The 144,179-nt window shown below is 42.2% G+C and overlaps 3 long non-coding RNA genes, 1 other non-coding gene and 1 pseudogene across 4 annotated transcripts; 2 read left to right on the top strand and 3 right to left on the bottom strand.

The window, feature by feature from the left end:
* Positions 1-16,571: 16,571 nt before the first annotated feature.
* Gm36817 lies at positions 16,572-27,367 on the bottom strand. The gene is made up of 3 exons (XR_378298.2): positions 27,260-27,367; positions 19,728-20,946; positions 16,572-17,202 (listed from the first exon to the last, which is right to left on the bottom strand). It is a non-coding gene; the product is annotated as a predicted gene, 36817 (long non-coding RNA).
* Positions 27,368-69,778: 42,411 nt separating this feature from the next.
* Gm22934 lies at positions 69,779-69,910 on the bottom strand. Its single transcript, XR_003947170.1, has one exon. It is a non-coding gene; the product is annotated as a small nucleolar RNA SNORA17 (small nucleolar RNA).
* A 23,443-nt stretch (positions 69,911-93,353) lies between these two features.
* On the top strand, positions 93,354-126,807 carry 4933430H16Rik (RIKEN cDNA 4933430H16 gene). Its single transcript, NR_045855.1, has 4 exons — positions 93,354-93,478; positions 124,059-124,310; positions 124,852-125,795; positions 126,689-126,807. It is a non-coding gene; the product is annotated as an RIKEN cDNA 4933430H16 gene (long non-coding RNA).
* Positions 97,433-98,356, top strand: Gm6112 (predicted gene 6112; annotated as a pseudogene).
* Gm45992 lies at positions 113,428-119,355 on the bottom strand. The gene is made up of 3 exons (XR_001778203.1): positions 118,919-119,355; positions 118,493-118,575; positions 113,428-114,790 (listed from the first exon to the last, which is right to left on the bottom strand). It is a non-coding gene; the product is annotated as a predicted gene, 45992 (long non-coding RNA).
* Positions 126,808-144,179: the final 17,372 nt, after the last annotated feature.

Raw genomic sequence — 144,179 nt, 5'->3', positions numbered from 1 at the left:
AAAGAAAGAAAGAAAGAAAGAAAGGAAGGAAGGAAGGAAGGAAGGAAGGAAAGAAAGAAAGAAAGAAAGAAAGAAAGAAAGAAAGAAAGAAAGAGAGAAAGAAAGGAGAGAGAAAAAGAAAGAAAGAAAGAAAGAAAGAAAGAAAGAAAGAAAGAAAGAAAGAAAGAAAGAAAGGAAGGAAGGAAGGAAGGAAGGAAGGAAGAAAAGAAAAGAAAAGAAAAGAAAAGAAAAGAAAAGAAAAGAAAAGAAAAGAAAAGAAAAGAAAAGAAAAGAAAAGAAAAGAAAAGAAAAGAAAAGAAAGAAAAAATAGTCATAACTGCTCACTGGCTCATGTGTGGTCAATGAGATGATATGGGCCAGGTGTCTAGAGGAGACTCTGTCTCACTTGGCACTTAGGACATAGAGGGTCATGCTTAACATCCAGGCATTGTCAAATAAATTAACAATTTTGTGTTCCAGAGATCCAGGATCAGGTTTTCTGAGCCTTGATCCTCACTACCCTTCCCCCTTGTAAGAGGTTCCCTTAACCTTCTTTGGGGGTTCTATGTTTGGTATTTTCCCTTTGTCAATTCCAAAGGTACAGAAGGTATGATCTTTATGCAATGTCTCAATGTGAGAGCTGTGCAGTGATTATACCCCCACTGCCCAGGTTCTGGAAATATTTCAATTCTTCTTCATAAATCCCTCCTGGAAATGGGCCAATGCACTACACAGATTTAAATTGTCATTTGAGTAGGGAAGAAAGTTACAGTGTACAGAATCGTTGCCATCATCTGCCAGGTCAGGGAGGTAGCAGGAAGAGAGTTTGTTTGGACAAGTAGGTGACCAAACAATAGAACTAGTGTACAGATGGAACAATTTATAGCCAAAACCAAACATTCTATATAAAATGTGATGCCATTATGATCATGTGAAGGGGAAGCTCACAGAACCACAACACCGAACGGGGAGTTAGGATACAGGATCCTCAGCTTCAGGCACTGGGCTGTCCTATCCTGTCACTGTCCTCTCCACAGCACAATTCTACAGAGCAATTGTTGAAATGGTAATAGTTTTTCCGTGCACCAGGGAAATCACACTTTTGGAACCCTCCATTGTCACACAGTACCACAAGACAGACAGCTGCATTTTCATTTACATGGAATGAACCCTCCACCACCACTACTACCCCAAAAAAACATGTCAGGAGAACTACCTCTGATATATCACAAGATAAAACCTGAGGGATCCCATGACAGGAGGAGAGAGATCACGTGTGTGGAACAGAAAGCAATGTGCATCATCAGCCATCTCTCTACAGAATAAAGGAGTGCTAACAGCCAGGTCCTTCTGATGTGAGAATGCCCATACAGGCCGCACAGGAAAACGGAGCAGTCGGTCCCCTAATGTCAGCTGTGGACTAAAGGTCCAGCAGGCACCTATGTGAGGCAGTGTCCTTTTTTTAAGGATGCTTTTTAGTTCACTTATATTTATTATACTGTATTATTATATTAATTTAAAAACATAAACAAAACAAAAACACAACTCCAAGGGAATAGGAAAGTTTATTCTGAAGCTAAAATGGGAGTGACCAGTTAGCATTTAGGTCTCCTCCCAATAGTGTGATCCAATACAGAAACAGTGTAATGGAGATTTGTATGGTGACAGAACAAAGAACTTTGTAAATCTAAGGCATTTTAAAAATACATTGGTGAAAACATCAGGTAGGTTACCCCACAAGATAGGGGAAACCTCAACTATAGGCTCCAGATGTTGCCTGATAGCATTGTTAGCCCTTCCAGCGGTGGAGGAGAGGGTTTTGCTAATACATCCCAAAGGACTTATCTGTTTATTTGGATGTTGAGCCTGGCACAGAGGTGGACAAAGAATGGCTCCATGAGGGACGAAAGGTACCACAGAGAGACTCTAATTAGGCTCTTCACCTTGCAACATTTAAAAGGTGAAACTCTCCAAGTCTGGGGAGTTTCAATCAGCCTTTGTAGATATAGCTTCTTTTCAGGAATTCTAGTTCATGTTTGGTTGACTGATTGATTGATGATTGACTTAGTTGGGTACACTCATGGAACAGACGATGTACAAGTTAGAGGACAACCTGTGGGAACTGGTTCCCTCCTTCCAACATGTGGGTCCCAGGGATTGAACTCTTATGTTCTGGATTGCCAGAAAGTTCCTTTGCCCATTGAACTATTTGGCCAGCCTAAGAGACGGTATTATAAAAGCACAAAGCTTAGCAATTGTATCAACATGATCAAAACAAGGCCTATTACTGTCATAGCACACGCACCTGCACAAGCTCAACTTATCCCAACACCTTTGAAACCATCTTGCAGGTTCTTTTCAAAGTACCCACAGTCCTTGGGTTCAGTCTCCTGCCCCTCAACACTGCAAATGTGTATGTGTGTGCATGTGCATTTACTTGCACTCTGGTGGAAAGGATTATTAACCAAACCATTGTTAAACAGCCAAAATATAGACTGCATGCTTCTTCCTCTTTCTACTTCCCCTAACACAGAGCCGTAGCCTGTGGCAAAGTCTCCCCACACTAATCCACAAACATCATAAAACGACACCCTACTTGTTCCAAGGCATGCACAACAAATTTCAGAAGGATCCGAAGAAGGTCTCGCAGTTACTTACAGATTGCCCACCACACTATCATGTGCCTGGTGCCACCTTATTCCTGTCTCCTGCAACATCAGTCAGTATCTGTTGCATGACCCCAGGAACTCATTCAGCAAATAGGACTGCCTGAGGAAGAATGGTCTCGCCATTGGTTCTCCATTCTTGTGACTGTTCATGGCCAATGTCTTGCAGTTTTTACTAAACCAGCAGTTTTGAGGCTTACCAATGGCCTTGCACATTTACTGTAGTGCTTAGATATGATTACAGTTAGGCCTGGGCTAGGAGACAAATCCAAGGGAAAATACAGCAGATTTGGCTCAGAACAGCCCTTCCTCCCTGGTGACTCAGTGTTTGCAATTTAGCCAAGATTATTTTCTTTCTTTCTCTCAATCTGATTCTCTTCTATTACAGTGGATGCCTTCTGGGGGAGATGGAGGCTGGACGACACAACTACGGACAATCATGTTGTTACTTTTCTGAGTAGTTCTGAAGCCCGAGGACTGGACAGCTGCGCTTGCCTGGCTCATTCATGATCATTATCATCAACAACTTTTTGTTTTAAAATTAGGCTCCAAAGAGCCTATTTTAATGAATTGTTTAGGGTTGCAGTCGTGGTCTGAAGGTATTTAAAATACCTCTTGTGGGAAGAACAAATGTTTCTGAAACCCAAAATAGACAAATTGCACTGGCCTACTTTATACCAAGTCCTAACAAGGCACCAAGGATGAAAAACTTCCCCGTTTCCTTCCAGTCTTCACCAGAAATAGGAAAGTGTTGAAGTTTGCTTTGCAGTGTTCAGCCAGTCAAGGGACGACTTTCTTGAATTGTCACCTAGGGCAGCTGGCACCCAGGGCAGCTCCAAATTTTCTACACCCCACCCCCATCCCCTGCAAAGAAGGGGTAGGAGGAGACTGTAAATGATCTTTGTGCTCAAAGCTTATAAATTTACCATTGGGGAAAAAAAAGAAAAAAAATGTATCTTTGTGGGTAGGATCAATGGGTTTCCTAATGAAAAGCACGTTGCACTGCCTACCCCTAACGAGATCCCTGGGAGAGCTGGGAGCAGCCGGCCTGAGGTCTGCACAGCTTTCAAACCTAACTGCTTCCAGGTGCCCAAGGATAAGACTTGAGCTAGGCTAGTGTTCTTTTCAACCTTCTGCGGAGCTGTCTTTGTTCCTATGAGTGTAAAGTTTCCCCTCATTCCCCTTTTTATGACCACAGGTTTCTGGGTTGCCTAACACCCAATACAAGAGCACCAAAGGGCTTCGTTTCATTGTTTTGCTGGGTTTTATTGACTACATGTTTTATTCAGCTCATGCTTGCTGGGAAGAGAGGCAGTAACAGCTTACTTACACCACTCCAGTGTCTCCTTTTCTCAAGTGCCCAGCAGACTTTCATTACATCCACATGTAGATGAGAAGAGGAGGAGGAGGAGCAGGAGGAGGAGGGAGGAAGAGGAAGAAGAAGGCGAAAGGAAAGAGGAAGAAGGGGGAGGGGAAGGGGAAGAAATAGAAGGAGCAGGGTCCTTGATAAAAGTGTCAAAGCATGACCCTGTTCCTTCCTAGAGGGATCCTTGAATGTCAAGGGCTTTGCAAAGAGCAGCGATTTGTTCCCGCTGTGGGCCTGGAAGTAATGCCCCACCCCTCATTCCACACCCCTACTCCCACTCCTCACCCCATCTCTTCCTCTTTGGAGAGACTCCAAGGAAAATTTCTTATTTGCAAACTGAGGCCTCAGGAAAGTGCTTCATGATGTAGCAAGCCTCAAGGTATTCATCCAGCCTGCCAGTTTAATGGCTGACACCTCAGCAAAGACAGTATCTGGGTCTGATCTGGCAGGCCTCAGTTCATTTGTCAGAAACTGTAGAAGCTGGAGCTTCAAATCAGAGAGACTTCGGATCAAATCCCAGCTCCAGTCTCTCCTTGGTACTGTGAACAAGTTTCTTTTTTGTTTGTTTAATTGTTTGTTTTGTTTTTTTGTTTTTGTTTTTGTTTTTTTGTTTTTGAGACAGGGTTTCTCTGTATAGCCCTGGCTGTTCCAGAACTCACTTTGTAGACCAGGCTGCCCTCGAACTCAGAAATCTGCCTGCCTCTGTCTCCTGAGTGCTAGGATTTTAATCCTTTAGGCATGTGCCACCACTCCCAGCGTAAACAAGTCTCTTAATTTATCTGAGTTTCCATTTTCTGGGCCATACATAAACTGGGAAGGAAGGCACTGGCTGGATGGTTGCTGTGAATCTACTACAAGATCATCACAGAATAGTATAAGGATGCTTAGACGCACACCAGTTGGTAGCATGCTACATTTGTTTACATATTTGTCCTAATTACATTCCTATTGTTGTGATAAACACTGTGACCAAAAACAATTTGTGGAGGGGTAGGTATTTCAGCTTACAATGTATAGTTCATGATGTAGGGAAGTCAGGGCAGAAACTCATGGCAGGAACCTGGAGAAAGGGATTGGAGGATGAATTGAATGGAAGACCATTGCTTATTGACTTGCTCCCAAAATTTGCAAAGCCTGCTTTCTTAAATCTAGAGCTACTTACCCAGTATTATCCACGATGTCGAGGGCCCTCCCACATCCATCATTAATCAAGATAAAGCCACAGATACTTGCCGAGAGGCCAATCTCAGTCTTACAGAAACATTTTCTCAATTGAGATTTCCTCTTTCCAGAGTCCTCTAGTTTGTGTCAAGTTGACCAAAAGATTAAAAAGTAAAAATTTCACCAACACACATAGTCATGAAGCACCCCTCAATGCTTGCTCATCAATACCGCCACTTTTTATTAGCATAAGTCAATTGTGCAAAATAATGAGTCTATGATATTATTGTCATTTGTTGCATTGAACATGCACCAGAAGTTTTACAACATTTTCATGTTGCTTTATGGGTCATAATATTCAACTGATTAAAGGTACCATGATGTTTTAGCCATTTCTTCATTATGCTACATTTCAAATGTCCTTTACACCTATGTAAAAAATGATTAATCCTTGAGTTAGATGATTCAGTGAGGGCCTGGAATATCAAAAGCTTCAAGACCTGACTCAGTGCCTATCCCTGATACGATTTCTAAGAAGATTCTCCTGCCATCTTACAACAATGCTAATGTCATTGGGTCAATAGAAATGGAAAGTCCCAATTTGGCTTTTATGAAAATCTCATATTTGTGCACAAATGTTAGCGCAAATTGCTATATTGCAAGGAAAAATAGAAAATAGTGGTATCTAGGCAGCAGAGTATCAAGGAAGAGGCTATTAAACTGGCTGAATATTTTCTCAATTGTTTACCCTGGGTTTTTTTTTTCCAGACATGATCTCAATAACGCAAAAACCAAATGGTTTTAATCATTAGGTAAAAATAATTATGAACTAAGGCTTTCAGCCATCCTTATGGGTGGAACATGGATGTCTGATCAATGAATGTGAACGTCAATCAGGAAAGCATAAGCTTGACGTGACCACAAATGAAGAGCTAAAAGCCACAGTAGAAGATGGTTACAGACAGATCTGTAGTCACTGCAGGATCTGGCGAGGAACTGGAAACCAAGAGGATTGAAGGGAGTTACCCAGCTAATCAGCTAGTAGAGGACACAAGCAGGCAGCTGTACAAGGGACAGTCACCCATACAGTCTTTCACCCAACACCACCACTGAAAAGACAGTGACCTTCTAGAAATAACTGATCCTTTGGCCTATACCCACCTGACATATGTATCCTGATGGGATACAGCTGTGTCTACATTCAGAAAAGCAGTGAGCCCTTAGCTTACTAGAATATGAGAATAATACACAGTGGAGTTCTGCCCTGCCTATAGGAGGGAGGCATAGGAGATCATGGAGTGGCAGCCAGTCTGACCTTGGTGTAAGCTAGCTCAGAAGCACTCTTCTCAAGAACAGTCCCTTCACCTCCCTGAATTGGACACTGTCTACTTTCACGCAGGTAGGAGTTACAGAGGCTTGCTCTACAACAGACCAGAGGCCTCTATGGAACACTTGTCCCACAAAGACAGCCAGTGCTCTTGACCATTCAGTGGTCCACAGTTTCACTGACAAATTCATCTGTCAGTCTGTTCTCATATGGCCTGTGAACTAAGATTTTTTTCACATATTTTTAATATTTTTTTACACTTTGCATATGTGTGTGTATGCATGCGAACATGAGCTCATAAACACATGGGCATGTGCACCACAGTGTATGTGTGGCCGTCAGAGGACAACTTTCAGGAGCTGACTCTGTTCTTCTAGTATGTAGGTCCTAGGGACTCAAACTCAGAACATGAGGTTTGGTGGCCAGCAGCTTAACCAGCTGAGTCATCTCAAAGACCCTGAGTTTTGCATTTGTTTAAGGTTGGGGTAAAAAAAATAAGACATAAGGACTTGCAGAAGAAACTTTACAGCCTGCACAGCCCCACATTCCTTCTCTCTGGCCCTCTACAGAGAAGGTTCTACCAACCACAGCCTAGATTGCAATTAGCACTCAACCGTGAGCATTGTTTTTAAGGCTGTGACTTGTGTTTAGGACGCTAACATTTTTGCCTTTTCTCAAAACCAAGGCTGGGCCTGGGGCAGCAGAGAGCATAATCTAGAATACAGGAGGCCAGAATTTCAGTCCACAAGAGGAGACTGCATTATATGGGTGGAATGTGAAGACACCACAGCCGGATGAGGAACACGGCTTTCAGGATCAACAAGGTCAAACTCTGATTCTCGGCCTCTCCATCATTGGGAGTGAGAGACTTTGGACAACTTGATGTAGTTCCAGGAGACAAATTTTTCTCTGTAAGAGAGGAAGCCATAATAAACTCAAAAGGTTGTGGTGAGGATTCAGTGCAAGTATACATATATTGCATAAACTGGTTTGGGTTTTTTGTTTTTGTAATTTATGGAGAGTTCTGTGCAGTTTTTACTCGTTAGACCTGCGTTGAAATGTCATTGAGAGTGACAAGAAGTCTGTCCGCACCCGTCTCCAGACCACTCACTGGCGATGGCTTCCTGTCTTTTGAATGAGTGTTTCTTGAGAATGCCCCCATGCTATTGCCCTCTAACCAGTGGTCCTCAACCTTCCTAATGCTGTGACCCTTTAATACGGTCCCCCAGGTTGTGGTGAACCCCCAACCATAAAATTATTTTCTTTGCTACTTCATAACTGTAATTTTGCGGCTGAGCAGTGACTCAGTTCCTAAGACCGTCAGAAATGTGTGTTTGCCTGCCGATGGCCGTCACCAACGGGTTGAGACGTGCTATCTCAGACACACTGAAGATGCTTCAGGAAAGGGGGCAGGGAAGAAGCATGAGACATGAATTACTTGTATTAGCCCTGCTTGCTGCCTCATCTAGTCACGTGACAAGTGATCTGTCTCCCCACAGGCTCGGGCCAGGCTGTAAGCGATAGCATGTGTGCATAGATATTTTTAAATCCTCTAGAAGACTTGGCAGGATACTCTGAAGACAGCTATTCAGACCCCTTTTTCTTCCACCTCCACCATCTGCCGCATGTGTACTTCAGCCTCAAAGTCGAAAGATGGAGAGTCAGTCCATTCTAAGCATTAGGTTTATATTTTGAGCAGGAAGAATGAGGAGAGAAGTGTTAAGACTCAAGAGCTTCTATCTTTAAAACAAACCCAAGTCACAGCCTCATGAGCCAGCTCCTGGACTCTAACACGATCAGTACTGTGCTAGAGTCAAGCAGACCGTTCCCTGCTCCTAATTGGTACTGAAAAACCCATATATTGCATTGAAGCAGATACTGGAGGACCCTGAAACATGAAGGACAGAGAGAGAAGCTAGGGACTGTGGGTTTTCTTTTGATCACATGGGCCATAGATATGAAGCTGAAAGAGTTGGCAGGAGAAATGCCAAGTGTGGGCAGAAAGCACCCACTTAAGTCAGTCCTCTCGAAATCCCAGAGACAGTCTCAGCTCTACTTCACCTAATATCACCAAAGGAGCAAAGTCCCTTCCCAACTCATATCAGCAAAGGCTGAGTGGAGAGCCTACTTATGGATCCTCAGGATTCAATGACAACCCTTACACACACACACACACACACACACACACACACACACTCACTACACATCTCAAGATTCAGTGCCACCCCGTGCACACACACACACACACACACACATACATACTCACTACACATCTCAGGATTCAGTGACACCCCTTGTACACACACTCACTTACACATCTCAGAATGGTATCACACTGATACCCCTTGCACACACACTCACTTACACATCTCAGAATGGTATCACACTGATACCCCTTGCACACACACTCACTAACACATCTCAGGGTTCAGTGCCATCCCTTGCACACACACACACACACTCACTTACACATCTCAGGATCAAGTGCCACCCCGTGCACACACACTCACTTACACATCTCAGAATGGTGTCACACTGGTACCCCTTGCACACACACTTACTTACACATCTCAGGATTCAGTGCCCTCTTGCACACACACTCACTAACACATATCAGGATTCAGTGCCATCCCTTGCACACACACACACACACACACACACACACACACACACTCACTCACTCACTAACACATCTCAGAATGGCATCACACTGGGCTACACAGGGAGTCTTAACCTCCACCCCTGCCAGTTGCTGCTGATCTTAATCCATACACATGAATAAAGACATCACAGGGAGGAACTCCACCTTTTCATAGGAGGGACCAGAAGCTCTTTGCTGGTGTCGTGAGGGTCATCCTCTGAACAAGGATGCCTACCTTCCCCAGGCTGCAGGAGAGCGCATTCACCCATCAACCTTTTCTAACACAGCAGGGCTTTAAAAATAATAATAATAAAACAAAACAATAACTAACAAACAAGCAAACAAACAGACAGACTAACAAACATACCAAGGTCTTCTGGGTTCTTATCATATGAAAATATCCAGGATTCAAACGAAAACCACATGCCTATCCAGAACCAAGAATATATCAAAAATGAATGTGAAAAGGGATCATTATATTCAAATACTGGGATGCAAGAGATGCTCTCAAAGTCTGAAAAGAGCTTAAGAAAATGATTTTTTAACACTTCAGTAAACAGTTATGTCAGTATATTCTTGAAACAAATGGAAAACAGCCTGAGTAACAGAAATAAAATGCCAGCACAATGCATCTAAGTAGCCAGCACTAGGTTATGGGCCATCTAATCTAAGAAAATATCATAGCTTTGGGCAGCTCAGGGAAGGCAAGGCAAAGACCTGGTTCTGGGGATAACTAACTAATGGTGCCCCCTAAGGAGCAACTTACAAAATGTTATTTTATTTTGATTTATTGAACCTTAGCTTTAGATATGTGAGTGAGTGAGTGAGTGTGTGTGTGTGTGTGTGTGTGTGTGTGTGTGTGTGTGTGTGTGTGTGTGGCTATCTTTCTGTCTTTGTGTGTTTGTGGTACATGGTGTGTATGTGTGAGCTTGCACACCAATGTACACATATGCTACTACATGAACACGGAGGTCAGAGGAAAGCACTGGGGGCCATCCTTTGCCTTTTACCCTGTTTGAGGCAGGGTCTCTTTGTTGTTCATTATTGCAGGTACCAGGAAGCAGGCCTTCAACCTATCAAGGGTTTTCCTGTCTCATCTTATCTCTCATAGGATTGCTAGAATTACAGATAGACACCACCACTCCATGCTTTATGGGGGTTCTGGGGATTTGAACTCAGCTCCTCAAGCTCGTGTGCCCAACACTTTATCCACTGAGCCATCTACCTAGTACATAGCCTTAGGTTCTCTAAACATCTTCTGATCCAGCTCTGCAGACTTTGTGGTAGAAGCCTGTGTGGCCTCTGATTGTGAAAATAGGCAAGAAGAAAATGAATGATGACTTAGAGTTGAGTGGTAACTAATAATTATTTTTAGATATAATATTTTAAAGAATGCTTTGATAATTTTATATATCCATACAACATATTTTAATCTTACTCACTCTCCACTCTTCCTAACTCCTCTGAGATTCACCTGCTTCTCTCATCCTCCCAACTTTATAGTCTCTGTTAGTTTTTAATAACCCTCCTAGTTCAGTTTGGGCTATCTATAAACTCATGAGTGCAAAGCCATCTACTGGAGCAAGGTCAACCAGGGAACATACTCTTAAAGGAAACTATGTCTCCCTTTGACAAGAAGCCATCAACAGCATCTCAGCTGGGAGAGTCAAGGAACTCAACATCTTGCTATGTGTCCAAAAAGCACTTTTTTCACTCTGGCTCTTCCTAACCTCTGGCTCTTACAATCATTCTGAAGTTCCCCTCTTCTACAACAACTCTAAGACTTGGGAGAAGGTGTGATATAACTGTCCCACTTGTAGTCAAACAATCCACAGATACTTATTCTCTGATAAGCCAGTTGTGAGACTCCTGCATCAACTGTAGTCTTCTACACAAAGAAACTTCTTGTTGTTGTTGTTGTTGTTGTTGTTGTTGTTGTTGTTTGGAGGGTCATATGATTAAACATTTATTTTAGTGACCTTGTAAGGCAACAATACTTAGCAACTCAGCAAAACACTGAAGAAATGGACAAACACATTCTTCCAAGAGCTTGTTATATTCAGTAAGTTAGATTGTGGCAAACCACTTTCAATGTGATCTGAGAGCTTTCCCTTATTTTCCTCCACTCAAATAACATTATGTCTCTCTAGCAAAGTAGTGGTAGGCTTACCTTTGGGACCTCTGAGCAACACAGCTACTGGCTCTTATCACTTATAATACCAGGCAAGTGTTTCCTTCTGTGGAGAGGTCCTTAAGCTCAAACAGACCAGAAAGCAATTGGTTGTCCCAATAAAAGGTCTGCCACTATTGCACACATGAGCACATCTTGCCACCCTGTGAGTAGTAATTATTGAGCAAGATTTCTGTAAGAAAAAAAGGTTGAAAACCAGAGTACTTTCACTTTCAAACTGACTTCAATCATTGTTTTTTAATAAATTATAAGATTTAATATTTCATAGGAAGGGAGCTGAGGAGTTGTATCACTTTGTAAAATGCTTGCCATGCAAGCATGAAGGTTTAAGTTTGAATTCCCAGCATGAATGTAAAAAACACCCAGGCATAGCCACTGGTGCCTATAATGACAGTGCAAAGGAAGGGGAGGAAAGAGCACTTCAGGGTCTCCCTGCCCAGCAAGACTAGCCAAATTACTGAGTTCCATACAACACACACACACACTACATGTACCACAGACATGTGCACACACATTCATATGTAGCACACATACATGTACACACACTCATATATACCAGATGGCCATGCACAGGCACACACATTCATATACACAACACATATGTACCCACACACTCATATACACCACATAGGCATGCACAAGCACACACACATGCACATGTGCACACATGCACACGCACACACACGGAGGGGGAGAGGGAGAGGGACTGAGAGAGAGAGAGAGATTTAAGAGGAAGCATATATATTATCTGTGAATCTGCCATACCAAAGACTTGGGGCATTCTGTGACAGCATAGACTTTGATTTCAAGTAACTCTGAACACAGCCATTCAAACAAATTAATGTTCCATTGAGTGACTACTTCTGCCAGGAATAGCATGAAGGCCAATCAGGTAGAGAAGGGATGGAAGATGTCACCAGCAGAGGTAAAGAATATTTCACTGTTTTGTAAAATAGGAGTGATGTGCCTAATGTAAAGTTAAAGGAGGAGAAGGAGGAGGACAAGGACAAGGAGGAGAGAAGAAGGAGGAGGAGGAGGAAGAGGAGGAGGAGGAGGAGGGCAAGGACAAGGAGGAGAGAAGAAGGAGGAGGAGGAGGAAGAGGAGGAGGAGGAGGAGGGCAAGGACAAGGAGGAGAGAAGAAGAAGAAGGAGGAGGAGGAGGAGGAGGAGGGGAGGGGGGAGGGGGAGGGGAAGGGGGAGGGGGGAGGGGGAGGAGGGGGGAGGAGGGGGAGGGGGGAGGAGGAGGAAGAGGAAGAGGAAGAGGAGGAGGAGGGGGGGAGGGGGAGGGGAGGGGGGAGGAGGGGGAGGGGGAGGGGGGAGGAGGAGGAGGGGGAGGGGGAGGAGGAGAACGGGAGGGGGAGGGGGGAGGAGGAGGAGGGGGAGGAGGAAAGAGAGGAAGAGGAAGAGGAAGAGGAAGAGGAAGAGGAAGAGGAAGAGGAAGAAAATTGTGGTAAGGCATAATCGGAGATTCAGGGATTTCAATTGAGTTGAGTGAGCTACCTGCATTGGATGGTATTAAAAATGAAAGAAAGAATGCCCCCAAGAGAAAGGAGTGATTTGTGTCACAGGCTGTGGGCATGTCCTTAGCTGCTGGACTAGTCACACTTGAACCTTAGAGTGACTGCCTTTTCCCTGTTACTGCCACACCACAGATGTTCTCATCTACACCCCTATTTTTTAGATAAAGAAAGAAGCATCAAAGCAATTAGGAGATTTTCTTTCCATCACACACAAGTAAAAACATGAAGGACCGAGAACAAGCTAGGTCCATAAAGTGCTCACTTGCCTCCCAGATGTGATGACCTGAGTTCAATCTTCAGGACTCACATAAAAATGGCAGGTGTGCTGAAGTATTCTTGTAGTCCAAGTCCTGGAGAAGCTGAGGCAGGAAGCTCTGAGGGGTTTGCTATGTAGCCTGGCCAACCTAATTGGTGAATTGTGGCCCCATGGTGACCTTGTCTCTCGAAGAAAGGTGGACAAGATTTCTGAGGATGATGCCCAAGGTTTTCTCTAGCTTTCACATGCATACACACACACACACACACACACACACATACACACACATGCATGAAGAAGAATGAAGAAGTGAAAGCCTAAGAAGCGATTCTCTTGCCCAACCTAAACAGAGAAAATACATAAACCAAGAGCAAATCCACACACTGCCTTGCCTGAATCCTGCACAGGCCAGTTATGGAGCCATGGGGGCTCTGGGTAACATTACCTCTTGGGGTAGGGGTTGGGTTCTGCCCTTAAAGATACAACAAGCAAATGCTCCTGAAGCCATCTATGTAACAGTGTAGGACTCCAGCCTCTGTCTGAAGGTGAGTGGACCAGCATCGCGAAGGACTCTATCTACAACCTATTGCAAAATGACACATGTGGGCAGAAAACCTTTCCTTGCCAGAAGTTGGGTAACAGTAAATGACTCCACATGTGTTTGCGCTACATGGATAAGGGTGGGAAGCCAGTCAGTAGTTACATGTTAGTGTTCATTCTTCACCATTCGTCTAGCACTACTGTATATGAGTCACTGAGTATAGTTTGATCCTAGGCATAATAATGTGGTCTATAGTTACATTTTGAAGCTTTTAGAGACAGAATCAAAATTAAAAGCATTTTTTAATCAAAAGGCTGGAAATTAGTACATGTCACCTTGATTATTTAAACCCTATATTTAGTGGTTTATTTCTCATATCAATTATTGGTATGAAGTGTTATTTATTTGGCACCGTTTTTTTTTCAACTCAGTGCACCAAGCTATATTCTTTAGTCCTCATATCAATTGGAAATACTCCACCAGATCTGATCCTGGGTGCAGGAACTTTTTCTTATGACAATGACAGTATTCAATTTTAAAATCTCTACTGTATTATTCTAGAAGGTATAATTTGTACCCAGAGCTTTTGTTACTATTGCTACAAACTGTGATTCCTTTGTCTGGGTTTCGTCACACTATGGATTTCCAAAAGCTGAAATGCATGTCCATGTCTCCCCTGTCTTCGCTGAACAATTCTGCTTTCAGAGACATGGTCTCCTAGAGCAAAAAAACCAAAGGAAGCCTGAGGAAACCTTCCTCTGCCTGCAACACCAGGGGACCCACACAAAGCCTCAGAGAAACAGGAGGGGGATGAGGAGGGGGCAAGCAATGGAGCTGTGAGTCCTTCATTTTCTTTCAGCATCCTCTGCAGTGGCTACTGAATGTGGGATGCAGTAGAATCCTGGCTGAGGCTTGGAAACCATGATCTCTGTGACGAATGCCCTGGGTCACAGTGTCCTTTTCAAGTAAAACAATGGCTCGAACCTCTCTGCTCTTTGGAGCTTTGTTGTGGAAGAGTGGCTCCAATATTTGTAACTTCTTTTTAACTGTGCACATTGTGGTGGTTAGTCTTCACTGTTAACGAGACTGGCTGTAAAATCACTGAGGGAGCAAAGCTCTGGGTGAGTCTGTGAAGCTATCTCCAGAAGAGAGATTTAATTACAAATGTGGCTGGCACCATCCCACAGGCTAGAGCCTAGACTAAGTGTGAGCTGAGCACCAGTACTCATCTCTCTCTGCTTCCTGCCTGCAGAAACCCTGTAACCCAACCTCAAACGTGGGCAGGGTGAACTCTTCCTTCCTCAAGGTACTTTTATCAAGTACTTTATCACAGCCGTAAGAAAAGAAGCTAATACATAAAGTATAAATGGGAATGAGAATGAGATAAGAAATTATTTGGTTAAGAAAAATATTCACATTTGCACTGTGTTTCATATGTAACAAAGCAAGGCGACATGGCTGTTCTTATTTGAAGAATCCAGTAGTGTTGTGTGGCAGAGATGAGAAGATACTGAGAACTCAGGTTTATACCCTACCCCCACTATTAGCTTGTGGCTTTAGGTATTTCACTTAACTGTTCTTCACCTTAGCACGTCTTACACAGGATGGACAGTACTTATGGTGAGGAGTGTGGGAGTAAAGACATGAGAGGATTTTAAGACATACAGTGTGAGCCACACACTCAGGTGGATGCCACTCATGACTGCATCATCTTCACCCCCACCCTCCATTGAGATTTCACTTGTAGTGCTCACATCCCTATGAGCCTGGGGTTGCTTTTGCTTTTGCTTTTTCTACTTCTTTCTCCTCCTCCTCCTCCTCCTCCTCCTCCTCCTAATCCTTTTTCCTCTTCCTCTTCCTCTTCTTCTTATTAGATATTTTCTTTATTTACATTTCAAATGTTATCCCCTTTCCTGGTTTCCACTCTGAAAACCCTCTATCCCCTCCCCCCTCCCCCTGCTTACCAACCCATCTACTCCTGCTTCCTGGCCCTGGCATTCCCCTACACTGAAGCATAGAGCCTCTCCTCCTGACCAACTAGGCCATCCTCTGCTACATATGCAGCTGGAGCCATGAGTCCCACAATGTGTACTCTTTGGTTGGTGGTTTAGTCCCTGGGAACTCTTGGGGTACTAGCTAGCTCATGTTGTTGTTCCTCCTATGGGGCTACAAACCCCTTCAGCTTCTTGGGTCCTTTCTCTAGATCCTTCATTGGGGGCCCTGCACTCAGTATGATGGATGACTGTGAGCATCCACTTCTATATTTGTCAGGCACTGGCAGAGCATCTCAGGAGACAACTATATCAGGCTCCTGTAAGCAAGCACTTTTTGGCATCCACAATAGTGTTTGGGTTTGGGGATAGTATATAGGATGGTTCCACAGGTGGGACAGTCTCTGGGTGGTCATTCCCTCAGTCTCTGCTCCACACTTTGTCTCTGTAACTCCTTCCATGGGTATTTTGTTCCCCCTTCTAAGAAGGATTGAAGTGTCCACACTCTGGTCTTCCTTCTTTTTGAGTTTCGTGTGGTTTATGAATTATATCTTGGATATTCTGGGCTAATATCCACTGATTTTGAAGAAAGAGGAACATTCCTCCATTGCTGGTGGGATTGCAAGCTGGTACAACCAATCTGGAAATCAGTTTGGTAGTTCCTCAGAAAATTGGACATAGTTCTACAGGAAGATCCAGCAATACCACTCCTGGGCATATACCCAGAAGATGCTCCAATATGTAATAAGGACATGTGCTCAACTATGTTCATAGCAGCTTTATTTATAATAGCCAGAAGCTGGAAAGAACCCAGATGTCCCTCAACAGAGTAATGGATACAGAAAATGTGATACATTTACACAGTGGAGTACTACTCAGCTATTCAAAACAATGAATTTAAGAAACTCTTAGACAAATGGATGGATCTGGAGGATATCATCCTGAGTGAGGTAACCCAATCACAAAAGAACACACATGATATGAGCCTGGGGTTTCAAATACTAAATTCAATTGAGGGTATTTTTTATTGAGGATTTTACATGGTTCCCATACTACCTGACCTCTCATATACCTCTCTGAAACCATAGTCTACAAAACAAAGTACATTTCTGAGACTCTGTTAGATTAGTGTCCTGATTATGATTTTTGCTTGACCATATAGATGGATTTGGACAGGGCTCTAGACACTTGTTTGACTGATGCAGAAATTATCAGTGGAGTGCCTTTCTGGAGCTGTCAGTCATCATGGAAGCTACCTGAGCAGGCCTCTGCTGACTCTATAGAGACACGAGTTCATTGGTTGATTTCTTTCAGTGCTGTGGCTTTTAGACTTGTTCCAAGAAGCTCAAACTGATGTATATTTCTTCCACACAACTATGATATTGGCAAGTATGAGTACATCTTTATATCTCATTTTGTAGAATAAGTAGAAAGGATTCTGCTGTTGACAACTAGGAAGACTTTCAATGGAGAAGATGCAGGTACTTCCCTTATTTCATAGACAAAGTGCAGAAGAGCCAACCAGGCTGTAATTCTGAGGCTGGTATTTATTCTCCTACATCACTACAAGAAAAAGAAGCAATGGCCAATTAGGCTGGATTTATTCATTCATAAGTTTGTGAGACACAATTATATTTGCACCATACCTGAAGAAATACACTGCACACTGAGAATGTTTCTAGATTGCTGTGAAGCTTAATGAACTGTCCTTAGAGAATTCTGAATCAGTGGAAGGAAAAAAACTAAAGAAACTAACAAAAAAATCTATGACAGAAGCATTTCCATGAAGATATAGATAGATGATATAGATATAGATATGATATAATTCATTATTAATTCTTAAAGCATAGAAAGTGATGGGTTTCATTATGACATTTAAAAGCCTTGTTATAAAAAAGTTTGAAAAAAATCACACACAGGGCTGGAATGATGGCTCAGTGGTAAAAAACACTTCCTGCTCTTCCAAGGACCCAAGTTTGACCCCCAGGCTACTCATGGTGGCTCACAGCAGTGTAGCTCCAGTCCCAGAGAATCTGAAACCCTCTTCTGGTCTCTGAGGACCCAGCATGTGGTACATGGACAGGCATGCAGTCAAAACATCCATACACATAAACTAATAGTCTTCAATATTGCCCACCACAAACCCTGTGACCTACAACAGTGACTTACCTGCAAGATGCACTGGTACAGTAGTGGCCCAGATGTTATGGGAGTAACCAACTACTTCTCCCTTGAATCTAAGGCTCAGCCCATGAGAAGAAACAAGAGCCACATATTTTTTGTTGACTGTTTTTGTCTCATTGATTTTCCTTTATTTTAATTACCTGTTTTGTTTTTTATTATTCTTATTTTTCTTGTTGCTTTTTTTGAGATAGAAAGACAGAAAATATAAAGTTGTATAGGCAAAGACTTGGAAGGAGGTAGGGTGAGGGGAAAGATTGTGAGCAGAATATATTGTATGGAAAAATTAATTTAAAATTTTTTAAACTTTAAAATAATAGTAAATTTTCAATAAAATATCACACAAAATTAACTAGAACCAAAATATATATGACTTGATGAATGTCTATACAGTTAAAAGAGCCATTTGGAAGAGAAGCCGTGAAGCTTCATACTGGATTTGATTTTTGGATTTCATACTTTCACTGCCAAATATCTTTGTAAGCACTTAACTACCACTAAAAGCAGAGTTGGAACTAGGTGAGTGACTAGGGTTTCATATGCATCATCCTGTCAGTCACTTTCTCATCCCTCTTCCTCCTCTGATACCCTACTCCATCACCCTTGACCCACTCTTGATGCTTCCCTTCTCCCCACAAATACTTCTGCCTTCCCCTTCCATTTGTTACGTGTGGTCCATTATTCTCTCATTTCCCCCCTTCCCTCTCCTTTTAAGAGCTCTGCTTCCTTCTGATGGTCCCCCACCTTTCAACACAGAGAGAGAGAGAGAGGAAGAGAGAGAGAGAGAGAGAGAGAGAGAGAGAGAGAGAGAGGAAGCATCAGGGTAGGTGTCTCACAATCAGTAAGAAAAGATGAATAGGCAGGAAGCAATTCCAGACAATGAAAACATCACACCCAGGGACACTAAGCACATCATCACCCAGGATACTTGTGAGGTTGTTCTGCTATTTAAATAAAAAGCAGTATTTAAATATCATGTCACTTAAAATTAAGTTAGATTAAAACTATTACACTTAATAAGTACTTTTCTACATTCTTTTAAAATGTTTTTGATTTATTTATTTTTGTGTGCATTGGTGTTTTGCCTGCATGTATGTTATGTGTGAGGGTGCTAGATCTTGGAGTTACAGATAGTTGTGAACTGCCATGTGGTTGCTAGGATTTAACCTGGGTCCTCTGGAAGACCAGTCAGTGTTCTCAACCACTGAGCCATCTCTCCAGCCCCTTTCTACAGTCTTAATATTATTATTATTCTTAATGTTGCATCATGTGCTGGAGCAGATTGGGACTACATGATCTTTGAGCTTATTTTTATTTAAAAAATCCACTGACAGATGACATCCTCCACAGAACCAGGGGCTTCATGGGTCTGGCCGGAAACGGCCAAAGTGTTAAACAGCTTCCATAAGGGAAGCCAACACAGAGCAGGTAGCCAGATCTCAGGTCTCATCTGCTACCATGTCAGCGCCAATGCCAACAGCAGGGGCAGTGGCAGCAGGCATGAGCCTAGCCTGCCAGCTTGTAACTATCTGTAGCTCCAGTTCCAGTGAACTGATACCTTCTTCTGGCTTCTGTGGTCACTGCATATATATATATGGTACATAGACATACATGCAGGCAAAACACATATACACATAACAACAATAATAACAATACATAAGAAGCCAAATGATTTTTAAAAGTCATTGATCAGTATAAGGAAAGAAACAACGGGTGACTTCTGTCCTGCCTTTGTGGGACGTCAGGTCCCTGCGACTGTCAGTTTATCACCTTCCTGCACCCTGAGGTTAATGGTGAAGCTGCTGGTCTGGCCAGCTTCTCTTCTTCTAGTTCCTGCCTCTCTCCAACCCTCAAGCTTCTCTCAAAAGTTGATTCGGGCTCCTTAGCCCTACTTAAGTTCTACAAACCTCTTGTTTAAGATATCGGAGTACTTCTTAGCACACAGTGTTAGAAATAGAACAGAATGGGGTTCGTGAACACGGGGATCTTCTGACGGCCGTGAGTCCACGCCAAGCTATATTTCCTCTATGTGACCCTCAAGCTCTACTTGGAAAATCTCACTAAGAGACAGGCAGTCCCAGGTCCAGCTGAAGCCTGAGCTCTACATGACAGGGAGACTGTGGGAGGCAGGGAAGTGTCTCGGCTGTAGATACAGTTGCATTGTGTGGGAAGGAACGTGAAAGGGCAGGCATCTGTTTTGTCCAGTGATTATAACTACAGGGAATTAAAGCAAGGATGGAGTTTCCCAACCCATGATCCTAGGGTTAAAAAAATTATACAAATTTTGGCAATGCCCGCTGTTGAAGTATCCAGAGGGCAGTGGCTGAGATAAATGACACGCACAGCTCCTATAGAATGAATAACCAAAGAAACGGATATCCACAAGTAATGGACGGCAAATATAATTTCCTAATGTGGCCAGCTGGCTCAAACAGGCTTCTCTTATCATCTTGAGAAGTATAATTTTTTTTCAAATAAAAAGCTGAATAAATATGATGAAATTCAATTACAGACGCCGTCTGGACAACCTGACTTCCAAGGCCTGTTGAGGATGGGGAAGTCAAAAAATCTGATTCTCAGCTGAGCCTGCATTCCATCCATGCTGTTGTATACTCTCAGGTAGCCAGCCTACAGCTTTGACTCCATGCCAGGACAACCGCAGGGTGGCTGGGTAGCTCAGTGGTAACTGTGAAGGGAGAGCATTTCACTGGGTCTCACTTGACATTCTCAGAGGGTGCCAAGTGCCCAGGAGTCCTGAGCTCCCAGGTCTTCTCCTGTACATAAAGGAGGCTTGATGCACAACCTCCTGGTGTTTCAGATCCTGAGTGCTTTAAGCACATTTGATTCTCACAATAACCCTCCCACCTCCTCTTGCAAAAATGAAGGGTCTGAGATTTAGAAGACCCTGAGTTTGCACAGCTAACAGGAAAAAGCCAAGTGGAGACTCAGACTCAGCTCACTGGCCCAAGCATGATGAAAAGTTTAGTTTGTGGAGTTTCTTTCAGATCCTCTTTCTCTGGCTGCGGTTTGAAGATTCTTCATTAATGTCCAAGTGGTCTTCAAATGGTCCAATACTAGCATTTCCAAGCCTTCACTGCTCATTGTCATCCGACATGAAACCAGGCCCTAGAAGAAGAGAGGATTTGTCAAAATTATACAGCTACAGCCAGAACTCGAATCTAGAAGTTCTATGTTTAAACTGTAAAAACTGTGTTAAACCATATATATCAGTGGTTCTCAGCCTATGGGTCATAACCCCTCTGGGGGCACAAATAACCCTTTCACAGGGGTCACATATTAGATACCTTAAATATCATATATTTACATTCTGACTCATAGCAGTAGTAAAATTATAATTATGAAGTAGCAATAAAGTAATTTTATGGTTTGAGGTTGGTTTTATGGATACATAAGGGGCTGTATCAAAGGGTTGCAGCATTAGGAAGATTGAGAAACATAGATACATAGATTTTAAATCTCTCTCTCTCTGTGTGTGTGTGTGTGTGTGTGTGTGTGTATGTGTGTGTGTGTATGTGTGTGTATGTGTATGTGTGTGTGTACACCTAAAAGAAGTCATTAAAAAAATAGACTCTAAGCATAAAAGGAAAACTTGCAACCCTTACTGTAGAAAGCACAGGAGACTAGAAAACAATTCCACTTATGAGAGTCTTCTTAAGAAAGGATTAAAAAGTAAGGACAATGGCTATCAACCTAGTTACTCTGAAGTGTATTGCAATCCAGATGACTGAAGGAGTCTTTAATTGCTCAAAAGCATTTTAGTATCTACCTTGAACAATGGATTGAAAATGTTTTTCAATTAAATAAATAAAAGAGATTCTCTGCTAGATATTAAATTTTAATATAGCTACAATAATTGAAGCCTTATAGTACTCGTGTTGGTCTAGACAAAGGACAGCAATAATACAGCAAACACAGATGCAAACCCACCTATAATTATAAATCGACTATCACGAAAAGGTCCCATCCAATTTGAAACAACAAAAAATAATATATTGATTGTTGTTCTGGGGCAGCTGACTAATTATTTAAAAGTGAAAAATGGAAACAGTTTCATCTCGCCTACATTATTCCAACAGATTTTAGACAGATATAAGATTTTAATATAAAAATAAAATACACGGATAGACACTTGAAGCAGAATTGATCTTTAAGCAGAACACCAAAAGCAGAAATAATATGGAAAACAATTCCCAGAGATTGAAGACTTGGTATGTAATTTACTGCTTGTGAATTGGGGTCTCCTGTGGATCAGACATGGGTACTGGGCAACTCTGGTTTGCTTTCTGATACGCAGGCCATCCTCCCCATCTAGATGGTGGCCTCATGACTAGGAACAAGCCTTAGAATATCTTTGCTGCCCACATCCAGTGTTGGCCATTTAAAAACAAGAGTGTGGTCTTCCTTTGTCTTTCTTGGTGGTTAAGCATTGGTGGTGTCATCAGACACGGATAGAAACTTTGACCCTAGAAGAGTGGCTCTTACTCTGTGGGTCATGACCCCTTTGGTCTAATGACCTTCACAGAAGTCACTTGATACTGTGAGGAAACACAGTTATTTACATCATGATTCATGAAAGTAGCAAAATTACAAAGTAATTTTGAAGTAGCCACAAAATAATTTTATGATTGGGGTGTCACCACAACATGAGAAACTGTATCAAAGGTTACGGCCTTAGGAAGGTTGAGAGCCACTGATATAGAGTGGAGAAGCTACCTAGAGAGCTTCCTAGACATGAAAAACTATATGGAACTCTGGATGGCTAAAATTATTTTTGAAGATAAGTCATTGGGATATGAAGCCATTTATTACAAGTTTTGTTTTGTCCAACTATACAAAAGTTTTTCCCTGAAAGTGACGGCTCAGCAGACAGAAGTGGCAGTAGTGAGGATGTTCCTGCTAGAGGCAATTACCCACATTACACAGAGGTGGAAGGTGATGAAAACCTGGCTGTCTGAGTGGTAAAAGATGGGCCATGTGCCTGCTGATCCTGGAAGAGTGGGACAACCGAAAGCTAACTGTCACCTGCCTGTTTGTTGCATCCTGGTGCATTTGGCAAGATGTTATAAGAATCGACTACACTTGGGAAATCAGGAGCTAGCCAGAAATAAGAGAAACCAGGAATATCACAGATGTTTGCAACTGTTCTAAAACCCACTAAGAACAAGATGGGATTTTAAAAGGCTTTAATACACAAATGCACAGGGTCTTAGACAGTGAATATGGTGAGTATGTGTCCTCATTAAATATTTTGAAGACTCAAGGCAGTCATATATACTAATGGTGTAGCACACTATATGAAAGCAACAGAGCTAAGAAAGAAGTTGGGTATGTATTAGAAAGCTGTCTGCAGGCAGGGCATGTTGGCACATGCGTTTAGTCCTAGCACTGGGGAGGCAGATGTAAGTGGATGTCTAAGTTCTAAAGGTTTCACATCTCTCCTTCACATAACCTATGGGATCAAGGTTTCATAGGCAAACCTTTGTGGGCTATCCAAAACCCCAACTTATAGGAGGGTAGTTCCTTAGCACATATGATACTGAAGAAAGCAAAGGAACTCTGACTTTTCCTCATCATAAAAGGAAGTATGAATTGCCAAAGAAACTGAAAATAAATATACCCTGTGAGATAGGAAACATGGGTTTCAAGTTTCCAGAGCAAGAAGCTGGCCAAGAAATGACATTAGCTCCCTAAGTTCACTCTCTCTGCTTCCACTTCTACGTGGTTTAGCAGGAGAAGGTGAAAAGGAGCCTCCTTCCAAAAGGTGGGCTCCAGACCACCCAGAGCAGCAGCACCAGTCTTTCCAACCTCTACTTCCCAGGAGAAGGAAAGCCCAAGCGTAGCTGACAGGCAATGAGTTGTCTCCCATTCCTATGCATCTAGCATGGGTGCAGCTAGGTGCCAATGGTTAGAAAGTCCCTGACATCATCTGTTTAGCTCTGTGCTCCCATGGATCTCCAGTCAAGAAAGAATTTCAGAGAAATCCTTCTAAAAGACTAAAGCAGTGTCTAGGTAGGTAAGTCTCCTGACAACACATTGATACTTAAGGTTTCCAATATTGGTGTGGACTAAAGCAATTACTTTATAGCAAATGAATCCTGGTGAACCACACTGCTGGCTAAGAAACTGAAGTTGACATCCCACCAATCTCTTTGAAGCTTCTAAAGCAGGCGCCTCTAAGTCAAACAACGCTATGTAGCACATACACAGTATAAGCAGGTGGACTGTGGAACAGAATGGAAAACTAGAAACTGACAAGAGTTCTGCCACCTAAGTTTTTGAGAAAAGAAGCAAAAACACACAGTGTACCAGAAAAGAGCCTATTCCATAGGTGGTGTTGGCAAAACTTGATATCCATCTGCTGAAGAATGAAATCAAATCCGTAACTTTCACCTTGTACAAAAATCAGTTTGTACTGCATCAAAGACTTTAGTTTAAAACCTGTAGTGCTGAAACTGCTAGAGGAAAACCCAGGGGAAACCCTTTAAGATACTGGGGTTGGCAAGAACTTTCTGAATGGAGTATCAATAGCACAGGAACACGCCCCGAATATCAACAGAGGAACGAACAGAGCCCACAGAGCAGGGGAGAGTCTCCACTAGCTATGCAGGTAGTGAATGTCCAGAATTTACAAAGCACAGCATTTCAGGATGGAGAGGTGGTTCAGCACCTAGGAGCACCTATTCCTCTTGCAGAGGACCAGGATTCATTTCTCAATACCCCATAACTGTCTCTAATATCAGTTTCAGATCATGTGATGCCCTCTTTTAATCTTCAAGGGCACTGGGCACACATGTAGTGAACTACATACACATATGCAGTCAAAACTCTCACATACATTGTGATGGCTAACCTTAGTTGTCAAGATCAACTAAAACCCAAGAGTCTATGCAAACCTGTGAGGGATTTTCTTAATCAGATTATTAGAAGCAGGGAGATCTACCCCAAATCTGGGCCACACCTCCCAGAGGCAGTCAGAATAAAGGACACAGAAGCAGTGTATTTGCTACTTGGCTGTTTGTCCTGCTCTCTCCAGCAAGTTTTGTCAATCCTGTGGCTGAAGTCAGACTGAACTTCAATTTCTTCAGAAATCCAACATAGATTGAAGGCCAGCAGCTTTCCAGGAATTTCCCAGGGACTCATGCACCAGATTGGAACTGCTGAGACGTCCGGTTTCAAAGACTGAACTACTACTGGATTCTCAGCCTCTCAGCCATCCAGCAGACATTGCTGAACTACATAGACCACAGCCTGTGAACCAGACTAGTAAATACAATCTAATAATTAAATATATGTGAGACATACATACCTATATTAATCATATATATTACTGCTCATGTGTGTGTGTGACATTCTTTTAAAGGATGCTAATACATGAAATAAACCAAACAAGAAAATAAAATTGCTAATCAATGAATGGGTTAATTGAATAAATAGTTTTTAAAAGAAGAAACACAAGAATCCAATAACGTACGTCCCTAGTCATCAGTGAAGGGCAAATAGAAACTACTTAGAAATCCTACCTCACCCAACTCAGAATGGCCATCAACAGGAAATCTAACAACAAACATTGGAGAGGCTGAGGGGAAAGAAATTCTTATCCATTGCTGTGTGAGCGCCAACTGGTTCAGCCTTTATGAAAATCAGTTTGGAGGTTCTTCACAAAAATTAAAAGTACAACTACTTTATAACCCAGCTATTCTACTCTTGGGCACACATCCATAAAACTCTACACCCTGTCACAGGGTTGGTCATATAACTATCTCCCTGCTGACCTAATTATGATAGCAAGAAAAGGGAGTCAGCCTAGATGTCCATCAACAGAGGAATAGATAATGAAAATCTGGTGAGTATGTAAAATGGAATATCATTCCATTGCAAAGAAAAATGAAATTTGCAGGAAAGTGGTTGGATTTAGCATGTACAATATTAAGCAAGATCAGCCAAACTCAGAAAAGAAACAAATGACACATGTTCTTCCACATATTACATTTTACCCTTCGATGTCTGCATCTTTGTGTATTAACAGCTGTAAGTATGAGCATAGAATAACATGTAGGAAGGGGTCCAGAAAGGGCAGCTAATGTTAGACAGCAAATGAATAAAACAAAAGACATGCCTATTCCTAGGTATGGTGGAGGAGAAGGTTTAGTATAGATATGAGAGAGGGCATAGCCAGAGATAGAGACATCTGGTCCAGGGTGAACAGGCCTGAACCTGGCCACCTGGGGAGAGGAGGCGGAGAGGAGAGCAAGGAGACCAAGAATCCAGGAGGGTAAAAAGTTAAAAAAGGATGACCACAGCTGAAGTGGATGGGCTATATAGGGAAAAGCAGCAGTGGGGAGGGTGGCCCAGCCCCTAGGCTGGAGAACTGGAGAATTCAGGATAAGGCTTGGAGGGAGGGGGTAGGAAGTGTTGTGTCAACCACACACTGTAACAGGTACACTTTGATATGTTAAATAGGCACCTTAGTTTACCCTCAGTCCTGCATTTGAGACCTAAGTGCAGGGAAGGACAGATTATGGCAAAAGTCATGAAAGAGAATGTGAGGCTCATTGTTTTTCCAGTCCTGTTTCTCTTTCCTTGTGTGTGTGGCCAGGGTGGGGTGAATAAAGCCATAGAAAAGTAACTGTCAGTGAAAGTGAAGTTCACCAAAATACAGAGTTTGGGACAACATGTAAATGTCTGCGTGGCTTCCTTTAACTGGTGATATTTTAGTTTTGGAGCCCATTACAATAAAGTGATGATAGACAGATGATAGATAGATAGATAGATAGATAGATAGATAGATAGATAGATAGATAGATAGATTAAAATGTCCATGCCTAAGCCAGAGAATCTAAAATCGTAAATATGTAGAATAAAGTAGGTGAAAGATCTCCTGTGTAACATGAGGCCTCTGGCTCACAGCAGTGAGCTTCATGTGTTCAGATTTTTTGCTAACGAAGATTGCAGCTGCTCTTGCCACAGGGAGAGAACAGTGTGTCAGTGTGTCACAGGATGAGTGTCAACTCATTTCTCAGCTGTCACCCATATACTAGACATGTATCTTGTGACATCATGTTGCACACCTGTAAATGGGCCCAATAAATTTTATTTTATACAATTTTAACCCAACAATTTCATTTTTAGGGTTGTGTGCCAATGCAATAATAAATAATTAGATATGCACAAAGATAGCCATGGATCTAATCATGGTGGAACTATTTTCTTACTGTCCATTCTAGGGTACACAAGAAATGTTCACATTCTCTGTAGCTTTAAAGCAAAATAAATATAGCGAGGATCCCAGTCAGTCTCACCAGGATGGGAAAGTGGGTAGGCCCCTTTAGGGAGAGTCCTCTCTCTTCCCGGGGTGTCTAGAATCTGCAAAGACTGCACCCAGCAGCCACCCCACCTTCTCCAGGTAGTACCCCCTTACTTCTGTGCCTTGCCAGCAGACAGGGACGTTTCTAAGGTTGTGCCCTCAGGACCCAAGGTCAGACTTCAGCAGCATGTCCCAGGGAGGTCCTGCCACTCTGGGTCACCATCAGCCACAGGCTCACAACCCTCCTCTCTCACCCTCCCTTTTAAGACCCCAAACTCCCCTCCCAGACAAAAGCCACTTTGTTCTTTGCCTAATCCCCTCAATAAACTGAGATTTACTCAAACAAAAGCCAGGAAAAAAGAACCCTCTTCGGAGCCCCTGTGACAAAGGAGCCCAGAGGCTCAGGACTTAGGGAGGGGAGGGAAAACTGAGGGGAGCAGCCAGGACAGGGCTGTGGCTTTTTCAAATCCACCAGCTACCTAGACAAAAGTAAAACTGCCAAATTGTCCTTGCGAGCTGTTCAGGAGAGCAAAGCTCCTGGAAATAAAATAAGTGATTTGTAACGTGAGGATGTTAAATTCATTGCATTCTACCCATTATGTGGAAGCTTTGTGTAGACTCAAACCCAGGGCAGAAAATTTAATAGCAGGACAATGGTACAAAAGGCAAGGAAGGCTGATGGTCATACCACTTCTACAAATTCAAAGATCATAGAATTAAAGGAGTGTGCGTTTACATGTGTCTCATGTATATGTGTATTCCTATATATACATTTATATATGTGTATATATGTATATAATATATATTCTATATATGCACTATAGTGTACAAACATACCATGCAATGCTCCCTCTACACAGTGGAATTTCACAAATTTTTCTTCCTGTTTGAATCTATGCAATGGCATGTCCTATTTTTGTTACTAAGTTTCCCTCTGCTGACAACAGCTCCAGGCCTCAGTCCTTGGCTGGCTTGGGGTTCTGGCAACTGCCTTCAGACTGCTAACTTGAAAGCTGGAAGGGCAGAGCCCCAAGTCATGTGAGTTATAATTGAAAACACTCTTCAAGGGCTTTAAAAGCTTTATTGGCTCATCATTTCATGAGTTGAGTTCTCATGGAGCCTGCCCGAGTCTGTGATGCAGACTCGCAAGGTGCAAGCTCCTGGAAGGGAGGACCTACAAACCATAGAGAAAGAGAAAGGAAGGGGAGATGTGGAGGGGAGGGAAGGGGAGGGGAGGGGAGGGGAGGGGAGGGGAGGGGAGGGGAGGGGAGGGGAGGGGAGGGGAGGGGAGGGGAGGGAGTGGGGAGGGGAGGAACCATGAAGAGGTGATGCTTCCCTCAATCTTCTAGAACAAGAAGTAGAATCTGTGCATAGGCTGGCTAGCTCCCGGCCTGTGTGTGTACATGATGCCCAGTTTACAGTGTTGTAGTTAGGAGTTTTTAAGAATGCAGTTGTGGCTGCCTAACATTGTCCTGAATATCTTACTATACATGTGCCTGTGGCTGCTGAGCAGGCATCAAAAGATTGTAACTGCCAACCCAAAGAAAATGTTTCTCAAAGGCAGGCCAGGAACATGAAGATTAGAGACTGGAGACCAGGGTGGGTTCCACACCAGCAAGCCCTGAGACTTGGATAAGACTCCAGCCTTCTGCATACTTGACTCTCCCCTGAATACAGGGTCAAGGCTGGGCTGGACCAGTGCTCGCTGGCATCAACTATCAGAAGCCATAGTGGGCTTGTGTGACTGGGGTCAATGAGTGCCATGAGAACAATGTTTGCAGAGTTAGTTCTCCCTCTGTTACTCTAATCATCCCCTTCATTTTAAAAAAATATTTTCATATAAATATTTCATATTTTTTCTATAGCAGAAAATAACATAGACGTGATGGAACCTGACTCTGTGCTTCCCTCCCGTTGAATCAGTCGATGACCTTTCTTTTCTTTTTTTGGCCATGGCAGAAGCAACAGAATAATTCTATATAGCATTAACTATTTTTCCAGTTGATATGACCAAATACCTAGCAAGAAGTAACTTAAGGAAGGCTACATTTGGTGGATCATTTGAGAGGGTCCAGTCCATCATGGAGAGGAAGGCATGGTGGGGTTCCTGGTGATATGAATGGGCAGACAAGGCTCCCTACACCTCAGTAGATCAGGGAGCAGAGAGGAAAGACAGGAAGTGAAACCTCATTGTAAACCTCAAGTCCAACCCTCTCCTTCCTATTTACTCCCTTCAGCTAGGCCCTGCCTCTAAAACGTCCCTAACCGTCTAAAACAATGCCACCATCTAGGAACGGAGTATCCAGACACATGAATCAGTTGGGGACATTTGTTGTCTATTCCACAGCAACTACTAATGTTGAAAGATCACATGAGGTGAAACAGCAGCACAATATGGTTGCCTGTCTGGACTCAGCCCTTCTCCATCATCTTCAGTCTTCTGGTTTACAAGAAACTAAGACTTCCCCTGGGCTTTCACAACATGATGGTTCTTGAGTGCCAAGTCTGCTGTGCTGCAGGGTAATCTACCCTACGTCCCTTTACCCTGACTGTGGTCAGCCAATCTGGGGCTGAACTTTTACCTACCTTGACCCCAGCATGATGCAAATGGCCCAAGGGAAGTGTCTCACTTTAAAATGGCAGGGAGGTAAAGAGTTAAACATAATCTGCTGTAGGAATTTCTAAGGTTTTCTGTGGGAAGTGAGCTCGGAACAATAAATAAACTCCCCCCACTCCTCCCGCATCCTTCACGATCAGGCAGGGAAATACAGGCAAATAAATAAAATAGTTTGGAAGAAATTAGCAGAACATTCTCGCATGATTTTGCATGGTTTCTGCAATGTGCATCGAAATTCTTTCCAGAATAAGATGCAATTAAGTACTCCATGGAGACAAAAGGCAGAGTGCCCCATAAACAGAAACACAGACCAGGGAACCAAGTGGGAAAACACACAGTTGGAGTTTTTTTTTCCTCCAGTAACTTGATCTCAGTCCAAGTGACTAATACATAAAATAAGTTTGAGGCCCCAAAAGGGCCTCATGGAAGGCACGGGAGTCAACTTGGGATGATCAAAGTAGAGGAAGAAGAGAACAAGAGATGGAGGCAAAGAGCAGTGGTCAGGCTGCAAGATCCATGCTGTGCATGAGTGTCTAAGGGCATGGGGAACTTGGGTCTCCTGTTCTCCTTGTAATGCCAAAGAAGAGATGATGGTCTGTCTTCTGACAGAAGTGTATATTGCATTCATTATGTGGAAAATAGGATGGTGAGAGTCTTGTTAGAGTCCCTCTCCTTTCTCTCTCCTCTCTCCCCTCATCTCTCTCCTCTCACCTCCCTCCCTCTTTGCCTCCATCATCTCGCCAAAGAGAACTACTTTATACAAGTTCATCATTGCCTGTTGCAGTGCAGGCATTTCCAGACATCACCGTTAATCAGCTCTCACTGTGCACCCAGTCTCATACTCCGCCCTGGGTCCTAAGCCTTCTAACAGGCTCTGGTCTCTGAAAGCAGTAATGTTATGACATTCAAGCACAACAAGAAAACACTAGAGATATAGCTAGAAAGAAGACAGGATGCTAGGCTGTCTCAGGTGTCCTTAAGGAAGCCCCGGCCCAGTGTGGTATTGTTACCATCACCTTTCCTCCTTCCTAGCTACAGGGTCCCCTGGTTGTTTACCTCATCCTTCCTCTGCTCGTCTTCTAGCTGCTAGGCTACTAGGGTTTATATAGATGTTTTCCATTTGCTTTTTCTAAGAATCAGACTTTTCACTTTCCTTCATCACTTGCTTAGCTCCTGTTATCATCCGCACTTTGCCTACCCTGAAGCTCACAGCACCACCAGCAACCGAAGTCTACTGCATGATCCCAGGCAAGGGACTTCTCAGGGCACCTGCCTTCTAACAGTTTTCTGTTGCCTCATTTATGAACGATGAGAACGAGGCTTAGAAAGGGTATCCCTCACCTAAAGCCACACAGCCCAGGTGAGTTGAGACAGAACTAAGGTTGTCCATGTGTCACCTTAGAGCACTACCCTCTACTGTCTTGGTAGATGCAACTGAGGAGTGTGTAAATAGGTATACCCCTGATAAAACCTATTGCCAGCTCAGAAGTAAACATGAGGATATGTCTTAACTCCATCTGACATTCAGTGTCCCACAGGAGGACATCAGAGAACCTAACCAGATAAGTTTCTAGAACCTGTACTTGGCAAACGTGGAAAGGACTGGCAGGCTGACCTTTATAAGTTTAGTTTGAAGAAGCAAGAACAGGAGAGAGCTTTGAGTACACACACACACACACACACACACACACACACACAATGAACTATATGAAGTCCAATTCATCAAGTTAAGAGTCAGTGAGTTGGTAAGAGTAAACACAGATGCACTGAGAATCATAATTAAACCAACCAGGACAAGCCTCTTGGCAGCTGAGCAGAGCCCTGGCTGTGACGGAGCTGGTCCACAGTCAGTCTGGGGCCACATAAGCTCAAAGCTTGGCTGAAGTCCAGGGCATGGGTGCTGGCTGGCATTGAGGCTCATACTCATCTCATCCCTTATCCCCCAGGCAAAGCTGAAGGATATTTCCAGTGCCTGTGGACCCTACCAGCCAGGGGTTCTCCCCGTCACACTCCTCATCTAATGGTTGACACTGCCTTCTGTTAAATCCTCCCCAGAAGAGAACAAGTGTACCCAGTCCATGCACTTAGGATCACCCATCTGTCAGCTCTCTCGATAGACTCAGAAACCTGACCCAAAATAAGATTATTGCTATCTTCTTCCAAAGATGTGACCAGATGGGAGCCTGGCCTTCACGTCTTGATAATCTTGTATGGAAGGACACAGCTGATCCTGGGTACACACAGGCCATCCAGCTCCAGGAATTTGTAGTTACTGCCACATCTTGACTAAGAGAAATAAAATCATCTTCTATAGAAGGGGTCGTTCTCCTGATAGATAGCTTCTCAGAGTATGGACACAGTTTCCATGGCCCACCTCAAGGCAGACAGGCAACTCTCTTAGACATTGGCACGGTGGCTCTGGTTGACCAAGTCATGCTGGCATTATGAGGACCCAGGTACTCCCTAGTTCTTCCCCATGGGCAAGAATCCTACCCTCAGTGCTCTCTGCCTTTTCTGTGTCTCATGGCCAAAGAGATTCATATGAGATGAGAGAGGCTTAGACTACCCAGAGCAATTGGGGCCCCAAGGAGGCGCCAGCCTTGGAAGAGCTTCTGTTACAGACAGATTTCCAGTCCCCATCAGATTGTACTCTCTGCAATCCCAGTGATGTGAAAGGAAACCTACAGGGCCTCATGGCCAGCACAGTCCCTTCCAGCTGTGGCATTCCATCATCCTATGACAACTCCAGGCACCAGGTGTGGAGGCCCTGCAGGACCAGACTAGCTTTTGTTGCCTTCTGGCCCTGAGCCAAGAGCTGCCACTGCCTCTGCTCTGAAGCACTCCCTGTCCCAGCCCTGAGTGAGGCTTCAGTTGCCCTTCTGGCTGATGGTTCACCCCTGGACAAATGCTGGAATCAATGTCACAATGCTGGCATCTCCTTTTCATCCTGCCCCATACATTTGGAACCTGGGCCTGTCAACTAGGTCCCTGCCCCCAAAGTCAAGAACAGCTTCCTTTGAGGCCTGTGGAACCCTGGAAAATTTAGGGAAGACAAATTTGGTTGGAAACTTTCTACATTTTCTAGCAATAGGCACTGCATGCCCTGGAGGAAAAAATGAGCCTAGAAGTGTGACCTACTAACCGCTTCATTGTCATATAACCACACACTCTCCAATGTCCTCAGTAGGTCACAGGCTCTAACTCTGCATGAGAACAGACAAGGGCCCCAGCCACTGGCTTCTCCTCTGCAAACCAGCAAGGCTTATACTTAGAAGTACATGCAGCCTTCTTGCTTACACACATACACAAACACACATATGTACATACATGTATGCACACACACACACACACACACACACACACACACTTAGAACTCGGTATGCTATTTAGAGTTTGTCCAGTCTGTCTACTTTAGTTTGCCCACCTGTAAAACAGTGGAACTAACTCCTATCCAGCTAGCTTGAATCACTGTAATGGCAATAACACAAGGGCTGAACAAGGCATGGAGTTATCCTGATAATTGCTAGAAGACATGTGTGTGCTCATTCTGATTAGGCTGCAATAAAACATCACCAAAGACTAGATGTCTTAAAAAAAGGGCAGAAGTTTAATGCTATCAGATTGATATGCTGGAAGCCCAAGACTGGGATATCAGAATCTTCCATGTGTGATGAGAGCTTTCTGTTTCGTGGACAATATCCATTTCCTGTGTCCTCATAAAGTGGAAAAAGAGGAAGGAACAGATAAGGCTGCCTTCACTAACCCCTTCATGAGGGCTCCACCCACACGACCCACTCACATCCCAGGGACTTCCTCTCACTTAAGACCATTAGGTTAAGGTCTGGGTTCCACTGCAGAAGCATTCAGATCATGACAATGACTCTTGATGCTACTGGAAATTTCCAGTCTCTTTCCAGATACAAAAAGACGTATGGCGTCCAGCTGGTGAGTTAATTTTGGGTTTTCTGACATTGTATTCTTTTTTCCTCTTTCTTTTTCCATCCTTCCTTCCTTCCTCCCTTCTTCCTTCTTTTCTATGTGTTTGGGTGTTTTGTTTTTATATGTCTGCACATGACTTGCATGCAGTGCCCCTGGAGGCCAGAAGAGGTCATCGGATCTCCTAGAACTGAAGTTAACAGCCAGCTGTGAGCTGTGTTGGAGGTGCTAGGAATTGATCCCTGATCTTTTAGGATAGCAATCAGTGCTCTTTACTGCTGAGTCATCTTTCCAGTCTTGACTTTCTATTTTAAGTAGAGAGGACACATTGATGAGCACTTACATAATTGCTGTGCACAGTTATATTTACAATATGTATACTAATATGGGCCACAACACATGTACATACTAGCACGATGCCTAGGAAGTAGAACATGTTCAATAAATGTTATGTCTGGACCATTCTGAAGCCCCTGATGCTCTACCATAGATAGTACCTTTCTTCATTATCATGAAAATCTCTGGGCCTTTGGGGTACTTTTTTCTGTCTTACTGGCCCATGTATATCATGAGGAATACATTGCTCCTTTTTTAAAAAATAAACTATTTCTAACTATATGTCCCAGTCCAACTTTCAGTTCTAAGAAGTACAAGTGCAAGTCAGACTCAGATCCATGTCTTCAGTAATTGACAACCAGCCAGACAAGAGGTAAGCAAAGGGCCCTGAACCTTGCTCTTTTCTTCAATAAGGGTATGAAGAGCCTTACCATTCCCTCCTTCCTGTGACACTTGGAAGCTGCACAGATGTCTGTGGGAGGCCAGATCCTAGCCTAGGGGATCCAGTTTATAACCTACCATATCTCTTGCTCATATCTATCTCGTTGATACTTGTGGGCTGAGGGCATCCCTGCAGCTTCTTCCATGCCCCACATGATATTAGCGGTGCCCATGAAGAAAAGCAACACAATGGTGACAACTATGGAGTCCAGACTCCAACTCCAGTGATAGTTCATGCTCAGTCTGAGAGATGCATACTAGTGACCAATGGCTCACACCCATGAGTAAAGATAAGTATGCCAAAACCTTTTGAGAAGCATCCGTCTTCTCTGAACACAGCTCCTACTGGCTCCTACTAGTAGGGTTTGGGGGATGGGGGAGGATATCATGGGAGAAAATGTAAAGAAAATCATCTTAGCTTTTGGGACCTGAAATGGAAAAGCCTAAAAAGGGCAGTCATTTGTGTAACCAGGAGAAGCCAAATAGAATAGGTCCACTGAACATTACTGGGCAGCTGGTGGACACTAATTGTTCATGTCCGAATCTGTCCCTTACCCTGATTCTCTCTTTTCTCTTAGGGACTTCCAAAATCCTGAATTCTCTGTGCCCATTATACAACAATGCCACCCTGTTACATCCTGCTGCTGCTGCTGGTGGTGCTGCTGGTGGTGGTGGTGGTTGTTGTAGTTGTTGTTGCTGCTACTGCTGTTGTGGTTTTCTGCCCAACTCAAACAAATATGCTAGTCCAAGAGTCCAGTCTGCAGGAGCCTCTGGCTTCAGACTCCCCTGAGGGATACAGCATTCTTGATGTCTGACCACTGCGAGCTGTACAAAAGGACCCGGCTGTGATAAAATCACATTACCTGGCTAGAAGTACTCCCTGACACAGACAGAAGGACGGACAGACAGATGGACACAGACAGACAGACAGACAGACAGACAGACAGACAAAAAGAGCCTTACTGTAGGTCCACAAAAGTTAACTTCATTTACCCCAAACAGAATCTTTTTGGTTTGCTATGTATTTATGCCTTGTGTGTCCACAGTTGCAATGCTGTGATTGTTCATAAACCAATCTCTGCTAAGACAGTATGAGCCAAAACCTAGTCAGACCCTTGAACTCTCCAACATAACTAAGTACAACACTTGTGGCCACACCAGGTCTTTTGTAGTTATTCCATTGCCTACTATAATTATTATTTTATTTTTGGCATGCCTACATTTAAAGTATGTGTGTTCATGTATGTAAATGTGAGTGTTTGGGGATGTATTAAAAGGTCTGCTAAGTGCAAACTACCTTATAAATTTAGGTATTCTTGACTTCTTAAGGCATATTAAAATAGTGTTTTGTGGTCTAGTAAATGTTTTATACAACCTTAAAATGCTACTTGTTTATATAAAGCAACATTCACTGGAGTCTTAAGATGCAAGTTTCATTAAGCTATAAAATTTTATGCTTGATACATACATTTTGATAAGGAGTCCCTTCCAAATCTGGCTAAAAGGGATAAAAATTAATTAAAATGTTATCACATGAGTGACTAAAAGAAGGTGCAAATGCTTTACAATATTTATATTAAGGTCTTGTCTTTATAACTACATGTATGGATTGCAGATTGCATCGTGCTGGGAGTGGGGCAGGGAAGAACTGCTGACACTCTAACCTAAAGCTGAATCACAAAATCTCTGGGAATGGTTAAATTTGCATGTATGTGTATCCTCTGCATGGGTATGCATTTTTACTTTGTGTAGTATCAGGTTAGCTCATAAGTAAGCATGCGTGTAAATTACAGATGTACGTTAGCCTAAGGTCCTTTTACTTGGCAGCATCAGTGGAGATTGAGGGACGGCTCCAGCTTCAACAGTCTCAGGTCACTAAGCGTGGCTTCCTGCTCCAAGATCCTAGTTCTACAGACAGAGAATGAGGAGGGAGGGAAGCCAGTGTAATTAATGTGCCCTTGGAGTGGTCTGATGGCCCCTGGGCTCTAGGGTACTGACTTAAGCTTGAAATTTCAATAAAAACAAATAAACAGAGACAAAAAAAAGACTCTCAAATAAGAAAGGAGATATGAAATGTTATACATAATTATTCTATATGCTTTGGTAAGAAAAAAAAAGTTTTTTAAAGCAGAACTGTTTCCAGATGAGAGAGGATTTGTACAAAGATTTTGTCTGAAGGTAAAGGATTGTTCCAAAATAAAAATAGACAGAGCCTGGGACAAAACTAGAAAGTTAAAGTATGTCACAGAAAGGTTTATGTAAATTGAAACTTTAAAATAATATTGACTTTATAAAATAGAAACTTGACAAACTTTATCTGTTAAGCAACATCTGATTTCATTTTCTTTTGTGTGTGTGTGTGTGTTTGTGTGTGTGCGTATGTGTGTGTCTCTGTGTGTGTGTGTGTGTGGTATGCATGCACAGTGCAGGCATGTACTTGCTCAACATCCCTGATGCCCATGTACATGTCAGAGGACAACCTTCTAGAGTCTTCTCAATCTCCTGGGATGGACTCAGGTCATCCATGTTGGCAGCAAGTGCCGTCACCTCATGGGATGAGCAATTCTTGCAGGCCTAGCATCTAAATTCTAAACCACAATTCATCCTTACTATCATTGCAATTGACATTTTTGGTGTTCAATAGCCCATACTTGGGCCAAAACCAAAGAAGACATAAGAGCTAAAAGGTCAGCAAACATTTTGGCCCCTGCCTCCAGGACAAGTAGGTCCCAGGTGGTGATGGGATATCTCTGGATTCTAACCAGTGTTCATTCTGCAATAGGGGGGGAGGGGCCAACATAGAGGGAAATGTCCTCAGTGCTTCCAGTGGAAGCCACATGGCCAGCAAGACCCTGACCCATCCTAGAAGACAGCACTGAAAGAGCCATATCCCTAACAGTAAGCCCCTAAGAGCTTCAATCTTAACCATTGTTTAAAATAGGAATTGCCTTTTGACCACCTTGGTCTTGAACACCTAACAAAAAGTTATACCCCAAATAAAACAATTGGTGATAGTACAGAGAAGGGGGAAACAAAAAACTAGACTTTAAAAGGAACAAACAGGGATTCCTTCCTTGTGGCTTCCCCCATTAAACCCTGGGTGTAGGCTATGCACATGCTGATGGAGTGATCATAGCCACTCCAGATACAATACAAGGATAGGCTCCATCTCCAAACTACCAACTTTATATTTTGTTTTCCTTCATTGTTTTACTGTTGACACTAATGCTACTCAATTCTTACAACCTTACTCTATTCAACCACTGGGCCCCTCCTTAAAATTATTATTTTTTTGGTATCTGGTTTTGTACATGACTACATTCATAATATAACTTCTTTTTAAACAGCCAGGGGGTTCACACTCCCAGGATAAAGCTATATTAGGATTGGTGTCTTATACAACCATGGGCATGGCTATTCTGGCTCTTGCCCTTTCTGTGGTCATTGGTCATTAATCATTGCTCATTGGTCATGCCTGTGTAATTTTTGTTTATATCTCGTATTTTTGATCTTGTAAAGTGTATGTTTCCAAGGATATAAATTTCAGACTACATTTATGACAGAGATTCCAGCCAATTCCTACTACAAGGAATTCAAAGCCTCCTCTCCAACCCCTGACAAAGGAAGGAAGAGTTCGGTGGTACCTCCTAAGCAGGACTAAGCCCTTACTCAGCACAAAAGTTAGACAAGACTGATCAGTCCCCCACCCCACCACACACACACACACACACACACACACACACACACACACACACACACAAAGATTTCTGTGACAGCAGCTGGAGATAGCAGCAAAGTAGAGGTGAAGAAAGACACACAGACAGACAGGCAGACAGAGGCAGAGACAAAGGCAGAGAGACACAGAGAGAAGGATGGAGAGACAGAGACAGATTAGCATATAAAAGGAACAAATGAAGCAGGAGAAGTGAGAGAAGGTAGGTCTTAAACAAATACAAATAACCTGTGACTGATGGGTAAGGTATAGCTCAGTGCTTTTGGAACCTGTTTCCAGATCACTAGATCACTCCTCACTAGATCACCTGATCCTGTCCCATCTCGGTGTCTTTTTTTGTTTGTTTTGTTTTGAACTGTAGTTCTATTGGGAGAGAGAGTGGGGGGGGTTAAAAGGGAAAGAAAAGGAAGGGAAGGGGAGCAGTAAATCTGTATATCACAAAAGAGGGAGAAGGATTATGAATTCAACATTGGACTGACTCTATAACAAGATCACTGTCATCTGCATTTTGCTTGAGACTTCACAGACTTATGAAACCCATGTCACAACCAATTTTGGAACATTTTATCACCCCAAAATATAACCCCCATAAGCTCTCATTCCCCCACTGCTCCCTCTCTTTAGGCTCCCAGAAACACTAATCTCCTTTCTATTTCTGCGGATTTGTCTACTTTTGACATCATGTAGATCTATGTCTCTGACTAATTTCACTTAGCATTTCTAAGGTTCACCATGTTGCAGTGTGTAGTTAGTACTTTATTCCTTCTGTTGATAAGTATATTCCATGTCATGAATACACCACGTTGTACCCATCCATTCTTGTCTGGGTTATTTCCATTTGGAAGTTTGCAATGTTGTTGTGAACGCTCAAATGCACAAGCCTTTCTTAAGGCTATACAAAGGTGTTCATCTTTCTTCAGAGTGGCAAATAAATATGTGCCACAGGCAGACAAAATTTGTGTGAGGAAAAGTCATTGTCTAAGTTTAATTTACCTTATTGACACCAAGTCTCAGTATATCCAAATTATCCTGTCAATAAGTATGTAGCCTGGGCTGGCCTTGAACTCATGATCTTCTTCCTGCCTCAAGCTCCCAAATTCTGAGACTTCAGTTGTGTACCACCACCACAACCAGCTTCCACCTTTTACTTGAACAAGACAAATTTACAATCAAATAGAAATAGCTCAGCAGGGATGACTTGCAATCAACACCAAATGCAAAAAGCTAAATACTATTATCCATCTGCTTTAGCAAACACAACAGCTTTCCTTACACTCACTACTTCTGTCTAACAAAGTAGTGTATTTCTCTTGCCAATCAAGAATCCGCCCAGCTCACAGGACCCCAGCCAGATATGACCACGGCACCCAACCATCACTAGACTCCTCCATCCTCTCCCAACACCTCTCCTCCCCACTGCATCCTCAATGGCTTCCAACCTAGTACTATGTGCCTCCTTGTCTCCACAAGAGGACTATGAGCTCCTCATGATGGCAAGTCTCTAATACAACCATTTTCTTTGTAAATAAATTCTTCCAGTTGCCCTGGTTTGGCTACCGATTGAAAGGATGAGAGGCACATGGGAAGCAAAGGCAAAGATCCTGTTTATTCCTTGCTGATACTGAGGTAATTAGCATGGCAGTCTACTCATCTTGACTTTCTTAGCCACTCTCAGACAAGTTTAATGTGAAACACTGCAGATCTTCTTACTCCGTGCTATAAAAGCCCAACACCCTTGAGGTTGTGTCTAAGTCAGTGCATTTACACACTTGTTACAGAGACATCCCACCTGGCAATCCAACCAGCAGACAGCAAGGAAGGTGGATTTTACAAATCCCATCTGTCTTCATTTGACTAGCGATGCACAGAAGACATCTGGAGACTGGAAATCTGTGCTGGGGACCTCTGTGCTGGCTGTGACATGGGTACAACCTCCCTCTCCGGTCTACAGGAACCACATCAGAAGTGATGACAGCCACAGTCTGCCATCTGTGGAGACAAATCTCCAGGGACTATTGGGTACCAGACCAGTTTTCACCATCTTCATGTTCCGACCCAACAGAGGATGCTCCTAGGACTTCTAAGTGGCTTGTTCCTTGCCACTGTTCCCCCATTGCCATCCACCATCTCTCCCAGACTTGAAAATGTAGTCTTACATTTTGAAAATGTGGCTTTAATAACACCATAGAGATCTGGAAGTAAATATATATATACAAGTTCGTAGTTTGTGAAGATGGCTCAGTCAATAAAGTGTTTGCTATTGAAGCTGAAGTATCTGAGTTCAGTCTGCAGCACCCACATAACATTGGCCTTGCCTACTCAGAGAGCTCATGTCTCAGTAAGATACCCTCTAGTGGTTTAAATGAGATTGCTCCCCACCACATATGATCTTATATTTGCATGTTTAAATTAAGAGGTGTGACCTTGTTGAAGAAGTTGTGTCAGTAGGGATGGGCTTTGAGGTTTCAAAAGTCCATGACAGGCTAGTTCTTTTTCTCCTTTCCTCTCTTTCTTCCTCTCCTCTCTCCTCTCCTTTCCTCTTCCTCTTCCTCTTCCTCTTCCTCTTCCTCTTCCTCTTCCTCTCTCTCTCTCTCTCTCTCTCTCTCTCTCTCTCTCTCTCTCTTGCTCTCTCTTGCTCTCTCTCTGCTACCTAAGTCAAAGTTTTAAATGTAAAGCTCTTATCTCCAGCACCTCCAGTACTTCTCCAGCACCATGCTGGTCTGTATGATGTCATGTTCCCCACGAGGATGATAATGAACTAAACTTCTGAAACCATAAGCAAGCCCCTCTCAAAAAGCAAGGCAGATGACCTCAGGCTTCCACATGCAGCCATACACATGTCCACTCTCACTTGCATACACACGCATCGACACATGCACACTAAATAAATAAAATACATGTTTATATGCCAAGCATTTTTTTCATCATCCTCTCTGACCATCCCATCTTCCAAATCTTAATCCAGGAAAATACCACTCGCTGACAAATGTGCCACATGCGCACTTGCTGAGGAGCCTTGGCTCTAAGCACCGCAGCTTTGCAGAAGCACAGATGTTGCCTGTCTATTCCTTCATCAACTGAGCTCATGTCCAGTCCAACACTAGCCCAGACCAGCTACCATGAAGGGCCAACACAAGTGGTTTCAAAGGGAGCAGCTGTTTATCTAAAATAAGGATTTTCGCTAATCTGTAATTACCCAAAGCTCTACTGGGCACTCTATTTTATCATTCCATGGGCCAAGGACTCCACCTGACTGTACCAGTTCTACATCTTTCCCTAGAAATGAGGTTCTCCCAAGAGGTGCATGAGTGTTCTAGCACCTCTCTGTTCCCAGTCACGTGCTCAGACCTGAACCACCAGCTCCCTCACCTCCATCTCCAACTCCCTAAATGCACTGGCTTCACTTTCAAGCTCTGACAGTCATTAGCTTTTTCCATTTTCACAGGGTGGCTGCCAGCCTGAGCCATTCAACTAATCCATCAGATTAGTGCAGTCACTTAGAGATCCTCATCCAGTGGCCCAGCGCTCTCCCTGGTCTATGATAAAATAAAGAAGAAATGAGACAGTAAAAGGTTAAAATATTGGAAGAGAGAATGATGATATTTTCAGAGAATATGATTTCCCATTTGTTCTAAGTCCAAAATGAGGCACTTAGAAGTTGTTTTTATGGACTGAGTGTCTTCTCTCAAACTCATACTGAAATGCAATTCCCGAGGTAATGGTTTTGGGAGATAGGTGTGTTAAGAAGCATTTGGTATGTGAAAGCTTCCATCTCAAGAGTGGGCTTGAGACCTTAACTAAGGGGCTTTCAGAGTAGGTATTGTCCCTTTGCCCTCCTGCTTTCTGCCATGTGGTTATGCAGCAAGTAGATTCTCAACAGAGACTTCCCAACCAAGCATCTTTTGCTTATAAATGTCTCAACTCTGTTATAGAATCACAACACATACTGATACAGCCAATGAGCTAGCAATCTAAGTGGTTAAAACATAACTATTAAACTAAGAACAGAGAATACATTGAAAGAATCAGATATACCCCGTGTGTATGGGGTATATAATGGGATAGAATGTATGGTTGGTTGCTTCTCCACAGTAACAGAAATATAAATAGCTAGGATCAACACTGAATTTGTGTGATATTCGTACTGTGGTTTCAATGTGAAATATCCCCTACAGGATGTGTGTCCCAGTGAAGATCGTGTGCTTTATCTTCAATGGCACTGGACTGTGAGTTTGAAAACTTGGTCCCTTGCTCATGACGCTATTGCCACTTTGAAAGAAGTAGATCACTGGGGGCTAGTCCTTAGAATTTATACCCCAGTCTCACTTCAAGTTCACTCTCTTGCTTCTTGACTGCAGATGTAGTGTGAAGATACAGCCTCCTTCTCCTACCCAGACGCCTTCCTTGTTTCCTGTCATACCTTCCTTGCCATGATAAAAGAATCCCCTTGATGTATACGTCAGGGTAAACTTCTCTTCTTTTAAATTCCTTCTTTTCAAACCTCTTGTTACAATAAACAGTGAGGAAAATACCTGATACATAAAATTTGTACTGAGAAACGGGGGTGTTGCTATGATAAATGTGAACATGTGCCTCGAAGTTGGTTTGGGGGGGGGGGAATGTGGGAGTGTTTTCAGCTGCACAAAACAGAAGCCCTAAGATGGAATAGGTGCCATTCTTAGAATGTTCTGGCAAAGAAGCTGCCTTCACTCTGCTCCTGTCCTGAGAACTTGGGTAAGACTGGTTTGTTGTTGTTGTGGTGGTGGTGCTGGTGGTGGTGGTGGTGGTGGTGGTGGTTTAAGCAATGACTGTTTCTTTCATGGAAGGAGCTTGAAGACAGCATAGCGTTGAGACTGTGGGGTGACTTCTGCTCACTGCTCTTATTCTGATTTCCACTGACCAAGAACAAGTCAGCCAAATGTATGAAAAAAAGTGGAGGTTGCCAAAGAAAGGTGAATGAGCAAGCTTTAAATTGCAAACAAGGAGTGTGCCCATGTCAAAGCATCAAGATTGTTAAAGATTAGTGCCACTGGAGATAAAGCCCACTCTCTTTACTGGAGCAATAGGAAAGGCACCCTCAGGACAAGGCCTTGCCTATGAAAGGCTCCAATATGGGAAAAAGTGCATTTATTTGCAAGGAGAAAACCTGAACTGACAATGCATTTGAAGGGGTTCCCTGATCAAAAGCAACTATCGAGAAAACTGCCTTTGCATGTTCAGCACCTAGGCATTTGGAGGCCGCTCCAGCCATAGTTCTGGTCAAGCAGGCTCCATCCCTAGCAGGCAGTAGGAATGGGCAGCATTGTCCATGTATTACCCGTTTTTCAAGTATGAAAGACTGAGGATTCAGGGGATGGTGAGGTGTTACACAGTCTCGGAGAGCCCCTAAGGAAAGAAAATGGGTGGCAGTGTTGAAGTCATTGCAGAGAGGCTGGGAGGCCACTGAGTGGAAGCTGTGAAGAGGAAGTTTAAGTTTCAATAGAAGCCAGGACTGTGGGGTCCCAACAAGGAAAGATAAAGGCATGGAATGAAGCCAGTCTAAGAGACAGCAAAGTTGGATGAATGGTGTTACCCAAGTCTCTTTGAGACCATTACTAGCCCTGAATGGTAGTTATAAAGCGAGCTTTGAGAGCTGGTGTTTTCTCTATTAGTTTCAGTCTTGCTTTGGTCTAAGATTTCCCTGCTATGTCCCCATTCCTCTCTCTCACAATGGAAATGTATACTCTGTGTCACTCTATATTGGAAGCACGTCATTCATTTCTTATCTAATAGGAGCTCAAAGTGCAGACATTGCCTAGGGTCTTAAAAAGACTTTGGACTTTGAACAATGTCAGCCTTGTTAATGATCAGAGGAACTTTTAAATTGGAATGGACATATTCTACATCATGAAATAGCCATGGATGTATAGGAACCAGAAATACAATGTTGTGATTTGAACATGAACTATCTATCCCTCCTACTCTCGTGTATTTGAATATTTGGTCTCCAGTTGGTATTGTTGCTTGGGAAAGTTCTGGAACCTGTGGAAGGTATAGGGGCTTGCTTGAGAAAGTGGGTCAGTGTGGGCAGGACTTGAGTTTTTATAGCTCAGTCCCACTTCTTTACTCTACTCATTAAGTGCAGGCACACTGTGGCTGGTTAGCCTCCTGCGGCTGTGATTTCTCTGCCTATGATCCTGTCTCCTCCATCATGACTGAATGATTCTCCTTTAATTCTGAGCCAGAAAAAAATCTTTCTCCTTTAAATTTCTTCTTTATGAAATGTAATCAAGAAAGGTAATTAATACAATTTATGTGAGAACTACAAATCTTCACTGCATGATCTCAGAGAAAAAGAATCTTTATAAATACAACATTTTATCTCCCAAATTAACCCTGAAGCTCAGTTTCATCCTATTAAAAACAAACATAGACTCTATCATAGAATTCAACAATTATTTAACAATCTTGTATTTATAGAAATATAAAAATCATAGTAGAAGAAAATTATCTTGGCACTCAGAATTCACTGGGGTAAGTCTCAAGAGCCACATGGGCACCAAGATCCATGAATCATAGCGAAGGGATTGTGTTTGAGTAGATATCACAGGTACCTCCCAGATATCTTAAATCATTTTCAGATTCTTTACAATTTCCTGTAATACAGCATTTGTGTTATATAAATGATTCTTCTACAACATTGCTTGGGAAGTAATGAGAAAAAAAAGTCTATACCTGCTCAAAATTGATAGAACTTTTCATTTTCTTTTCTGTTCTTTTTTCTTTTCTTTATTCCTTCCTTTATTTTCCTCCCTTTCTTTTCTTTCCTGCCTTCCTTCCTTTCTTTTTTCATTCTTTCCTTCTTCCTTTCTTTTTTTCTCTCCTTCTTCCTTTAGCTCTTTCTTTTTTTCCCTCCCCCCTGAGACTGTGTCTCAAGTAGCACTGTCTGGCCTTGATTTCATGGTTTAGCTGAGGATAGCCTCCTAAGTGCTGAGATTGCAAGCCTATCCCTCCAAACATGGTTTACATGGTGCTCAGAATCAAACACAGGGTCTCATGCATGGTAGGCAAGAATTCTAACATCTGAGATACAGTGAGATACTCACCCTGCAATATATTTGCATGTGCATGTGTATGTATGCATGAGTGTGCACACATGTGTGGGCTCACAGGAACATGTATGTACATGTATATGTAGTAATATTGATATCAGGTGTCTTCCTTAATCAACTTATATATTGAAAAGGGGAAACGTGTGAAGAAATGAATCTAGAGGTTTTGTAAGAGACAGGAGATGGGTTGGATCATGGATCATCTCAAAGGCTACACTGTAGAACTTCATGTTGACTTCAAGGGAAGTGGACAGCTGCAGGTTATGTATGAATTGATGCTTTGGGATGGGATTTGCATTTGACACAGTACTCTGACAACAGGGAGGAGAGTAACTGAGAGTTCATCTGGGGTATACTGGGTAGGCTACCTACAAGCCTTTATAAAGATCCTTTACTGGTGATAAACAGTATTGTCATGGAGAGGGAGAGTGGTGTAGGAACTACTGAGATGATCAGGAAGAGAAGCTGATCCTGCCCTACTGTGGGGATAGAAATGAAAAGAGAGGCAGGAGGAACAATGGCTAGGTTCTTGGTTGTGCAATTGGATGATTTGTAGATGCATAAAGTACGACAGAAAACCATGATGAAAAAATATGCTTAGAAGAGAAGTCAGAAGTCCACTCTGGGCCTGGTAAGATGGCTTAGTGGCTAAAGACACTTGCTGTCCAACAATCTAAGCCTGACAACCTGAGTTCAATTCCCTTGACTCACTTAAAGGTGGGAGGAGAGAACTGATTGCACATTCTCTGACCTCCACATATTCACCATGACACTCATGCCTAATTAATAATAATAATAATAATAATAATAATTTCAAGAAATTCCGCTTAAGGAGTGTTAGGCTCAGGGTTTTCCAAGGACACACTCACTGCTGGCATTATGGTTTCTGATTGACAAAATGGCAAGAATACAAGATGACAATATGAGAGTCCCAGAGATAAATTAACTCTCTGACTCCAGGTTCATTCTTCACTTTGAACATGAGATGCCTACACTACAAGAGATATGCAGCTGCTCTGAGATGCCGTGGTACCTGTGGGCATCTTTCATCTGACACTGAGTACATTCATATGGAGTCAGGGCCTGAGAACTTGACCACTGGGTTCCAGGTCTATCACAGTAATCCAGGATATCACAGTAATCATGACAATGACATTATAAGTAATCATTATTTTTCACACCTGTTTATCACTGTAAATCTATTCTAATAAACTTGTGTTATCTTTCTAGGCTATCAAAATATCGATAGAGGTATTTTTGATAAATAAGTTTACAAAAAAGAGAAATAAATGGCTTGTTTCTCTTTTATTGCTTTACCAGTTGTGCTATTTGGCAAATAATAATGTTTGGGAGAGAATATAAGAGTGAAGGAATGAGTGTCAAGATGGAGGAGGGTCTGGGTGGTCATCCGAATGTGAGGAAGGGAATGAGGGCAAAGAAAGAGAGCATTTTTAAAACTATTGACAATCTATAGGTAATCTCTCACCTCAAAGTAAAAAGTAGTATGTGTGTGTGTCTGTCTGTCTGTATGTATGTATGTATGTATGTCTGTGTGTACGTCTGTGTGTATGTCTGTCAGTGTGTCCCTGTCTATTTGTGTACGTATCTGTGTGTATGTCTATGTGTAAGTATGTCTGTGTGTCTGTGAGTGTCTGTGTTTATGTGCCTCTGTGTGTGGGGTGTGTGGGCATGGGTGTAGTTGCATGTGTAGGCTTACATACGGAAATCGGATGTTAACCTTGGGTTTTGTTCTCTTTGGCTTTTGAGTCAGGAGTTTCTCACTGACCAGGAAGGAGTTCAACAAGTACGTCAAGATGTCTGGCTACTGAGCCTCCTGAATCTGCCCGTCTCCACCTCCAGGGCCAGGATTGTAAGCACATGCCATCACATCCAGTGTTCCCATTTTTGTATGCACTCTGGGAACTTCATTTGGGTCCTCATATTTGTATGACAATCACTTCAGTGATTGGACTATCTCAACAGCTGGGGGCACTGGGCTTTGTTTTATGGTTTTTACTTCATCATTATTTTATTTTGTATATGTGGGTGTTTGGCCTGCATTAGTATCTGTGCAGCACATGTGTTCAGTGCCCTGGGAGTCCAGATTGAGGCAGGTGTCAGATACCTTAGAAGTGGAGTTGCAGATGGTTCTGAACCACCATATGGGTTCTGAGAGTTAAACCCAGGTCCTCTGTAGAAGCATCTAGTGATCTTAACAGCTGAGCCATCCCTCCAGCCCTAACTGCCATCTTGTAACAAAGTTGTATTGAAGACAGCTTCTGCGATCACCCAGTGCAGTGTCCACTTCATACTAATAGAAGCTTAAATTTACCAAGAGAAATTGAAAAATAAATGAAGCTTTCCCTGTCCCCTGCCATTTCTCCCTCATATCTTCTCTTGCTTGTACCTTCGTATGCAGATGCTCACACAACATTCATTGCAGAGTGATTCCCTGGCTCCCTTGACCTGTGGGATTTGGGCAGAAATACTTTGCCAATTGCTCAGATGCAGCCGGGTCCTGGCTCTGCTAGGATCCATGCTCCATCCATGTGGAGATTTGTGTCTTTCTCAACCTTTCCTGTCAGCAACAGAGCCTCCCAGTGCCCTCCTTAGCTGCATCTCCAAGTAGAGTGTGAAGGAGAAGATCTGACACCTGCTTCCTGCCAGAGTCTGCTGCGTCGTTCTCATCCCCTGCAACCTAAAATTAGATGACATCTCCAGGAAGATGTTCATCCCAAGAAAAGCAGTCTACTTAGCAACACGGGCCCAGCTCTGCAGCAGCTACTCTTGGGAAGAAGGGACTGAGGAAGGTTGCCTTGGGAAATAGACTGACATCCATCCCTAAAGGGGATTTGAGGCCCTTTGCTCCATGCAGTCCCCCACCCCCACCCTATCCACAGCTCCACACAGAGCCTATGAGCTTCTAACTCCAGGTTACACCTCTGTGTTCACATCAGTATGAAATGTTACATACCTGGGGCCAGGTAGTACCTCTCCTCTAATTAGACATAGACATTGATTATAACTCCATCCGAAATATCCCTTCTCTGACCCACATAAACGATACATATAGGTGTGTTTGTGAATATGCACTTTCAGATATAGCTATACATATATATATAGAAATACAGTTGAACAGACTGAAGAAACTAGCGGAGTTAGTCTCATTTGCTTGATATTTTTGGTTTTTTTGGTTTTTGTGGGGTTTTTGTTTTGTTTTGTTTTGTTTTCTGGGGGGTTGTTGTTGTTATTGTTGTTTTCTAATCAAAATGCATTTTTGAAAGCTGCATTCAGTTCCTATTAAGGGATGCTTTCATACCTTTTATAGTGGAACAACTATATTTAACATCACCATTCACTCTAACTAGTAATTGGATTTTATAAGGTATGAGGCTTTTAAAGCTACCCTGAGTCTCACAATCTTCTCTCTGCTGTTAATGAGCCATGTTGACTGAGCGTGAGGCACACACACACTGGCTGAGGCTCCCCAGGCACCTGGGCTCTCCCGTTGCAGCTCTGCTGGTGGCAGCCAAGGCCTGCACAGGGCCTTGGTTAATTTTCATAGCCAAGGGAGGAAGGAAGCGATTCCTTTTTCGAAAAAAAAAAAATACATAAGTGATCTGAGGGAATTTGCACATTGGCTTTTTAAAGAATTCAAATTTGGGTTTTAAATATAATGACTGCAGAGGAGAGAGAGGAAGCCACACGTCCAAAAACACACTATTCTGCTGGAAGCTACTTCAGCTTTTAGAGAAGGGGGCTTTTGCAATATTCATTGAAATTATTCATGACGCCGTCCATCTCATCCTGTTTCTGTGGCTACAAATAAGAATTTATCCAATGTCAAAGGCCTTTCAAAGAAGCTAGAATGACACCCTAATTGTGTTGGGGATAAAAAGGTAAAAGCAAACAACAAAAGCCCCCCGAGAATCCTACTGTGAGCTGTGAGAGCTCGCTCATCCACAGGCTGGCAGGTCACTAACGCCCTCCCAGTTGCCTTTCACAGGGGATCCAAGAGTTAATGCAAAATGCATCAGAATACATCTTCTGGATTCTGGGAAGACAGTGGGAAGAAAGAGCCAGGAACCTGCCTTTCCTCCCTGAGAACAGGCTCACTGGCAGAGCCTGTCTGCTGTGACCACAGAAAACTGGAGTCTGTCAAGACTGCGCATCTTCCAGAGGAAGGCACACCCAGCAAACTGCAGTTAGGCTCCATCCATCTCTGCTCTTGGTCACTCATTTCACACCCTCCAGTGCTGCAGGCCACATGTCTCTGGAACAGCTGCCATGCAGCCTTGAGAAGCAGTGATAAGTGATCGAGAACCTGCCTTCCAAGCCTTGTGCTCTGAGCACTGATGTCTGTTTCACAGCATGGAGGTGAAGATGCTTAGGTGAGTGACCATGTCACACACTTGCAGAAAGATGGACTTAATGTTTCCTTTTTCCTGTCTTTATCTTTCCCCTTTAGATGTCAGACATCCAGACTGAGACTCATAAAAACAAGCCAGATTCAGAAAGATATTGTTCCTCATATGGTGTCTCCCACATATGGAGTCTGGATTTATACACCACACACATACCCACACAGAGAGAGAGAGAGAGAGGGAGAGGGAGAGGGAGAGGGAGAGGGAGAGGGAGAGGGAGAGGGAGAGGGAGAGGGAGAGGGAGAGGGAGAGGGAGAGGGAGAGGGAGAGGGAGAGGGAGAGGGAGAGGGAGAGGGAGAGGGAGAGGGAGAGGGAGAGGGAGAGGGAGAGGGAGAGGAAGGGAGAGGGAGGAAGAGGGAGGGGGGTGGGGGAAGGAAGGACATGAAAGCAGAAAGGAACTGTGAGAGGGGAGGGGAAGGCATAAAAGGAAGACCAAAAAAGAGGCTAACATGAAAGAAGAGAAAAAGGGTCACCTTCATATATAAATACAGATTAAATAAGTGTGTGTGTGTGTGTGTGTGTGTGTGTGTGTGTGTGTGTGTGTGTGTGTGTTTTAATGGAACCCACTATTTTCATACTAACTTAAAATAATTAAAAAGCAAGTACAAGAGAACAGAGGAAGTCACTAAACATCTGAGTACCTGATCAACATGAAGCTCACCAATTAGCACAGAGAGAGTCTTTAATGGTAAAAGTCAAATCAAGTTAAAAACATTCCCGGACTAGGGGAAGGATTTGACTTCTGAAGTTACCAAATTCTTAAGTCAAAACAGTCATTTTTTTCCCAATAATGACAACCAAAAAATCAAAATGCATTTTTAAAAAAACAAACAAAACAACCTTTTCCAAAGAAAGCCTAGTGGTTAAATGACTTACTGACTACAAAACACGTTCAATAAGCGTCTTTAAAATGCACAAAAGCCTAAATGATGCCCTGTAAGATGTCAGGAAAGTAATTCATACAGAGAAAGAAAAAGAAAGCTGGAAATGGAACATCCTAAAACTGAAGTACAGAGTTTGCTGGAGTGATTCAAAGGAAAACTTGAGCGAACACAAGGAAGAATCAGGAGACCTGAGGAAGAGAGCAGTGGGTGAGTCTGAGAGAAAGGTAGAGATGGGGCGAGGCGTAGCGAGGATAGGGTGGAGCTGCAACAGAAGCCTTGTAGATGTCTCAGAAAGAGAAAACAAAGAAGAGTGAACAGAAAGATTGCTTAAAGACACAGTGGCTGGAGACGCCTCAGATGTAATGAGGGACCTGCGTGTAAGAGCTCAACCAACAGGAGAGGGAAGACTTCAGAGAACCTACATTAGGACATACAGTAGTCAGGTTGTCAAGAGACTGAGAAAACCTCAGAGGTAGCAAGAGAGAACCACAGTCATGGTCGTCAGTAGAGGTATAAGCAGGTTCCTCAGCAGCGGTACGTGAGTCCAGAGGTGATGGGTTTGTGTATTAAAAGAATAAAAGACCAAAAAAAAAATACAATCAGTATATCAGTATATAGGGCAAAAGTGAGAAGTTGTACTACTCATAATAAGCAAAGACTATGGTCTTCAGTACCACTAACCCTGCCAGTGTAACCATGTAACTAAAATGATTGCTCAAAGGAGTTCTATGTCACGCCTAAAGAGCAGAGAGCAATTCACTGATAGATTAAGAAAGACTTAAGTAAAGAGGTTTTATAAAGTTAGTATCACAGTAATTTGTAACTGTGGTTTTTTTTCCCCTTTTCAACATGGTTGAAGAGATGAAAACATTAAACAATTATTAATCTAGAGTCCAATGGTAGTGGGCCCTTGATTTGAAATCCCACTTCATGATTCTAGAGAACTTGAGACACCGGTGCATTTTAAGAGTAGTTATTAATTTATGGTTTGGGACACATTATGTTTAAAGATGTCATTTTGCATTCTAGAAATGACATTGTGACATTAATGATTGAGAAGAGCAGTGGTGGAACTGAAGGACACCAGCCACACAAGGGTGGAGATGTGCTTTCTCAATCCAGATGTGCTTGACTTGAAGACTCAAGTGCTGAGCGGTCAATGATCACCAAAAGCCAAGCAGAGACAGTGGCTCTCAAGTAACTTGCCTTGTTTATATCTGTGATGGTTAAAGACATGATGAACACAGATAAGCAAAGTTAAAAACAAGCTCCAGAAAAGAAAATCAAAGACAGGTGGGAATTTGGGAGCAAATCAAAGAAATTCCTGATAGTGAAAAAGATTCCAAGAACGGCTAGGAGGGGGAAACTCAGCCATGCTATATGGGTTTTTATACAACTTCTGGCTAAAAGTGGACAAAAACTGAGATGATTATTATTGAGATTGGTTGCTTCCCCAGGTGTTTCGTGTGTAGAGCCAGGGTAGGAGTGACCAACACACTCCTGGCCCCACCATGGAAAGGAACACACTCTGCCCACCGTTGGCTTAATAAAAGGGTAGCCATGCATTAAACCCTCTATCTGTCCATCTCTGACTAGCTTTGCTGTTGGCCTCTGCTCACCCTGCTGTTCTCCAACCTTGTTTGGCTGGTGTCCTGCAGCCTGTTAATTATATCGTTTTTGTTCTCATGTTTAGATGACTAGTTTATAGTTTTACCACAGGCCTTTTTCCCCTTGCTGCCTATAGTGAGCTAACTCCTGCTCAGAACTATAAAGGAGCATATGGGGTTTTTTTTTTTTGACAGTGCTAAAGATAGAACCCACAGTCTCACATATGCTAGGCAAACTAATTCCTCCTGAGCTACATCTCCTCCCGGCCCAGGGTAGATATATTGTATATTATCAAGTTAAGCTGATATAAATTCAAATTAGAGTGCTCTAATTTTATATGTTAAGTGCAATCCATGATAACCACAAATAGAATAATTATAGAATACAGATAAAAGTAAATTATAAGCAAAACATTTCACTAGTCGAAGTCGAGGGAATACAAAGAACAGAATATTACCGTAAACAAGGTACAAAAAAAGGGTCATGTATCTCACAAATAGTAAAACGGCAAATCCTTCCTTGTCAGCAATCACTTTTAATACAAATGGACTAAAGTTCTTTTTCTGCAACTCAAATGATTTAATTAAGAAAAAGCCCCTCATACTTTTACATACTGCCTGATATTTAAATAAACAAACAATGAACCATTGACATAAGGGGCATCTGAACCTATAGACTGCAGCAGAAAAACACCTATCACCACGTGAAAGCACAATAGAAATTGAACAGCAGCCACGGAAGGAACATACAAATCTCCTGATAAACTTGTATAAATGGATATGCCACACATACACCAAATTTCCATATCTACTGCAAATGTCTTAAAATACAGAGAACCACAACTGGTGCCCTCCCCCATTATGAATGAGTGAATATCATAAATAATATCCTTCCTTCAAAGCTATGATGAATGAGATGAAACAAGATTTTTTTTTCCTTGAAACCGAAGACAACTGTGAAATCTAAAGTATCAAATCATTTACATGAATAGGGATTTTCTCTTGCATGAGTTCTTTCCTACTTCCTGACATCAAGATGATATACAAAGTCATTAAAATATTTACAGGGCTAAAGTTATGGCTGTGCAGTTGAGACAAGTTGAGTCCCAGGGTTAGGTTTTTCAAACTTCCTGTAATTCCTGCTACAAAAAGACCTAAAGGTCTAATCTTCTTGGAAATCAGCATGCAAGTGCACACACAAACATAAAGACACACTGACATCACGTAATTTAAATTAAAGCAAATTGTTAAACAAATGATTTTTTACTCATGAATGTTTTTCTTGTGCAAACATTCCTTCCTCTAACTCAGGCGTTGAGGTCCTAAGATCTTACCTACAGAGTGTTTCTTCATCATCAATTGATTCATGTTCAGAAAGCAAGCATGTAGGCTTGATGCTGGAAAAATCAATCTTCATCAGTTGGTGGTATCATTTGAGAAGATTTAGGAAATGCTGTCCTGCTGGAGGAAATAAGTCACTTGGAGTGGGCTTGAAAGTTTATATCCACACACTGTTTCTAATTCCCACTGGATGTAACTATCATCCTGAGTTAGGTAACTCAGACCCAAAAGGACATGCATGGTATGTACTCACTAATAAGTGCATATTAGCCAAAAGAAAAAGTGTGTGTGTGTGGGGGGGCGAGTACAGAATACACAGGAAACCATTCTCAGAACTCAAAAGAGGTCAACAAGCTGAAGTGCCCAAGTAAGGATGCCTCAGTCCCACTTGGGAGGGAGAAGAAAGCAATCACAAGTGGGGAGGAAAGAAGGAGGGGCCTGAGAGGAAAAGTGGACATGGTAGGGAGTGAGGGGGAGAGGGGAACATGATCTGGTATTGGGTGAGGGAAAAGGACTGACACCCCGAGGGCCACCAGAAAGAATGGAAACAGACAACCTTGAGGTAGGAGGTTGTGGGGACCCTCCAGAATGTACAAGAGACCTGGGAGGTCTTGTGTGAAAGAATTACAGGGATGGAAATGGAGAGGAGCCTGAGGAAAAGAAGGTCCAGCAACAGGCCCAAAGTGGGATCCAGCTCAAGGGGAGGTCCCAAGACCTGACACTATTACTGAGACTATGGAGCACACTCAAAAGGGGACCTAACATGACCACACTCCAGAAGATCCAAGCAGCTGAAAGAGTCAGGTGCAGATATTTGCACCCAACCAATGGACAGAAGCAGCTGAGCCTGTTGTTGAATTAGTAAAAGGCTGAAAGACGCTGAGAGGGGTGACCCTGCAGGAGGACCAGCAGTCTCAGTTAATCTGGATCCCCGAGATCTCTCAAACACTGGACCACCAGACAGGCAGCATGCACCAGCTGATATGAGCCACACAGCACACATACAGTAGAGGACTTCCAGGTCTGTGTTCATTCAAAGATGATGCACCTAACCCTCAAGAAACTGGAGGCCCCAGGAAGTTTAGAGGTCAGGTGGGGTGGGGGTTGGGGACATCCACGTGGAGACAGGGGGTGGGGAGGTGGTATGGGATGTGGAACAGTCGGAGGATGGATGGGGGGGGGCAGGGATAAAACATAGAGTGTAAAAAAAACCTAATTAATTAATTAATTTTTTAAAAAAACAGAAAATTCCTATTAATGTAACCAATGTGATAAAGCCTTTGCATATCACTGTCATCTTCAAAGGCATAAAAGAATTTGTAATGGAGAGAAACTGTATGATTGTAAGCAACATTACCATGTCAGAGTCATTTTTAAAGGCATGAAATAATTCATAATGTGGAGAAACCCTCTGACTGTATTTAATATGGTAAAGCCTTTTACATTTCTATAATCTCTATCATCATGAAAGAATTCATAGTGGAGAAAAACTATAAACGTATTTAATATGGTGAAGGCTTTGTGTGTTCCTGTAGTCTGCATTATCATGAAAGTATACACACTGGAGAAAAATTCTGTGAATGTAAGTAATGGGGTAAAGCCTTTGGGTTATGAGGTTCGCTGAGATCCACCACAACTCAACACCAAATTAATGCAGCTGACAATAATTATTGTAATCAAGATGCTACTAATCGATCAAGGTCACAGAACATAGTGAGTAGCTGAACTATAATACCTTGCCCTACCCCACCTCATACCAGAATGTTATATAATGCTTTTACACTCGAAAACCACAAATATCTGTGCTAAGTTTCACTTACATTTTTCCACCAATCTGGACTAAAATTCTTAAGGACTAAAATTGAAGAACAGATTTTTAAGAACATGACCCAATTTCATTTAATCTACATAGCACTCACTTTCGATCAAAAGATACAAAGATTGATAGTAAAGCCATGGTGACAGTAGCAAAAAGGACCAGTGGTAGATGTGCTAATGTCAGAGAAAATAGACTGAGTTACACAAAGATAGTAAGAGGCAATGAAGGACCCTGTGCACCAGTAAAGCTTCAATATGCCAAGACCTAAAAGTCAACCACCAAAATGAAGGAGATAACTTATAGAGATTCCAGAACGTTGTCAAATTTGCTATTAAAAACTGCTCAGAAGATGTGTATGGACATGGGAGACTTGGCCAGCCCAATAAACCAATGAGATTTAGTAGATTTATATAGCATGCTGCACACAACAGCAGAATATATATTTTCCTGCATACACATGGGATACTCAACTCTGATAAACAATATGGTAGGCTACAACCAGAAGCCTCAACAGAATGTTCAAAAGACAGATATTAGGTGTGGAAAGATGGCTCAGTAGGTGATTGTACTTGCTCTGCAAACATGGGAACCTCAGTTTGCATCCCCAGAACCCACATAAAGAGTTAGCTATGGCTACACGTGCCGGTAACTCTAGAATTGGAAAGTAGAGACAGGCAGATACACGAAGAGTTCACTAGACATTCTAGACAAAACATCAGACTTTCCATTTCATAAGATACCTTTTCTTAAGACAAGATGGCAGAGAGCTGTACAGAAAGACATTCAAAGTCTTGATCTGGCCTCTATGTGTGCACACAGGTGAGTATACCCACACACCATTGTTGTGGATAGCCCTGGGGCTAATTATATTTGATGTTAATTCTGTTCTCTTTTGAGTGGCTGCGAACAAAAAATGAGTCAGCACTCAGGTGATTTCCTGTAAACCTGCTTCCCACCTTAATTTGTAAAATAAAGGAGAGTTGATGATCGGGCAGATAAAAGGGAAGGTGGAGCAGAAGATGAGAGAGAGAGAGAGAGAGAGAGAGAGAGAGAGGGAGGGAGAGAGGGAGAGAGGGAGAGGGAGGGGAAAATGGAAGAGGGAGAGGACGCAGAGGAGGAGGAAGAAGAAGAAAAGTGGAGCAGAAGCACATGGCCTGGGGAAACTGCAAGTTCTAAGGGGTCTCATAGATGTGGAAGATGGTTGTGTAGCAGTAGATCTGCCCAATCTAGGCACACAGCTTGTATTCATACAAACTGAGTTGAGTTTTCATTGCCGGGGCATATTTGGGAGATTTACTGCAACACACCATATGCATGTATGATACACATTTATACTATATACTATACACACACACACACACACACACACACACACACACACGATAGTTGGTAAACAAAATACCTTTTAAGACCACAAGAAAGTAAGGTTAGAGAGATCAGTAAAACAAAAAATGGAAGATTCACCAATTTGTGGAATATAATATACAACTGAACAGATGATCAATCACAGAAGAAACCCCAAGAGAAACTAAACCTCTTTAACGTTTTTAACCTAAATTGCCATATGATTCATCCATTCCACTTCTGGGCATATACTGGGCGTAATTGAAAGTAGTCTGAAAATATATCTCTGCATCTGTGTTGGCAGCAAATTATTCACAGTAGACAAACCAAGGAAGCCGCCTGAATACCCACTAACCAATAAGCAGGTAAGCAAATGCAATATGTTTAACACAACATGAGTGAGCCTGGAGGGCTCCACGATCCCAGTAAGATGAGCTACCTAGGACCAATTTATAAAGACAGAACATAGACACTTGTCTTCAGGGCCATCAGGTGGGGATTCCAGGAGCTGCTATTAAACAAGTCTCCTGTCTCGGTTATGCAAAATGAAGAATTCAGAACATAGATCATGGTAAGGTAGATGTACTTAGACTAGACTGCACTAAAATAGATAATATGGCACATTTTATATTATACGTATCACTACAATGTTTTAAGTTTTAAAAAAAGGATTTGCATATATTAGACTCAGCTCACAAGGCCCATGACATCCTGATTCTATAGGTCTCAATATGCCATTTTCCCATTATTTTCTCTGTGTAGTGTTAACTCAGAGGAGATTCACTCACTATATAAACAACTGAAGCATTTCTCCCATCCCACCAAAGTCCATTCATCACAGTAATGTTGATTCAGAGCTAGGAGTGCTGGTTCCTGGAAGTGGGCATTCTCAATTAAAATCCTAGTAATGTTGTTCACTGGGTGATCTTGGATAATTTACTCAGTCTCCATGAGCCTTAGATTGCCTATGTGAAAATGGAGATGATTAAACTCTTAATAGAGTGGTTGTTAGATTCAAGGTAACCTGTATATACACAGACAGACAGACAGACAGACTTCCTAGTCCTTACTGGGTGCTCAGTGATGGTCATTACCATCTGTTGTTTGACTTTCTGGGTAGATATGAATCCGTATGCATTCGCCCCAGAGAGGGTCAATGACAGACACTAAGTCTACCTTAATATACAAGTAGGCAAGCTGCTTACTGGGATTACTTACAAGGGAATGGACAAGGGACTACTTATGAGAGCAGTAGTTACTCCAAGACAGATGCATCACTGAACAGCCTGCCTTAACACTGCAACTCATGAAAGTTGTATCTCTGTAGCTCTCTGTACAGCACTTCTTGCTCTCTACAGAACTTTGAGAAGGGCCCTTGTGAGTTTTGCTTACTTCCTCAGTCTTATAAGCTTCCTTCCTCCCTAAATCAGGAGTGTATGTATACTAGGTCTGGGTTAATCACTCTCCCCTTTAACTGATCCCCTAGTCTTTTTAAACTCAGTGTCTCTGTCACCAGCCTTGGTACTGTCCCATTCACTATTCGTGTCTGGGCTAAAGGAATCTGTCTGGAAGGAACATCCAGCTGCCTACAGTTTCTGGGTCTTGTTCCTATTTGTGCTCCAAATCACACTCCAATTGCACAGAACTGCCCCAATTCTCCAAGTCTGCCATTTTTAATGGACATCTCAGGCTCTGCCCCACACAGCCCATCCTCCTAGCAAGACCTTCTATGCCAGCCATTGTATGGCCTCGCTTCCCAGTTGCCTCAGCATTTGACTATGGTGGCTGCAGCAGCTGAGCACGTTGCTTGCCTCTTTCTGACAGGGCCTGTTCCATTCCTCATTCCCAGTCTTCTGTATAGGACTGATACATAGGAAGTTGTGAAATCGATGGACCTACACAGTGAAAACTATTACGTAGGTTTTCAAGATACCTGGAATTAAGCCCAAAGACTCACCGAGGCAGGAGTTTCAAATTGGCAGAAAGGAGGGAATGGGAAATGCATGGAAAAATTACAACCTGGTCACATGAGAACAAGGGCAGCATAGTTTAATCAACAGGCAGCAATGTGCCAGCTAAAGTTGCAGAGCTGCAAAGCTGTCCAGGGCTAGCAACCAGGAGACAGGCCACGAGATGGAGAATGGAGTTTCAACACTTGACCGCCACCACCTCACACATACACACAAATGGGCAAATGGCCTATGAGCAGCATATACCTAGCTCCCTGGTTTGACCAAGGAAGCACGCACAGAGCATGTGGGTCCTTCAGTGGGTCAGTCCGAGGTGTCCTAAAGAATTAGCCAATTGCAGTAAAAATCATTGCAATCTTTGTCCGAGTTCTGCTTAAATCCTGTAAAACATCCCTAGACAAGGTGTTGGTCAGTTCTTTTCTCCTGGGAATTTGCCTTCCTTACTTTTGCACTTTTTTTTTTTTTGCTTTCATTTTCCTTGATAAAATCTTCGACGCTGATCACTCTTCCTTTGTCTGCAGCTTTATTCTTCATGAACATGAAATAAAAACAGACACACAAACACACACACACACACACACACACACACAAAACTGGAGAGCTGCTGTCTCAGGTTGACATTTGGTTGTCCAGGTCACTTCAGAACCTGAGCATTATGTCAAGCCCATCTAGGCTGAGAGAGGTCCCTTCTCTCTTAAGGATCTGCATCCATATCAGTCAGAGGTCCAAAAGAGATACATTCTCTGTGCTGTTCCACATCTCAAACAACACCCAGATACAATGGCGCTTTGAAAGTGAAGACATTGTTTGGAAAGGTTTTTTAAACATGGCAATCAATTACAGTGTGTATCTATTGAACACACTTGTCATGTGTCAAGGACAGACGAGTTGTGTTGAAGACACAGTGCCTGTGAAGCCTCACTCATTGATTAAAACCTCCCAGTGAGCTGGTAGGAGTCAGATGTTGCTTTCTCACGAAACTGAGTTTATATCATGCAACACTTTAGTGCTGTGTTCGTTTTCTTCTCATATACTTTGTGTTTATTGACATTTTTAGAAAGAATGCAAACAAAAAATATTGTCTTTGATTCTGTAGCAGAAGCACAAATTTGAAAGCTGAGCTCAAAAATATGAAACAAGGGGAGTGGGAAGAATGATGACTCCGGGTGCTTCTTGTTTACAAACCAAAGGCAAGCCCAGCCAACCTGTAGTCAACACAGTTCTACTGCAAACTCTAGCTGGGAAGAGCTTAGATAGAATGCCAGAGAATTTTATGCCATAGGAAAAGGACCCAACTCTTCCAGTCCACTGGGATGGAAAAAGAAGAAGCAAATCAAAGGTGTCAGGGATTTTATCGATTTATGTTAAAGCAAAACCTTGTGAAATGAACCGAATAGTACTGCAGTCATGGTCTGCTTCCTCAGATGCACATAGCACGAGGAAAACCTGCAGGTCCCGTAACGGTCCTATGTGTAGCACAAACACACATTTAATGTGGGTGGACATGGGAAGCTGGCACTGGGTGAACGGACTGTGAAGACTTTGAGGATACCCACCAGGAAGGTGTTACACATTCTATGTGCCTTGGAGAAGGCTCCTTAGTGACTGGAAAGAAACATGAGTAGTAGAGACAGGACAAAGAAGCTGCAGGACGAGAGACTTAGGATGGAAGAAAACAGCCCAGACCACAGTCCTAGGTATTGAATACTAATGCAAAGCTCTAGCACACATGATTTAGTCACAACTGAGACCCAGGAGCGGGGCCATGTCAGTCACCAAGGAAAGAAAACAATGAAATTAGAGAAGACAGCATCAGGTTCTACGAAGTGTCTCCAAAACACTAATCTCCTGCCCCTGGGGTCTCCAGAGTGCTATACCTTGTAATCCTTCATCTGGGATAAGTAAAGAAAAATGGCAAACCTCTGAATACCTGAAAATGTAGGCAAAAGAGACTTACCCATTGATTACATAAATACAAAATCCCACTATATGAAAGACAATACTCTGAATATAAAGGGTACATAACTGAACTAAAGGGGCTAACAACTTTCAAAGAAAAACTGAGAGACTATTTGAGAAGGATAGGTGGGCAGTACAAATACAATCAGAGTACAATAATAGGTATGAATGTGTACGTCTCTCTGTGTGTGAAAATATAATAAGGAAACATTAGATTATATATTCATATCAATATATTTATCAAAAACATTGATAAAAAGAACACTCACTTATAGAACTTGTAGACTAGACCTACATAATACACACACACACACAAGAATATGTCATATATAAGAGAGCAATAGTTGCTAAGTGATAATTAGGGAACAGAGAAGTGCAAAAATGTGCTGCTTTAGGTAAAGTGACCGAGAAAGTTCTCAATGAATAGGGGTGAAAGAGAAAAAGACATATATAGAAAATCCAAATTTGTCTAAATAACATATGATTGTACACACATTCATATATCACAGAAATATAAATGCACCAAACTTTTCAGTAAAGAGGCCAATAGTGTCAAGAAGGATGAAAATAAAATGAGCTGCATGGCTGTCTATAAAGCATGCTCTAGCATGCTGTTTATAAGTCATGCTTTAGGCAAAAGATCACAAAAATTGAGAATAAAAAACGAAATTACTTACTAAATGAAGACTGACAAAACAGACTTTACACAGAAAATGACACTAAAGATAATTGTAAGTGTTTAACTACTCCACTCACTATAGCACAAAGCCACCCTATTGGATTTAGAAATAGACCCATATCTATGGCAACCTTCTTAGAGGAATGATTGGATGGAATAAACCTGTATGTAGGGGTACTCGTCAGTGAATGGCTCTAAGTGGCTGGCTATCCACGTGAGAAAAGAAAGAAATTGAGTACCTGCATCACACCACACCAAAAGTCAAACCAATAAATGAATCAAAGGCTTGGATTTCCGGGGCAATTATAAATGTTTCAGATGGCAATAGCATAAATATATCTGGCAGCAACAATAAAGGGTTTTAAACATAAAAATCACAAACTAAAATACTAGTAAAGTTTTAAATCCAACTATACTGAAACTAAGAATTTCTACTCCTATAGTCTAACTGGCAGTCTGTATGTAGAAAAATGAAAATAGAACCATATTTATCACCTTGCACAAAGCTCAAGTCCAAGTTGATCAAGGACCTCAACATAAAACCAAATACACTGAATGTGACAGAAGAAAAACTGGGAAAGAGCCTTGAACTCATTGGCAAAAGGAGAAATTTCCTAAACAGAACTCCAATGGCTCAGGCTCTAAGATCAACAATTAATAACTGGGACCTCATGAAACTGAAAAGCTTCTGTAAGGCAAAGGACATAGCCAACAGAACAAATAGGCAACCTACAGATTGGGAAAAAATCTTTACTAAACCCCATATCCAATAGAGGGCTAATATCCAAAATATATAAAGAACTCAAGAAGCTGACCACCAAGAAACCAAACAACCCAATCAAAAAATGAGGTATAGAACTAAACAGAGAATTCACAACAGAGGAATCTCGAATGGCTGAGAAGTACTTAAAGAAATGTTCAAAGTCCTTAGTGGTCAGGGAAATGCAAATCAAAATGACCCAGAGATTCCACCTCACACCAATCAGAGTACCTAAGATCAAAAACTCAGATGACAGCACATATTGGTGAGGATGTGGAGAAAGAAGAGCACTACCCCATTGCTGGTGGAATTGCATACTGGTAAAACCACTCTAAAAATCAATCTGGAGGTTCCTCAGAAAATTGGAAATAGATCTACCTGAAGACCCAACTATACCACTCCTGGGCATAAGATACCCAAAAGATGCCCCACTACACCACAGGGACACCTGTTCCACTATGTTCATAGCAGCCTTATTTGTGATAGCCAGATGCTGGAAACAACCCACATGTCCCACAACAGAAGAATAAACACAGAAAATATGGTTCATTTACAAAAATGGAATACTACTCAGCTATTAAGAATGAGGACATCATGAGTTTTACAGGCAAATGAACAGAACTAGAAAATATCATTCTGAGTGAGGTAACTTGGACCTAAAAGGGCATGTATGGTATGTACTCACTAATTAGTGGATATTAGCCAAAAAAAAGTACAAAATACCCAGGATACAATTCACAGAACTCAAGAAGGTTAAGAAGCCGAAAGGCACAAGTAAGGTAAATTTTTCTATAACAAAATATTTTTAGCATAAAACCTTTTGGCTCTGTCTGGTGGCATAGGCCTATAATCCAAGCTACTTGGAAAGCTAAATGATTTCAAGGACTACATAGGCTATAAAGACATTCACTTCATAAGACACTCTGATGAGAAGCATTTCCTCAGAGTGAGCACACAGAAGCTATGGTTCAAGGAGACAAATGCTCCACATGGAGGCAGTAGCAAGAGTGATTGGTGAGTAAGACTGACCCATGCACCATGTGGCACTAGTTTTGAAGACAAGAGAGACAGAAGATCAAAGGGGTGATAAAGTATGGCTCAGACCTAGTACTGTTTGGCCAGAAAAGGCCATTGGTAAAAGTATAGCCTCAGTTCCAGTGGAAATCCTGGATCTTGGATGTGGCAGTCTTGTAGGATATCCACCAAAGACATCAGTAGGTGTGGAATGGAGCCAGCCTGAGCTTTTGCATCAAGACAAGCTGTGTGTGCTGTATATGGCAAAGCAGGAACACGGGAATGCCCAAAATACTTAGAGCCCAGAAGAACATGAGTGTATCCCGAATGCTGGACAGGGAGCTATAAGATTTGGATTTACAATGCCAGATTTTAGTTTTGCTTAAATATGATTAAATTAAGAAAGTATATAACTTGTTTTTTTAATGATTTCCACAGTTAAGAAACTTTAGACATTTAAAGAGGCTGTGGGGTTTTAAAGAGTCAAAATTTTTTTTTAAATGTGAAACTTAAAAGTTGGGCTGTATTTTATATTGTGATGCTAACATGAAAACTTGGAGACACAGAACGAAAGGGTATGGATTAAAATGATACGTTTGTGTGTCAAGTTGACAACGGAATAGAGTACCAATAGGTACCTAGAATACCTTCAGCTATCAACTTGGCATAACCTAAAGTCACCTGGGAAGAGAGCACTAGATTAAGAAACTGCCCAGATCAGATTTTCCTCTGGGCATGTCTGTAAGGCATTGTCTTTTGCTGATTTTCCTGGGAGGGATTAGCCCATTATGGGTAGACAATCCTTAGGCAAGTGAGCCTGGGTTACATAAGGAAGTTAGCAGGGCACAGGTCTGTGACTTATCCAATAAGCAATCCAGAAGGCCGCATTTTCCACAGTTCCTGACTTGAGTCTTGAGGTTCCTACCTGGAGTTCCTACATAGACTTTCTTCATTGATATAGACTGTGACCTGGAAAGCATATAAGTCAAGCAAACACTTCCCTGCTCAAGCTGCTTTTGACTGGAGTGTTTTATCAACACAACAGAAACAGATCAGGACAGGCCCTGTGCCAAAGGTAAAGTGAAAAAGAGTTCAAGCGGTAAAGCTTAGTAGTAGAGTACTTCCCTAGCATGTACAAGACCCTTGGTTCAAGTTCTAACACTACGGAATAAGAAAAAAAATGGAAAGCAGAGAAAAGAAAAGAAAAAGAAGAGAGGAGCTGGAGAGATGACTCAGCAGCTAAGAGCACTGAGTACTTTTTCATGAGACCTGTGTTCAATTTCCAACACCCAAATGGTGGCCCACAAATGTAACTTCAGTTTCAGGAGATCTGACACCCTCTATTGGCCTCTGCAAGTACTTCATGTATATGGTGCATGACCATACACTTGGACAAAATACCCATACACATAAGATAAAATAATAATTAATAAAAGGAAAGAAAATAATTTCGGTTGATCAAGACACAAGAAGGAGAAGGAGGAGGAGGAGGAGGAAAAGGTCATAAATTAAATGGCATTATTTAATTCAGTAAATCAAATGATAAAGAATTCACAGACCATGTACATTCATCAAGAAAAAAGATAAGCATCTGAGAGAAAGGAGATTAAATAGAGTAACACTGACAAACTGGAGAGGAACCATAAGCATCTGTTCGGTTTAATTAATAATCAAGAAAATGACTATTAAAACCATAATAAGGTAATATTTCATACCATTTAGTAAGAATTGAGAAGCTACCCGTCGGTGGTGGTGCACGCCTTTAATCCCAACACTTGGGAGGCAGAGGCAGGTGGATTTCTGAGTCCGAGGCCAGCCTGGTCTACAAAGTGAGTTCCAGGACAGCTAGGGCTACACAGAGAAACCCTGTCTTGAAAAAAGCAAAACAAACCAAAACAAAACAAAGAATTGAGAAGCTAGACAGTTCTAACTGTGAGTAAGGTTGTAATCGAGTGATTTTACTCACTGCAAAGATAAGAGAAAGTGACTGTGAGCACTTTGGGAAACAATTCAACACTATCTAATAAAAAGAGTCACGTATGTGCCCTACAGTTCAGAAACAGCTCTTCTCCCTTCTAAAGATTTACCCATATACACCAGGAAACATGTCTAAAATCGTTCACAGTAGTTGTCTTAGTTAAGGCTTCTATTGCTGTGAAAAGACACTATGGCCACAGAAACATGTATGAAGGAAAACATTTCACTGGGGCTGGCTCACAGTTCAGAGGTTTGGGCCTTTATCATGGTGGGAAGCATGGCAGTGTGCAGGCAGGCATGATACTGGAGAAGAGAGAGTGACATTGGGTCTGGCTTGAGATCTGAAACCTCAAAGCCCAGTCCCATTGACACACTTCCTCTAGCAAGAACACACATACTCCAGCAAGGCCACAGCTCCTAGTAGTGCCACTCCTTATGAGCCTATTGGGGCCAATTTCATTCGCACCACCATAGCAGCCTTTAAAAATATTTATTCTAATTGTTTTAGTTACATGGTGGTTGTGTGTGTCTGCATGTGGGTATATGCACAGAAGGGCAGGTGTCTGAGAATGCCAGCAATGTAGGATCCTCTGGAGCTGAAGTTACAGATGGTCATAAGCCACTGTGTGGGTGTTGGCAATAGAACCTAGTTCCTCTGGAAGAGCAGTAAATGCTCTTAACTGATGAGCCATCTCTTAAGGCACCACAGTAGTATTCTTTATAGCAAATGTTGGCAAACTCCTTATATGAAGGACCAAATCGCAAATATTTGGCTCTTTGGATATCATCCAACATCTTTTTTTTCTTTAACTCTTTATTGGTTCTTTGTGAATTCATGTCATGAACCTCAATCCCACTCATCTTCCTCTCCCCTCACATCTGTCCTCCACCCTTGCAACCTCCCCTCCAACAAAGAAAAAAAAAGTCTCATAGGAAAACTGTACTGTGTCACAGTGTGCACTATAGTATGCCCTTTTGTCCACACTTCATTGCTTGCAAATGTCCATTGCAATGACTCCTTGGTCTGGTAAGAGGCCTCTGGCGTCTGCTACACCATCAATACTAGAACCTCACCGTGGCTCCTCTCAGATATCCTGTTATGGCCCTATGTCATGAAGATTCTGTAGTTTTGGATCTGTAGGACCAGCCCCTTCATGTACTTCATGTACATAGTTTATCTATGGGGTATATGTTGGGGTGAGCCAATTCAAAGCCTTGGATCTGGGCCTGAGAAGCATCTGGGCTCGTCAGCCCACCAGCTCTCCCACACCCATATCACAGGGGAGAGCTGCTTTGCCCCAGTTTGACCATCCAATGCTGCTGCCAGCAAGGGAGGGGAAGTGCAAGCTCTCCCACCCTCACTCCCTGGGTCCAGCTCACCCACAGCCCCTGCAGCCAGGGCCAGCTCCACCATGCTGCCCAGGCAAGATGTGGAACCTTCTTTCGTGAGTGTTGCAACTGGTGAGGGACATGGCCAGTTCTCCCACTCTCATGACCCTGGGGCCAACTCTCCCACCTGCCATAGGTGGGAAGGGATGAGGGACAGAGGGAAGGAGGCATCTCACTCTCTCTTCTGCACCACCACCCAGCAGATAAGCGTCAATGTTGGCTCTTCTGTGCTTTCATCCTCTAGGAAGGCTCACTCACAATCCCCATGTCTAGAGTCAGCTCTACTGTGCAGCCTAAACAAGGTACAGGGCCCACTCTCCTGAGTGCTGAAGTACATGAGGGGCAGCTATCCTTCTCTGATGACCTCTCTGGGGACCAGCTATCTTGTCTTCTATAGGTGGTGTACTGGCTAGTTTTGTGTCAACTTGACACAGCTGGGGTTATCACAGAGAAAGGAGCTTCAGTTGAGGGAATGCCTCCAAGAGATCCAACTCTAAGGCATTTTCTCAATTAGTGATCAAGGAGGAAAGGCCCCTTGTGGGTGGGACCATCTCTGGGCTGGTAGTCTTGGGTTCTATAAGAGAGCAGGCTGAGCAAGCCAGGGGAGGCAAGCCAGTAAAGAACATCCCTCCATGGCCTCTGCATCCGCTCCTGCTTTCTGACCTGCTTGAGTTCCAGTCCTGACTTCCTTGGTGATGAACAGCAGTATGGAAGTGTAAGCCAAATAAACCCTTTCCTCCCCAACTTGCTTCTTGGTCATGATGTTTGTGCAGGAATAGAAACCCTGACTAAGGCAAATTGGTACCAGCAGAGTGGGATATTCCTGTGACAACCTGACCATGTTTTGGGGAGGTCTGTGGAAGGACTTTGGAACTTTGGGCTTGAAGATCCATTCGTTGTTAAGAGCTCTGTCAGATGTTTTGTAGGAGCTTGGAAGATAATGTTGAGAACAGTGCAGAAGATGGAGGACTGGCTTGTGAAATTTCAGAGGGAAAATTAAAGACTCTTTTCAGGGTCATTGCTGTTTTGATTGTGAAGATTCTGTAGTTCTGGTTAGCTGGGGCTGAAGAATCAGCTGTGATTAACAAGATACCAGAACTACTAAAGCAAAAACTTTGCATTACTGGGACTATTGATGCTGGTTAGCTGGAGCTAAGAAATTAGCGGTGATTAAGAAGAGACCATCATCATTGAGGTGACATCTTCTGGGAAGTGTTTTCTGAGAGCACAGTGGCTGCGTTCCAGATATAGCCAAAGTTGTATCTTGTGCTGTGGCTGGACATGGTAATGTGTAAGGGTCACCCAGGTGGTACTGGTTTTGAAGGCATGAAGGAGTTGAGCAGAGCAGCTGAGGTTTGGCACTGTGAGAGGCCATGGAAGGCCATTGGTGAAAGTGCAGCCTCAGTTGCAATTGATGGCCCAGGACTGAAGGGGTCATGCAGTGTTTTGGAGATGCCAGTACCATGAGATGACCACCAAGAGCAGCAGCAGCAGTGGAATACAGGCATCTGGAGCCTAGAGGATGACGCGTGTGCTACAAAGGGCATGGCTGGAGAAGTGACCCAAGCCCTTGGAGGAGCCCAGAAGATCGTAAGTTGGATCCCAGACATTGGACGGTTGGAGATTGACTTTTGCTTTTGATTGTAACTGTGCCCTGATATTTTCCCTCTTGAATGAAGAAACTGTTTTAGTGGAGCCCACAGTTAAGAGACTTTTAATTGTAAAAAGACTTTGGATTTTAAAAAAGATGGATATTTTAAAGAGATTGAAATTTTAAGAATATGTAAAGACTGTGGGACTTTTAAAGTTATTTAGATCTTGGGGATGAATAAGAATGTAAGGGTTGAGGCTTACTAGTGATGTGTTTGTGTGTCAAGTTGACAAGGGGTCAATTGTACTGGCTAGTTTTGTGTCAACTTGACACAGCTGGGGTTATCACAGAGAAAGGAGCTTCAGTTGAGGAAATGCCTCCATGAGATCCAACTCTAAGGCATTTTCTCAATTAGTGATCAAGGGGGAAAGGCCCCTTGTGGGTGGGACCATCTCTGGGCTGGTAGTCTTGGGTTCTATAAGAGAGCAGGCTGAGCAAGCCAGGGGAGGCAAGCCAGTAAAGAACATCCCTCCATGGCCTCTGCATCCGCTCCTGCTTTCTGACCTGCTTGAGTTCCAGTCCTGACTTCCTTGGTGATGAACAGCAGTATGGAAGTGTAAGCCAAATAAACCCTTTCCTCCCCAACTTGCTTCTTGGTCATGATGTTTGTGCAGGAATAGAAACCCTGACTAAGACAGGTGGCAAGGGACAAGAGAGAGGAATCTCTCCCTCACTCATGTCACCACATGGCAAACAAGTGACAGGGCAGCTCTCCCATGCTCATGTCCTCAGAGTAGGCTCACCCATGCTTCTGCCACCAGGGTCAGCTCTACTGTGCTGCCCAGGTGAAACACAGGGCCCACTCTCCCAAGTGCTGCAGCTAGTGAGAGGCAGGGCCACCACTCCCATGCTTATACCCTCAGGGCCAGCTCACCTCTCAGCTCTAGCTTTATTGTGCATCCTGGGTAATATGTGGGGCCACTCTCCAGAGTACTACGGCTAGCTAGGGTCAAGGCCAGCTCTCCTGCTCTTGGGACCCCAGGGTCAGATCTCCTAGGATGCTTAGGCAAGGGCGGAACCAGTTCTGTCCAGCCCTCAGACCTCAACATGTCCCTGGGCAGCATCCCAGACCAGGGATGTCCACCTGACCTTTGGTGGTAACAGACCCCTGCTGCTGCAGGGCCACTGACCCAAATGTGACCCCAGGTGGCATCATCGGCTACTCACATCAGGCTGTTCCTCACTGCCTCAAGTCTCCAGTTCTGCCTCTCTTTGTTGTGTTCGCATCCTTCTCTTACTCTCTCATCTCTCTACCACATATTTGTTCCTCTTAGTGCTGCCAGGGGTCTCTGAGTATCTGGGGTCATCTCAGGAGTGGTGTCAGGAGTGCTATGTCCCATCTGTGCATTATGGAGCCAGAGAGGAGTCATCTCAGGTATGGTCTGCCCCCTCCCCCAGACCTGAGTGACACTGCTGGTCATCTCAGACTAGCTTCCTGTCCAGGTCCCATGGTGTTGAACTGGTGGCTATCTTGGGCTTGCTCCTCATCTGGACCGCCCTTGTTGTCCCATGCAGGGGTCATCTGTCTAAGGCTAACTCCCACAAAGGTCCCTCAGTCCCAGGTGGGTTTCTAGTCTCCAGCTCACTCCGCATTCTGAGAGCCTGTCTGGGCCTGAATGGAACTGGACTGGTGGTTATCTCAGGCTCAGTTTTTTTCAGGGGTTGTTAGACTACTTATCATTCAGATGTTCACAGATTAGAGAACTAAGCATAGAAATAACCTCTCTCCTCTCTGCCACCTACTGACACACATGTAACACAGCAGCCACACCCGCAACACCTCTAGGGACAGACATCCAGCAACATCTTCTACACAACAAAACTTGTTATGAACCATGACATTTGAATTTCACATTCACATATCATTGCTCTTATGTTGTAGGCAACTCATCTGCACTGCTGGCTTGGATGGACTGAGAATTTCCTAGGAGACACACCTCTGGCAAGTTTGTAAGGGTGTTTCCCAACAGGTTTAACTGAAGAGGTACAGCTCACTCTGAACGAGTGTCGTTTCTTGGGCTGAAATCCTTTAGTGAGTACCAGAGGATCAGGGAGCCAGCTCGAGTCAGCATTTATCTGTTGCAGTTACCTGACTGATGATGTGATATGACTGGCTGTCTCATGCCCCTGCCTCCATGCCTTCCCTGCAATGGTTGTTGGACTGGATCCTTAAACTGTGAGCCAGAATAAATCAATCCTTCCTTAAGTACTTTTCTCATAGTTTTCACACAGCAAGCAGGCAGATCTGGCTCACGGAACATTGTTTTCAAGTCTCTGGTTAAACTATGAAGTTTAAAAGAAAAAGAAACAATCAATTTACCTGCCAACAGACAAAGACAGAAGTAGAATTTGACATAAAAACAACTGAAATTACACAGTGGAGAAAATGAATAGATTCACACATCAGCATCAGCAGAATGCCAAAGGGAAACCATTACTGTAAGAAATATGGCACCCATGGGTCACTGAGGTGGTTCAGCGGGTCAAGGCTCTGCCTGAGAGCCTGACAACCCGAGTTTCATCCTAGGGACGCACGGAGTGGAAGCAGAGATCTGATTTCAGGGAGTGGCCCTCTGACCTCCACATGTGCCCTATGACTGGAGCGCGCGCACACACACACACTACATGAAATGTAGTTTGAGACAAAAGTCAAAAGTGTTGGAGGGTATAGTTTTCAAGTCTTCTGAGAAGCATCCATCAAGGTGCAATTAAGTGTTTAGGAATTTTATTTAGAGAAAATAGCTTTGTGGGAGATGGTAGCAGAACTGGACAAACTCTAGAAGAGCCTCAGTTTGCATGTGGGCTGACAGCTGGAACAGAGACAGGAAAGCTCAGGCCGAATCAGGATAGGTTACAGTACATTCTAGGAAAGGTGACCCTTGCCCCGAGGTGTGTCCACAGAAGATTTGCCTAAGAAACACATCAGCCTTCATGTTCTCACCTCCGCCAGTCAGTGCCAGCGAACAGCGTGTGGTACAAACATCTATTCATTTCAGAGTTTGGCTCCTGAGCTCTTGGTCTATTGCCCCCGTGTTGATGGACGCCTGGAAGTCTCGTGGTCTCACAACCACATACAGAATGTATCCAGTCAGCAAGCTCTAAAACGGGTGAAATAGAACTGTTTTATTTTGTGGGTTATACAGAGGCATTGAAACATAAAGATAAGCCAGAAATGGATAATAAACATGAACGTGGGATCATGGATTACTCCATGGGGATGGGTGGGGTAAAAACTTGATATATTTTACACCAGAGCTCAGCACGGTGGAGTGCTGGAAATATCTGCCTCAGCTGGAGGGAGGGTCCGTGGGTGTACATTTTATGATTCACCAAGCTGCTCACATATGTCTTATGTATTTTTGTATGTGTGACGTATCACCCAACAATGTTTATTGAAAAATTCTTTTTGCATACTTATGGAGTGGTGTGTGAGAATACTTAGTTATATCCCAAGAATAGTGGCCACATGCATAGGAAAACAGAAAGCTACCTGGGTAAAGCAACCTAGCTGAAACTTGGTAAATCCAAGTTTTGTTTGTTTGGGGTTTTTTGTTTTTGTTTTTGTTTTTGTTTGTTTGTTTTTCTCTATTCATTCCCATAGATGTCTCTAGAGTAGTCTGGAATTCTTCAGGGTCTTGTGGGAAAATATTCTTTTAATTGATGTCAGTCAACAGAACTCAACCATCACCACTCAAAGGGTCCTCAAAGAGCAGGTTTTCCATCTTTCCCTCATCTCTGTGGACATGGCCAGCCCCGTGAATCTGCTATCTTCTTGCTTGATACTCACAGGTGTAATGAGTCTATCAAAGGCATATCTGTTTTCCTTAATAATTCAGACCTGTGTTATTCTGTTCCGTTATTATTCTGTTCTGATATTATTCTCATCAGAAGCTCAGATGTGTGTGCTCCACTAATTCTGCTTTATGGTCCTACTAAGTTCACATGAGATTATTAGCACTCAGAGGCCTGGCACTGGATGGCAGCAACAGCTAGAATCTAACTGGAAACAGAAACCAAGAGAAAAGCTTGATGGTGTCAAGACAGATTTCCCATTCTTGGTTCATTATTATTTATCAGTAATTGAATTTAAATTTTAAGAAATGCCATTTTTACTACCAAGAATATTTTCTTTTGATCCAAGGACATGTCATGAGATGTTTCTAATAATAAGTCACTATTGCATTCCTGGAATGTTCTAAACCTGGTTATGAATTTAACCCAGCTTCAAGAAGGCTGGTCTCAATTTGCCAGAGTATGACCAAGACTTGCTTATTTTCATAACTCAACTTGGATGACTATTTTTGCAGTCTGGGTGTAGAATCCAGGCCTCATATATGCAAAGTGGTTGTTCTACTGTGGAAATAGACTGGTAGTATTAGAGAGAGAGTACATCAATTCTATTGCTAAGGATCTTAGTAAATAAAAAAGGAAAGTTCCCATATATTTCTTTGTTCTCTTTCCTGTATATTTAATAAATAAAACCACCACACAGACCCCTGTGTCCTTTCTTAAATGCCAGTTTTGACATAGATGGAAAGAGAGCTTCAGTTTTTCAATCTTGTTTGGTTCTTCTCTTCTGAATTGTGGAAGTCTTTCTCAATTTGATTCAAGATTGCAAGATACAATTTCAACTTAGTTTATTTGATTGAAATCCATAATGTTATTACCCAAATTCTTTGTATTCTTAGTTTGGGCTGGTTAATCTTTCTAAGATGTAGGGCTATTGAGCTAAAGTTCTTCTTTTCCAGATTATAATCTACTCTTCTTGAGGTCATTATGTAATAATCTTTTATTGTCAAGAGAATAACATTAGAGTTGACATGTTATTTATTGAATAAATATTTTTTCCAGTCCACACTGTAATTGTAATGATTATCAAATTGAATTAAAATATACCTATATCAAATTTCATGTTTATGCCTTTAATTTTAATTGCACATCACTACAAAAGTGTTTTATTTGTAATTTTTAAATGATTTGTTTGGATGTTAACCCAATATTTTGGTTTTTCTTATTTTATTTGGTTTTATTTATTCTATACCTTTTAAAAACGGTTATTACTTCTTTTCTCTATGTTTTAGATGATGTGCCTTTTAGAAACAATCTATACTGAGAATGTATTTACTGGACTTTTTAACCCCAAAGTAAAGTTAATTATTTTTATTTAAGTAACATGACTTATTTGTGTTCACTGTCATGAATACTGTGAATTTACTGATGCCTGTTTCATGGTGTGAAGTCCCAGGAGACATTTTTCCTGTTTTCTTAGACTTCATACCATGTTGCTGATGTTATTTTCTGTAATGATATGACCATTGGCTGACTTTGAACTTTATGCCTATGAACATTCTTGAATTTTAAATGTAAGCCTCAAAAAGTCTATTTTAAAAAAAAAGGATTTATTTATTTATTTATTTAATGTGTACAAGTGTTCTGTTTTCATGCACACCAGAAGAGGGCATCAAATTCTATTACAGATGGTTGTGAGCCACCATGTGGTTGCTGGGAATTGAACTCAGAACCTCTGGAAGGGCAGCCAGTGCTCTTAACCACTGAGCTATCTCTCTAGCCTTCAAAAAGTCTTATGTGTTAGTTTTATCATTAAAGTTTGAAAACAGGATTCTGAAACATCAAAACTCAAAGCTAAAATGTCTAGAGCAGGCCTGTGGTCAGGGGACATACTTAGTTCCTGCACCTCTGCTCCTGCCTTCACTGTTTTGTCTCTTGTCAGTATGACTCAGCATAGTCAAAACTCTAGTTTAACAGAAGTGTCCATTGTACACTGTCATGTTAGATGCACTTTGTTTTAAGAGCATATGGAAATAATTATATTTAACTACTTAATATTCCCAGTCTTTTCTTGAGCAGTACTACAACCCTACTTCTGTCTCTTCTAATTCATTTCTTAGACAACTTAATTGTTTTATTGGATAATGTTTCTGAGAGAGAGTTCCAAAGGTTTTACTGTTGCTGTTGTTATTGTTGTTGTTATTGCCGATGTTATCTTTATATCCTTTGGGCTCTTTTGTTTTATCTGTCCATCTCCCAAAGCAGATAAGAAAAGAGCAAAGGTTCACCGATAAGCCTTTTGCTGCTATGAGATTAGATAGCTCCCCAGGGAAAGGAGCCTGCTGAGAAGGCTGACAACCTGAATTCAGTCCCTAGGTCTCACATGATAGAAGGAAAGAACCATTCCTAAAAGTTGTTCTCTGACCTCCACATGCACACTGTGGCATAGTACCTGCTTGCTCACACATGCATGCCTATAGACAAAGATAGGTGACAAATAGATATATCATAGATAGATAGACTGATAAACGATAGGTAGATAGATAGATAGATAGATAGATAGATAGATAGATAGATAGATAGATAGATTGGCAGATAAACAGATGTAATAAAATTATTTTTAAAACAAGATTGGACATGACAAAAAGATTTATCTTTCAAAAAAGTGGTTTATGGTCACCCTGATCCCATCAAAGCATTGAACTGAAGAGGTGTAGTGTCAAGCTTACGCTAAATAAAATAAACATCTATAGAATTTGCCTCCTGCTTGGGTAACTACAGGCAACATTTAATTACACAGATAGAGATACAGATTGGGGTATTTGTATGGGCGGAGATTTATGTATGAATACATATCTATTAAAGTAGCATACCACCAGTGGACAGTGCCTTCTCTCATCTGATATCAATTACACTTGACACTGCTTTGACTTCTGACAACTGGATTTTTGTCATTGTTGCTCTTTTTTCTTTCTCTGCTGCCTAATGTTGCCTTAACACTATACTGAACTCCTTCTCATCTTCTCATGCTTTTGTCTTCTATTTTGAGAGCCTTTTTCAGTTTGATTCAGTATCAGAAATGGCTTAGATCAAAGTAATTATTTTTTCCAATTTAAGAATGTCATTATTTACAAGATACAAATGTTTCATACTTAACAAAACTTGAATGGCTTAATTTTTAGAATGTTTTCAATAATTATTTTTAATAGCTCAAAAGGTCAAATTATGAAGAATTGCCTTGTAAGAAAAAGGTGAGAAGAAGCCACTACAGTAGAAATGGGACTTTTAAAAGGCCCTAAATACTGTCTGATTCCCTTCACCCCAATGCCAGCTTCTAAGAAACCCCACATGACCCTAGAGTGGGAAATTTGAGAAACATTGCATTTTTTGATTAAAATACCAAGAGGGTAGACTTGTGTCTTTGTAGTTTCTAGGGTTGCTTTGGGATCCATGATTTCATGTTTTGCACATAGCACCCTGTCTACCTTTCCCAATGACACATGCTTCAAACTCCCACACACCAGTCAAAGGAAAGCTTGTGGTTCTTAAAAGGCAGTAGTTCATAAAGAGGCCATATTTATTAAGATGTACGGTCATTTAGATAGCACATTTGAAGTTCATTGACTGTAGTTCCCTTTGAAAAGCCAAACTTGAGAAGAAGAAGAAGCCCAAATTTATAATTTTCTTTTCACTGAAATTGCCTAATTATACATTTCAAAAATATATTCTGAATGACTTGAAACATCTGTCCAAAGGTGGGAGGGGTGCCGGATGGAGAGGCAGCTTTGGGAACCACATCAATTGAGGAGGAACTCAAGATGCTGTACATTTTTTTGTAAGTTCTTGCTTCCAGATCTGTTATCAACAATTTAAAAAGTCATTAAATCTTAGTTTCCTTAAAAGCTTGTCTTATCACAATCATCTCCCTTTTCATCAAAGTCCGTTATGTTTTCATCTCATCTTTGACTTCCTGGAGTTTATTGCATGTCAGTCAGATATTTCTCAACAATTTCACTGGTTCCTATAATAAAGAAATGTCTCCCAAGAAACACTGTTCCCTGCCTCCTGAATCCCATGTTCTCTCTTGTCTATGTTTGGACCTTTGATCCAGGAGAGAGCAGTCTTACTCTCACCAACTGCTCATCAACAGCATGTGTGGCTTGGCTTGGCTCAGCATCCCTCCCTGCTTCCTATGGTTCTGCCCAATTCCAACCAACTTCCTTGGGATTTGCAACGATGCAGCCTGAGAAGAATGCCTGGCTTTCTACTTGGAAACTGTGTCTTCTGGCTTCCTTGCCAGAGCTTTTTGTCCAGTTGCCATATTGTTGACTCCCCATTCACACAATCCAGGAATCATAAACCAAAAATCAATGGATAAAGAGATGGAAAATGCAGACAGACAGATATAGCCTTCAATGGGAAGAGAACTGCCGTTGGTCTCATTTTACTCAAATTACCTTACTTTATGGTGGAAGGTTTCCTCTAAGTTCTGTGAAACAGAAGTTATCCCTGGTTCCTAGCAAGTTGTTGAGAGCTTTTGTGCCGCTTCTAGGAATTTGGCATTTGTCACTGGGTTCAGACAAGGAACTAGGCTCAGAATATTAGAATATTAGAAACAGTGACCACGGGGCTTCGTTTACTACTTTATTTAATTATTACCTTGTGTGATCCTTTTGCTTGCTACCTTACTTACTTATTATTTTATGTGATCTCTTTGTTTACTACTTCGCTTGATTACTTTGTCTTTGATCTAAGAACTGACCATGTTTTTTTGAACATACCTGGAATGATATAAAAGCAGGCTGGAGAGAAATAAAGTTGTGTCAGCCTCAGTATGGGCTGGAGTCATGTTGTAAGTTTATCTGTTTTTCTTTTTCAATCTTCACTCCCTCACTTGAGACCCTGTTGACTGACTGAGCTGGCTTGATCAGCAAGTTACTAAGTAAAACTTTCCAGTCTCCAGCTGTACTGGATACATGAAGCCCTTCTCTATTTCTAAACTTATGCCAGTGGGCAGGGGACACACTAAGAATCTTTCATTTCCTCCTATTCTAATTCACATAGCAGTAATCCAAGTACTTCAAACTACAACTCAATATGCCAAAAGTGAATCACAACAAATGAGAGTCACATTTTCCTTTTGGCTGCAGAGAAGGCAGTGGAGGCCTTGGGCATGTATGTACATACATGTGTACACATGTGTACATGCCTGTGTGTGCATGCCCAGAGGTCCATGATCAGAGGGATAAAGAAAATGTGATACTTATATATAATGGAATTTTATAAATTTATAAAGGGAAAAATCAAATCGTGAAATTTGCAGGGAAATGGATATAATTAAAATGATCACTTTAAGCAAAATAAGTCAGATTTGAGAAAAAAAACTATGGATGTTTTCTCTGTATGCAAAAACCTAGATTTAAAATTGTTAATGCCAAGGGAGCTGAAAACATGGCTCAGCAATTAAGAGCACTGGCTACTCTTAGAGAGGACCTGGGTGTTCTTCCCAGCACTCACATAATAGCTCACAATGAACTGGGACTCCATCTCCAGGCTTCAGACTTCTTTCCTGAACTCTATATGTTCCTCCATGCACATGATGCAACATACACATGTGTATATACACATGCATGCCCAAACACACACATAGAAGAAAGAGAGAAAGAAAGAACAAAAGAACAAAAGAAAGGAAGGAAGGAAGGGAGGGAGGGAGGGAAGAAAGAAAGAAAGAAAGAAAGAAAGAAAGAAAGAAAGAGAAAGAGAGAGAAAGAGAGAAAGAAAGAAAGAAAGAAAGAAAGAAAGAAAGAAAGAAAGAAAGAAAGAAAGAAAGAAAGAAAGAGAGAGAGAGGAGAGAAAGAGAGAAAGAAAGAAAGAAAGAAAGAAAGAAAGAAAGAGAGAGAGAGAGAGAGAGAGGAAGGAAGGAAGGAAGGAAGGAAGGAAGGAAGGAAGGAAGGAAGGAAATTAAATTAAAGTGGACAGGGGTGCAGAGAGGGTAAGTAGTAGGGAGTGGGGAACCTGATCTTGTGTTGGGTGAGGAAAAGGACTGAAGCCCTGAGGGACAGCAAAAAGAATGGAAACAGGCAACCTTGGGAAATAGGAGGTTGGAGGGATCCTCCAGAATGCACCAGAGACCTGGGAGCTGAGAGGCCCTCGGGACTCAAAGGGAGGAACCTTAGATGAAATGCCCAACAGTAGAGAGAAGGAACTTATAGAGCCCACTTCCAGCAGGAAGACAGAACATCAAGTGAGGGAGGGGGCATCCCACTGTCACAACTCTGACCCATAATTGTTCCTGTCTGAAAAAATTATGGGAATGGAAATGGAAAGGATCCTGAGGAAAAGAAGGTCCAGTGACAGGTCCAAAGAGGGATTCAGTTCAACAGGCAGTCCAAAGGCCTGACACAATTACTGAGGCTATGGAGCACTCACAAAAAGGGACTGTTTCAGTTAGGGTTTTACTGCTATGAACAGACACCATGGTCAAGGCAAGTCTTTTTTTTTTTTTTAAATTAGGTACTTTCTTCATTCACATCTCTAGTGCTATCCCAAAAGTCCCCCACACCCTCCCCCCACACACACACCCACACACCCACTCCCACTTCCTGGCCCTGGTGTTCCCCTGCACTGAGGCATATAAAGTCTGCATGACCAATGGGCCTCTCTTTTCGCTGATGGCCAACCAGGCCATCTTCTGATACATATACAGCAAGAGACACAAGTTCATGTTGTTGTTCCACCCATAGGGTTGAAGATCCCCTCAGCTCCTTGGGTACTCTCTCTAGCTCCGCCATTGGGGGCCCTATGATCCATCCAATAGCTGACTGTGAGCATCCACTTCTGTGTTTGCTAGGCCCCTGCATAGTCTCACAAGAGACAGCTATATCTGGGTCCTTTCAGCAAAATCTTGCTAGTGTATGCAATGGTGTCAGCCTTTTGGAAGCTGATTATGGGATGGATCCCCAGATATGGCAGTCTCTAGATGGTCCATCCTTTCGTCACAGCTCCAAACTTTGTCTCTGTAACTCCTTCAATGGGTGTTTTGTTGCCAATTCTAAGAAGGGACAAAGTGTCCACACTTTGGTCTTCGTTCTTCTTCAGTTTCATGCATTTAGCAAAATGTATCTTATATCTTGGGTATCCTAAGTTTCTGGGCTAATATCCACTTATCAGTGAGTACATATTGTGTGAGTTCCTTGGTGATTGGGTTACTTCACTCAGGATGATGCCCTCCAGTTCCATCCATTTGCCTAGGAATTTCATAAATTCTTTCTTTTTAATAGCTGAGTAGTACTCCATTGTGTAAATGTACCACATTTTCTGTATCCATTCCTCTGTTGAGGGAAATCTGGGTTCTTTCCAGCTTCTGGCTATTATAAATAAGGCTGCTATGAACATAGTGGAGCATGTGTCCTTCTTACAGGTTGGAACATCTTCTGGATATATGCCCAGGAGAGGTATTTTGGGATCCTCCGGTAGTACTATGTCCAATTTTCTGAGGAACCTCCAGACTGACTTCCAGAGTGGTTGTACAAGCTTGCAATCCCACCAACAATGGAGGAGTGTTCCTCTTTCTCCACATCCTCACCAGCATCTGCTGTCACCTGAATTTTTGATCTTAGCCATTCTGACTGGTGTGAGGTGGAATCTCAGGGTTGTTTTGATTTGCATTTCCCTGATGATTAGGATGTTGAACATTTTTTCAGGTGCTTCTCTGCCATTCGGTATTCCTCAGGTGAGAATTCTTTGTTTAGCTCTGAGCCCCATTTTTTAATGGGGTTATTTAATTTTCCGGAGTCCACCTTCTTGAGTTCATTATATATACTGGATATTAGTCCCCTATCTGATTTAGGATAGGTAAAGATCCTTTCCCAATCTGTTGGTAGCCTTTTTGTCTTAGTGACTGTGTCTTTTGCCTTACAGAAGCTTTGCAATTTTATGAGGTCCCATTTGTCGATTCTCGATCTTACAGCACAAGCCATTGCTGTTCTGTTCAGGAATTTTCCGCTGTGCCCATATCTTCGAGGCTTTTCCCCACTTTCTCCTCTATAAGTTTCACTGTCTCTGGTTTTGTGTGGAGTTCCTTGATCCACTTAGATTTGACCTTAGTACAAGGAGATAGGAATGGATTAATTGGCATTCTTCTACATGTTAACCGCCAGTTGTGCCAGCACCATTTGCTGAAAATGCTGTCTTTTTTCCACTGGATGGTTTTAGCTCCCTTGTCAAAGATCAAGTGACCATAGGTGTGTGGGTTCATTTCTTGGTCTTCAATTCTATTCCATTTGTCTACTTGTCTGTTGCTATACTAGAACCATGCAGTTTTTATCACAATTGCTCTGTAGTACAGCTTTAATTCAGGCATGGTGATTCCACCTGAGGTTCTTTTATCCTTGAGAAGAGTTTTTGCTACCCTAGGTTTTTTGTTAGTCCAGATGAATTTGCAGATTGCCCTTTCTAATTCGTTGAAGAATTGAGTTGGAATTTTGATGGGGATTGAATTGAATCTGTGTATTGCTTTTGGCAAGATAGCCATTTTTACTATATTGATCCTATCAATCTATGAGCATGGGAGATCTTTCCATCTTCTGAGATCTTCTTTAATTTCTTTCTTCAGAGACATGAAGTTCTTATCATACAGATCTTTCACTTCCTTAGATAGAGTCACGCCAAGGTATTTTATATTATTTGTAACTATTGAGAAGGGTGTTTCTTTCTCAGCCTGTTTATCCTTTGTGTATAGAAAGGCCATTGACTTGTTTGAGTTAATTTTATATCCATCTACTTCACTGAAGCTGTTTATCAGGTTTAGGAGTTATCTGGTGGAATTTTTAGGGTCACTTATATATACTATCATATCATCTGCAAAAAGTGATATTTTGACTTCTTCCTTTCCAATTTGTATCCCCTTGATCTCCTTTTGGTGTCAAATTGCTCTGGCTAGGACTTCAAGTACAATGTTGAATAGGTAGGGAGAAAGTGGGCAGCCTTGTCTAGTGCCTGATTTTAGTGGAAATGCTTCCAGTTTCTCACCATTTACTTTGATATTGGCTACTGGTTTGCTGTAGATTGCTTTTATCATGGTTAGGTACGGGCCTTGAATTCCTGATCTTTCCAAGACTTTTATCATGAATGGGTGTTGGATTTTGTCAAATGCTTTCTCCGCATCTAACAAGATGATCATGTGGTTTTTGTCTTTGAGTTTGTTTATGTACTGGATTACTTTGATGGATTTCCGTATATTAAACCATGCCTGCATCCCTGGAATGAAACCTACTTGGTCAGGATGGATGATTGTTTTGATGTGTTCTTGGATTCGGTTAGCGAGAACTTTATTGAGGATTTTTGCATAGATATTCATAAGGGAAATTGTTCTGAAGTTCTCTATCTTTGTTGGGCCTTTCTGTGGTTTAGGTATCAGAGTAATTGTGGCTTCATAGAATGAATTGGATAGAGTACCTTCTGCCTCTATTCTGTGGAATAGTGCAGAACTGGAATTAGATCTTCTTTGAAGGTCTGATAGAACTCTGCACTAAACCCATCTGGTCCTGGGCTTTTTTTTTTTTTTTTTTTTGGTTGGGAGACTATTAATGACTGCTTCTATTTCTTTAGGGGATATAGGACTGTTGAGATCATTAACCTGATCCTGAATTAACTTTGGTAACTGGTATCTGTCTAGAAATTTGTCCATTTCATCCAGGTTCTCCAGTTTTGTTGAGTATAGCCTTTTTTAGAAGGATCTGATGGTGTTTTGGATTTCTTCAGGATCTGATGTTATGTCTCCCTTTTCATTTCTGATTCTGTTAATTAGGATGCTTTCCCTGTGCCCTCTAGTGAGTCTGGCTAAGGGTTTATCTATCTTGTTGATTTTCTCAAAGAACCAGCTCCTCGATTGGTTGATTCTTTGAATAGATCTTCTTGTTTCCACTTGGTTGATTTTGCCCCTGAGTTTGATTATTTCCTGCCGTCTACTCCTCTTGGGTGAATTTGCTTCCTTCTGTTCTAGAGCTTTTAGGTGTGTTGTCAAGCTGCTAGTGTGTGCTCTCTCTAGCTTCTTTCTGGAGGCACGCAGAGCTATAAGTTTTCCTCTTAGAAATGCTTTCATTGTGTCCCGTAAGTTTGGGTATGTTGTGGCTTCATTATCATTAAACTCTAAAAAGTCTTTAATTGCTTTCTTTATTCCTTCCTTGACCAAGGTACAATGAGAAGAGTGTTGTTCAGTTTCCACGTGAATGTTGGATTTCTATTATTTATGTTGTTATTGAAGCTCAGCCTTAGTCCATGGTGATCTGATAGGATGCATGGGACAATTTCAATATTTTTGTATCTATTGAGGCCTGTTTTGTGGCCAATTATATGGTCAAATTTAGAGAAGGTACCATGACGTGCTGAGAAGAAGGTATATCCTTTTGTTTTACGATGTTCTGTAGATAACTGTTAAGTCCATTTGTTTCATAACTTCTGTGAGTTTCACTGTGACCCTGTTTAGTTTCTGTCTCCACGATCTGTCCATTGATGAAAGTGGTGTGTTGAAGTCTCCCACTATAATTGTGTGAGGTGCAATGTGTGCTTTGAGCTTTGCTAAAGTTTCTTTAATGAATGTGGCTGCCCTTGCATTTGGAGCATAGATATTCAGAATTGAGAGTTCCTCTTGGAGGATTTTACCTTTGATGAGTATTAAATGTCCCTCGTTGTCTTTTTTTGATAACTTTGGGTTGGAAGTCGATTTTATTCAATATTAGAATGGCTACTCCAGCTTGTTTCTTCAGACCATTTGCTTGCAAAATTGTTTTCCAGCCTTTCATTCTGAGGTAGTGTCTGTCTTTTTCCCTGAGACGGGTTTCCTGTAAGCAGCAAAATGTTGGGTCCTGTTTGTGTAGCCAGTCTGTTAGTCTATGTCTTTTTATTGGGGAATTGAGTCCATTGATATTAAGAGATATTAAGGAAAAGTAATTGTTGCTTCCTTTTATTTTTGTTGTTAGAGTTGGCATTCTGTTCTTGTGGCTGTCTTCTTTTAGGTTTGTTGAAGGATTACTTTCTTGCTTGTTCTAGGGTGTGATTTCCGTCCTTGTATTGCTTCTTTTCTGTTATTATCCTTTGAAGGGCTGGATTCATGGAAAGATATTGTGTGAATTTGGATTTGTCGTGGAATACTTTGGTTTCTCCATCTATGGTAATTGAGAGTTTGGCTGGGTATATTAGCCTGGGCTGGCATTTGTGTTCTCTTAGTGTCTGTATAACATCTGTCCAGGCTCTTCTGGCTTTCATAGTCTCTGGTGAAAAGTCTGGTGTAATTCTGATAGGCCTTCCTTTATATGTTACTTGACCTTTCTCCCTTACTGCTTTTAATATTCTATCTTTATTTAGTGTATTTGTTGTTCTGATTATTATGTGTCGGGAGGAATTTCTTTTCTGGTCCAGTCTATTTGGAGTTCTGTAGGCTTCTTGTATGATCATGGGCATCTCTTTCTTTATGTTTGGGAAGTTTTCTTCTATTATCTTGTTGAAGATATTAGCTGGCCCTTTAAGTTGAAAATCTTCATTCTCATCAATTCCTATTATCCGTAGGTTTGGTCTTCTCATTGTGTCCTGGATTTCCTGGATGTTTTGAGTTAGGATCCTTTTGCATTTTGCAATTTCTTTGATTGTTGTGCCGATGTTCTCTATGGAATCTTCTGCACCTGAGATTCTCTCTTCCATCTCTTGTATTCTGTTGCTGATGCGGCATCTATGGTTCCAGATTTCTTTCCTAGGGTTTCTCTCTCCAGCGTTGCCTCACTTTGGGTTTTCTTTATTGTGTCTACTTCCCTTTTTAGGTCTAGTATGGTTTTGTTCATTTCCATCACCTGTTTGGATGTGTTTTCCTGTTTTTCTTTAAGGACTTCTACCTGTTTGGTTGTGTTTTCCTGTTTTTCTTTAAGGACTTGTAACTCTTTAGCAGTGCTCTCCTGTATTTCTTTAAGTGAGTTATTAAAGTCCTTCTTGATGTCTTCTACCAGCATCATGAGATATGCTTTGAAATCCGGGTCTAGGTTTTCTGGTGTGTTGTTGTGCCCAGGACTGGGTGAGGTGGGAGTGCTGCATTCTGATGATGGTGAGTGGTCTTGGTTTCTGTAAGTAAGATTCTTACTTTGCCTTTTCCCATCTGGTAATCTCTGGAGTTAGTTGTTATAGTTGTCTCTGGTTGGAGCTTGTTCCTCTCGTGATTCTGTTAGACTCTATCAGCAGACCTGGGAGACTAGCTCTCTCCTGAGTTTCAGTGGTCTGAGCACTCTCTGCAGTCAAGCTCTCCTCTTGCAGGGAAGGTGCACAGATATCTAGCGTTCAGACCTGCCTCCTGGCAGAAGATGAAGGCCTGAAACAGGGCCTGTCCCAGAAGTTGTTAGCTTCTGTAGTCCACACTCTCCCCTGTGCAGACTAGTCTTGAAGGAATCCGGGAACCAAGATGGCTTCCCCAGGTGCTCCTGGGCAGGGAGGACACCTGTTCTCTGGCAGGGAATGTGCCCAGATGTCCGAAACGGAGCCCGAAACGGGGTCTGCCTCAGAAGCTGTCCTCCAGGGACCTTGGGGGTGTCCTTCAACTCCTTGCCCAGGTGACCTGGTGCTGGCGCTGACCAGAAGGGACTTGTGACCCTGGTCAGGCCGGGTTTACTGCTTCCCTAATGCTGTCCCAGGTCCTGCGCGATTGGAATGGAACAGAAGTTGTGTTCCACTCACCGGTGGTCCTAAGATTGTGTGGAGAGTCCTCTCAGGACCTTGGGGGGTGTCCACTGACTCCGCACCCAAGGTGACTGGTGCTGGCGCTGACCGTAAGGGATTTGTGACCCCAAGGCAAGTCTTATAAAAACAACATTTAATTGGTGCTGGCTTACAGGTTCAGAGGTTAAGTCCATTATCATCAAGGTGGGAGCATGGCAGTATCCATTCAGGCATGGCGCAGGCAGAGTTGAGAGTTCTACATCTTCATGCAAAGGCTGCTAGTGGAAAACTGACTTCCAGGCAACTGGGGTGAGAGTCTTAAGCCCACACCCACAGTGACACACCTACTCCTACCAGGTCACACCTATTCCAACAAGGCCACACCTCCAAATGGTGCCACTCCCTGGTCCAAGAATATACAAACCATCACAGGGACTTAGCATGACTACACTCTGGAAGACCCAACAAGCAGCAGAAAAAGTCAGATGCAGATATTTGCACCCAACCAATGGAAAAGAAGCATCTGACCCCTGTTGTTGAATTAGGGAAAGATTGAAGCTGAGGAGGAGGGTGACTCTAAGAGGACCAGCAGTCTCAATTAATCAGGACCCTTGAGATCTCTCAAATACTGGACCACCAAACAGGCAGCATACACCAGCTGATAAGAGGCCCCCAACACACATACAGCAGAGGACTGTCAGGTCTGTGTTCATTCAGAGATGATGCATCTAATCCTCTAGCAGGCCCCAGGGAGTTTAAAGGTCAGGTGGGGTAGGGGTGGGGACAGCCACGTGGAGATATGGGGTGGGGATTAGGTTTGGGATATGGAGCAGTAGGAGGGTAGATGGGGGAAATATAATATGGAGTATATAATAAATTAGTTAATTAATTATTTTTTTAAAAGAAAAAAACAAAAAAAAGAAAAAAGAAAGAGAAAGACAAGTCTTTGAAAAAAACAAATAATTATCATCTGGGCATTGTTCATGCCTTCTTTAATCCCAGAATTAGGAAGATAAGAGTAGATGTATCTCTAGGCCAACCTAGCCAACATAACAAATTACAAACCACCAGGCCTAATCCTGTATCAAAAAAAAAAAGTCAAAGAAATAAAATAATTTTTCGTGTGTGTGTGTGTGTGTGTGTGTGTGTGTGTGTGTATTATAGAAAGGAGATCACGAAAAGGGAGAAAGGAATCTTTAAAAAAGAACCCAGATGCCCATCAACAGAGGAATGGATACAGAAAATGTGGTATATTTACACAATGGATTACTACTCAGCTATTAAAAAGAATGAATTTATGAAATTCCTAGGCAAATGGATGGAACTGGAGGGCATCATCCTGAGTGAAGTAACCCAATCACCAAGGAACTCACACAATATGTACTCACTGATAAGTGGATATTAGCCCAGAAACTTAGATTACCCAAGATATAAGATACAATTTGCTAAATGCATGAAACTGAAGAAGAACGAAGACCAAAGTGTGGACACTTTGCCCCTTCTTAGAATTGGGAACAAAACACCCATGGAAGGAGTTACAGAGACAAAGTTTGGAGCTGAGATGAAAGGATGGACCATCTAGAAACTGCTATATCCGGGGATCCATCCCATAATCAGCTTCCAAAAGGCTGACACCATTGCATACACTAGCAAGATTTTGCTGAAAGGACCCAGATATAGCTGTCTCTTGTGAGACTATGCAGGGGCCTGGCAAACACAGAAGTGGATGCTCACAGTCAGCTATTGGATGGACCACAGGGCCCCCAATGGAGGAGCTAGAGAAAGTACCCAAGGAGCTAAAGGGATCTGCAACCCTATAGGTGGAACAACAATATCAACTAACCAGTACCCCCCAGAGCTCGTGTCTCTAGCTGCATATATATCAGAAGAAGTCGGCCATCAGTGGAAAGAGAGGCCCATTGGTTATGCAAACTTTATATGCCTCAGTACAGGGGCATGTCAGGGCCAAGAAGTGGGAGTGGGAGGGTGGGGAGCATGTGGGGAACTTTTGGGATAGCATTGGAAATATAAATGAAATAAATACCTAATTAAAAAAAAGAAAAACAAGAAAAAAAAACAAAACAAAAAACAAAAAAATAGGGGAAATTGAAAGTAATAGAATACAGGTAAAAGAACAGAAAGCAGGATGAACTAGATGAAAGAAGGGTACCACCTAGAAGGACGGGATGCAGAATTGTGTAATTGGGGAGGGGAAAGAATGATATTAAAGTATATGGAGTATTAAAGTATATTATAAAGATAATAAATATATAAAGATAATAAATATATAAAGATATTAAAGTATATGTATATATATATGGCATGATAACACCCATTATTTTGTATACTAAAGTAAAATTTAAATAATATATGTATAACATACAAAAAACAAGTAAAATAAGATAAAATTGAATTGACTTAGTGGTCACTGTTATTCCTGCATGCCTGAGCTTGGCTGTCTTTGTGCCTCATACCTTTGCTCCAATGGTGTCTACCCATTACTTGTGCTGCTTGAGCAAGTATCCTGGCTGAAGACAGGAGGCATTGCCAGTTTCCAAAGCAGAGTGAGCAGAGAACATGATGTGCAGAATGAGTTTAAGATTCTGCAATAAGAGCACCTCTTGCAGAATTTAAAAACAGTCTGCTTAACTTTAGTGACATGTGGTTCAAATTCCAATAGAACAGATACTGCAAAAAAAAAAAATCAGATACAGGGAGGAAAATTCAAAATTAAAGAAAGTCACAATAGTTATGGGTTCAAGCTGATCACCAGTGGAGGATTTTAGGGATAGAGGTAAGATTGTTTTGTTTTGAGATAGGATTTCATGTAGCCCAGGCTAGTCTGAAACTCAGTAAGTAGCTGAGTATGATATTGAACTTCTGATCCTGCTGCCTCCACGTCTCAGGTGGTAAGAATACAAGCATGTTCAATCACCACCATCCTCAGTTTATAGGATTCCAAAGAAGGAGGGGAAGCCCATGTTTGGCATGTTAGGCAAGCAATCTACCAACTGAGATATGACCCCAGCCAATAGTCTTGATGGTAGTAGGATAATTGTATCAGGAACACCACATTTATCAATAAAAACTTGTAGTATTTGAAACATCAAAACTTGCCAGAACTAACAAAGGTAAAAATAGAAAGTTAGAGTATTCTTCTATGTATGAAAGAAATATGGCTTATTCTTCTAAACCAGTGGTTTTCAACTTCCTAGTGCTGCGGTCCAATATAGTTCCTCATGTTGTGGTGACTCTCAACCATAAAGTTATTTTCATTGCTACTTCATAACTGTAATCTTTCTACTGTTTTGAATCATAATGTGAATATCTGATATGCAGGGCATCTGATATGAGACTTCTGTGAAAAGGTCATTCAACGCTCCCGAAAGGAGGTCACAACCCACAACTGAGAACCACTACTCTCATCGCTCCCACAGAAACAAGCTCTAAGTTGGCATAACTTCAAACATCTGAAAAGAGAACATCTAGCTTACAAACTTTTCCAGAGACTAGAAAAGTTCCCAAGTATTTTATTCTCATCCAACACACCTTGAGAGCAAAATCATAAACTCAAACATCTGTTAGGGAAGAACATGAGTTGACCACCCTCTTGGGCATAGACATGGAAATGAAAATCAAAATAATAGCAAATCAAATTTAGTTATACATAAAAAGGAAGTTAATAAAGTTCACTCAAGTTAAGTTTATTTCACAAATGCACTCTTGGTTTAACATTCAAAAATGAAAAATAAGGCTGGGCGTGGTGGCACACACCTTTAATCCCGGCACTCGGGAGGCAGAGGCAGGCGGATTTCTGAGTTCGAGGCCAGCCTGGTCTACAAAGTGAGTTCCAGGACAGTCAGGACTGCACAGAGAAACCCTGTCTCGAAAAACAAACAAACAAACAAGCCAAAATGAAAAATATTAACCAATATATTAATGCAAAGTGCCATACCCGATCCTGGGTTAGGTAAGAAAAGCCACATTTGAGACATTTATCACTTGTTCATTGTTTTGCTTTGTCGTGTTTGTTTTTGTTTTGTTTTGTTTTAGGTGAGCTTTGAGCAAGTTGAAAAGCAAAGGAAATCTTTTTAATGTAATTCAAGGCCCTCACAACACAAATAATATAGTCATCACAGTTAACAGGGATAGACTGAACTCCATATACTTATGCTTAGGACAGATGCCGTGTCACCATTACTGTTGCTCGTCATTCTGCAAATTCTAGTCAATGGAAAGGAAGAGAAAAGGTGAGAGTTCAAAGGATTGAGCAAAATGTTAGCAATGAAAGTCTTGCTCTTCCTCCTTCCCTCCCTCCCTTTCTTCCTCTTTCTCTCTCTGTCTCTATGTCTCTCTGTCTCTCTCTCACACAGAGATACACACACATACAAAGATACATGCACACACACCTGCATACTCTACACGTAAGTTAAAATAACTCAATGTTATTGGGAGGAATTTTAAATGACCTAAGATAATTGGAATTATTACTATAATCAACATCCGAGGACTTAATATCTACAAATGTCAGTTTGCCTGAAAGACTCTGTAGTGTAAATGTGATCTTAAATAAAATCCAGCAGGTCCTCCTATGGAAATGGACAGAACGATTCCAAAATGTGTATGAAAATGCAAGAAGACAAAGACTTTCCAAACTGAACTTGAAGACATGGAAGGACTTAATATGTTAACTTGCAGGTGTTCTTCCTCCTCCCCCTCCCCAGCAAAACTTTAGGACTTAAGAATGCACAGATCTGGCTTGGTTCCAGAAAAGAAACCGAGGGAACTGCATGGAAGTCATACGAGTGATGGCCAAAACAAGCTCCTAACACAGTCCACAACGGATGGCCTTTTCCATCCTGCATTCTGGAGCTAGGCTGAGTCATATCCAGAAAAGTAAAGATGAAGCTTGGTCTGTGTCTCTTGACAGAAAAAAAAGCAACTCCATGTGGATTATAGATGCAATCATCATAAGAAAGTAATACAAGGCTGCAGCTCAATAAGTTATAGAGGAGACAGCAAAATCCACACCTCTGGGAGCAGTCCATTTTATTAAAATATACACGCAGGACACATAAACAATAAGGAAAAGATTAGCAAGTTAGACTTCAATAATTAAGAATTTTTGTTCAAGAGACGCTACTACGAGTGTCAATAAGAGACAAGATTTTTCATCTAGAATCTATTATCGTATATATAATCTCTATATATCAGTTGTCAGAAGAGAGACAACAGGTGTCTATTCAGCCCTAGGCAACAATCGTGAAGAGAATTCCACAAAACAGTTCATTGAAATGGCTAACAAATACATGAAAATGTTCCCCATGGCATCAATTCTCAAGCAAATACACATCAAACTACAATGAGTTTCCTCGATGAGCAAGCTACAACCTTTTTAAACGTAATGTAGGTAGGCATGGTGCTACTTGCATTTAACCCCCAGTCCTTGGCAGGCAAAGGCAGATGCATCTCTATTAGTTCAAGGCCAGCCTAATCCACATAAAGAGATCTAATCCAGCCAGGTTATATCATGAAACCTTGACTCAAAAGACAAATTTAGTGTGATGATGTCACTTATTAGAAAAAATATTGGGAATCTAGAATTCTTGTGGACAGCTGATGTAGAGTTTACCAATATAACCACTTGATAAAACTCTAAGTATATTGGGCTGGAGAGATGGCTCAGAGGTTAAAAGCACTGTCTGCTCTTCCAGAGGTCCTGAGTTCAATTCCCAGCAACCACATGGTGGCTCACAACCATCTGTAATGAGGTCTGGTGCCCTCTCCTGGCTGGCAGGCATAAATACAGGCAGAACACTATGCATAATAAATAAATAAATAAATAAATAAATAAATAAATAAATAAATCTTTATTTTTAAAAACTGTAAGCATGTACTAAAGGTATATATGGTACATAAGCCAGCTTATCCCCTGCATAACTCAAATGAGCTGCATGCATATATGCTCCAAAATACATGAGAAGAATATTGTGAGTGAGTCAAATATTCATCAATATTAGACTAGATAAAAAAATCATGACATCATTTAAAACATACTACACTCAAGTGCATTATGATTGCATGGTAATACGGATGAATCTCAAAACCACAATATAAGGCAGAAGATAGACGCAAAGTAGAGCTATGCAAACCAAATTTAAAATGGAAAGTGCTATAAAAGTGTTAGCTCGAGAAGAGAGAGCATATTGTCTCAAAAGAAACAAAACAGGTATGTGGGGTATGGTTACTACAGTGTTCTGTTTCCCCGACTGGTGTTGGTCACACAAAGCTGAATCCAAATTGATCCTTAAAGTAAAAGATGGATTGACAGGACATCAGAGTCCTGTCAAGCTTCGCTAACCTGGGCACGTGGTAAGGATGTGCTCCACTTTTAAATGGACGTGAATGGAAACTTGTACTGATGACCTCTTATTTTGATACCTATTTGGTAAATGAAACTACAGACCTATGGCTAAAAACCCACTAACAGTGGCAACCTGCCATAACTACAGGACCAGACACCTGAACATCAAATCTGTGGATTCAAAACGGCAGGGCAAGCTTACACAGAGAGAGGAGTAGGGTGGAGGATGGGAGAGGAGAGGGAGGCAAAAGGGATGGATTTCTTTCTATCTCAAACACTTGTTTGTAGAAGACAATAATTTCCCCCAGAGTGCTTCAAACAACTAATTAAATTGGGTATTAATTGGGTATTTACCCAATCTCTATCAGATACTTACAGTTAGATATTAAAATGCTAAGAATGATGCTTGCTATCTTCCGGAAGACATCTCTTTGTAGCAGATGCTGCCCTGGTATCTTTGCACAGACTGTATTGCTTACTTATTATAAAGTCTCTAGGAAGAGACTATAACTATTGTACCCATTTTAGAGATAAGAGAATGGATGTGGTATGCTGAGATCTCACAGGGACAACTTAGCTATGAAGTGACGAGTTGGAATTCCTGTTCATGTCTGTAGGAAATCAGAACTCTCCTGTTCTCTAACGTATCAAAGTTGAACATTTTCTCCTCCTAAGAGGGAATCGAGGGCTGTGAGTTCTAGGTCTGGAGCAAAAGAGATTCCAAGTGAACCACAAGCCAATCCTTTCCTGGCACACCGGGGACTCTCTTTCTCATCCGTGTGCCCCAAGGTTTGCTCGGATGATCTCCAAGGCCCCTTCCCACCCCATCATCTACTGGCTGCTGAGTACAGAAGAAAGACACTAATCTAAGTTGCTTGCAATATGTTTTTACAGTGCAGTGCGACTATTTTTAGAGCACAGCAGAATAAGGGCTCATCTCATGGAGCCAGTCAAAAATTTCCCACAATCTTTGGGGGAAATCCAAGCCTGAGCGAGTCGAACATTTAATGAGATGATGTAATGCAGAGAAATATAGAGCGGGAAGGAAATTTTATTAGTGTGAGTAAACGTGAATTTTCAAGTGAATTACAAGACCTTAAGAAGTCAATGTATATACCCCAGGGGGAAACCAACTAAGACTTTAAAACAGAGCCTGCAGTGTTTCTTTGAGGGCAGGCTGAGAACGTCCACAGATGGAGTTGAGCAGGGAAAATTGCGGAGAACCTTTAACCTTCTGAAGAAAAACAGATGACCTCAGAAAAATATCTTCAATTAAGCAGATGGAGGACACCTAGTGACAGGTGCACTTGACAGATAAATGGGGCTTTAGAAAAACTCGAGCTAATGCATTCGTTGAGCAGGGGGACCCTGTGTGAAGCTTGCTAATGTGAAACCCATAGGATTGGTGATTTTTATGTATAATGTGTGAGGCTGGTCTGCCATTCAAATAGGGGAGCAGACACTCTCCAGTTCTACAGAAAGAGAAGGAGGAGGAAGGGGAGGAGGAGGGGAAGGATCGTGGGCAGGAAGAGAAGAAAGCAGCAGTTTGTTGGCTAATACAAACCCTAGAAGTATTATTCCACGTCATTTCAGTTGCTTGAGGTGTTTCCAATTGCCACACAACTGTACTAATGGACAGCACATGCGTCTCTATCAAATTCCAATCTCATGATGTCTGCTTCAGCACTCGAAATTTTGACAGTCTCGGGGACTCAGAAGTTAAGATATTTCCATTTTTGTCTCAGTAGCTAACTCCAAACATAAAAAAGCAACGGCCCGATGAGAGATGCCCAGGAGAGATGGCCTTTCGTCCAGTTTTACCTGTTTAATCTCTGCAGAGGCACTCCTGGAATTTTTCAGTCATTAAACAGGAATTTATCAGTGTGTGAACTAAACATAAACTCAGAGTCTAGGCCTCTCAGGGAAAGAGACTGGGGGATGCCTGCAAAAGCAGTAGAGCATCTAGAGAATCATAACCTCGAATATACTAACACAGCTAACTCTCCTCCACACTACAGTCACCAGCTAGGTGGTGTAGCTCACAGCATTCAAAGGGCCACTGCGAACACTGGGAATGAAGACTCACACACAGAAGGACACTGAAGTTATTCATGTGTTACCAAGTGTTACTGCCTCCAAGTATGGCCTGGTGGTTGTTGTACCATTAATAAGAAAAGCACCTCCCACCCCAACCCCCAACCCCAAATAGGCCTGAGTGTTTGAATACTTAGTCCCCATTTGCTGGTTCTGTCTGAGGAAGATTGTGGTAAAGGTAGGGCCTCAACAGCGGAAGTGAGTAGGCAATAGGGCGGAGCTTGGGGTTTTACAGTCTGGCAGCACTTCCTGTCAGCATTCTGCTTCCTGTTTCATCAGGACAGAGGAGAGGCAGTCCAACGGCACATGCCTGCCATGATGGAAGTGCCTTCCGCCATGTCTTCCCCTCGAAGATGGGCTTTATCCTCCAAATGGGAAGCCAAAGAAACCCCTTAAGCTCCTTCTTGTCAGGAATCAGGTAGGTAGGAAGAAGGTGACTAGCGCATGGTTCCTCTGCATGGTGTTCCTCAGAGCATCTTCATCTTTCTGTTCTGTCCACCCTGACCCCAATGACGAACATCCCCTCCAAGTGTCTCTCACTTCCTGGCATTGCTAAGGCACCTCCATGGATCCTAGCTCTAAAGCCTTGTCAGAAGTACATGAATCCCTGCGTGGAGGATAAACCTCAGGAAATCTCATTACACTGATCCCATCCAACAAAATTCCCTCAACTCTGAGCAAACAGCCTATACCTGACATGAAATAGACCCTCAAAAATTATTTACTGGACTCCAAAATTATTTATTGAAAAAGTAAATTTATAAATTGCTCACATCTTCTGCTTCCTCTGAGCTCATCATCCAGCTAAAGCAATGGTATGTGTTCAAAAGTAACCACAATTTATAGTTAAGAAGCCACAGTCAGTCAGAGGGCCTGATGGGGGGAGGCAGCTGTAGAGACAGAACCTAAAAAAAATGAATAGCAAGGAACAAGACACAGATGCAGAAATGTTTCGTGTTTTCTTTTGAATTTTTCCCTTCTGGTTTCTCTACTTTCAATCCCCTGAAAATCTCAGATGCCTGCTGTCTTAGGGTTTTACTTCTGTGAACAAACACCATGACCAATGAAAGTCTTATAAAGGACAACATTTAATTGGGCTGGCTTACAGGTTCAGAGGTTCAGTCCATCATCATCAAGGTAGGAGCAGAGCAGCATCCAGGCAGGCATGGTGCAGGCAGAGCTGAGGGTTCTACATCTTCATTTGAAGGCTGCTAGTGGAAGACTTACTTCCAGGCAGCTAGGGTGAGATTCTTTTTTTTTTTTTACATTTCAAATGTTATCCCCTTTCCCTGTTTCCCTCCCTCTCAGAAACACCCTTTCACATCCTCCCTCACCCTGCTTCTATGAGGGTGTTCCTCCACCCACCCACCCACCCACCCACCAACACACTCCCACCTCCCTCCCCTCAATTCCCCTACACTGGGGCATCTATCCAGGCTTCATAGGACCAAGGGCCTCTTCTTCATTTGATGCATGACAAGACCATCCTCTGCTACATATGCAGCTGGAGCCATGTGTACTCCTTTGTTGATGGCTTAGTCCCTGGGAGTTCTGGGGGGTCTGTTGGTTGATATTGTTGTTATTCCAATGGTGTTTCAAACCCCTTCGACTCCTTAAGTCCCGTCTCTAACTCCTCTATTGGTAACCCAGAGCTCAGGTCAATGGTTAGCCACTAACATCTGCCTCTGTATATGTAAGGCTCTGACAGGGCCTCTCAGGAGACAGCTATATCAGGCTCCTTTCAGCATGCACTTCTTGGCATCCACAATAGTGTCCTGGTTTGATAACTGTATAAGGGATGAATCACCAGGTGGGATAGCCTCTGGGTGGCTGCCTTTTCCTTTAGTCTCTGCTCTACACTTTATCTACATATTTTCTCCTGAGAGTATTTTGTTCTCAGAACCCTCACTTTGCTCTTTCTTCTTAATGAGCTTCATGTGGTCTGTGAATTGTATCCTGGTTATTTGGAACTTTTGGGTTAATATCCACTTATCAGTGAGTGCAGACCATGTGTTTTCTTTTGTGATTGGGTTACCTCAGTCAGGAAGATATTTTTCTAGTACCATCCATTTGCCTAAGAGTTTCATAAATTCATCATTTTTAGTAGCTGAGTAGTACTCTGCTGTGTAAATGTACCATATTTTCTGTATCCATTCATCTGTTGAAGGACATCTGGATTCTTTCTAGCTCCTGACTATTATAAATAAGGCTGCTATAAACATAGTGGAGCATGTGTCCTTATTACATGTTTGAGTATCTTCTGGGTATATGCTCAGGAATGGTATAGCTGGGTCCTCAGGTAATACTATGTCCAGTTTTCTTAGGAACCAACAAACTGATTTCCTGAGGGGTTGTACCAGCTTGCATTCCCACCAGCAATGAAGTGTTCCTCTTTCTCCACATCCTCACCAGCATCTGCTTTCATCTGAGTTTTTGATCTTAGCCATTTTGAATGGTGTGAGTTGGAATCTCAGGGTTGTTTTGGTTTGCATTTTCCTGATGACTAAGGATGTTGAACATTTCTTTAGGTGCTTCTCGGCCATTCAGTAGTCCTCAGTTGAGAATTCTTTGTTTAACTCTGTACCCCATTTTTAATAGGGTTAATTGGTTCTCAGAAGTCTGTTTGAGTACTTTGTACATATTGGGTATTAGCCCTCTATTGGATATAGGACTGGTAAAGATATTTTCCCAATCTGTTGGTTGCCTTTTTGTCTTGTTGAAAGTGTCCTTTGTCTTACAGAAACTCTGCAATTTTATGAGGTTTCAATTGTTTCAATTGTTGATTCTTTATCTTACAGCACAAGCCATTGGTGTTCTGTTCAGGAATTTTTCCCCTGTATCCATATGTTTGAGGCTCTTCCCCACTTTCTCCTCTATAAGTTTCTTTGGTTTTCTATGGACAAGTTCCTTGATCCACTTGGACTTGAGCTTTGTACAAGGAGATAAGAATGAATCAATTTGCATTCTTCTACATGCTGACTTCCAGTTGAATCAGCACCATTTGTAAAAATGCTGTCTGATTTGTTTGAGTTAATTTTATATCCAGCCACTTTGCTGAAGTTGTTTATCAGGTTTAGGAGTTCTCTGGTGGAATTTTTAGGGTCACTTAAGTATACTATCATATTATCTGCAAGTAGTGATGTTTTGACTTCTTCCTGTCCAATTTGCAACCCTTTGACCTACTTTTGTTGTCTAATTGCCCTAGCTAGAACTTCAAATACTATGTTGAATAGATAGGGAGAGAGTGGGCAGCCTTGTCTAGTCCCTGATTTTAGTGGGATTGCTTCAAGTTGTGTTTAGGTATGGGCCTTGAATTCCTGATCTTTCCAAGACTTTTAACATGAAGGGATGCTGAATTTTGTCAAATGCCTTTCTGCATGTAATGAAATGATCATGTGTTTGTTTGTTTTTCCCCCTTTGAGTTTGTTTATGTAGTGGATGACATTGATGGATTTTCATAGATTGAACAATCCCTGCATTCCTGGGATGAAGCCTACTTGATCGTGGGGAATGATTCTTTTTATGTGTTCTTGAATTCAGTTGGCAAGAATTTTATTGAGTATTTTTATATCAGTATTCATAAGGGAGATTGGTCTGAAGTTCTCTTTCTTCATTTGGTCTTTGTGTGATTTAGGTATAAGCATAATTGTGGCTTCATAGAATGAATTGGGTAGTGTACCTTCTGTTTCTATTTCGTGGAATAGTTTGAAGAGTATTGGTATTAGGTCGTCTTTAAAGGTCTGATAAAATTCTCCACTAAACCCATCTGGTCTTGGGCTCTTTTGGGTTGGAAGACTATTAATGGCTGCTTCTATTTCTCTGGGGGTTATGGAACTGTTTAGATGGTTTACCTGATCTTGTTTTAACTTTGGCACCTTGTATGTATCTAGAAAATTGTCCATTTCATCTAGATTTTTCAATTTAGTTGAGTGTAATTTTTTGTAATAGGATCTGATGATTTTTGAGTTTCCATAGTTTCCATTGTTATGTCTCCCTTTTCATTTCTGATTTTATTAATTTGGATACTGTCTGTGCCCTCTAGTTAGTCTGAATAAGGGTTTAACTATTGATTTTCTCAAAGTACCAACTCCCGGTTTTGTTGACTCTTTTTATTTCTATTTGGTTGATTTCAGTCCTGAGTTTGATTATTTCTTGCCATCTACTCCTCTTAGGCATATTTGTTTTTTGTTTTTTTTTTTTTTTTGTTCTATTCTTTCAGGTGCACTGTCAAACTGCTAGTGTAAGCTCTCTTCAGTTTCTTTTGGAAGCACTTAGAGCTATGAGTTTTTCTCCTACCACTGCTTTCATTGTGTCCCATAAGTTTTGGTATGCTGTGTCTTCATTTTCATTAAATTCTAAAAAAGTCTTTAAGGCAGTACATTGAGTTCCATAAAGACAGTGCCGGGGCAAGTGAGAGCGGACAGACACTGAGCAACTCTGTGCCTTGCAGAGGAAAATCAACTAAACATGGGCAAAGGAGATCCTAAGAAGCCGAGAGGCAAAATGTCCTCATATGCATTCTTTGTACAAACCTGCCAGGAGGAGCACAAGAAGAAGCACCGGGATGCTTCTGTCAACTTCTCAGAATTCTCCAAGATGTGCTCAGAGAGGTGGAAGACCATGTCCACTAAAGTAAAGGGGAAATTTGAAGATATGGCAAAGGCTGACAAGGCTCATTATAAAAGAGAAATGAAAACCTGCACACACACCCCCAGAGGGGAGACCAAAAAGAAGTTCAAGGACCCCAATGCACCCAAGAGGCCTTCTTTGGCCTTCTTCTTATTCTGTTCTGAGTACTGCCCCAAAATCAAAGGTGAGCATCCTGGCTATCCATTGGTGATGTTGCAAAGAAACTAAGAGAGATGTAAAACAACACTGTAGCAGATGACAAGCAGCCCTATAAGAAGGCTGACAAGCTGAAGGAGAAGTATGAGAAGGATATTGCTGCCTACAGAGCTAAAGGAAAACCTAATGCAGCGAAAAAGTGGGTGATCAAGGATGAAAAGAGCAAGAAAAAGAAGGAAGAGGAAGATGAGGAGGAGGAGGATAAAGAGGATGAAGAAGAGGAGGAAGATGAAGATGATGAAGAAGATGATGAATAAGTTGGTTCTAGTGTAGTTTTTCCTTGTCTATAAAGCATTTAACCCCCCTGTACACAACTCACTCCCTTTAAAGAATAAAATTGAAATGTAAGGCTATGTAAGATTTGTTTTTAAACTGTACAGTGTCTTTTTTTTTTTTTTTTTTTGTATAGTTAACACACTACTAAATGTGTCTTTAAATAGCCCTGTCCCGGCGGTATTTTCAATAGCCACTAACCTTGCCTGGTACAGTCTGGGGGTTATAAATTGGCATGGAAATTTAAAGCAGGTTCTTTTTGGTGCACAGCACAAATTCGTTATATATGGAGACAGTAGTTTGATTTTTGTTTTGGGGGTATTTTTTTGTTTTTTTCCTTTTGGTTTTATTTTTGGGTTTTTTTTTTAACTTCAGTTGTCTCTGATGCAGCTTATACAAAGATAATTATTGTTCTGTTAACTGAATACCACTCTGTAATTGCAAAAAAAAAAAATTGCAGCTGTTTTATTGACATTCTGAATGCTTCTAAGTAAATACAATTTTATTAGAAAAAATATATAAATAAAAATAAAAAGTCTTTAATTTCTCTCTTTATTTCTTCCTTGACCAAGTTATCATTGAGTAGAGAATTGTTCAGTTTCCATATGTATGTGTGTTTTCCGTTGTTTTTGTTGGAATTTAAGACCAGCCTTAGTCCTTAGTGATCTGATAGCATGCATGGGATTATTTCAAGAACATTGAAATAATTCTGTTGAGGCCTGTTTTGTGGCCACTTACATGGTCAATTTTAGAAAAGGTACCATAAAGTGCTGACAAGAAAATATATTCTTCTGCTTTAGGATGAAATGTTCTATAAATATCTGTTAAATACATTTGGTTCATAATTTCTGTGAGTTTCATTGTGTCTCTCTTTAGTTTCTGTTTCCATGATCTGTCCATTTCTGAGAGTGGGGTGTTAAAGTCTCCCACTATTATTGTGTGGGGTGTGATGTGTGCTTTGAGCTTTAGTAAAGTTTCTTTTGTGAATGTGAATGTCCTTGCATTTGGAGCATCGATGTTCAGAATTGAGAACTCATCTTGGTAAATTTTTCCTTTGACCAGTATGAAGTGTCCTTTCTTATCCTTTTTGATAACTTTGGTTGAAAGTTAATTTTATTTGATATTAGAATGGCTACTCCAGCTTGTTTCTTGGGACTATTTTCTTGAAAAATTGTATTCTAAACTTTTACTCTGAGGTTGTATCTGTCTTTGTCCCTGAGGTGAGTTTCCTGCATGCAGCAAAATAGTTGGTCCTGTTTATATATCCATTCTGTTAGTCTATGTCTTTTTATCAGGAAATTGAGTCTATTGATGTTAATAGCTATTAAGGAAAAGTGATTGTTATTCCCTGTTATATTTGTTGTTAGAGGTGGCATTATGTTTGTGTGCCTATCTTCTTTTGGATTTGTTCAAAGATTACTTTCTTACTTTTTCTAGGGTGTAGTATCCCTCCTTGTGTTGGTATTTTCCATCTATTATCCTTTGTAGGGCTGGATTTGCGGAAAGATATTATGTAAATTTGGTTTTGTCATGGAATATCTTGTTTTCTCCCTCTATGGTAATTGAGATTTTGCTGGGTATAGAAGTCTGGGCTGGCATTTATGTTCTCTTAGGGTCTGTATGACATCTGACCAGAATCTTCTGGCTCTCATAGTCTCTGGTGAGAAGTCTGGTGTAATTCTGATAGGTCTGCCTTTATATGTTACTTGAACTTTTTTCCTTACTGCTTTTAATATTTTTTTCTTTTTTTAATGTATTTGGTGTTATGATTATTATGTGACAGGAGGAATTTCTTTTCTGGTCCAGTCTATTTGGAGTTCTATAGGCTTCTTGTATGTTCATGGGCATCTCTTTCTTTAGGTTTGGGAAGTTTTCTTCTATAATTTTGTTGAAGATATTAACTGGCCCTTTAAGTTGAAAGTCTTCATTCTCATCTATACCTATTATCCTTAGGTTTGGTCTCCTCATTATGTCCTGGATTTCCTGGATGTTTTGGGTTAGGAGCTTTTTGCATTTTGCACTTTCTTTGACTGTTGTGTCAATGTTTTCTATGGTATCTTCTGCTCCTGAGATTCTCTCTTCAATCTCTTGTATTCTGTTGGTAATGCTTGCATCTCTGACTCCTGATCTCTTTCCAAGGTTTTCTAACTCCAGAGTTGTGTCCCTTTGTGATTTTTTTATTGTTTCTATTTCCATTTTTAGATCTTGGATGGTTTTGTTCATTTCCTTTGCCTGTTTGGTTGTGTTTTCCTGTAATTCTTTAAGGGATTGCTGTGTTTCCTCTTAGGCTTCTAGTTGTTTGCCTGTGTTCTCCTGTATTTCTTTAAGGGAGCTATTTATGTCCTTTTTAAAGTCCTCCATCATTGTCATGAGAAGGGACTTTAGATCTGAATCTTGCTTTTCTGGTGTATATTCAGGATTTGCTATGGTGGGAGAATTGGGTTCTGATGATACCAAGTAACCTTGGTTTCTGTTGCTTCTGTTCTTACACTTGCCTCCTGCCATTTGATTATCTCTAGTGCTCCCTGCCCTCGCTATATCTGACTGGAGCCTGTCCTTCCTGTAATCCTGGTTGAATTAAAACTCCTCAGAGTCCAGCTGTCTCTGTGATCCTGTCATTCCAGGATCCTGTGATCCTGAGATCCTGGTTGTGTCAGAGTTCCTGGGCGTCAATCTGCCTCTGAGACCCTGAGATCCTGGTGTCTAGGGTGATGTTCTTAAGCCCACAACCACAATGACACACTTACTCCAACAATGCCACACCTAATAGTGCCACTTCCTGGGACAAGCATATACAAAACATCACATTCCACTCTCTAGCCCCCAAAGGCTTATTCAAACACATGAATTTATGGGGGGCCATACCTAATCATAGCATAATGCAAAATATATTTAGTCCAACTTCCAAAGTACCCATAGTCTGTAGCAGTCTCAACAATGTTAAAAGTCCAAAGTTCAATGACTCTTCTGAGATTTATCCAATCACTTAACTATAAATCCCCAAAGCAAGACAAGACAAAGTCCAAACTCTGCATCTCCATGTCTGATGTCAAAGTAGTCTTCAGATATCCAACTCCTTTTTCATCTTTGTTGACTGCACCAAACTTCAAAATCCTAGGCTGGTTCCACTCCCTATTAGCAGTTTTCCTCATCAGATACCCCATGGCTCTGGCATCTCGAATACCTTAGGGTCTCCAAGGCAACTTCAATGTTACAGCTTCTTGTTTGATGTCTGGGGTCCACACATGATTTTCTGTACTCCTTGAAAGGTCTGGCTTCACTTCTGCAGCTTTACCCTCTGTAGCACTCTAAGCTCAGGTCCACTCCACTGCCACTGCTGTTCTTGGTGGCCATCCCATGATATTGGCATCTCCAATATACTGGGGTCTTCTGCTGCAATTAGGCTTCACCAGTAGCCTCTCATAGGCTCTCCTCATGGTGCCAAGCCTCAAATCCTTTGCATGACCTCTTCAGTCCTGGGCCATCAACTGCAATTGAAGCTGCACCTTCACCAATGGTCTTACATGGCCTCTCATAGTGCCAAGCCTCAGCTGTTCTTCATGACCCCTTCATGCCTTCAAAACCAGTACCACCGAGATAACTCTTACACATTGCCAAGTACAGCTGCAGCATGAGGTACAATGTTGGCTATCTCTGAAACACGACTTCATTGTAGTCTCAGAAAACACTTCCCAGAAGATTCCAACTTAATGATTCTGATCTCGTTTTGATCACCATGAATTTCTCTTCACCTTAGCTCCAGACAGACTATTCAGACAAGGGCATAAAGTAGCCACATTCTTCACCAAAATATCAGAAAAACAGTCTCTAGGCCACATATAGAAATTGTCCATTGAAACCTCTTGGACCAGGTCTGCACAATTCAAATTACTCTCAATAACAAAGTCTTCCATATCCCTACTAGGATAGCCCATTAAGCCTCATTTAAAACATTCCACTGCTTTCCAAATCCAAAGTTCCAAAATTGACATTCTTCCAAACAAAAGCATGGTCAAGACTATCACAGCAATACCCCAGTCCCTGTTACCAACTTCTGTCTTAGGGTTTTACTGCCGTGAACAGACACCATGACCATGTTCACAAGGCTTCTCTTACATCATTGTGAAACTTGAACATGACTTTGGAGGTCAGGCATAAGGATCTAAGCGCCCCTAGCCTTTACCACAGAAGTAGAACCTTGCAGACCAATAGCATGTAGTCACAGTTCTGTGAAATGGTGAGGAGGCCGGATGATGAAGGTGAAAATATTAGGCCATTCAAGTTTGGTCAAGTCAGTCAATACTGGCTGAACAACAGTGTGAATGGCATCAAGGAGCTGTGGGAGAACACGAGCAGGGAACATAGTAGACCCCTGGCCCTCCTTTGACTGAATATCTGCAGGATATATTTGAGTACCACATAGTTTCTTCCTGGAATATATAATTTTCAGGGTTTTCTCTGGCTATTTCAAATGAAATCTAACTTCCCATGGAAAGTTGCTCTTTGTGAATAAGAAATGTATTCCAATGCAAAGTGGCCTTGCCTTAGATTTTGCACAGATCTTGACTTCAATCTACAGAGAAAGGAGTGAGGGAATGAAAGCAAGAAGAGATAGGCACTGCCTGCCTGGGATCCCCAATTATTATTTATTATTACTATTATTACTACTACTATTATTATTATTTAAGATTTATTTATTATGTACACACTGTTCTGCCTGCATATATGCCTGCATTCCAGAAGAAGGCATGAGCCCTCATTATAGATGACCATGAACCACCATGTGGTTTCTGGGATTTGAACTTAGGACCTCTGGAAGAACAGTCAGTTCTCTCAACCTCTAAGCCCCCCCCCTTTCCTTCTTTATAAGCCCTTCATTTATCTGAAAGACCATATCTTCATCTACATAAAACAAAGCAAGAAACCTCCATCACAAACCATTTGAGTGCAAGGGCACTTACTGAACATTTAACACTTTTTAGGGTATTCAATGACCAACTTTCTCTTCCATTGAGCTCCAAGACGCAGGAGGGAAAGGGTGAGGGTAAGACAACATAGCTCTCTGTCTCCAAGGGTTAATGCTGTCAAATTCAGGAACTAATTGCTAGCTATTTAAATAATTTGTTGGAAGACAATTGGGAGGGGGGGGAGTCAAGCCTTAAGTTTGAATGCTGTTTTGCAAGGTCACCTTTCATTCTGTGAGACCCTATAATCCAAGAGAGAACCAGATGGGTTCTGTGCAGGCGATAGCAACATGCCACATCAGACGTAGAGGATTTATCAAAACAACACTGTTCTCCTCCCAGCCAAGATCCCGACAGCTACAATGTAGCCCTGTAATTATCTAGAAAATGTCTGCAGATCAAAATGGGACTCTATTCTCCCATTGTTACCAGTAATCTTGCCCTGCTACTTGGGTTCTTTCTTTGCACAGAAAGTACAGTCATGAACAGCCACTCAAGATAAGGTATCCAAATTTGGGCATCCTAAATCAGAAGGGAATCTGCCAGGTCAGTGACCAGAAGCCATTTTACTTCTGTAAAACAGCAACTGCCAAGATTCTGATAACAACAGCAGATGGGAAGAGGAAATCGTGGTTTTGCTTTATAATTTTGGAGTTTGTATATTCCAGTCTGTCCTTGAACTCAAAATCCTCCTACCTGTGCCTCCTGAGTGCTGGGCTCACAGGTGCCCATCAGCATCCTCCACTCCAGAATTGGTTTCATCCACACAACTGGGAAAGACAAAGTGGAGAGTGCCAACTGCCCCTTTCCCTGGGGCTCTGGATCTGTTTCTCTGAAGCACTGACCTCACTTTTACTTTCTAGTGATGTTTTCTTGCTTTCACTCTACCTATGCAAGATGCTCTGAAAGAACCTAGTGGGGAAACCCCCACTCTGTTCCCGATTCGGCGTGCACCCAAGAATCACGAACAAACAGACTGTCTTGATGTAAAAACATGAGGTAGTTTAATGGCAGAGCTCCGGGTCAAAACATCTCACGCAGGAGACAGTGGATTTGACCACAAGGCTTGGAAGCTAGGGTTTTTATAGAAAAGGGGTTGAGGAACTGGCATGGTTTCACATGATTGATTCATTTTAAACATCAGCAGACTGTACTTGCAGATAACATTTAACTTAGGTCAGAAGGGCAGGAGATATGGAGGCGCCGGCCAGTTCAGACATGTCATTCTCTTTATCTTTATGGCCAAGCAGCCTCAGGAATGTCTTAACAACGGGCCTGCCTGGGCATGTCCTGGCCTGTTCTGCTATGTTCTCAGCCCCAGGTTTCAAAGCTCACAAACAACTCTTTGGGCTAGTTGACATAAGTTACATGAATCACAGGTCTCAAGTTTTATTTTCTTTCATTCCCCTCTTCTTCTACTAAGTAATTCTAATCTTAGAATTTTAGAAGTCTATATCTCTATGTGGAGAATAGAAATCATAACATGGGCCAAAGGTTAAGAACAAAAACAGAATAAGAAGGGATAGTAAACAGAACTAGGCAGGGACCCTTCTAGTAAGGCTTGAGGGTCTGGGCATAATGTAGGTGTACGTAGATCAGATCTCTGGCTGGAACTGGTGAGATGTCTTTTGGGGTACCCAGTTCGTTCACTGTAGCCAATTGTGACCAGACTTTTTTCTGCACCACTTGCAAGCCTTTTAACTTTGCATACAGATTATTATTACAACAACATGTAGGTTTAAACACATCATTTAAGACAGTGATAGACATGGGAGCCCCATAAAGGATCTTTAAAAAAGTAAGGCTGAATCAGGTGGGAGTATTTCTAGTTCTAAATAGGGCAAAGGGAAGGAGCACCAAGTCTGTGCCAGTCTCTATGGTTAATTTTGTCAAGGTCTCTTTTAGAATTCTGTTCATCTTTTCTACCTGTCCTGAGCTTTGGAGCCTGTATGCACAATGTAACTTCTAACCAATCTCTAATATCTTGGCCAGTCCCTGACTTGTCTGGGTATCCCAAACCTGGGGAAGATTTCTTCTAGTATCTTCTTGGCCATCACATTGGCTGTCTCAGTCCTGGTTGGAAAAGCTTCTACCCAGCCTGAAAAGGTGTCTATTTCTAACCCTAAGTACTTGTTGCCATATCTAGCTGGCTTAATTTCTGTAAATTCTACCTCCCAGTAGACCTCCAACCAGTTGCCCCTGAGCCTCTTCTCAGGAGTATACACGAAGTGTCCTGTATTAGTTATAGCACAGGCCTTGCAGCTTTGACTATTTCTTCTGCCAAGTCAGAGAGTCCTGTAACATAGAAGTCAAAGGACCTAGCCACACCTTTTAATTTCTTGGCCCCCAGGTGGGTCAAGTAATGTCCATAACTTGATAGTGCTCAGGGGTGTGTCTAAAGCTGGTCTCTCTGACATCATAATAATCTTTAGGTCCTCGACTGCCAGGATCATTGTTCCTTGGGCCGCCTGTTTGGCAGTTAGATCTGCCATCTGATTTCCTTTAGCCACAGCATCTTAGGTCCTTCTCTGCAGATGTCAACAGCCCTCTTTGTCTGTATATTTCTCCGTACAGTGGCAAAAGCATATCTGCTATCAGTGTAGACTTTTCTTTTGCCATTTATAGAGCTTATATCAAAGTCACAAGTTCAGCTTTTTGGGCCGACGTCCCTTCAGGGAGGCTGCTGGCCTAGATCACTTGCTTTCTGTCCACCACTATACTGCTGTCCCCCGCCTTCCACTTACCTTCAACCACGAAGCTACTGCCATCCCTGTACCAGCTCAAACTCTCAGGCCAAGGCTGATCTGATCCTTCAGATAGTTTCGAGTACCAGTTTCTTCTGCCAGAACGTCAGCACAGTGATGAGTAGGTGAAGTCTCAGGCAGTAGGGTAGCGAGATTGAGGACAGCAGGTGGAGCGAAGGTCACTCGTTCAGTCAACAAAAAAGCTCTGATAATGTGTCACAGGAGCGTTGGTCATCATCCATCAGTCAGGGGGCTTTTAGATAATGTTTTCAAGAGTGTGGGGTGCCACTACAGTTTTTTGCTGTCCCAGAGTGAGCTTATCAGCATCTTTGACAAGCAGAGCTATGGCAGCAATCGATTTCAGGCAAGAAACCACCCGCTGGCAATAGGGTCTAACTTCTTGGATAGGTAAGCCACTGGACTTTTTAAAAGCTTTCTGGTGATCTGGGGTCCACACAAACACCTCTTCTTCCTTGGTCAGAGGGTACAAAGGGGTAGCTAAGGTCGCCAACCTAGGTATCCAGAGCCTGCAGAAACCAGGGGTGCCCAAAAATTTTCTTACTTGCCTTGGTGTAGTTACAGTCTTTTTCTGGCTTCTTTTAGCCACTGTTTCCCACCTCGAAGGGTGTATCTCAAATAAGTAACTTCAGTCTGACACAGCTGAGCCCTTTTAGCTTCTGTTGCCCAGGTTTCTAGGTCCTGTCTTTTTCTTTCTCTCCTACCACTGTGGCCAAGATTCCAGTCAATTTTTTCTCTTGTCTACGATCCCTCCTGTCCTCTTTCTTCTGCCTCTCGCCTCTCTCTCTCTCTCTCTCTCTCTCTCTCTTTCTCTCTCTCGTAATACACCTTCTCTGCCTCTTACTTACTGGTTCTACTCTAAATATTTCTCATTTGGGGTATCTCTCTCATCTCAGACCTCTCTAATCTCCTTCATCTCTTATTTTACTTCTCCTCACTGTTAATTTCTCTATCAGAGCCTGGTGGTTAGACTTGTGGTGCTCCCCACCTGGATGGGCGGATGTCTCCCTCACTGGTTAGCAGCTTAGGGTGGGGCCACCCTAGAAGAGAAAACACGTGGGCAGGGAAGGGAGCGCAGCTCTCACAGCTGGCTGCACTGGGCCATTGACATCTCAAAATGAAAGCATTTTTTCTGTTAACAAGAGGCACTCTGGTCAAAACCTGAAGACGGGCAGGTGGGATGTAAGGGAAAGGGGAATGAGAAGCAGCCAGGGAACTCGAAGCACTCTTGGCCGGCCACTTCCACAGTGTCCTCCTCTTCTTCTCGTCCTTCCATCTTGCAGAGGCAGGGCCTGGGTTCAGGGGTGGGGGAGGTCTACTCACAGCACGGGCTCTTGGGAGCGGGAGGAACCAGCATGCCCCCAGAGGGGGGCAGACACTCGGGAGGTGGGGAAGGCAGCGGAGGCGGTGACTCTAGTCGGCCCCTCCCCAGCTGCGGCATCCACTGCGCCCACACTGGAAGTCCCCAGTCCAGCCTTGCAGCTGCATCCCAGAGCTTCTCCAAGCAGTCAGGGGTGCTCGGAGTGGCCCGACCTCGGGAAAACAGCGCCAAGTTGTTTTTCTTAACTATCACTGATAAATTCTGTCCTAATGTCAGTCCAAGTCCACAGTCGGCACCACACACACAGTCTGTCCCATGACGAAAACCACAAACATAAACAAGACAGCAACAGAGAAAAAATAAACACCAGTATCTAAGCACACTCATTCCTCACTCTGCCAGATGACAGTCACACCTTTCTGACTGTCCCTCACCCTTAGAACGTCTTCCAGGGGTCGCAGCTTGCAGGGCCTTCTGGATGTCTCCTCTCCTGTGGCTACTGGGCCCTTACAGTCCACAGTGGCAGCTGCCAGAATACAGAATACCAGAACTGGGGACAAGCAGAACTCGAACCCACAATCCCAGAACTGTAAAACCAATACACGAGGTGGGACTCGAACCCACAATTTCACAACTGAAAAACCAAGACACAAATTCACAATCTCAGAACTGAAAAACCAAGACACAAATTCACAATCTCAGAACTGAAAAACCAAGACACAAATTCACAATCTCAGAACTGAAAAACCAAGACACAAATTCAGCGGTGCCACACTTAGACAACAGACAACATGTAAGATGCACACAAACAAACGTACCTCCAAGGGCTCTTTCAGGTTCCTGGGTGTCATGCAGATCTCGGTGGGACCTCCAAATGAAAGAACCTAGTGGGGAAACCCCCACTCTGTTCCCGATTCGGCGTGCACCCAAGAATCATGAACAAACAGACCGTCTTGATGTAAAAACATGAGGTAGTTTAATGGTGGAGCTCCGGGTAGAAACATATCTCATGCAGGAGACAGTGGTTTCGACCACGAGGCTTGGAAGCTAGGGGTTTTTATAGAAAAGGGGCTGGGGCTGGGGGAGGAATTGGCACTGTTTCACATGATTGGTTCATTTAAACATCAGCAGACTGTACATTCAGGTAACATTTAACTTAGGTCAGAAGGGCGGGAGATAGGGAGGTGCCGGCCAGTTTGGACATGTCATTCTCTTTATCTTTATGGCCAAGCAGCCTCAGGAATGTCTTAACGACGGGCCTGCCTGGGCATGGCCTGGCCTGTTCTGCTATGTTCTCAGCCCCAGGTTTCAAAGCTCACAAACAACACTTTGGGCTATTTGACCTAAGTTACATGAATCACAGGTCTCAAGTTTTATTTTCTTCCAGCTCCATCTTGTCCTCCTCAATGCCTCTCCTCTTCTGTCCCAGCATGTCCTTCTAAACCTTCCTGATTCCAAGCACCAATAACCTCACAGTGTTGAAGCTGCCTAACTTGGAGGTCTTCTGCCAAGTGAATTTTCTATTATATTTTTTGTTCTGTTCTCCCTCTCTTCCTCTCCCTCAACCTTTCATGTGCACACACACACACACACACACACACACACACACACACACACACACACAATTTTATGTTTTTCAAGTCTTCTGCAATGTAAACCTATGGCAGTTTAAATTTTATCATTAGATGAGAAATACAAATTATATATACCTGCATTTCTCTCTGTCCCACCCCACCCCCACCCCAGCCCAGGGTCCTTTCCTAGCTCTTTTTCTTAGCATTTAAATACTATTATTCCAAATCTTACCCTCTGCTGTCTTCTCTTTGTGCTCTACATATGTTCAGAGTGGCCTAGCACATCCTCCCAGCTCCGAACATCACCATCACCTGTAACACAGCTTTCCTTTCCATTCTAAGCCTCTAACAGTAGTGTTAGAAACTTTTTAGAAATTTTCACTTTCCAGAAAGCATCCCTAAGGTGAATGAGAGGGGGGCGTGGGGGGTGAGGAGCTCATCCACATGAAGTCAGGGCCTACCCCATTCCCCTGATAACACCTTCACGCACATGCACACCTGTGCTTTGTTTCTCCCTTAGGATCTCACGTTAGAAATCTAGGAATCAGCTGGGCGTGGTGGCCCATGCTCTTAAGCCCAGCACTTGGGAGGCAGAGGCAGGCGGATTTCTGAGTTCGAGGACAGCCTGGTCTATAGAGTGAGTTCTAGGACAGCCAGGGCTACACAGAGAAACCCTGTCTCAAAAAAAACAAAAAACAAAAAACAAAACAAAAAAGAAATCTAGGAATCATTCTCAGATCCAAAACTGAGTCTGTCTAGGTCCTGTTGATGGCAAAGTGTACCGTGCCCTCCATACCACTGCCTAATCACTTCCTACTTGGTCTGTGGCAGACATCATTCCCAATCAGTGTATTTGACATTAGTCACCATCCATGCCTTTTCCAGGCCAGTCTCAACACTCCTTCAGTGTGTTCCAGTAAATGTCACGTAATTTGAACCATGCTTCCCTGTTCATAGGCTGAACCTCATGGGTTGTTTCCTATCACATCCAATATAAAGGAGGGAATTCTCCTTTCATGTATCACACACCTATGAGCCACCTCCACCTCTGTAACACATGCCTCACCACCTCCACCTCTGTAACATGCATGCTGTCGACCTGGCCTTTACTCTGCACTGTGACACAAATGTGGCTGCCCCCCTCTCTGCTCCTGGCTATGCCTCTTCCTTTCTAAGAATCTTTCCTGTTCATCTGGCAGGTGGCGGGGGTGGGGGTGGGGGTTCTAACTCATCCCTCTACTTTACTTTTAGCCTTGGAGTTAATTTCCTAGGATGGCTGTAGCAAGATGCCTTAGACGAGGGGAATGAACCACCTCTTGGTTCTAGAAACTAGAAGTCTGGAAGTTAGATGTCTGCAGAAATTGTTCTTTCTGGGTGGCTGTGAGCGAGCTTTCTCCCTGCACTCTCCCGTGTTCTCACAGATTCAGACAGTCCTGGCTTTGAGACAGCGTTCTCTCTGAATTCACAATATCTTTTTTCTGTGCATGTCATGCTCCTTTTAATATCCTTCCCCCACACTTTTAAGAATGCCAATCAAATGTTGTCAGGGCCCACCCAAATGACTTCATTTTAGTTTCATCATCTGCAAAGACTATTTCCAAATGAGGTCAAATTCACAGGTATTGGGAAAAGGGCTTCCTTATCTTCCAGAGATTGAATAGCCACACATCGATTTGCATAGTCACTCCCCTCCCTTCTAACTGATGCTACCTCCCCTTGTCTTCACTTACCCTTAGGGCACTCTTAACCCAAAAAAGTAACAAGCCAAAGCTGAGAGGACCCCAGAGTATGCATGCCTTGCTAGCTATTTTTCCCTTGCAGAGTACTAAACAGTGGCTTCCTAGTGGGCCCAGAACGAACGAACAAAATCAAAAGCCAAAGGTCACTCCAAACTTAAGAATCTGACATAGCCCTTTGCTATATCCACTCCAGTAGTGACTTGCGTGACAAGCCCAGAAACCTGGACACAGTCCCGAGGCGAAAAGTTCACAGAAAATTAGTCTCCTGGAACCATGGCATCCTGTATAACGAATGCTCCAATAATGTCTTTGCTTTAGTCGTGAACAGATCTGTGTACTTTCCCTCAGTATTGTTTTATTATAAGAGCCTTTAAGGATTGATTTTGACATATAGCTAAATTAGATTAGCCTTCACCAGTGTCCCAATGACCTAGAGGAAGGAAGGGTTTGATCGAAGAAGGAACTAGAGTAAATACTTAGAACTCTGGATAGCTGAGTCACTCCCATACACAGGAATTTACAATGGCCTAGGGGGAAGGTGCACTATACAATAGACTAGAATTGGAACTATGGCAAGGGCATGAAGCCCTTGCTCCTGGCTTCTAAGATTAAGCTGACCTAAGGTGGGGTTGCTTTTGATCCCAGTTAGTTACTATTAGCTTTTAGTATGCATTCTTCTGTTTTGTTGTAAAAGTAATTTTGCATCAGATAGCTTCAATGTACCTTGGATGGCCTTAATGTATCACTTCACTTCTTTGTTTTCTTTAATGTATAAGACTGATGCTCACTTTGACAAAGGACATTCAGATACAGCATACTCCCTTGTGTCCCTGTCTGTTTGTCACCCTTCTCGACGACTCTCTGCCCACCTATAACCAGAACCCTGATTTCTCCCGAGGATTGAGGGGGGCCGACTGAGGCCAGTCAGCGGCAGCCCTTGATGTCACATTGTCACCCTCAAGAAAGAAGGTGCTAGAAGCCACTGGACTCCCAGGCCGCACATCAGAGCTACCATTGCTTTAGTTCTTGACTCAGAGGGAGGAGAGAAAAATCTAGGAGGAAATCCACCTTGGACGGAGAGTAAAATAGCCTGGACACCCACCCTCATCCCCAAGGGATCTTAAGTGCCTTCTTCTTCTCTCAGATCAAGAGGGAGCCTTCTTTAAAAGTACCTGTGCACACAGGCAGAAGAAGGATGGAGACCAAAATGAAACAATTAGAGAAATCCATTACATCTTTGGAGCATGCAGTTCACAGTTGTTTGTTTGTTGTTGTTTGGTGGCTCACTGAGTTTAATTGGTGCTGCTTGTGTGAGCATGGGGGGTGGAGTTCTTAAGTGGCTCATAGGCAATATACCAGTGGCTACACTACTGAAGAAAGTGGCTCCCCTTAACCGAGCAACCATTAACTGCCAGTGGTTCCTTCAGAATGGATAGAGCATTCTGAGGCCTTCGCCAGGACTTGAAGAAATCCTGACGAGTCCCACCTGGTGCAGGACTTGTAACCACCACTGCTGTGAGTTCTTAAGTTCGGCAGCCACATCATATCCAGAAGAGAGTTTCTCAGCTCTCTTTCCCATGCTCTGGCTCTTAGAGTCCTTCCTTTCCACTCTCACTTCTGTGGGGTTCCTAAGCATTGGGGTTGGGGGAGGTGATACAGATGTTTCACTTAGGACCGTGCTCTCAACAGAAAGTGGGAAGGAGATTTGTTAGGAAGAAGGAGGGGCTGGGCGTGGTGGCGCAGGACTTTAATCCCAGCACTCAGGAGGCAGAGGCAGGCGGATTTCTGAGTTCAAGACCAGCCTGGTCTACAAAGTGAGTTCCAGGACAGCCAGGGCTATACAGAGAAACCCTGTCTTGAAAAAAGAAGAAGAAGGAGGAGGAGGAGGAGGAGGAGGAGGAGGAGGAGGAGGAGGAGGAGGAGGAGGAGGAGGAGGAGGAGGGATTCCATAAGAATGGGAGGGGCTTAGAGGGGAAGGGAGACTGTAATGATGATAATATGTGATATACTATCCACATGTATAAAATGGTCAAGAGCATTTTATAAAGTAGACAAAACAAAACCATCTAAAACTTATAACCCATACTGCTTGTGCGCTGAAGAAAGGGTAGAAGAGAGAGACCAGGGAGGTTGGTGATTAATGCTTAAAATTCACATTCCAATAATGTCTTTTATTAAACTCATATATAATAAAGACTCATTCTCCTGGCATCTGATTAAATTGCTTATTTTCTTCTTCTCCTGTCTTTTTATGGCAGGAACACATCATAGCATCCTCGGAGAAAGTCCTTGGAATCCAGTGACAGTGCAAACTTTAAGGAGCACCAGGGTTTGATTATAAACAGTGCTGTGGCAGGGAGCTCCACCAGCATCAGGCACCATAGCACACTCCAGAAAGTCACAGCACACCTCTAAAAAGTCTAGACCTATGCCTCACCCCATGCAAGTTCAATACCTGTCCATGTTAGGAAGTGAACAGAAGGAGTACAGAGGTGTTCAGCCAGCTACAGAACAGCTAGCTGTGGCCATGAAAGCTGTTTCTCGGAGCTCAGAGAACACCACAGAAAAGGTAGAAAGAGGACAAGGGGCAGAGGGCGAAGAGGATACCCAGTAAAGAAGGGGCTCTAAATAGCATGAGCAAAGCTCCCGTGAGCTGACAGAGGCTGAAGCAGCAGGCACAGTGCCTGCGTATATCAGCACCGGCTCCTCACTGTTGATACTATAGCTTCCTAGCTGGGCGGTGCTGGCTCACACCTTTAATCCCAGAACTCAGGAAGCAGAGGCAGAAGGATCTCTGTGAGTTCACAGCCAGCCTGCTCTACAGAGTGAAGTCCAGGACAGCCAAGGTTACACAAAGAAGCCCTATCTTGAAATAGATAGATAGATAGATAGATAGATAGATAGATAGATAGATAGATAGATAGATAGATAGATAGATAGGGTATGGCTTCCAGTTTCTATGGCATTCCTGAGTGTGTAAACAAGTGGATCTCTGTTTCTTGTGCCTTCTTTTAGGCTCTTTTCCTTCTGTTACTTTGATTTGCCCAACTCTGATGTGATCATTTTTTGTTTTGAATAAATGAGTGAATGAAGTAAAATCTAGCCACTAGGGTAAAGGTTAGCAACTGAACTGTCAATGATATCAGCTGGGAAAGCAAAAATTAGTTTTCTCCAACAGAGTGACACTGAGCATAGAAACCACTCTAGGACAGGCCTCATGTTCAGAAGTAGTTGACCATCATATAATGAACTCCACAGATGTGTGTTTAAGTGTGTACACGCGCGCGCGCACACACACACACACACACACACACACACACACACATTCATGCACTTGCTCCTGCCTTTGTTTGGTTATAGTGTGGTGGGTTGTTTTGGGAGGCAGAAGAGGTATTTTGTATTCTTAGTTTGGGGTTTGAGGGGTTTTTGTTTTTGTATTAACTTCTTGTTTATTTTTTGAGAAAGAGCTTAAAGTTGGATGGGTAAGGAATAGAAGAGCATCTGGAAGGACTTGGGGGAGGAAAAGAGTATCATCAAAAGTATATTTAAGTTTAAATGGTTTTCTAAGTAGTAAAAATATATTTAAAATGATAAAAAGATGAATGTGGGGGAGCCTCAGAAACCAGTTTTAGATAAAAGTTTAAGGAAGTCCCGTGTGTGAGTGTGTGTGTGTGTGTACATGTATATGGGGGTACATATGTGTATACCATGCACATGTATGTGTGTGCATGAGAGCCAGAGGTCAACATTAGATTACTCTTAAGGAACCATCCTCCTTGTTTTTGAGACCTGTTTTTTTCAATGGGACCTGATGCTGGATGGATTGACTAGGCAAGCCCCAGGGATCTTCTGTCTCTGCCTTCTGAGCACTGATATTATACACATGCACCACCATACTCAACCTTTCATCTGGGCGTCCGGGATCAAGCTCAGGGGCTCATGCTTGTTCACCGAGCACTTTAGCAACAGAGCTACCTCCGCAGCCCCATAAACACGTCCTTTCATAGGGCACTCACGGTAGATGCTGCTGGTGACACAGCAGAAGCCTACGTTGGTTAAGCCATGGTAGACAATTCATGGAACTTTGTACAAAGTGGTATGACTCTAAAAGCCAAGCCCAGCCAAGCCACGGACATGTTTTTGTGTTCCAAGTTCAGGATGCTGAAAACTGAAGCAGAAGTCCAAGCAGCACTGTGGGTGTCAGCCAATCCAAACATAAAAGGCACGGTCAGCTTGGGGATTTGGCAAGGCACTGAAGGAGAGAAAGAAAATCATCTTTAGAGCTTTACCCTTTCAAAAAGCATCCTCAAAGCCTTGAGGCTTCAGACCCACTCAGATCTAAAGGGAACCCATTCAGAACAACACAGATACAAGGATAAAAAAACATATAGCCAGTGAAGATTCAACAGAGGAAAGGGATTTGAGTCTGTGCAGTTAAAAACAACTGGGAACTGGTTCTAAAGCTCGGAGACAAGGAAACATCTGAAACAAAGCTCTTCAGCACGTGGGGATGGGTAAGATCTCAAAGAGTCGGAGCTGTTCATGCTTGGCTCATTCCAAATGAAGGACCAAAAATGGGCCCCGGAGAGAGCCATTCCCGCAGCCACACCTGGTTAGACTTGCCCTTGGTTCCCTGATGACATTCTTAGCTGTTAGTACCAGACCCATCAGTGCAGCAAATGAAACTTATTGAGGACAATTATGCTGGGCTTAACATTTAATGAAGTGAGGGGTATTACTCCAAAGAGTGGGTTTGCTCATGAGTTCTTTGCTAAGGAGGCCCAGGAGCATCGTCAGAACAATGCCTTTCTGGCCTAGTTGGGCTCATCTGACAGGCACAGCAGGCTCTGGACAGCACAGGCAAAGCAGTAGCTTAGGTCCTTCTCCAGGATGCAGTTATTCTTTCCCACATGTCTATCCTGTGTACCTCCTCATCTCTGGACCGCAGATTGCTTTTATTACAAGTGAGCTGAACCACATTATTTGAGGATAATTATATGTGATTTCCTATTTCTCCTATAATAGTTCATCACAGCCCTCAATGGCTTAAACAACCCAGATCTCTGGATCTGAAGTCTGGAATGGGTCTCACTGGGCCAAGATCGTCCTGTTAGCAAAGATGAGATTGTTCAGGAGCCCACAGATCAGGGAAGGGAGAGCCATTTCGTTGTCTCTTTCTAGGTTTCAGAACATTCCTTGACTCTTCCCCCAATCTGCCATCTTCACCTGCCATCTCCCTGATCTCTCTTCTGATTTCTTTGCCCAGTTCGACATGCCTGTGTGATATTATGGACTCTGAGAACTCAACCGTCTTCCTATCTGAACATCAGCTGATAGCAGCCTTCCTTTCATCTGTAACCTTAGCTTGTTGCCCTTTGCTGTTCAACCTGAAAAACTCACAGATTCTGAGGATTGGAACATGGGCACCTTTGGGGACCGCTGTTCTACTGTTTCCACATCAATCACAAAAATATGTTTCTATCATAATTGACTCCATTCATCTACTCTTGACTTCTCCGGAGTCTGGAGAATGGAGTTCATGTAACTAAGAAGGAATACTTCAGCTTTCTGAACATTTGATGCTCAAAATCAGTGCATCCAGATCTGACCTCTTCTATCCCACAGGCTGCTTAGGCTCCTGTTTGCCTTGCTGATATTCAGGACACAAGCTACTGACTCAGACTTTAAGGACCATGATTTGAGCACCTTCTTAACTTCTCCTACAGTTACTGAGTTGTCACAGTGGATAGTCCCCTCTGTCAATTTCACCACAGGCCAGTGGGTTCTCTCTTATGTCCTACATGGTAGTGCTCACTGTCAGTGACTTACAACTTTATAGGAGTGATGATTAGTCATGGTTGTTCACTGGATCTAGAATCACCTAAAAGACAATTCTCAGAGTAACTGAGAATTTCTGGAAATGTTGAGCTGTGGAGGGAAGATCCATCCTGAATGTGGGTAATACCCCATCCCATAGGCTGAGGTTCCAGACTGAAATGCGAAAGTCAGTGACTCACCAGCTTCTACCTCCCTGACTCTGAACACGGTAGAGCCAGTGCCTCCCCTACCGGACCAGGATGGACTGTGTTCCCTCTGATTGAGAGACAGAATGAACTCGCCTTCCTTGAGTTGTTTTTATCAGACATTTTCTCACAGTAATGAAAAACTAGCTAATAGGAGACATCACTTTCCTGGACAAAGGCCTTTAATACTTACCAGATGTTTCTAAAGCTACACCCACACTCCTTAATACTTCTCAAAACCTTTCTCCACATCACACCCTTTCCTGTTCTGCTGCCATTCTCACATTTGATCTTAGCCCAAAAACAGGGAAGTGACTCTACCACCCTTCACTCCATCAATTCATTCTAAACTATAGGCAAATTATCAACAACGCACTCTCTCCTCTTCCCTCCACTGCCGCCAAGTTCATTATTTTTGTCTGATGCAATAACAAACATTTCCAGTGTCCTCCAAGTCAGCATGGCTCCTATCTAGCCTTGCTTGAGTCTGCCAGAACTTGAATGAACCAATAGAATGCTCATTCTATATTTATAAAATATAAAGGTGACTATGATATATAATTTGCCCAATGCTTTGTTTGGTCATGTGTGTGTAAGGTTGACTGTGGTTATATATTCATAAGTAATAGGTGGGTCACTCATGCTTGGGTAATTATCCCCATTTCTTGCTTCCAAGCTCCTCCAACTATCAGGTGCCAGCTCTAAGGCTGAATGTTTTTGAAAGCCATAGCTGTGCCTTATCTCTGAGCTGACTCTCCTTTCATGCCTTTCCACTGCCCTCATCAAAGGCGATCTGATGGTGCATTGCAAACACTGAAGTCCTGGTACCACCATCCAGAGGGCCAGGCATCTGAGCTGTTTGTATGATTGGGGCGCTTCATTTCTAGATTATCATGAGGAAACTAACCCCATAGCAAGGTCTCAAACTCCAGTGCTAGTACTTAACATTAGTGAGGCGCGCGCGCGCTCACACACACACACACACACACACACACACACACACGATGTGCTTATAATCTCTACAGGCCCATCCCACTTTCTTGAAGGTTCCACTGATGATCATAGTGGACCCCACTCAGTTCTCTTTTGCTTAAAGATCAATAGCATCGCGTCTTATATGGTCTCCTCGGCATCCTTGGTGAAAACATAGCAGTACTTTTCTCAGCACCCTTCCCAAATGAGCAAGTGAAATGAGTTCTACTCCTGTTGAGAACCAAGGAGAGCATGGTGGAAGAGGGAAATTGAATTTGAAGACCAACTTTTAAGAGCAAAATTCATAAGTTTTTAAAAAGTAGCTTTTCAGATCTGCTAGTGTGCATTTCTCATATTATTTCTTTAGTGCTATGTTTCAGGTTCTCCTGATATTCTCCCTTCATCACTAAGGACCCACATGCTCATGGCTTCAAAGATCTAGATACTTCTACTAAAGGCTAAGAATGGTGTGTCTAAACCACAATCAAAGATACATGTGTGCTATCCTGTCCTTCACTTCTATAAAGGAATTCAGTATACTTCAATCCATGTCTGCCGGCTCAGTTCAGCTACCACTAGTTTTCTTACATAGGTTATTTTGAGAAAAAAAAATGAGAGTCTGAGATTCTTTGCCATTTGTTTGTAAAATTGTTAGTGTTGTCAGAGAAATCTCAAATTTCTTTATTTGTGCTTTTTAAATTGTTTCTCTTTTTTCACACAAGTGATCATATTTTCTCTTGAGATCAAGGAATTCCTGAACTCATGAAGAATTCCTGAATTCCTGAAGAAGCATATGCCACGTGACCTTTAAAAAGCCCTCTTTGTATGTAGACATTTGATTGCCATACTGTGTGTCTATCTTTAGGGGAATGAACACTATAAAGAGAATCAGACTGGGATCACCCAGGACATTTTTGCTTTCACTGGACAAGAAAACAAACAAACAAACAAAAGCTCACATATTCCAGAACTCTAGATGAATCTCCTCCCAACATTCCAGGGCTCTCCAGAGAAGTGTCCCTCCAACTTTAAATTTTCCTTCCTAGAGACAGAGATGAGTTTCAGAAGACTTAAGAGACCAATGAAACTTACAAGGCTAGTCAGACAGGCTAGAAAGCTACAATATTTATAAGGTTCCTTCCCATAATTATAAAAGCTGCAAACAATTGCTAGTGAGAAGAGATGCTCTGATGGAACTTTCTACAAGTTGGGTAGGGAACTCCAGAATGAAGCTCTCTTGACACATGAACAAAGGTATGGTGGCCTTTTTGGTGATGCAGGTGCCTTTAGTCATCCACTATCCAGTAAGTAACCCTGGTGAACTCATTCATTTGCTAAAGTTGACTTGAGTTGAATCTTTTCTTTAGTCTGTCATTGGTGCCTACCTGGAGTAAACAAACATTGGTTTACATCTTCACAGGAAAAGTCACTCAGCCCATGCTCATTCTGTAACTCAAACAGAGAACAGTGACATGGCATAGTTAAGGAAGTAACAAGTTGTCCACAAACACCGTAAGAGTGTGGGTAATCTGAATGTACAAAGTCATATATGACAAAGAGAAGAACGGAGGTCTCGGTGCTACCCTGGCGTGCTGGGCAAACGTTCATCCTTCTTATCCACCAACATCAAGGGGGAAGCAGGAAGCTTGGATGTTGCTTAAAACTCCAAACTTACAGTTTTTTTAAAAAATATGTCATCATGAATTGTGGTAAGAAGTGGAGTCTGTCACTCCATACTATCCACTCATTAGGGATTTTCTCCCCAACCATGTGGATGGGATGGTCATTGCTTTGGAAAGGCTTTCTAGAGGACTAGAACCAACAGAATATATATTGGTTCTACTATTACAATTACTACTACTACTACTACTACTACTACTACTACTACTCACACACACACACATATATATATATGTATATATATATATATATATATATATATATATATATATATATAGAGAGAGAGAGAGAGAGAGAGAGAGAGAGAGAGAGAGATTCATTAGCTTAGCTTACAATAAGGGAATAAGGGTGGATAGTCGTAGAATGACTTGCTACATGCTGAGGAGGCAGAAAACATGGTTATTTCTCAAACCATGAAGCTGGACACTCAGCAATTCCAATCTGGTAGAGTAAGTCACTATTTTTAAGTGCACATTATAAGGCCAACAAAGCTTCAGGGTGACATCAGAGGAGCTTAGCAGTCCCTACAGAAGCAAAGGCAACGTGCACCCAAACTGCCTCTCCTCAGACCTCTTAGTATTCATCATTCTGGAAAGTGCCCTCACAGACATGCCCAAAAGTCTGTTTCCTAGGTGACTGATTCTAAGCACCATCTGTTGACATCGAGAACTAATCATCACAATCAGGAAAGATTCAAGAGGATCAAAGAGTAGAAGACTATCTAAAAATCAGGAAGGGTCTGGGACTATTGATATATGTGACTCTCTACTGCTAAGTGGAAAATTTACCCTGAAACTTAGTAATTTAAACCAACTGTGTGTGATCACACAGACTCTATGAGTCAGGAACTATAAAACACTTATGTTAGGTGGTGTGTCTCATGAGTTTACTGCCAATATACCAGTGGGGACTTCAGTTATCCAAAGGCTCGAGTAGATAGGTCCCCAGTCTCACTCAAGTGTTGTGAGCAGGGTGCTCCATCCTTCCCTGTGTTAACCAGGGGCCTGAAGGCTCTCTGTCACAAAGGCCTCTCCATAGGATTCTTTGGATGTCCGCATGGCATGACAGCTGACTTCTCCCAGACTAATTTAAAAGGAAAGGTGAGAAGACAGGGAATTCCCCGTGCTTCCTTTGACCTAGTCTCACAAACAACACACCATGATCCTCATCATTAGAAATGAATCACTAAGTCCAGCCCACACTCACAGGGATGGAAAGAGACTTCAGCTTTTACAGGAGCACTTACCAAAGATGAACATATCTTAAAATCACCACAGAGCCGGTGGGGGAATCCGGTATGGAATAGTAGCAAGGAATTTTGTGGAGTACATTACTTGGCAATAGAAATACTATGTGTTTTTTTTATTATATTATTCTATCACAGTTGCTTTCAAATAACCAAATCTCTCAGACCTCCCAATATGACTTCCGGTCCTGGCAATCTATGATTCTGCATTTGTGCAGCTTTGGAAATCATGTTTGCATATCCAGAGCCAGTGAGCAATTTCATCACCTTATTATAAAGGTCTCACAGATCAGAAGTCTTTGAAGGGATCCAGGCTGAGCTCACTGACCTCAGCCTGATCTCCCAGATTGCCCAACTGGAGACACTAGAAAGGAAGTGTTAAATGATTTTACATATTTTCCCCAATGTATTAAAGTCCTGTAATTTTGAAGCAAGAGATAGCTTTGTCCCTGCAGAGGCTCTCCAACTTCATCTCAGATAAAAATAAGCAAAGCTGCTTTTAGAAGCTTTGTATACTTTTTTCCCCTTCTGACAGCCTTCAAGTGGCAGCATATGATTTGGTCCCGAGACATACAAAGTGTTTTAATTAAAGGTTGTCTAAAAATACAGAACGTTTCCACAACCACATCTGCCATTAACTCTTCTGACATTCGGGCAGCAGTAAGTCCCAGAAAAAGGCATTACATATTCAAAGGGATCCGAGTGTGCCTGCGCACTGCTGTCTATTTGCACCGACAAAAACAGAATGGCGTGTTTACAGTTGGTGGCCACAGTAATTACAGGCGCTGTGGGGCCCCGCTGCAATTTGTTGCTACAACTTGAGAAACAAGCTTAGAGATGCTGTGGCATTTTTGCTGAATGGCTTACTTGGGTGTTCTAGAAGAAGCAATAGCAGCTGTGTTACTGGACAAGTTCAAGAAGCCAGCTTTTCAGCCCAGGTGATAGCCAGCTCTTCCTATGACCTCTGGCATTCGGATGAGCTCCTATGGGCCTGAGTTGGTCTTCATGTGTAGTTGCTACTGAACAAAGAAAATGTACCATATCAGTGGAGGCACCTACTCCCAAGGAGACCTGCTGGGCCCTTTTGTGTTTCCTTTATCATGGCTGGTCAGCACATTATGATGGTCAAGGACTTTCTGTTCCAAGGATGATGGAAAATCAAGTTAAAAAGTATATATGTTGTAGAGAAAGTCTGAGTTCAAATGCTGGCTCTATTCTTTACTAGCTGAGAGACATGCAGTTAACTACCTACTGTCTCTATATTTCCATTTCCACATCAATACAACTCGGTTAACTATAGTAACTACCTTATTTGAATAAGAATATTCCTTATAACTTAATGTATTTGAACAGTGAATCCCAAGTTGGTGGCATAGTTTGTGAAAATTATGGAAACTATAGGAGCTGGAACTTTGCAGAAGGAAGTATGCCACTTGCCACTTTTCTGAATTTGAGGACTTACAGTCTGCACCCCAATGCTCTCTCCTTCTATGCAAGTGAAATATGATTGCCTTAGTCGGGTTTCTATTACTATGATGACATACCATAACCACAGCAACTCTTAAAAAAGAAAACATTTAATTGGGGCTGGCTTACATATATACAGTTCAGAGGTTTAGTCCCTTATCATCATGACTGGAAAAATGGCAGCATGCAGGCAGACATGGTACCGGAGAAGAGAGAGTGACACTGGGCCTGGCTTGAGCTTCTGAAAGCTCAAAGCCCAGACCCACTGACACACTTCCTCTAACAAGACCACACCTCCTAATAGTCCCACTTCCCTAGGGGTCTGTGGAGGTCATTTTTATTCAAACCACCACAATGATCTTTCTGCTTCCTAACAAGCAGTCAAGACTCACACTCCTACCCCATGCCTTCCCTTCCATGGTAGAAGCCTTTGGAACTGTAAGCCAGCATAGATCCTTTCTCTCCAGCATTGCTTTTTGTCAAGGTATTCTGTCACAGCAACAGAAAGGTAGCTAACACACATAGAGTTTGTCAATATGGATTACATGTTACATATAAGCTGGAATGCCTAGAACAGTGCTGGTATGTATGCATATGCTTGGCCTGGTTGTGATAAATCTGCTATGATCTAAGACCTACTCTTTAAAGAACTGAAAACATAATTTGATGAGTCAGGAGAGAGGGAGAGCTGTGCCTCCTTGAAGACTTGGCTTGGCTAGACTAGAGTTGGCTAGACTTGGCTCTACAGAGTCTGACCTAAACCAGAAGGCATGATTTGGGGCTAGCTAGGTTAGCTAGGCGTGACCACCACATACTTATACATCAGTAAATGTTAGCAAGGCCTTTGCCGGATATGTCACCGGATTGTCCTTGGATATGTAACAGGATTGCCCTTGATTTCTTCTTCATCCTCAAAATTCCTTCCCTTAAGTGAGATGTTATCATACCTATTCCTGAGCTCACTATGGGTAGCACAAGAGTTCTGATCTAAGATAATAGATTGAAGGTCCCTATACATGGAAAGTTATTTTACATGTTGTCTTAGTTACTGTTTTATTGCTGTGAAGAGACACTAAGGCCAAGGCAACTTGCAGAAGAAAGCATTTAATTGAGGGCTTGCTTACAGTCTCAGTTAGTTCATTATTATAATGGTGGGAAGCATAACACTGGAACAGTATCTGAGAACTTAAGCTCTGATCCCCAGGCAGGAAACAGAGTAAGAGAGGATTTGGAATAGGACCAAAGCCCACCCCCCAGTGACACATCTCCTTCAACAAGGCCACATCTCCTAATCCTTCCTAAATAGTGCATCAACTAGGAATTAAACATTCAAATATATAAGCTTATGAGGGCTATTCTCATTCAAATCACACATGTCTTGGAAGTAACATAGAGGTACACATTCCATTAATTTGAACCTGGGAATCTAGAGAGAGATGTGGGTTATCAAGAGGAAAGCAGCTCACAAGGGAGCCAAGTTCAGGGGTGAATGGGACAGCTGAAGGGTCATGAGAAAAAGGATATTTCTATCCAATGTGGGACAAGGAAAGAAATAGAATGCAGACGAATTTGCACTGATCCTCATTTTATGGGTACAGATACAGTTTGTGTGGAGGGTGCTTCTTTTCTATATAGATGCACAAAGTGGGTTAAAAAGTCTTGAGTGTGTTAAAAATACCCCTACCCAACATTCCAATATCCCCTCAGTCAGTTTTCAAGAGACGTGGTGGCACACGCCTTTAATCCCAGCACTTGGGAGGCAGAGGCAGGCGGATTTCTGAGTTCGAGGCCAGCCTGTTCTACAGAGTGAGTTCCAGGACAGCTAGGGCTACACAGAGAAACCCTGTCTCAAAAAAAACTAAAAAAAAAAAAAAGCGAGAGAGAGAGACTAGGGAAAAAAATCTGGTTGTTTTTAACTTGCATTAATCTGAAGGATTTTTTTATTCTTTTCACTCATACTATGCAAAGATGGGGCCTCATGGGGTTGGGTCATAGTTAGACTGTAGATACAAAGTATCCTGGCTTTCATAGACTCTCAAACCTTGGATCCCATACTTCCAGACCAATGCATAAACAGTAGTGTTTGAGCCATGTCTCCATAAGAAAAATGTGCCTTTTTTTTTTCCACCTAGATCCCCATGACCACTAACAGCAACAACTCAGAAGGCAGAGTGTACGTGCAGAAAGCTCTAAGAGACTCCTACAGTTGTCAAGACATAGTGCAGTTCCAACAAACCCACGTGGGCCCAGAATCAACCGGCTCTCTTCCGTTACTACTGTTAAAACTCTAATACACTGAAGCCCAAGCGAGATGACTCTTCAGCCTCTCCAGCTAGGAGGAAGAGTGCCAGGGACCCTGTGTTCTATCATTTAGGAAGGCCTGAGTAAGCTAACTCTCATCAAATCAAGCATTTTCATGATTTCTCATCTCTACACCCTCAAATTCTCCCCAGAGTAACTTGTAAACTCCTCGATCCAGTGCTGTTGTCAATAAATGCATCGAGAGTCCTGGAGCGCAGGACCTCAGCAGCCCCCAGTGTGATCCACTCCCTCTGCTGGGCTTCTCTGGTGTCATCCTTCACAATAGAGGTCCTCTGAGGGAGACCCTCTCACCTGCCCTTCCTCTGCACACCCACTGTTTTCCATCATGACTCCATCCCATGTCATTCCGTCATCAGCCTGTGTTCCTTGCTTGGACAGTCCTGGCACTGACAGATTCATGTATATCCACAGTTTCCTAATAATACACTAGTCTTTGTTTGTACATTTGAAAGAGAACAGAAATCCAGAGTGTCTAATACAAAACATGTGATCACTCTTTGCACTGGGTTCTCTTGCCAATCACTGTTGCCTCTGCAAATATAAAATTAATAACAATAACTCCCACAAACATGTGCTTCTTGTTTATTATATCCCAAACTATAGACAAGACGCGCACCTTCTGTATATCTACCGCTGTGCCCAAGAACTCTAACCCTGGAGCTCCCCTGGCTCCGTTCTACTAATGAGGAACCGAGAAGTTCCTTTATTTCCCTCGGGCATTGTGCTAGACAATGGTATGCTGCAGTTTGAATAAATCATGGCGTCCATGGGCACATGTGCTGAAGAGCTGCTCCCCAGCTGCTGATGGTATTTGGGGACATGACGGAAACTTTTAGAGTTGGGAGCGTGTTAGAGGAAGTGGGTTACTTAAGCACTTCTTTACGCCTTCTGTTTCTCTGCTTTCTGGATACCTAGAGGCAAGCAGTTTCCGCCAAATGCTCCAGTTGCAATGACATACCTTACCTTGAGCCCAAAGCACTGGATCCTGATGACTGTGAACAGACACCTCTGAAACCAAGAGCCAAAATTAATCCATTCTGCTTTGAGACTATCTTCCTTAGGTAGTTGTCACATCCAGAAACCAGGACTACACTGGCACTTCCCTCAATACGTTTGGGCTAGTGCATCACCAAGTGTGCTAGTTTATATTGATTGTCACAGTGACAGGATTTAAGATCACCTTGGAAGTGAACCTCTGGACATGCCTGTGAAGAATTCTCTAGTTTAGGTGAGAAGAATTACTCTAAATGTAAGCATGCACCATTCCACAGGCTGGGGTCTTGGTCAGTAGAGCACCTGAATTTATCTCCTCTGATTCCTAACTGCAGATGAAAAGTGTCCAGCAGCCTCAAGCTGCTATTGTGACTTCTGAGCCATGGGACTCTTTATGTTAAAGTTATGAGCTTTAGTATACCCTGCTTCAAGTTGCTTCTGTTCCATATTTTGTCGTGGCATCATGAAAAGTAAGCAATACATCCCTTAATCTCAGCGCTTTCTTCAGAACGCAGATCAAATTCATTTTTTCAGGGCGAAACCCTTTTCCACAGGTATGCATTCCTTTTCTCATTTACTAGTCTCGTTTAAGTCTTACAGTTTCACTGTTTGGTTGATTTCTGTCTCCGGTTCTGACTTGAAGCATGTCACTTGTTTTCACTTGTGTATCCTTCTCTAACCACCACAAGCATGGAAAATCATTAGCACCTAATGCTGTCTGTTGGAGGGTGAGTGGGAAGGGGAGTGGGTGGGGGAGTGGGAGGGTAAATAGGAGGATGGCTGGGGGATGGGGGATGGACAGGTGGATGTTGAGCAAAAAAGGGACAGAATGCTGACCTGTCTGCATAGTTACCTGAACTGTAAATCTCTTCCTTCTTTCACTCTGAGCCACGCCTTCAGTGTGCTGCATGAATGTTAAGCACCAGCAGCCTAGTGATTCCTATAAACCTGCAGGAGGCTGGCTGCCAGACTCAGGAGAGCAATGAATAATGCTGGAGAGGAGAGCAGTTCAAACCACACAGCAGGAGGCAGAGCAAGGAGCCTGGATCTATTGCCTCCACAAGCAAGCTTCTCAGCACAGCTCTGTCACGCGTTAATCACAGCCCAAGAGAGACTGGGTTTTCTTAGTTCCTCTGAATGCTTTGTTTTTGAAGCTGAAAATGCCTTCCTTTCCCTGAACTGCTTTCTTATTACAATTTCAGTTATAATATTTGAATCCTTCCCACAGAGATACAAAAGGGGAGTTTTAAGGCTGGAAAACCTGCATGAGAAATACACTTGGCTTTTAAATTTCCTTTGGCATCGTTTCCCAAACAGCATTATGTTGCATTTTAAAATAGCAATTTAAATGGCCCACTCCTTTTATTAACCTGTGATCATTTTTTTCCTGCTCTATTGAAAAAAAAGCCTTACATCATTGTGAGAATGATTAATTTTTCTTCATCAGAAACGCAGCTGAGGAAGTTCTTCTATGCAGTCAAGACCGTTGCCAGACATCTAAGTGTCAACCATCAAAACATTTGCTTTTCCTAAAGAAAAAAGTTAATAAACCATAAATACCGCACACGAAAGCTGCGTCTTATTTTAACAATCATTCAGCTGTCTGTACACTTTCCATATATTACTTCGGAGATGGGGACAAAGCAGGCTTGCAGATGGGTGCTGAGTCTCTGAGGTCAGATAAGTACAGTGAGTGAGGTGGAGGGAGACCCTTCTCTGGCAGAACACGAGTTCATTTCCTCTCTAAGTGTAAATACACATATCCACCTTGCTGCTAATAAACACAGCAGCAGGGCAACAGAAACTCCACGGACATGAATAAAGATGAAGTTATGGATACTTGATGACAAAATGCCCCACTTAGGAGAGATGAATATATAGTGTGGGTACATGTGAGCTTCTTTTTTATTAATTATTTCATTTATTTACTTTTCAAATGTTGTTCCCCACCCCTCTTCCTGGTCTTTCCTCTGCAAACCCCCCATCACCTTCCCCCTCCCCTTTGCCTCTAAGAGGGTGATTCCCCACTCACCCACCCACTCCCTCCTCACCCCTCTAGCATCCCCCTTTGCTGAGACAACAAGTCTCCACAGGCAAGCATCTCCTCTCCCATTGATGCCAGATAAGGCATTCCTCTGCTACATATGTAGAAGGAGCCATGGACTGACTCACGTATACTCTTTGGTTGGTGCTTTAGTCTCTGGGAGCTCTGAGGAGTCAGGTTAGCTGATATTATTGTTCTTCCAATAGGATTGCAATCCCCTTCAGCTCCTTCAGTCTTTTTCCTAACTCTTCCATTGAGGTCCCCAGGTTCAGTCCAATAGTTGGTTATGAGTATCTGCAAATAAATGCTTTAGCTATTAAAAAAAATGAGTATCTGCATCTCTCTTACTCAGGTTCTGGCAGAGGACACCCATGCCAGGCTCCTGTCTGCAAGCACATCTTTACATCAACAATCATGTCAGGGTTTGGTGTCTATAGATGTGGTGAATCCCGAGGTAGGGCGGTCTCCGGGTGGCCTTTCCTTCAGTCTGTGTTCCATTTTTTTTTTTTTTTTTGTCCCTGCATTTCCAAGCCTATGAGCTTCTACAGTGATGGGAAGAAGGATCTGTAGGTTTCACACCCATGCTGAACTGTACATGTTTCCATAAACAGCCTCCACCAAGACCTCTGTGGGAGGGTGGTGACATTTTAAGTAAAAGAAGAAAGGAATACTTTTGAATGGTATATTCAGTGTGTGAATGAGTTTTCTTGGGGAGATGTGAATAAATGTCTTCTCACTCCAAATAAAGCACTAATGACAAACCAGAGAGAGAATTCCACCCAAACCTAGCTTAATGGACAAGTGAGTATTCTGGGGTTACTGAGAGGAATGTGGGTGATTCAACCACAGCTACATCACTGGAACCTGCATCCTTGGAGTTCTCTGCACAACTATAAGGCTGCCCAGTCAATCAGAGAATCTCTCCAGTAAGGTGTTGCTTATAAAACTTCACTTAGCTTTCTTGTGAATCTTGTAAGTTTCAGGAGATTCTTCAGCCTTGTAAGTTTTATTTACTTCCTGTCTCTCCTGAGCCTCCTGCCTTTCTCCTCTGTCCAGGAGGGAATGTTTCAATTGGGAAGGAATAAAAAGGGTAGCAAGGGTTTCTTTGTGATGGGGTAAGTAAACCAGGGTTGAAGAGGCCAAGGTGGGGCTTTAAGGAAATGCATTCCTCGTTTGTAAAAGGATTTGTTTCAAAAGTGCTGGGTTTTTAAAACCTGTTTTAAAATGTTTGTATCCAAAAAGCAAACAAGGGATTTTATCCAAGAGGAAAGCAAAGATGCAGGTGGGAACCATATTTTGTTTAAAGCTATGACAAGCTTCCAAATTAAGGAACCAATTCATACACATCAGCTGGGAGAACTGTGCATACACCCACCCCCGACACACACACACACACACACACACACATTTTGAGGGTCAGTCTTCCAAGATGCACACTTTATTTTCAAATTGGAGCCCTCACTTAGTTCTAATATTCTAGGGTGTGATGAGGTCACCTTTACAACGTGATGAAGTACATGTTGAATTTTTCTTTTGATTCTGAATTAATAAATAAAGACTAGCCTTCAGATTTTCACAAGAATATCTTGTGTGTTGAGTTGTCATCCCAGACAACTTGATCTACTCTCTGCCAACATTCAACTATTAACCCAGCAAACAATACCAGGTATCACCTACCTTGTCTTCAGTATGAATCAGGAACCAACTGACCAAATCATAACGTTTGCTGGCAGACCAAAGGGCATGAACAGAGATAGAGAGTACAGCAATACATATCCAAAAAACTGGATTTCATACACAAATAGATACTTAACTGAGCCTGACAGAAACATTGAGTTACTATTTCTTGAGTTAGAAAAAGTCAGGAACTTGAGATTTCTCCATAGCAGTATTCAATCTCACAGGGTCCCCACTGAGCAAAGCCAACCAAAGCTTATGAAAAAGAAAACATGAATCTGGAATTTTCCATTTTGGGAACTGGAGAGATGGCTCAGTGTTAAGAGCACACATTGCTCTTACAGAGTAGCTGAGCTCAGTTCCCAGCACCCGCCTGGTAGCTCCTAACTGTCTATAACTAAAACTCCAGGATATCCAACATCCTCTTCTGGATTCCAAGGACATTACATTCACATGTGTACGTACTGTGCATATACATTGAAACATATACATCTTTTAAAATAAAAATAGAGAATGTACAATTTAAAAACACAAATAAACATGTTTTCCAATACTACCTTCCTAATGGCACTCCTAGGAGAGGAATGTCATGCCACGAAGAGATAAATGGAGAAACAGCTGAAATAACATCCTATACTTGGTTTATTTAACTGTTTACTACAACTAGACAAAATATAGAATAGGTTCTATATAAACAAATATAAATGATACACCCTCTGATGATATAACAATTATTGAGGAACAAGACTGGGAGAGGAAAAAAGCATATAAGGCTGTATGAGCTACGTGATATGCTGTTTCTCTCCATTTACAAACTGCTACCTAGAATCAAGAAGCAGTGACAACAAGGTTATAGATAAAAATAAAGCTGTAGCTGTAAACAATAAGAGGGATACTATAATCTATTAACAAACAGAGTTGGGGCAATAAAGTATACTTATTTCCATAGTGCTCTAAAAAGGAAAGCAAAAGATGATAACTACCAAGTTAATACTAGAAGATAAATATAAACTCTTAAAAATATGGTGGAATATAGACATGTTTACAAATATTGGGTAAAGAGCTTGTATCTGACAACTGACTAACAGATTGTGAAACAAAGTTGTTACATGTCTTAATTTTATTTTTAGTTAAAATGTTACATCACATATACCCTACTCCCTCTCAGAATGATTTCCTTTTTGGTAATTATTATATATATATATATATATATATATATATATATATATATATATATATACACACACACATGTATATGTATGAATAAGTATATGAATATAATCTTCTGAGTATAAGTATAAAATCTTCTGAGTCCGTCAGTTTTGCTTACATGTATATATTTTTAGGGCTGACCATTTGATATTAAATACCAATTATGGGGCTCATTTCTGGAAAAACTGAGTCTCTCTCTTTGCATCCATCTCATTACTTAATTTATGCTGTTCTAGGACCTCTGGGACATCCCCATCCACATTCAGATGTCAATCAATGTTGAATTTGTTCAATTCTTGCTTAGGCAGCCATGCTGTTGAGTGTTATGGGAGCATACATCCTGACATATCTAGAAGACAATCTCACAGCAGTCTTCCCCGTTCTCTGGCTCTGGAAAATTTGCCACCTCCTTTTCTCAAGGTTTCCTGAGCCTTCAGTGTTTTGTGGTAGATTTATCAGCTGAGGCCTGATACTCCACAGTCACTTGCTCTCTGCATTTTCTGTCAGCTGCGACTTTCTGTAATGGCTCCCACCTACTGTGAAGAGGAGCTTTTTGGATGAGGAGTGAGAATACACTTCCCTGTGGCTGTAAGGATCAATATTTAGAATGCAGATAGGAATTATCAGGATTAGGGATGCAACATAAGTAGCAGCCCCAAGTAGTTGAGCCAATTTACAACATAGGCATGATTTTTCTTCCCTTATTTAAGCCTTAAGTCCAATCGGACAGCTGTTGGTTACCACTTAGATATAACTGCCACTACTACATCTTTAGAACCTATCTGACTGTGGAAAGTGAGCCAAAAGTTTAAATGAATAAATTACTTTGGAATCAGAAAGCTACGTCTTCTGCATAAAAACACACTCTGCAAAAATAGTCACCAGGAAAATGCAAATCAAAACCACATTGAGGGCCCATGGCACACCCTTAGGCCAACCATGATTAAAAAGACAGACATTAAGAGCCGTTGGCAAGGATGTAGAGAAACTGGAACCCTCACACATGGCTGTAAAATGGAATAGCCACCTGAGAAACAGTTTGGTGGTATTTTTCCAAAGGTTAAATATAGAATTAGTACTTGACCCAGCAATTTGGTTCCTAGAACACCTGGTTTGTCCATTCAGGCTATTGTAACTAAGTAGTTTAAGTAGGACAGCTTAGAATGAACATAACACTATTATTATTATTATTATTATTATTATTATTATTATTATTATTTTCTCACAGTTCAACATGCTAAAACGTCTGAGAACAAACTGTTAGCAAATTTGATCTCTGGTGAATAGTACATTCCCTCAGTCAAAGACAACTCTTTTTGCATTTGTAAGCTCACATGGTAGAGCACCAAGGGTCTATCCAAGAGAAATAAAAAACATTTCCTACTAGAAACTTTACCCATAAATATTCACAGCAGCATTATTTCAAACAGCCAAAATGTAGAAAGAGTAATTTCCATCATGTAATACATTTGATAAACAAAATGTGGACTAATTATACAATGGAATAGTACTCAGATTCAGAAAAAAAAATCAAAATAATGATCCCAAGGCAACATAGTTGAGTCAGGAAAACATTATGCTATTGTTTCAAAGAAGCCAATCACAAAAAGCAACATCACTCCTGACTCTATAGCAAGTCCACAAAATCAGAATGTCTATCAGAGGTTCTCAGCGGCTCTTTATACTGTGGTGGAAATGGAGCTTCCTTTCTTACAGATTGAGAACTTCCCTTTGTGATAATACACGTGTTCCCAGTCAATCGTGGTACCAGCTGCACACTGATCCTACTGAACATCACTGAGTCACACAATGTCATGTGACTCACATCTCAATAAAGCTATGAACTCTAAATGATAGAGAAGAGGCTAAAAGCCATCTCTTCACTGCTTCCTAGACCCTGCCTTAGAAGTATCATAAAACTTTAAAGTTCCCAGTGGGTACCATTAAGTGACAGTCTGAGCCAGGGTTGTACCCCTTGTGTGACACTTCTATTAAAAGTCAGCTCAGCATTTTATATGTGCAATAGTTACAACTGAGTCTTGGAAAGCGAGAGTAAGGGAAATGAGAATGAAATCCGTGGGGATGGGAACAGGTCAGGTTCTGTCTGAGTTTATGATTGCTGCAGGTCCTAAAGCCCCACCTATTTCTAACCATGCTGTAAGTCAGCAAAAAGAAACCATCCATGTTTGAGGAGACAAAACTGATCATGAGTCTAACGTTGTCATTATTCTTCGTGTCTGTGTATCAAGTTATCACACAGAACCCTATAAGCGTGTGCAATTGAAGATAGCATTAGCAAAGTTGACCTGGGGAGAGATGTTCCGTGGGTAGCACCCTGAGCTTAGAACCCCAGCACATAGTTTCTATAAATGCCAGCATTAGGGGCTGGAGACAGGAGGGTCCCCGGGTCTTACTTGACAAGCTGAGAAGAGAGGAACAACCCCACTTAGCAAAAAAATCACTGACTGGCTGTGGTCATACATGTGACACTGATTCAGTATTTTAGAGCACACTGGTGAGTGTGTCTCAGCAAAGCAGAGCATGGCAATGAGAGAAAGAGGTGGAGTGAGAGGTGTTAGAGGGGGATTTAAAAGAAGCACATGAGAGCCTGGGAGGTAGCAGCCTGAGTCCCATCCCCAGAAACCACATGGTGGAAGGAGAAAGCCCTATTCTTTTTTAACGTTTTATTCATTCTTTGTGAATTTCACATCATGTACCCCATTTCCACTCGTCCTCCCATTCTTCCGTATTCATCCTCTGCCCTTGCAACCTCTCTTCCAAAAGAAAACAAAACCAACCAAACAGGACATCTCATCACAGAAGAATTGGTGTGGTGTACTGTGTCACACAGTATACCCTTTGGTCCACACATCTTTACTCAGAATGTTCATTGCGATGGGTCCTTGGTCTGGTTTGAGACCTCTGGCTCCTACAGGATTCTAACCAGGACTCCTCTCAGAATCCCGTTGTTGCCCTGTGTCATAGAGATCTGCAGCTTTGGTTCTGCAGGCCTGAGAACTCTACTCTTAAAAGATATCCTCTGCAGACACCCACAGCCAAACAGTGGATGGAGCTTGGGGATGCTTATGGAAGAACAGGAGGAAGAATTGCAGAGCCCAAAGGGGATAGGAACTCCACAGGAAAACCAACAGAGTTAACTAACCTGGATCCTTGGGCCTCTCCGTCTGAACCACCAACAAAAGAACATTCATCAGCTAGACGTAGGCCTCCCTGCACATATGTAGCAGATGTGCAGCTTGGTCTTCATGGGGGGTCCTCAACAAAAGGAATGAGGACTATCCCAAAAGTTGTTTCCTGTATATGGGATAAGTTCTTCTAGCTGGACTGCCTTGTCTGGCCTCAGTGGGAGAGGAAGCATCTAGCCTCTCAGAGACTTGACTTGCAAGGGTGTGGGGATACCCAGGGGACCTCCACCGGCTCAGAGGGGAAGCTGAGCAGGGATTGAGGAAGGATTGTGGGAGAGGGATGTAAAGTGAATAAGTAAAAAGATAAATTTAATTTTAAAAAAAAGAAAGAGAACAAAAAACAAAAAAGTTGTGTTCTGACCACTGCATGTGCGTCATGACATGGGCACACCCCTAAACGCAAATAAATAAATAAATAAATAAATAAATAAATAAATAAATAAAGCTTTGAGAAATACTAAAAAAGAAGAAAGAAGAAAAATCTTCATTGGGAAAAACAAGTGCTGAACCTGATTATTCTAAACATTGACTTAATAATGTGGTAAATAACTAGGAAATCCTTCTGAGTTTTTAAAAGAGAAAAGCTAGAATCATAGAGTGAAAACACCTAAATTCCTGAGTGTCATGCCATTACAGATAAACAAATAATAATCTCGCAGACAGGTCCAGTCTGCACTCATTACCAAAACCACCTGAGGACAGCTGAGTATAGTCCAAGAGGTTTGTAGATGACATATGACAAGGTTCAAAAATCGTGCACACTTATGCCTGTACAGCTTCATTGAAGACCTTACTGGAACAGTTAAAGTATGGAGTTTATGTCACCGTGACTCTAGAAAGCATGGTCCTTTATATCCTGGGCCCTAAGAACACTGTATTCAGGGTTCAAGATTTTACAGCATCCTCTTCTACATCCCCACTCTTTTCCTACATGGATGATGTATGACATCAGCATGATGTAACTGAAATGGATGTTGTTCCCAAAGCTGGGTCATGAGGACATTATGCCTCCTACCTCATGGTCTCTAGCACAATCTCTAAGAATGTCAACTTTGTCATTGTGTCATTATGTCACATGTCAAATGTGTCATTATGACACATAAGATGTTCCCTGGAGCTGCCTGCTGGGAGTGCAGGTGAACACTCCCATTGCTCACCTGCACTGATTTCAGTGGAGGCAAATGAGTTCTCATAGACCCATGGATGTCTGTACCACAGTCAGGTCTCAGGGTGACTGCAGGTCCAGTCATTGTCCTCAATACAGCTTCATGACACAGCCAAAGCCAGAGCCATCCTGTTCATCTCAGAACCCCACCCCACAGAAAGTGTAGTAAGAAATAGCCGTTTGTTTAGCTGAGTGACAGACAAACATAAAGCTCTAGACATACAGCACAGTACTGCGGTTGGTCCAGGAGAGATGTCAAAGAATTCAGCCACTTTTTCATAAAGCAGGAAATTTTCCTGAAGGAACAAACTGATACATTCTCCATGGCAGACAGTTTTCTTAAAAATAGAAGTATCTTCAAAGACAAATGCCACATGTTGGCAATTATAAAGTTTGGACTTTTAGGGAAAAAATTAAATTTTGGAAATGTGTAACTGAAGTTTTGTTATATAAAGGTATTTCTAGTAAAATAATGGCCCTATCAAGCAATGCAATCTTTAATAGTAAAGTACATTTTAAAAAATGTCAACAGATACTAGACCTGTAACACACAGTAAAACACATGACCAACGCATGGCTTTGCAAAGGATCTGTTCCAAACACAAAGAAGACTGAGCAAATCTGAAATCTGCAGAGACAGCTCAGCAGTTAAGAATATTTGCTGTCCTTGCAGAAGACCTGGGTTCAGTTTGCTGCACCACACTTAGCATCTCCAGCTCCAGGGTTTCTCATACCCTCTTCTGGCCTCTGTGGGCATCTTCACTCTTACACACACACACAACACACACACACACACACACACACACACACACACACAAATATAAAACAAACCTTTCCAAAAAGATTGATGGATTATAAGGTAGCACAGAACAAACACAGTCCACTCTGCGACTCGACTTCTCAACTTCAAGACACTACTACTTGACAAGCGTTAATGTAATATCAAAGAAAACTGTCAGTGTCCAGAAAGGCTCATGAATGCACTTTCATAGATAATTACATAGCCTGTGAAGTTGGATCTTCTTTTGTTCTATAATACCAATCAAAACAACGCAGTGCAGTGAGGCAGGTAAAGGGGAGATAGGATGTGGCTGTTGTTTTAGTCCCTCTTCAAGAGATTTGCAGAAAGACATCATTGTGCTACTCTTCTGGTTGTATCCTGGGATGTAAATAATGTCAAAATATAATGTTGTAGATATAGTGGCCTTACTATTTAAATAAATTATTAACAAATATTTTTAAATTTTGTTTTAATTTCTCATGTGATAGTTATTGATCAGGATATCCCACCAAAGCAGGCGCTAAAAGAGAAAAGTCCTCGGCCATCAATAAACTACTGCCCTGGAAGAATAAAGATGCTTATCTCTCTGACTGAGATTTCTCCTACCTGTCACTCAGAATCTGTGTGGCTGTGCAGTGGTGACAAAGGTCTCTAAAGCCACCATGACTGTGACAGGAAAGGTTCCTTTCTTACCTCTGCCATAAGTTCTTCGTAGGACAGCATCTACTTGGGAAGTTCACAGTCTTCCTAGCAGAGGGAAAAAGAGCTCTCCTCCCTCCCCACAAATGACAGGAGTCTTTTGAGTCTTTAAATAAGGTAGACTCTAATGATGAACCTAGGTTTTCACCAAAGGGCACCAAGCAAGATTAGATCTGACAAAGCCTACCTACCACATGTCAGGCAAAACTCAGAATAACTCACACCACAATCACACTCAAATAAACTTTGGACCAGGGGTGGCAGCACAAACCTGTAATCCCAGGCAGGGAGATCAAGAGTTCAAGGCCAGCCTTGACTGCATAGTAAGTCCAAGGCCTCCTTGGACTAAATGACGCCTTGCCTCAGGCAAACAAAAATGAAAGAAAAACCTGAAATTAAAATGAAAAGTATGCCTGAGGAGGCAGGAAAGGTAGAGAAGGCAGGGAGGGAGAGGAGGAGAGGGAGGGAGGGAGGGAGGGAGGGAGGGAGGGAGGGAGGGAGGGAGGGAGGGAGGGAGGGAGGAAGGGAGGGGAACACTACAGACCTTATTCTTCTCGCCACTTTGTGTCAGAAGACCATAGATCCCTAAGTGTAAAATGATGTCACCCAAGAATTATGTTGTCACATTTCAAAGTAATAGAAAGCCATTGGAGACATTTAAAAGCTCAGCAACACACCTCACTCACACAACCTTAGCAGGTATTCTCTGCCCTAGAATGAGCAGCTGAGCTTGGGAAGGTCACGTTGTAATTGAGGCAGCAGTGAACCCTCAAGCCAGAGGAGCTGAAGTGAGACTAAACACTGCCATAAATACGGTCACTGAGTGGAAGGCCACAGACAACGTTGTTCCTATAGCGGAAACGGTACCGAGCATAAGAATCAAGACATCTCAGGCGAGGACTAAGCAGAAGTAGAGTGAGGTGAGGCTCAAATGTTTCTGTTTCTATTTCTGAAATCAAGGAATATGATTCTCCTCTCAAGTTTCATAACTGGCAAATGGTAAGTTAAAAGCTTGAAATTTAAATATGCCCAATAGAGATAAAGTTTTAGAGATGTGTTTCAAATACTTAAAAAAAACTAAGCTTTTTAATAAGAAAACAAAGCTAAAAAAAATCAGAAAGTTAGGTTTGCCGTTGTTCTGAGATGACAGATTTATTATCTAAATGTTAAGTCCTTTAATGTTTGAATTGGGGAAAGTCACCAAAGAAAATAGATCAAATGAGAGACAAGAAGTACTGAACTAAAAATAAAGATTAAAAATGAAATAACAAGAGATGTAAAACAGCTTTAAGTAAGCTGTAATTAAGAAGTACAAAGGAGAGATGTGTGTGCACTTTAGATACAACCAATAACCAGTCTTGGGGCAGAAAAGCACTTGAGAGTTTGTTGCTTTGGAAACAGTTTTAAACATGGCGACCTTAAGATTTTCCATGTTAAGAAGCAGTGGTGGTTTGAATAGGAAAGGTCCTCAGAGACTCATATATGTGAGTACTTGGTCGTTACAAGTAAAAAAACAAAACAAAAAACAAAAAACACAAGTGGTACTATTAAGTGGCATGGCCTTGTTTGAGAAAATGTGTCACTAGGGGTGGGTTTTGGGGTTTTAAATGTTCACGCCAGGCCCAGTGTCTCTCTCTGCCTGCTGCCCGCTGATCCTGATGTAGAACTCTCAGCTACTCCCCAGCGCCGGGTGTGCCTGAGTTCTACCATGCTCCCTGCCATGACATAATGGACTAAACCTCTGAAATTGTAACCAAGGCCCAGGTAAGTGCATTCTTTTATAAGATGTGTCTTGGTCATGGTGTCTCTTCACAGCAATAAAACACTGACTGAGATAAGTACCTGCAAATAAAATTTCGAAACAAACAGAAAATATTTATAATGTGTAGGACCCATCAATCTAATTTTTAGGGCCTGTTAGGAAATGGAAAATCAAGGGCCTGGCAGTACTTGTGCTTCCAATGCACAAGTAATCATTCTGATAGTTTTAGACCCCCTGGAATATAAACGAGACATAAATCTTTATACAGTTATTCCATATCATCCAGTAAGTGGGATGTTGTTTAGACAAAGTAATGACAGAGGAGCCTGGAGAGATGCCCACAGTGCTAAGAGCAGGAGTTGTTCTTGTACAAGACTGGAGCTCAGTTTCCAGCACCCGCACAGAGCAACTCAGAACCTCCTGTAAGTCCATCTCCAGAGCATCTGAGGGCCTCTAAAGGTGCCTACACTCACATGCACACACACACACACACATGTGCACACAACTAAAAATAAACGTAAATGTAAACTGAGAAAGAATGTGAAGAAGATGTACCTTCCTGGCTCTACAATCATTTTAATAGAATAAATGAAAAGGGTCCTGAGGAGACTGAAAGGAAATACAAGAAGCCTGGGTCCCATGGAAAGAATTTTACATAGCGCATGAATAATAATAACCACAAAACCTTCTCATGGCTTCCACAAACTGAAGAAGGTGGGCTATGGCTGCACTCATTTTGCAAGGCTGGGTAAGGACAATAAAAGAAAGTTGCAGAGCCACATCCCTAATGAACGTAAATCCGAGAGTCAAAGCCATCAAGGAAATTCTAGCACACGGAATCTACTATTAGAGTAAATGCATCGTGCACTATAACCACGCGTAAGGCGTGAGAATGAACAGACAGGCAGAAGTCAGGAAATACAATGTGCCACACTGACCAAAGGAAGGGATGACAGCCACATTGCCCCCTCAAGAGATGCACAAAAAGCATCTGACACATCAGCACACTTCCATTATAAAAAAACTCTTAATAAATTAGGTGTGAAAGGAATAGACCTCAACAGTAAATAAGCCCTTTATGATGTCAGCCTTTTGGGGTTTTTCTTCGTTGATTTTTGTTTGGTTTGGTTTGGTTTTAATGGTTCCAACAATTTGAGAAACATCAGTCACCTATACCCACAACCCTAACCTCTCTCTTAGGATTTGTCACCAGCTGTTTCTGTCTTTTCCTCTAAAGTGAAATATTCCCTGAGTGAAGTATGGAGGTTTCCAGACTCAGGAAACTCATGAAACTTACAGGACTTCCTCCTTCCAAATGCTACTATCAGTAGGCAATTTCTGAGAGACAGCAGAGTCTTCGGTGGAACTGCCTTCAAGCTGTGTGGGAAGCTCCGTGGACGCAGCTGAGTCCTCACCCATGCTGAGGGGGGCTCTGGGTGGCTTAGCTGCCTTTGAGTTGCTGTACCTCTTTAAGGAACCCTTCAGCCACTTTCCTACAAACAAGCCAGTAACCCACCAACTTACACTTGGGACCAGTTGTCTTTCCATGGTCAGTCTTTATCTAGCATGAGTAAGCTGTTTGTTCGCATCTCCCCAAGAAAAGTCACACAATGACTATTTTTGCAGAATAGCTTTTAATTTGGATTTCTGCAAAATGCTCATTATTACACTGTAGTGAGAGAGTTTTGAGTAAAGTCATAGAAATGGTGGCAATTTTTTTGTCCCATTTTATCGGGTTCTGATGTCTAGCAAGGTGGCACAACAGTGTCCACAATAACCTTTGTCAGCTTCCTTTTCTTGCTTTGCCTCCTGTATCCATACCCTAGTCTCTGGGGGGCAGTAACCCCTATAGCTCATAGGTGTTTGATGGGAAGCTGTGGTCCACCTCCTCAAAGGTGAAGCACGCACCAAAACTATTTGGAATTACTGGAAATTTGTCTAATCTTTTCCATTTAGTTTACTCATTCCATCATCTGTGAGTTCACCAGTGTTCGTTTGATTCTCTTGGTTACAGCCTAAGGACAGCTTATTCTCCCTTTGTATTTATTGTTATAGCTTCACTGCTGAGAGCTCTGTCAGTTGGGTAAGTGGTCTTGTGACTACTTCCCAACCCGCTTCGGTAAGATTGCTGAAAGGACCCAGATATGGCTGTCTCTTGTGAGACTATGCCAGGGTCTGGCAAACACAGAAGTGGATGCTCACAGTCAGCTATTGGATGGATCACAAGGCCCCCAGTGGAGGAGCTAGAGAAAGTACCCAAGGAGCTGAAGGGATCTGCAATCCTATAGGTGGAACAACAATATGAACTAACCAGTACCCCCCGGAACTCGTGTCTCTAGCTGCATATGAGTCAGAAGATGGCCTAGTCAGCCATCAGTGGAAAGAAAGGCCCATTGGTCATGCAAACTTTATCTGCCTCAGTACAGGGGAACGCCAGGGCCAAGAAGTGGGAGTGAGTGGGTGGGGGAGTGGGTGGGGGAGCATGTGGGGTACTTTTGGGATAGCATTGGAAATATAAATGAAATAAATACCCAATAAAAAAAATTCTTTTCTAGCCAGAAGATAGGCCAGACCCTCTCAAAACATACAGCAAACTAGAGGCAATAGTCAGCTCTGCAGCGAGGACCCACAGAGAACCAGGGAGAACCGAGCAGCAGACTGGATTTCTCACTCCATCCCAGGCCTCACTGACTTCTCAGATATAGAAGCATTTTCTCAGATCATGAGATGCCTGGAGGCAAAGAAAACAAGTCTGAAGCTAATGCAGATAGCAGGACATGTTGAAATTACAAAGTTAAACAAACTTGGCTTTCAGAAGATGGCAGGCTGGTAATTAATTCACATAGGACTTGGAGTTCCGGTTTGTTTCTCTCTTCTGCAGATCTGGGTTTGTTTTGGTGGAGAAGTATGTAAGTAATAATTTTATGTCGCCTCCCCCAGCGACAGAGCTAGGTCACATGACTCAAAAGTTTTACCAAAAGCAGCACTTTTATTCTGTAAAGTTGCCAAGGCAACACCAGCTGCTTATGACATCATGTGACTGAGGGGACACAGACTGATTTTAGAAGCCTAAAATTATCGCTCAATCTGCTCACCAAAATTCTGAAGCAGCCAAGACAGCCTGAGCCCAAGGAAAAGCTCCAGAGATGCTGCTCAGTGGGAAGGGCGATGGCGATGAGTGATGCATTGTTCTCTGAAGTCTGGTACCACAGCCTCAAATCACATCGGAAAAGCATGCTCACTGTCCACATATGCCGAGCATGTGGAACACATCTGCCAACCTGGTTTCCATTAAAGTGTCTCCGTCATCAACATGGACGGAAGTCGTTCTAATAAATGGACTGAAAAAATCAAAATCTATTTTTACTTATGTCAAATTTATATCTCAAATCATCCTAAAGACATACTACAGATAAAAACTGAGAATAATCCATTTCTACCCTAATACAGTATTACAGAGTAGCTGGAGGTACTTTAAGACTCTGTGTGTGTGTGTGTGTGTGTGTGTGCAGCATGTATCTCTGAGCACCACATGTGGGCCTGGTGCCTACAGAGGCCGGAAGAGACTGTTGGATCTCCTGGAACTGCAGTCACAGAGGGTTCTTAAGAGCCATGTGAATGAATGCAAAGAATCAAACCCTGAACTGTATTTTTATGGAGTAAGCAGTCTATGGATTCTGTTGAATGTCTACATTTTAGAGGTTTTTAGAGAGAAGTAATTGGACAGATAAATCCATGAGAACAGTGAACTAATTTTCAGTTACATTCAGGCATCAAAAACAGCCAAGTAGCAACAACCTCACAGCACCCCCTCCTACGAACCAAGAACATCAGAATAAAAGGAAGCCTTTCACCGACGAAACTCAACAATTTGCCATTTATTGTCCATGGTTCACTTTTTTTATTCTCAAAAATATCCACTTTTACATTAAGATAGTTTTGTTCAAATATCTGCTTGTAGTAATGAGAAATATTGTCCCTGAGGAATAATTTCCAGTGTATAAACATTTCTCAAATGGAAAGACTTTTGAGTTCCTTGTAACTAGTTTTGCAAATAAGAAATGAAGCACCCACTATGTGCAGGATAGTACACTGGGTTCTACACTGATTATGAGGTACATTAAGATGTCTCCTCCATCCAAGGCAAAATGGGGGTGTGGGTGGGATTTGGAGGAGGAAGGTGGTGGCCAGTACGTACCTGTGACTCAGTCACTGACAAGGTACAGTAGCCCACTCTGTGAGTATGGGCAGGAGAAAGAATTTGGGGACCTTCCTCTGAAATGTCACCAGAGAACTAGAATTACTCATTCAGATGCAGTTTAATCCGAATCAAAGTATCTACACCTGAGATATAAATCTCATCTCTACCAGTTCTAATTTTGGAACATCCTGTAGGAAAGAACAACGAATTTACCCTAAGTTACACCATTTTACTGTCCTGTTTTTCTCATCAGAAGTGACCAGGAACTAAAATAAGGAAAGGTAAACTGAGGCTTGTGGAGATGCCCTGCTCTGCTGGAGAAGTAAGAAAAGACCAGAGGGACAGTCTCAGGGCCATGTGTCCCCATCTCCTGATTATGACTATAGATCCCTAGCTTTGCTCCACCCAGTTATGACTGACAGAACCCAATCTGTCACCAGATTTGTCACTGTGAATTCCAGTCATATTCCTCCCAAATGCCTTCCGGCCTGTGCAGACTTCAGCAAATACAAACCCTTCCCACCATCGCAAGGACTCATCTTCTGAGGACCTCAAGTGCTCACCTGGGAGAGCTCCCATCAGCTCCAAGAATTTACTGTTTGTAGCAAACATCATCTTGAAGACAGAGCCCTGACCCACAGGCTCTGTGAAAGGAAAGGAACCCAACTCCCATAAATGCCAGTTAACAGCCATGGTTTCCTGTGGACCTGCTCTAACCCCACTTCCTGCTTCTTGTTTTCTTACTTCCCTGACTCTGCTGAGCACCCCATCCCTACCCAACCAACTCCTAACAACAGGAATTGTACTGAGCTCATTCTACATTCCTTTCCCTAGAAGAGCAGTGCACTGTAGAGTAAAATATGTCCTTATGCTCGTCCCCCTGTCGGGGTTCATTTCCTTACACTGATGAGCTTCCGATTCCCCGCCTCCTCCTTGAGGCATCCTCAGAACACTCTAGCAGCTTTAATGTGGCATTTGTAAACCTCCGTTAGCAAATCTTTAGCTCTCACACCACTTTCCTAATAGAACCTTTAGTCTACAAATTGTCTTCTCGTAAGACATACACAAAAACAGGTGTGCTTCGTGCTTCAGTTTCACACTGAGACTGGATCTACCTCAAGATCATCGCCGTTTGGTATGAAGGGATAAACGAAGTGAACCAACTGTTAATTGTCACTGGAAGCAAACATTCCGCATAATCTGTTTGGAATAAAACAGATTTATGACTGAAGGGACCATGGTCCCCAGAGAGGCCCTGGAAATGCTGAGCAGTCCTAGTGCATTATTTAGCAACAGCGTTGAGAATCCAGGTTGTACACCTCTTGAGCAGGTGGTGAACAGATTTTTTTTTCTTTAGGAAACAAAGCTATAATGTAATGTGGATATAAGTGTTTAGATAAAATAAAAGTGTCTCTCTTGGGGATTTTCTGATTGACAAATATACTAAAATATTTTGGCTAAAACATGAAAAGTTCTGGCCCATACCATGAAAAACTTTTTATTCAAATCATCTCCAGTAATGGTCAATGTGGCTGTTTGCAGACAGAATTGAAATTTTAAGCCTTAATTGTATATTAAAGTCATTCATCCAATTTGCCTATTTTCTTTTTTTTTAAGATCCATTTATTCATTATATGTAAGTAGAGTGTAGCTGTCCTGCGACACACCAGAAGAGGGTATCAGATCCAATTACAGATAGTTGTGAGCCACCCACCGTGTGGTTGTTGGGATTTGAACTCAGGACCTCTGGAAGAGCAGTCAGTGCTCTTAACCACTGAGTCATCTCTCCAGCCCCAAAAGTGTGATGAGGAAAGGGTGAGGAGCAGAGGATGAAAAAAAAAAATGTGTAGCCTAGGCTGACCTCAAACTCGTGATCCTCCTGCCTCTGCCTCCTTCAGCAAATTCTACCGGCATGCACCACCACAGCCGGCCAATTGCCTGTTTTCATTAGGAATTCTATGTGAAACTTGGAGCTGCCAGAGCCTCGGGGTTAAATTTTTCATGGTAAGATGGTTTCCCTCAGTGCACACATAGGCCATGGATTAGTCAGGAGTCTGCTGCACCCATAAGTTTGTATATTAGTCAGGCTTCTCTACTGGACAGAACTAAGAGAACTGTGTGTCATAAAGGAGGACTCACTAGAGTGACTCAAAACTATCGTCCAAGGGGTCCAACCATGGCTATATCCTTA

Source organism: Mus musculus, chromosome 7, assembly GCF_000001635.26.
Source record: "Mus musculus strain C57BL/6J chromosome 7, GRCm38.p6 C57BL/6J".
In the NCBI taxonomy this organism is placed as follows: domain Eukaryota; kingdom Metazoa; phylum Chordata; class Mammalia; order Rodentia; family Muridae; genus Mus; species Mus musculus.
The sequence above is the reverse complement of the archived record's forward strand: the minus strand, read 5'-3'. Positions and strand labels throughout refer to the sequence as shown.